This window comes from Balaenoptera musculus, chromosome 8, assembly GCF_009873245.2.
Source record: "Balaenoptera musculus isolate JJ_BM4_2016_0621 chromosome 8, mBalMus1.pri.v3, whole genome shotgun sequence".
Lineage (NCBI taxonomy): Eukaryota > Metazoa > Chordata > Mammalia > Artiodactyla > Balaenopteridae > Balaenoptera > Balaenoptera musculus.
This window is the reverse complement of record NC_045792.1, coordinates 91,522,331-91,666,509: the sequence shown is the minus strand read 5'-3', so window position 1 is coordinate 91,666,509 and position 144,179 is coordinate 91,522,331. Positions and strand designations below refer to the sequence as shown.

General features: G+C 37.5%; 1 protein-coding gene across 1 annotated transcript; it reads left to right on the top strand.

The window, feature by feature from the left end:
- The first annotated feature begins 27,271 nt into the window (after nucleotides 1–27,271).
- Nucleotides 27,272–115,267, top strand: LOC118899565 (40S ribosomal protein S11-like). The gene is given in 4 exon segments (XM_036861335.1): nucleotides 27,272–27,278; nucleotides 28,968–29,444; nucleotides 31,713–31,807; nucleotides 115,031–115,267. Coding segments are annotated over 3 exon segments (801 nt in total). The 5' UTR covers nucleotides 27,272–27,278; nucleotides 28,968–28,975.
- Nucleotides 115,268–144,179: the final 28,912 nt, after the last annotated feature.

Below are 144,179 nucleotides of genomic sequence, written 5' to 3'. Positions count from 1 at the left end.
TTCCACTTTTAGCAGAATGCTGTTAGCAATGCAGACATCTGATCATGCCACTCCTCTGCTAAAACACTTTCAAGGACTCTCACCACCTACTGAATTGTGTCCTCCCTCCTCTTGCTAGAATATAGAGTCTCCTCTAATTTAGTCAGACACTCCTTTGCCGCCTCACCTCCACTTCACACCCCAAGCACTTTTATACCTCCAGGCAACCCGGCTCCATGCACTGATTCCCAGGACATGCTTTCCCAAATCCTCCTCCATGCCCGGGCTCAAGTCTGCCTTTCTGTCAAGACTGCCTTCTGCGCTTCCAATTCTGTTTACCCAGCCTTCAGACTCTTTTCAAATACCACTTCCTCCATTATGTCCTTCCATACTTGAATATGAACAAGACTACCTACAACCTACAAATTCTCATAGTATCTTTTACTTCCAATATCTAACTACAAGTATATAAACGGTGGTTCAAAAAGTCTTCCATCTTGGTCCTGGTCACATTCACGGTTGCATCGGGCATCTGTGTCTGGATCAATGTGTTATGCACAGTAGCTTCTCAATAATACACTTCCCATTTCATTGGATATGCTCTATTTCTTCTCTCTTTTTGTGACCCTAAACCCCCTTTCTGTCTTTTTTGTCTATTTCATATGCTGACTATCAAATCCACTCCAGGTCCAATGAGAAAGGTGATGTTTAAACGAATGTCAAACTCTACTACAAACTTCAGGGAAGTAAAGTTTGTTTTTAGCTGCGAGGATTAGAGAATGCTTTTAAAGCACCTTGGAAGGAAAAAAAAAAAATCTCCCTGCTATAGTGAGTAGTGATTTCCATTCATGTAGGAAGTCTCAGAATATTAACTAACACTGACAAGAGAGTCTGGTTGGCACACTCAGAAACTTAGCTGGTGGAAACTGGTGGTGTGATTTTCAATGGCAAAGTCTCCTTGGATTCTGAGACTAAACCTAAGGCTAATGCGTTTTCATTGTAGAAATCTGGCCAAAAAGACAGTGGTAGCTGCTTTGAGCAAGAAGAAAAATTGTATCACTAGTTCATACCTGGCCTCAAGTTTTGCTTGCTTTCACAAAAATTAAAGCAATTCATTAAGTTTTATGTAAGTGGGTTTTCTTTTTCTAAGTTTACCCCCTTTTGGTGCTCGATGAACACGTTTTTTCTTTCTAAAGCCAGTTTTTTAAAATGCGTGGTGATAAATGCAGGATGCTAAAGTCTACCTCCATCTTGAGAACTTTTTGTAACTCGCCTCAGGAGACCACTTTCTGAAACTGTGGAGCAAGTGTCAATTTGCAAACCGCGTAGCTTCCCATGTCCTTCCTAGGGAGTCAGTGCTGAAACAGGGTTGAAGGCTCTTATGCATCCTCTACAAAGACAGTTAAACAGTAGGCATTGAGATGACGGAAATGTGACTGAAGTAAACCATGAAAACGTGCTTTCAGTTCCTTCCATCTCTCTAGCTCAAGAGATTTAGACAGTTGAAAACATAACAGTAATCTTTCTCAAAATATGATAATTCCTGTCAGTCTCTTTTTTGTAGAAACTTAAGAGCATAAACAAGTGAAAACACAATACTCTGGGGACAACCAGAATCCAGACCATAGGCTCACTCAGGCGGGGGCGAGGGAGGGGTATGGAGTGCGCAGCGAGCCTGCGGCGGCAGAGGCCAGCGTGACGTTGCACCAGCCTGAGACTTTCACGTAGCCCGCGAGCCTGGGAAGGAAACTCGGCAAAGGACAAAGAAGGTTGGCTCTGGGAGAAGGTGAAGAAACTGAGACTCTGAGAAGTGTACAGCTGCTCATCCAAGTTCAGCAAGTAGATGGCATTGCCAAAATTCCACTCCAGGGGTCTTTGGCCACACACCTAAAACTTCCTCCTTGAGAAGACAGCTAGAGTACAGCTCATGGGCTTTGGAGTCAGAAAGCCTGTCTTGGAGTTCCAGGTGTGACACAGAAAAAAACTCAATACATGCGATCTGCCTCTCAAGGAGCTCAAGGTTCAACAGGCACGGTGTCAGAAGTGAAGTACGGTTGTAGAGTATTGAGAGTGGAGGAGACACACGGAAGGAGTGTGCTTTTCTTCTAGACGGTCTCAAGAGCCGTGTGGACGAAAGGCTCTTGGTGCTCCAGCCAGGCATCAGGGCCATACCTCTGAGGTGGGAGAGCCAACTTCAGGACACTGGTCCACAAGAGACCTCCCAGCTCCACGTAATACCAAACGGCAAAAATCTCTCAGAGATCTCCATCTCAACATCAAGACCCAGCATCACTCAATGACCAGCAAGCTACAGTGCTGAACACCCTATGCCAAACAACTAGCAAGACAGGAACACAGCCCCATCCATTAGCAGAGAGGCTGCCTAAAATCATAATAAGGCCACAGACACCCCAAAATACACCACCAGACGTGGACATGCCCACCAGAAAGACAAGATCCAGCCTCATCCACCAGAACTCAGGCACTAGTTCCCTCCACCAGGAAGCCTACACAACCCATTGAACCAACCTTAGCCACTGGGGACAGATACCAAAAACAACGGGAACTACGAACCTGCAGCCTGTGAAAAGGAGACCCCAAACACAGTAAGATAAGCAAAATGAGACGACAGAAAAACACACAGCAGATGAAGGAGCAGGGTCAAAACACACCAGACTTAACAAATGAAGAGGAAATAGGTAGTCTACCTGAAAAAGAATTCAGAATAATGATAGTAAGGATGATCCAAAATCTGGGAAATAGAATAGACAAAATGCAAGAAACATTTAACAAGGACGTAGAAGAACTAAAGAGGAACCAAGCAACGATGAAAAACACAATAAATGAAATTAAAAATACTCTAGATGGGATCAATAGCAGAATAACTGAGGCAGAAGAAAGGATAAGTGACCTGGAAGATAAAATGGTGGAAATAACTACTGCAGAGCAGGATAAAGAAAAAAGAATGAAAAGAACTGAGGACAGTCTCAGAGACCTCTGGGACAACATTAAACACACCAACATTCGAATTATAGGGGTCCCAGAAGAAGAAGAGAAAAAGAAAGGGACTGAGAAAATATTTCAAGAGATTATAGTTGAAAACTTCCCTAATATGGGAAAGGAAATAGTTAATCAAGTCCTGGAAGCACAGAGAGTCCCATACAGGATAAACCCAAGGAGAAACACACCAAGACACATATTAATCAAACTGTCAAAAATTAAATATAAGGAAAACATATTAAAAGCAGCAAGGGAAAAACAACAAATAACACACAAGGGAATCCCCATAAGGTTAACATCTGATCTTTCAGCAGAAACTCTGCAAGCCAGAAGGGAGTGGCAGGATATACTTAAAGTGATGAAGGAGAAAAACCTACAACCAAGATTACTCTACCCAGCAAGGATCTCATTCAGATGTGATGGAGAAATTAAAACCTTTACAGACAAGCAAAAGCTGAGAGAGTTCAGCACCACCAAACCAGCTTTACAACAAATGCTAAAGGAACTTCTCTAGGCAAGAAACACAAGAGAAGGAAAACACCTACAATAACAAACCCAAAACATTTAAGAAAATGGGAATAGGAACATACGTATCGATAATTACCTTGAATGTAAATGGATTAAATGCTCCCACCAAAAGACACAGGCTGGCTGAATGGATACAAAAACAAGACCCATATATATGCTGTCTACAAGAGACCCACTTCAGACCTAGAGACACATACAGACTGAAAGTGAGGGGATGGAAAAAGATATTCCATGCAAATGGAAACCAAAAGAAAGCTGGAGTAGCAATTCTCATATCAGACAAAATAGACTTTAAAATAAAGACTATTACAAGAGACAAAGAAGGACACTATATAATGATCAAGGGATCGATCCAAGAGGAAGGTATAACAATTGTAAATATTTATGCACCCAACATAGGAGCACCTCAATACATAAGGCAAATACTAACAGCCATAAAAGGGGAAATCGACAGCAACACAATCATAGTAGGGGACTTTAACACCCCACTTTCACCAATGGACAGATCATCCAAAATGAAAATAAATAAGGAAACACAAGCTTTAAATGATACATTAAACAAGATGGACTTAATTGATATTTATAGGACATTCCACCCAGAATCCAGACCATAGAAGAATTATTAAGAAACTCAGTTTTATTTTTTTCTGAGTACACACGGTTGTATGAATTGCCTGTATACAAAATATTTCGGATTCCAGATTAAACAGTGCTCGACAACTAAATAGAGAGGTTTCATTTATAATTAGGACTTTTTTTATATAGTAAATATCTCGAAAACACTAGGCAATTGTTCATCCTGTGAGTATAGTTCCCCTCCCCATTTTTTAAAACAATATTATTATAGAGTACGTTGTACTTAAAGTAGAAAAACAGACCACAACCAATTCAATCAAATACATTTAACATTTATAGCTTAATCTAAGTTCATATATTAACTTATGTATTTAATTACATTAATTTATTAATTTATTTACTCTAAGCAATGGATGCTCTTGACAAAAGAAAAAAAGTACTCTATCCGGCACAGAGGCTCAGTCTAACTCCAACCTTAAACCTAATCCTTCCTCTACACACATCTTATCACACATAAACTATAAATCACAAGTCACCATGATAAGCTGGAATGAAGAACAAGTACAAAATGACACAAAAGAATGAATAAGAAAGAGTTTCTATTTTATCCACTAAAACAATGGACTCCAAAGTGGAGTGAGCCAGCCTCACAGATGCTCAAGACAAGCCACTGGCATACTGGAGGAATATTGAGACCACCTATTTATGTTTATTTTTATCTTGTTTTATTTATTTTGTGTGTGTGGTTTCTAATGTATGCATTATATGTAATACAGAGATATATAACTTATAAGTAAATAATAGACATATTCTGAGAGTGCTTGTTCTTTTTATTTTTGACTTACAGTGTACACAGTATAAAAACTGTAGGCTACTTATCTTAGCATTGTCAAGCTACCGGATGACTTTAAGATGGCAAGGATATAGCCTGGTTTATATTTTAGTAAGATTACTTGGTGACAATGTGGAGGGTAAATGAAAGGGAGTGAAAACTGACAAACGTGTAAGTGAAAGATGATGCATTTCTGCAAAGTAAGTGAAGTGGAAATGAAGAGTAGAAGACTGATTTGCAGTATATTAGGGAGGACGAATAAATAGAACGTAACATAATGTGAGGCGTGAGGGAAAAGGATACCTAGAAAGATTCTACCTCCCAGATTGTAGGTTTGGTGATAGAATAAATGATACATCATTAACTGAGATCTTTAATACAAGAAAGGACTGGGGCTGATTTGAAATAAGGGGAAGCATGAGCTCAGTTTATCATTTGAGTTGGGTATGTGTGTAGGACATCTTTCTAGGTAGAGATGTTCAGGTAGCAGTTGAATATTTAAATCTTTTTCTGAAGAGGAACCAGACAGTGACCAGATTTATAAGTGTTTTTAAACATAGATGGTAGTAGAGTTTTTTTTAATCTTTTAAGTGAGAAGGCCAGTTTTAGATTTCTTGCAAGTATTTAAAACCTTGTTCATGGATGGAATAAATAGTTGTTTCCATGGTATTGTTTCTTAGTGCTAGAAAATTCTTCCTGAAACAAATTATTTGCTGCACAGGCCTACATTTGCAGTCCCAAAGGTAAGAATCTTGGAGTACACACATTTAACAAAATGAACAAGACTGGCTTAACCATTAGGACGGCTGCAGAGATCAAAACAGGGTCAAATGTAATTGCAAGACTGCAACAAAGGGCTAAGGATAGGACAGAATTATGAAGGGTCTGAATTGAACTGGGGTCATGATAAAGATTTAGGGTGAGGAGAAACATGAGTTGTATCTAAACAATGAGAGAAAAGGGACAAGCCTTGAACTTAATCAAGTGTCCTGTTCCTCTCTTTACTGCCCACATTTTGCAGATGGCCTGCTATGGCATGCATTTTGATTAATGTTGATGTAATAAAATTTGAAAGAATTGTAAATAGGAAAAAATAATACTATACAAAATGAAAAGCCAATTCGTTCTGGTCTTGAATTGTGGGGTCAGGTCTCCTGGATCTTGTCCTTCTTATAAATAAAGGTTACAATAAGGGAGCACTATAGCAAATGCCAACAGCTTTAAAAAATTTTCAATTAGTGTTCCAGGGCTAATGACTATTAACATATTTGCATAGTACCTTTTGGACCTTTGTGCATGTGTGTGTGTGTGTGTGTTTGTAGTGGTGAATTTATACGTGAATATTATGAGTTTGAATATACACATATCCTATTTTTCTTAAAAAAACTGGATTATACATACTTATACTAACGTGTGGGCTTCATTCAACATTCACCAATTTATTTCAGTACATTTCTCATTTTTAAAGGCTATATAGATATATAAAGGCTATAGGGGTATTGTAGTTTACAAAAGTTGTGGCAGTTTATGTAACTCTCCAATTCTTTCACTATGATAAACAAAGTTTCAGTGATGCAAGGGAAAGTTTTAAAATTCTAATTCCACAAGAAATGAAGCATATTATGTGGAAAACACTTATTTACAATCATCAACATAAACACTTAAAGTATGAAAGGACTACACATACTAGGATCATCTGAGGGAATACAGATTTATGACTGCCACCTCCCATTCACGCTGGGACAGACAGAATTACCTGAACAATTTAAATTTTATACATGTGTGCATATATATAGATGAATGCATGTATACGTTAAATGTATATGTATATGTGAGAGTGTGTCTGTGTGTCTGTGTACCAGTAACTAGATTTGCATAAGTCAAAGGCATAGATGCATGTGTGATGGGATTACTAAGACTTATCTCCCCAGAACGATGAGTTGGGTGTAAGACACAGTAAAGTTGTGTGAACAACAACTAAACTCAATAAACGTAAGTTTGGAAAACATTTTTCAGATACTTTTTTTGTTGCCATTGACAACTCAACAAACTATCTTAAACTATAAATATAAACTTTAGAGATGGCATTCAGTGACAGCTAAATTCTGATGTTCAGGTAATGTTATCAGTCTTTGACTTTCTCTCATTTTTCTTCTCAGGGAGACTTTCCTTTTGTGGTATGTAAGGCCTGGCACATAATAGGTGCTTTGCAAATATTCTTTGAAAGAGTAATGGTGAGCTACAACCTACTAAAAAATAAGGAAGATGATTCTTTTTGCCAACAGTTCTAGCAAAAGTCCCATAATTAAGCCCCATTGACCCAGTGTGGGTCACTTGTTTCTTGTTGCACCAACTTTGTGGTCAAGGGTATAAAATGCACAGATGGTCCAGTTATGAGTCCCTGAGCTATGACATAAAAGGATACAACTTGATGGAACAAATTTGTATGGTAAAGCACAGATTTTTGTGCCTGATAGGTATTTGAAAGATCTGAAAACATATACAATACCTTCTCCGTCTTAAATGAATTCACCACCTGGTAAAGAAATTACCAATTCAAATATGGACTGTTAAATTTGATATTATCTACTCCCTTACTTCTGGGATTTCAAGAACCTTCAAGTTAGTACACATATAATTTGCAAATGAAACTCTATAACTCTCTTTCAAAATACTGTGTTCAATTATTATTATTAAACATAAAATATTTAGTACTCAATAATACAAAAGTGCTTTTTATACAAAGTTTATATGTTTTCTAGATTAATCATAACTACATTTCTATAAATAAACTTCTCCAAAGGAAATTATCCTAAAAGTTTAATATTGTTTTTTGTGTCCAGAAGAAAATACACATTTTAAAAAGTCTCCTCTTAGGAGGATATAAAAATTACTGCAATGAGATATTTGAGTCAAAGCTGTGATCATGCACAGAGAGCCACGTTATAGTTTATTCTTCATGGTGAAGCCATATGTTCTGACTTTACTAAGAGTTACAAGTTATAACTCTCATTCTTGAGGCCAAATGCATGCAGTTATTTGGAAAGCCAAGTGGAACTTGGTTGCTTATCCTATCAACTTTTCCATCAGCTAAGGTCTTGGCTTAGGATGTTTTAGCGATAATGCATGAAAAATGTATCAAGAATGTAGCATGGTTCGTCACCAACTGGAAAGAATCGACAGAAATGATGTTTCTTCTCTCATTAGAGCTTTTGTACTGAAAAGATTAAAGCTTATAAGTTGACCCATATGAAACTGTCCTTTTTTATGTCAACCGTCAAATATTAACATATGATTCTATCTAATACGTAGGCAAATACCAAGTACATGAATAGTGAGGACACAATAAAAATAGTTTTAACTTTTTTCCCCTTTGTTGTTTATATGCCCATGCAGCTTAGCCAATCTTGTCTGGTAGTGTTAGGTAAACTTTAGCTCAAGCACAGTTGAAGTATCACAAATATTTAATTTGTGTGGCCCAAATTAATGAGGTTGAGGTTCTGCTCTACTGCCTTGTTAAATTCACACACATTAACTTCTTGTGGGAGGGGAGCCTCGTGCAAGGACTTCTCCATCTCCACCCAGTTACTACAAATTCAAATAACATTGACTTTAGCAGCTCATCAGGGGAAATTGACATAATTAAGCACCCTTCAAAGAAAAATAGACTCTGATGCCTCTAATGTTATTAAATCTTTACTGTGCACATCACTGAAGTAAATTCTCTGATGGAAAGTGATTCTACCAAAGTAGATCAAATGAGAACATCACATCACCTTGTAGCAAGTGTATCCAGCTCTATAACTTATTAAACAATATATATCTATATGAATAAAATATAAATGCAGTAGCTGCATAGTGTGGAGGCTGAAGAGTCCATGAAAGTATGTCTGGAATATGTTTCCCAATACTTCCAATTCTCAGCCCAGACATAAAGCTTGCAATGCTTATTTCTACAGGCAGGGATTCCCTTATATTGAATGTTCACCCCCCCACACACACTGCAATTAGAATTAAGGAAAAAATAATAATAATTGTTATAGTATGTAGTACAGTTTCTTGTACAAAAAATTAAATCAAAGGAATCAAAAATGGTTACGGAATTAGAAAAACAACCCAAATTATGTCAGGTCCAAAACTGGTCTTTTCTGATATGAAACTTGCAGTAGCAAAGGAGTAAAAAATACCTGGCTGATATCTGTTAATATCTTATGTTCTCACTGTCCAGAAAGACTGAGGGAACCAGAATGGCAAAGCTATCTTTTGTTGAAATACCGTTACATCTTAACTTTTGAGTGTCTCCAGATTCCAGATGGGAGAACAGAGGTGCTAGACATTTTTCGAAATAACTTGATTTAAAAAATAATAATTTGAAAAACCTAAGACATTTGGTAAAGACTAAGAAGAGAGTGTGTAGTCAGCTAATTTGAACTCCTCCAAACCCTATATTCCAATTACTCAGCTGGGTAAATACTACCCCAACCGTTCTCAAAGAGAACCTACCTAGTTATGAAGTTAACTAGTCATTGGCATGGTAATTCAAAAAGAATTTCTTCAGATCACCAGAAAATACAAATATATGTGGAAAGGAAAATTGAAATATGAATATTGACCAGACATCTATCAGATACTATCATAGTGTTTTGCGTGACATATTTTTTAATCATCAGGAGGAATTTGAAGTAAGTAATATTATCATCACTTTTTAAATGAGGAAGTTGAGGATTATACAGGGAGAAAATTTCAGGCCTCAAATTCAAATCTGGATTTCAATCAAGGATCCATGTTCTATTCCTTACATGATGTTGCATCTCTAAAAATAAATTGAGACAATACAAGATTAAGTGCCAAAATAAATAATATATTTTAGATTTCAGATAGGAAGATATAAAAGTAAAATAATAATAAGCTGCAGTTTGCAGGATCTTTTTCCAAGAGATCTCTTACTAGGACATCATATCTTCTTGTCTGTCCTATCAGCTCCATCACTGGAAGCAAGTAGAGTTAAAGGTAAAAATAAGAGTCAGTAAAGTTAAGAGACTCTGTTTTTTGTTTGCTTGTTGTTTTTTGGTTTGGTTTTGTTTTTTAGTCTTAGAATTCTAATCTCAAAAAAGACTGGGCATTTCCTACTGATTACACCAAGATTGGCTCCAGTGTATTTTTCTCAATGTAATCATGATCTGACTGCTTCTATAAATTTCATTTTCCTTAAATGTTGTAGGAATTTTTCCAATGTTACTATAAATTTTTTGTAAGCATAGTAATTCAGGGTTCATTAATGTTTAATTCTAAATCACCCTAAAAGTCAGGTGCTTTTTTTGCCCAAAATAGTTAATGCTTTGATCAATATCTTTTTGCAAAATTATGTGTCCACATTTCTTAGATTGCCATAACATTTCTTCCCAGAAGGGAGCTAGTTAAACAAAAGGCTATGAGATTTTAAAAAAATCAGCCTTTCATTCTGAAAATTTTCAAATATGTATAAGATTAAAGAGAATAGTCTATAAACCTTCATCAACCTCTCATTTATACACCAAAGTTGTCAATAATTTGTCCCCTTAGATTTGATATATTTCTCTCCTCACTCTTTTTTGTTATTTTTTATCAATTTTGCAGAGCATTTTATTCACAATATTATTTTTCACTACTAAATTTTTCAGTATGCATTTCTTTAAAAAAATAATATGAACACTTTACATAATGCCTAAATCATTATTGCCCCTAAAAATTAACACCTAAATTCTAAAAATTAACAATAGTTGCTTTCTGTCATCAAGTACTCAGCCCATATTCAAACTAAAAAAAAGAAAAATAGTCCTGTTATCCAGCTGGTCAGTTGGAATCAGAATCCACCAAGCTTAACTCACTGCATTTGATTGTCCTCTATTGTGTTTCTTAAATCTCTTTTAATTTATGTGTCCACATTTCAATCTTATTTTCCTGTGTCATTAACTGGTTTCAGGAAACAAGTCAGTTTCTCACTAGAACTTACACATTCAGGATTCATTTGATTACTTTTTCATGGTATAATTCAGCTTATCTCTGTATCTTTTGTTCTTCTTGTAAAGTCTAAAGTCTCAGCAAGACTACTTTCTAGGTGCTGTTTTGTCTTTCATATTACATCTCATCAGGATCACACAGCATCCTGCTTTTATGGTAAGATGATTGATTTCCCAGTGTCAGCCTGGCTCCTCTATTGTAAAGTTGCATGTTTCCTTATATGATCAGCAAGTCATTCATGGAGTAATATTTTATTTTCTGGAATAAGTTCTCTGTTTACTTTCCCTCTGGAGGCTTTAGCAGTCATTGATGGACATTGCTTACATCAATTATTTCATTAAGGATTGCAAAATGAAAATAAAAGCTATTTTATTCATGTTACTTAATTGCTTTCCTGAAAGATTTTCATCAAATTACTCATATATCAATATATAATTATATCTTTATCAACATGCCTTTGCCACAGTGAGTATTGTTTTAGGAAAAATATGTTTACTTAGACAAAAATATATATTTTTTGTTGTATGAAATTTTACACATGGTTCCAGTATGTTTTTTCTATCTCTATTTTCTATTATCACATCATATCAAATTCAATAAATTTAAACTGGGGTTATAGACAAAACTTATGAGAGAATTTTATTTTTACATTATATATCTGAAATCCCAACTTTTCTTCCCTCAAAACTCTGTAGAAAAGTATTTTTAAGTAATGTGTTTCTTGGAAAAGCAAGTGTTAAGATAAAATAATGTATTTTATGATTAGATAAGGTAGAATTGTTATTTGTTTGCTTTTGTTCTATTCAAGGGTCAGCAAACTTTTTTCTTAAAGGGCCAAATATTAAATAATTTTTCATATTCTATCTTTTAGAAACAAATCACAGTCCTGCCCATAATGAAGAGGAGGTGATTATAAAAGGGTGTGAATAACAGGGATTTGGAATCATGGGGACCGCCACCTAGGTTCTGATGTGTCTGACCTTTAGACTTAATTGTAAGTACATGAATTTATTAGACTTTTGTGAGACTATCTCTTTAGTCTTTTTTTTTCTCCTGAGACATTTTGCCCAAATGAAAGAATTTTCTGGGGCCCACCTTCATCTCTTTAGAAAATTTAACCAAGTGCTTTACGGATAGGCTATTGATTTGGTCTTTACCCTGAGGCTGTGACTTATTGTTACTCCATTTTTCCAGCTGTAACTTTTATTTATTGGTGATGAGAAATTGTTGCATCTTTCTACCCCTCAAGTGCAAGAATTTCTGTATTACCTCTCTTACCAATAATACTTATTTGCAAATCTGCCAGTTCTTTTCTGAGTCGTCTCCATCTTAGCACCGTGTCAAGTTCACTCAATAACAATTAAGGCAAACTGGTAAAATTCAGTTTTGCTATTCCTTTGCCTAAAGCCATAAGATATGATATTTGTCTTCCAAATTATCTCAAACAATAGTAATATCAATATTTTGCCACTGAGTAACACTCTTAGTTGGAAAGAGAAAGGAAATGCAGGCCACCAGAAGTAATTTTTCCAATCTCCATGAGCAGTTCTCTCACTGGTCTATTCCTAACCCTGAAGCCAATGTCACATGTTTTGGGTGTTATTTTTTTTGACAGTCCCCCATATCTAGGTACAAACTTCTACTTAGTCACTTTTGCATAAATGACCTCTAAATCTCAGGAGCTTAAAAGAAGAAAAATATGTAATCCTCATATTATAATATGTCAATGGAGGGTCAGTGCTGAATTGGCTCCTACTCAACTCTTGACTTTTCCTCTTCTGAAAGAATATCATCCTCCACATTGTTGCTGCTTCTTTGGCAAGAACTTAATACAAAGCTGTAGCTGAGCGGTCATCAACTTGCAGCTGGCATGTAACATGTGTGAGAAGTAAATCTTTTGTTATAAACCACTGGGATTTTGTGGCCATTTGTTACTATAGCAAAGCTTACAAATATGTGGTCTCTTAATAGATGGACATAGTAAGAAAAAAGGCTATGGGAATGGTAGTCTGGGATGAATGGCAGAAAAGCTATTCAGAAGTTAGTTTCCATGCAGTAAAAAACAAACATATATGGGTTTATGTGTGTTTGCATGTATATATGCATATATGTATATGTGTGTGTATAGATAGAAAGATGGATGGATGGGAAAAAGGATGGAAGAAAGGAAGGAAGGAAGGGAGAGAGAGAAGGAGGAAAAGATAGAGGGAGGAAGGAAGGGAAAGAAAAGGAAAGAAAAGAAAAGAGAAAGCCAAAAAAAGAAGAATATTTTTAGGGAAGCCCTCTTCCCCCAAGGCTTAAGGAGCCGAATGGTGGGGGGATGTTGGTGAATCAAATTCTTTTTTTTTTTTTCAGTTTCTTTTGACCATTCTGGGCTATTCTAGCTCAGAAAAAAATATATACGTACTTTAAAAATATTCTTCTCAATCCATCTTCACTGATGATGTTATTAGATATTTCCCTCACACCTTGCTTTGGATCTTGTTTTTTATTTATAGCCTGGTTGTTCACTTTTGCTCTTTTTTTATATCTTTGTGGGTATTTTAAAGGAAATTTATCAGAGGGCATATTGAGAATTATTAGTGTTCTTCAGTATTAAGCTAAATTTATGTTCCAATATTTTGGAGGCTGGTGTTTTTCCCCTTTTTAAAAAATGGTGTAAATAGGGCATTGCATATTTTTCCTAATGTGGTTTGCTTACTTAGAAATAGAATTAACCTCTTGAAAATAAGGAGGTAGTAGTTCAGTGAGACTGTTGGTGGCTGTAATCATCTCTCTTAATTGTTGGCATGATTTGGGACTGTAAAGGGAAAGACTCATCTGGGGAGGCCAGATGGGAGCTCTGGTTTTGTGGGTATTGTGCCATTCCCTCTCTCGAACACGTGTTCCATCCATGGTAGGGAGGTGCTCTATATTCCTTGAGCCTCCTCTTCCACCAGGAGACAGTATCATACTGTACTTCAGGGAAGATTTATAGCCTGTTGAATTCACCTGTTTTTTTTTTTTTTCTTCTCCAAGAGCTAATGGGAGCAATAAAGAGCACAAGCTCATGAAAAGACAACTCTTTGTCAGCTGTGTCACTACAGTCCAATACATTCACGTACAAGAAAACTGTGGTGTCTGCTACAGCGGGTGCAGTTATACCAACTCTCACCCTTCACACCCCTCCCCTCATCTTGCCAGAGAAATAGGAGGAAAAATAGTCACTTGGTCATATTGAAATTTCACTACAGCAGGAACCACATTAGCTGAGAAGCTAAATCTCTCACACGATCCAACACTGTCATTAATTGATTTACAGTTTTATTTCAGTATCAAGCTCTTTTTCTGCAGGTTGGGGGAAAAAGTTGGACTAGCTTTTTTCTAACTCACTCTTTCTCTTTAATTTGTTTATATTTACTACTCAGAACAAATGGTGATTTCAATAAATAAAGAGGAAAAACATAAATTATTATTATTATTTTCTCCAGCAGGTGCCTAGAAAAATCACTTATTCATTGGGGGAGAGGTGCATTTATTGCCTTCTTCTTCTGGTAAACAGAACTTTTTCTAATAATAAAAACTCTAACTATTGCTATAATAGTTGTTTGGGTAACTATTTTCCCCCTCATTGGTAGTGCAGGAAATATGCTAATAAGGATTTGGCATTTATAGAGGAAGAACTGCACAATTTCCCCAACTTTGAAAAAATGTCTTCTCTGCAGAAATCATTAGGTTTCTGTGCATAAGATTTTATAGTGACATAGTGAAAATTAAATTTTAGAAATCTATCATAAAATAAATATATTTTGGATTTTTTTTCCCTTAAAATGTCACTTAGAGTAAGGGCAGGAGGTCAACTATTATTTAAAGTAAAGGCTGAAATTGAGAAACTCATAGAAATATTACATACTAATGATAAAGAAGAGAAAGGAGAAAGAGAAGGGGAAGAAACTGTACAGAAAGGAAACTGACCAAGAATTTCTGATATTTAAATAAGTATTCATAAAGCTCATAATACAGAATAGGGCACAGAGTAAATGATCTTTAAGCGTGTGCTAAATAAATATGTAACAACTCTCCTCCTCTTTACCTCTGAACTGAGCAGTTAACAAAATTAAATCAAACAGCAAAATCTAATTGATATTGGGAGCAATGTGCTTCCCTTCAATGTCCTACAGTGGTATCGTTAGCACACTGGAAGGAGTTTCTAATTTTTTTCCCTTTTCACTTCATCTTGACAGGTCCTATTGATGATGATGAATCATTTGTGCATTTGTTTCCTTTTTGGACACTCATTGCATGCTGACACTGGTACATTTTTTGCTGCCTTTTTTACTTGGTAGCAATGAGTGATGCCCTTGGTGTTAGTACAATTGTTTCAGTTTTGAAATACCAAATAAGATAATGAGACCCCAAGAGTCACTGATGGAGAGGAGAGTAGATCAGATGGGGTGATGGCTTTGTCTCCAGAGATTCCTGGTAGTTAAAAACCTGCTTAAATGTCCATTCCATAATAAGTCTGCTTTCCCTGGGTTTAAATTATGAACCAAGAGCTAGTTTGGCATTTTGTAAGGTTTATTAAGAGGCAGGGGATACATTTACAGTGGGAGAAACTAACTTGATCTCTGTAAATGGAAACTGACCAACAATGGGGGTCTGGTAAAATGACAAAAACTTAGTGAAAGAAACATGCAGTTTTGCCAGAATAGAATAAAGTCAAGATACTGATATGTAATTAGATCTCTTACCTGCCACTAAAAATTAGAAGCCTTTTCAAAACTCTAGACCATGGCATAAATGGATAAATACCCTGGATGGCTGTCAATCTGTCAAATTAGAGTCTTCATTCAATGCCTCCTATGCTCAGTTAATTCTGAAGAATCCTTGTTCCAATACATTAAAGGTGAAAAAAGTGCATTGCTAATGTCTGAAAATTCACCCAGTCTCTTATTGCACACAGTTGTTTTTGGATCCCTGGATAGTGTTTCTAATATGCATTGACTTTCAGCCCTTACATACATATAAGATACGGTAGATATTTTTTAACTGGGATATAGACTGACGGAGTAAAGGATTAGCTCAGAAGGTGGGTATTAGAAGGACACTTGCAGCAAATGTGACATAGGATCTTGGCAAGAGATAATGTGATTTAGTGTTTATATCCAACTTTTGTCACTTTTAATTATGTGGCTTCAGCTGCTGCTTAACTTCCCTGAGCATCAGTGATCTCAACTCACCTTGTGGCACATCTCTGGGTGTCATAAGATGTCATAGCCCCCCTCTCAGGATTACCATCAGGATCAAATAAGATGATAATAAATGTGGAAGCAATTGAATTGGCAACTGGAAGTAGTGTATGTACAAATATTAGTCTTTATGAGGCATTAATTTAGTGAACATTTATTGAATTTGTTCAAAGTGTCATGTTTTGTAATAAGAGCTGGAAATACAAAGCTAAGACTCCGTGTCTGCCCTCAAGGATAAACACAAAATTATTCGTAAAATACTCCAAAATTCAAAGCTAGTCCTAGAAACTTCACTTCAAGGTATCATAAATAGTGAGAAGAGTGACACAATATGTTTAATCACTCCTTTAAGCTATTTCTATTTTGGATAGAGTAAGTGCTCCAAAGGAGTGACTACTTCTTCCTAAGGTATTGGTTTCCCTCATCCTTTTCGTTGCTATGTGCACACCTCGTCGGTATAGACAGTGTTCCCCGTCATTGCTGTGAAGTGAGATGAGGCCAAAAAGACATTGCTCCCTGTCTTCTTCTGAAGCACCAACCATGACTAACCCCTAGAGCTGTCAGATACATCTCTCCTCTGCTCAGACCTCCGGTGACTGCCCATTGTATTTAGAACAAAAGCCAGTGGATTTACTGTGACCCCATCTCAGGTCTCAGCTCCAACCTCCCCGCCCTGTGCACCACGCCCCAGACACACTGCCCCTCGCCCCCATCTTACACAAGGCTGCTCTGGCTGCTCTCCCCGTCAGGAATGCCATCCCCTAAGCATCTCCAAGCCTCTCTTCTTCACTTTCCCCAGGTATCTTCAAAAGGCACATCCCCAGAGAGGTCCTCCCTGTCCCCTATCTAAAATAGCGCAATACTTTCTCCCCCTTTGAACTATTTTCTCTTCTTATATCAATTACTGATATTTTATTCCATTATCATTTTTGAATGTTCCCTGCTCTGTGCAGTGCCCTCCACCTATAACTTACTACTGCCACTCATGCTGCATCTGGGGACTAAGGCTCATAGAAGTCCATTATCTTTCACCTCTGCATAAGTAGTACTGGGAAATTATCTCTGAAAAAATCATCTCACCTCCTTATATTGGTTATAATTTTGTCATTGACAGAAAAATGGAAAGTGGATTTGAATGGGCTTTGTAGTTTTCTAGATGGTTTAAGGACTGTTGTGCTCATGGAACCGAAACAACCTTTATTTCAATGTCATTTCCCCCCTTGTAATCTATAGAAAGTATTTCTTTCTGTAGCCAAGAGCTTTTAGTCTGTTTTTAAAACAGGGAAGAAAAAGAACAAATATTTATTACATTCCAACTAACAGTTAGGTACCTAACTTACATACATATTTAAAATTTGCAATAGTCCAAGGTTATTCGTAAGGTTATCTCAGTTTTATAGATAAGGAAATGGAGATTTGAAGATATCCAGTTATTTGTACAAATGTACAAATGACCCAAAGGTCAAGGTTTAGAATACACCTCTGTGTGACTCCAAAACCACTACTTTTAAAATTAATCCATTCATTTTCTCCCTTCTCCATGCTTCAAAATCATCACATAGTTCTGGCAACCCTCAAATAAATTATTAAGATTGCTAGGCCTGTTGCTGGCACTCTAGCATCCCCTATTTAAACACTGGACTTGAGCATTTCTGGACATTAGTGGGACCGAGGCCATCATGCTTCAAATAACCCTGCATCAAAGAAACCTGGCTAGGAGAGGGAGATCATGCTTTATTTCCCACGATAGGATTATGTTTAGATTTAATGTTGATGCATCAGTTAAGTGCTCACTTTGAAAATTAATACAACACTGTGTGGTTGGCTGGCTCAATACCCCTCAGTCAACATTAATTTAAAAACACCAACGAAACAATGCACTGTGTCTTTTTACTCCTTGCTGTCCCTGGGTCTCCAGGCCTTTTATAACAATTAATCAATCAGACTTATCCCTTCTACACAGTAGCAAGTATTTAGTTCTTTTAATAAGTTGGTAAACTGAGGTGACTTGGCAAGTGAAAAGATTCACCCACACACCTCTACCCCCCAGAGGAAAATCAGTCCCTCTCAGTGATTGCTAACTTTGCTCATATAGGGAGCAGAAGTCAGCTCGAGCAGGAGAGCCCTTTTCTCTTCTTCCCTTTAAGATCATGATCATAGCAGCAATAAACGCGAAGAAAGACCATAGGTCAGTAAGCATGTGCTTTAATTAACAGCTCTCTGCTATCCCAATAGAAAACATGCTTCAGCTACGACAGTCACAATGACAGAAGGCTGAACACAGAGCTTCCTGGAACGCCAACCAGAATTTGGTTTCTATTTAAGACAAGTGGAGGTCAGCACAAGTAATTAGTAAGATTACTATGTCTGCTTTCTCCACGAAGTGTAGGTTAGAGAATAAAGGCTGAGAAAATGTGCAAGGGATTGCGGTCCTTTGCACTGTGTGTTGTGCATGGGTGATTCAGGACCCATCGTGTTAGTCACCGTACTTCCTGGGTTAGGACCCTATTGATTTTAAGCTGCATCACCAGTTAATAAGAACTTGGAGCGGAGAAAAGAAAAAGGGGTAGATGAACACTGACTCATTAAATGAAGATATGGACCATCAGATGCCCAGTTTAGGAAATGTTTTTAAAAAAAATCTGTGGATCTTAAAATCTAGGAAATGTTATATCAATGCCTGACTAACGCTTCTTACAAAGGTCCTTAGTAGAAACTCTTGGAGAAAGAGCAATTTTATCTTTTATTATTCCTGAATTACAATATGTCTATGAAGAGTCATTTTACTTTTTAAAATACCCATATTAGCCTGCAACCATTTACTGAGTATTTACTAAATGCCTGATACTGCACAAACACCATTTAATTTAATTCCTATACCAACTTTATTTGGTAAATTCTTTTATCTCCATTTTGCAGGTAGCGAAACTGGGGCTTAGGCAGAGCAAGGAATGTGCTGAATATCATATAGTCGGTAAGTGACAGATCAAATATGTAAATCTAGATATGGGAATTCTAAAGTCCTCACCTGAACTCTGCATCAGTTAAAATTTCTTGCTTGCAAGCAACAGAAACTGGCTATGACTAATATAAGCAGAAAATTAATTTCTGGTTGATATGGAAATTACTATAAAGGAAAGCTTGAGAACCAGAGGAGCCTTGGGCAGCCAAGTTGCAGAAATTGTTGGGCAGTGTGTTTGGTTTCTATCATTGCTATGAATCTACTCCAAACATTTTCAGTTTTTTGGTTGCTGCTGACAAGTTTCAGAGAAAGAGCCGACAATTCTCCAAGCTTGGGCCACCTTCCCACATCTTAGTTATTGATGGACAGTGTGCCATACATGATGGGCCTTCCAAACTGAATCCAATGGTGGGATACAAGTGGTACCCAAAGCAAACAGTACGTTGTTACTACAAGAAAAGAGAATGGGTGGTTTTACTGTCTAGTAAACATCAAATGGCCATTAAAATTTTTTTGTTGGAAAAAAGAAGCAGACTCACAGTTATAGAGAACAAGCTAGTGGTTACCAGAGGAGAGAGGGAAGGGGGAGGGGAAATAAAGGGGGAGGGGAGTAAGATGTACAAACTATTAGGTATAAAATAAGATACAAAGATATATTGTACAACACGGGGAATATAACCAATATTTTATAATAACTATAAATGGAGTGTAATCTTTAAAAACTGTGAATCACTGTATTATACACCTATAACTTACATAATATTGTACAGCAACTATGCTTAATTAAAAATAAAAACTTTGTGGAAGGGATCTTTTTTAAAGATAACAAAATTATATTTTGTCAGGGTAAGAGGATACAGATTTAAATTAGAACAAAAAAGATGTGGTATATTTTGTTCATAAGTCTTTGTACCGTGTCGACTTAGAAACACATCACAAGGCCTTCCTTCCTGCCACAGTTTGGACTTTCTTCCCGCTCCTTTAATGCTCTCGGTCTGCCTTCTTTTTTGTGTTTGGATCTCAGAGCAGGGATGACTATCATAATAAAATATCCAAGTTGTTCTTTAGTTATTGTTTTAATTCGTTGTTTTACTAGTTAATTATTGATGATCTACTAGTTGCTAAGCAGTGTACTTTATTGCTGAATACATTTAATTCCTATGCTTCTAAAGTTTGTATTCTAGAGACATTGACTAAGAAAACCCTAAGTAAATATATCATTTTAAATTTAATTATTAAATTGAATATACCAGGTCACAGCTAAATCAATATCATAAGGGCATATCATTCTATCATCATGTAGTTTGAATATTAGAATTATTTTTTTCTTCCCTTGAATCAAAATTTTCCATTTCTTTAATAGCCCACTGACCTTAATTTTAACCTCTGGAGCAGATTATGTAAATGTATCACACATCTAGATAAAGAACTTAAGATAGTAAAGACAATTAACTAGCTGTAGATTCCTCCAGAGTCATAGTTTATAAATATACATATATTTAAGCACGTGAAATGTAACATTAAATTGGTTCCTAAACTAAACCATTGGCATTTAATTCAAGTCCAATGCATAAAATGTATTTCCTTCTTTCATGAAGTGTTTTGTCAAACTTTTGACTAGATGACCTGTTGAGGGCCCCTGAAATGCTAAAATCATTCTACAAATTGGAAAATGAGGATATTGAATCAGTTGACCTTTAATATCCCTTCAAGTTTCAGAATTCTATCTTTCGTTATCATTATTTATGTAATAGAGGGACTTAGCAAACTAAATTCCACTGGGATCAAATATACAGTACCAGAAAAATCCTTAATTTTATAAGCCAAGCCAATAGAATGGAAGAGCCCTGTAAATAAATAAATTAATCCATTTGTTCATTTAGCAATTATTTAAGTCCTGACTGTTTGCATAGTTTCTCAGGATACAGAGCCTGAATGGACTTACACATAATAGCAAGAGAGGATAATTTTGAGGGAATAAAAACTATTCATTAGTCAATATCCGAATACCAGGTATCAGGAAAGATTTGTATTTCACTTAGATGTGAATACCAAGTCTGGAGATGCTTGCTGTCTATTTGTTCAAGTGATTCAGATGCATGTTGCTAATTGTTTTACGGCTCTTAGCTGTTGGAGGTTGCCCAATAAGTCTTTATAAATGCCTTAGGGATGACATTCCCCTTCTTTTCTTTAAAAGGACACTATAAAATGGAAAGATTAGACTATATATTTTTTTATGTTCTTGACTTAAGACTGATAACTAGTGAGGTAAGGACATAAATGAAGTACTGTAATTTATTACATCAAAGAAAAATTAGAATTTCTAGTAAAGATGGCAACTTGTCTTTAAAAAAAGAATAATGAGAGTAGAGAAACTTTTCTTCTGTGAGAATAAGACCTTTAATACAATCTAAAGTAAGACAGATTTTCTTTCCCCTAGAGTTTAGAATGAAACCCTGTCCCCATGTACAGTATTATTTTCTCCCTGAAAAAATTATTACAAATCCCATTTCTAACATCTTAGTTAGTCTTAATAATTACATCTGAGCTAAGGTGTTAATACACAAGTTGACCACAAAACAAAAAGCTTTATTTATCATCAGGTCTATGTACCCAATGCTCATGTTTATATCAGGACCAGGGATAGAACGCTGGGGTCCTGGATTCTAGCTATTCTCTTCTTGTTAAATCATCTTGGCTCTGATGTGAGTGTAAGATGTTGGGCAGATGTTATCAAATATGCTTCAATGAGAGGGGATCATAAAGCTCTTAAGTCATTTATCCTTCTAAATGTCAAGTAACTAAATTGATATTCCCATCTGCTGAAAACCTTACTGGGGAGAAAGGAAAATGAGGAATGGAAATTCTAACTTTCTTTCAGAATGACTTCAGTGTGTTATCATGCCAGGGACATCTATTTTTGAAGTTTCGAGTTTAGAAAAGAGGGATGGATAACTTTAGTGGCTCTTTTTAAATTTTATTTCTTTGAAATGCCAAATAATTATGTGCGTTCTCTACACCCATGATTGAAAGCAACGGGGTTGTTCTTTAAAGGAAAAAGTGATAAAATGTTAGGTTAAAAATGGCAGCCGATCTGCCATTGCTGTGAGTTCTTTACATACGTGACTTTCTTTCTTTTCATTATCACAGCTGAAGACTCTTTTTCCTTGCCTCTGCCCCTCACTACCAGCACGGCCTCAATTTTCATCCTTGGATGTGAGCTCTACACTCTATTAACTGTTCTCCAAGCTTATGCAACAAATAGTTTAGAAATGTAGACGTGTCCAGCATTTTATGTTTACACATTTACATATTGCATCTTTTGCGAATAACATGCAATTTGTAAGTACGTAAATGTTTGCATATTTATATATTGCATGTAATTGCAAATTATATATTGCATGTTTACAACATTAAAAGAATAGAAACCATATCTCTGAGACCATTATTCCTGGCCTCTAAGAAAGTGTTTATAGTTAATATACACTAAGTAATTGTCATGAGCCAAACACTACTCTGAATGATTAAGCTGGGTATTAACTCTTTTAGTCCCCTAAGATGATGAGGTAGCTAGTATTATAAATCGCATTTCACAGAAGAGGAAAATGAGACATGGAGTGGTTAAGAAAGCTGATATATTAGAACTCGTCAGCAGCAGGGCAGAAATGGGAACTCAAGCCTCCTGGCTCTTAGTTTTTGTATTGGTTTCCAGTTGCTACTGTAACAAATTATAACAACTTAGTAGGTTGAACAATACAAATATATTATCTTACATTTCTGGAAGTCAGAAATCCAAAATGAATCTCACTCTGAGTCTCACTGGGCTAAGATTAAGGCGTTATGGTTTATCAAGGCTGAAACTTCTTCTCAAGGCTCTAATAGGTAATCCATTCTCTTTCCAGTTTCTAGAAGCCATTTGCTTTCCCTGGTTCCTGGTCCTCTCCCTCCTTCCCAGCCAGCAACAGCCATGTCAAGCTGAGTTCTTCTTACATTGCCATCTCTCTGGTTTTCTCTTCTTATTCTCTCTTCCACTTTTAAGGATCCTCATGATTATCTTAGGTTTACACATATAATTTAGAATAGTCTGCTATCTTAAAGACAGCTCATTAGAACATTAATTCCATCTTCAACCTTAGTTCCCCTTTTTTCATATAACATAATATATTCACAGGTTCCAGAGATTAGGATGGGGACATCTTTGGGGGTGCCATTATTTTGCCTACAACAGTGCTATGGACTGAAGATTTGTGTCCCCTCAAAATTCATACACTGAAACCAACACCCACGTGTGAAAGTATTTGGAGGTGGTACCTTTGGGAGGTGATAACGTCCTGAGGGCTCTGGATTGGTGCCCATATAAAAGAGACCCCAGAGCATTCCCTTGCTCCTTCTGCCATGTGAAGACACAATGAAAAGAGGGCTGTCTATAAACCAGGAAGAGGGTCCTCGTCAGACCCTGAATCAGCTGGCACCTTGACCTGGGACTTAGCCTCCAGAACTGTGACAAATGTTTGCTCTTTATAAACCACCCATTCTATGGCATTCTGTTATAGCAGCCAGAATGGACAAAGACACATAGCTTTTACCATTATACCACACTGCCTTAATAATATTAGCTACCTTTTATAGACCAGGTTAGTGTTTATTACATATGTTACACTTGGTATTCACTGAAAGCAGACAGCCTTCTCTCTTATTAACAGATGAAAACAAGGGGTCAGGGAGTTGAATCCTTTGTGTATAGTAAATACGAGATGTGATTTAGAGTCTGAATCTGGATCTATCCACTCCAAAGCTCTTGTTCTCTGCTATACTGTGTAATTTTGACTAACGTGTCTGTCCTTGTATTAGGATTTTTAAGTAATAAGTTTATTGGACGATCGATCAACCCCACCCTTCCCTCTTAAAAAGTATAATTGTTCCCACTCTTTCTAAAGTGCAAGTGCCTATTCCTTGCTTTGGTAAGCATAGTTGGCTGAAATTGCTATGAAATACTCTAGTGCAATGCCAAGCATATAAAAGACATTAGATAAGATTGGATTTCCCCCCTGATAACACAGGAAACTATACCATGGTGTCAGAACTGCTGTCAAGGTCCATAAGGATCATAGACACCAATGTGGAAATAGCTTGTGGAAATAGCTCTGAAGAGTCAAATATATTATGCCATGCTTGTCCTCATGTATCTTTTGCATGTTTTGTCTCTCCCCATCTGTAAAATGGGTATGATAGCATCTATCTTGGAGGGTTGTGAGAATTATAGATGATGCCTTTAAAGAAAACTGCCAGATTAAGAGTTGACTCTTAATAAATGGTAACATTAGCACAATTTTAAAAAGTATGTATCTGGTGTCTTAGTGTCTTGTGATTAGGTATGTCTCCTAATAGTGTAATAATTTTTTAAAAATCCAAATGTTTGGAAAGACTGAGTTAATCAAGTTTTGGTTAAATTCTTTATGAATAATTACCATTCAGAAGACCCTGAGGAGGGATTCAGGCAAACCATGGCAGAACTTTCTTCTCCAAGGGTTTGTGAGAATGATTGAGACCAGTATTTCAGGACACCTGTGGACAGGTCCATGCAGATTTTTTGCTTGAAGTTCAAACCCTCAGAAGTTCAAACACCCTGTAAGATGTCCATTTCCTACTTAAGTCTAACAACTCCTTGGATCTCTCTCTTCAAACAAGGAAACACCATATAGTACTGACAAAATCTTTTACCAAATCAACTCTTCACCATCGTCTCTAAGCTCAGGAAGTAGTCTTTCAGGAATGAATACCTTTGGGAAATGAAGTCTATCTGTAGGGGTGGTATACTGGCTCATACCAAAACCTTTGGCATCATCCTTGGCCAACTCCCACCATCAACCGTATCTCATTCTTCCCTCCACTCTATAGGCAAATCCTGAAAATTCTACCTTCAAAACATATCAGAATCCAACCTCTTCTACAACCATGCCACTCCCTTGATCTCCATCCTTCCACAGAGTCCATTTGACTTAGAAGACTAGCCAAAGTTCCTACTGTAATATGTAAGTTTCCACAGGATATGGCCCCAGGCTACAGCTCTGGAACCTCAGCCAATACTGTTTCTACTCCCCCCCTCTGCTCCAGCCATACTTATCTTCTTGCTGCTCCTCAAATACACAGGCCACAACTGCCTCAGGGCCTTTGCATTTGCTTCTCCATCTACCTACAATGATCTTCTCCATATATATGCATGGCCAGGTCTTTCACCTTCTTCTGGTTGTTGCTCAAATATAACATTTCTAGGGAGCTCTCACCTTATTTAAATTTATCTTTTCCAGAATGGTAACTCTTTCATGCTTTTTACCCCCATACTACACTATGTATTATCAACTCTTAGGCATCAACGTTATGAGAAGCAACATCGTATATGTGCTAGAAGAAAGGAAAAAAAATTAAACTATGACATGTCCTTGACTGTAAAATTCATCCTGATTTCAGAGATATTTAAAATATGTAGAATTAGATTTTGTTAACCCTAAAATGCACATTGTTTTGCTCTTTTAATATCTCTATTTATTTGGCTTGTGGTGTGTCTCCTTCCACTATGAGGTAAGCTCCAGTGGGATACAGATTTCTTTATGGTTTTATACTATTTCCCCCAGTGTCTCAATCAGTGCTTGGAACACAGTTAATACTTAATAAATACTGGTTGAAAAAATGAATGCTGGAGATTCCCAGGGTCATTAGTCATAAACTTGCCTTCTAAGAGTTCCCTGTATCATTTAACTGATAAAATAATTAATGTAATATTAAATAATTTTTAATTTTCTCAAAGTAACTCAACATATGTTGTCTCTTTTGCTTACCCCTATGGATAACACGGGGTAGAGAAGGAAAGTGCCTTATCCGAGACATGGCTATGGTCAAACAAGGATTCAGAGTCAATCTTTTCTTTCCTATAGTATAAAATGTTGCAAATTCCTGTGGACAAGAAGTGAAGTGAGCAAACTGTGTTGAACTGATAGCTGCATTGAATTAACTGGGCCAGTCTGACAAGGTGGATGGATACTGATGGATTCAGGGGCATGGTTGACTGTGGTCAGTTGTTATAAAAGTGTTGACCCTTGTGCTTAGCGTGTCACATAAAACTGGCCAGAGAATGGATGAGATATGGTGGCCATAAAAGTCATCACATGGGCCAAGGGAAAAATAAAGCCAAGGGACGTCCATGTGAAATGTGTTGGAAGCAGCTGGGAAATTAAGACTTAAAAAAATAAATAGATGAATAGATAACATATGTCCACATATAAATTTATTTAAAACAAATACACATGAATCTATGTTATGTTATATAAAGTATATATAATATAACAAAATAATAATTTTTATACTTAAACATTTCAAAAAAGGATTTTGTAAAAAAAGGATTCATATAACATTTTTTAAACAGTATGGTTCCTACAATCTTTTCCATTCCCCCATTTCTCCATCAGTAACAATAACAGTTAACAATCAATTGTTATTGTATTTTTTTAAATATTGATTTATTTTATTTATTTATTTTCCTTATTTTTTTGGCTGTGTCGGGTCTTAGTTGCAGCACACAGGATCTTCCTTGAGGTACACGGGGTCTTTCATTACGGCGCGCAGTCTCTTTGTTGCGGTGCTCAGGCTTCTCTCTAGTTGTGGCATGCAGGTTTTCTCTTCTCTAGTTGTGGAGTGCAGGCTCCAGGGCACGTGAGCTCAATAGTTGTGGTGTGTGGGCTTAGTTGCCCCACGGCATATGGGATCTTAGTTCCCCGACCAGGGATTGAACCCATGCTCCCTGCATTGGAAGGCGGATTCTTTACCACTGGACTACCAGGGAAGTCCCCAATTGTTATGTTTTTACACACATATTCTAAACCCACTCAAATACATACAAACAGAGTGTTATAGTTGTTTTGTTTAACAAAAATGTTATCCTAGTATACATAAATTTTCATAAACTGTTTTATTCACTCAAATCAATCTTCTCCCATGAGAATATATACAAATTACACTTTTTTAAAAAGCTATATCTTATTAAATAGTATGAATGTATTGTAATTAATTTAATCAGGCTACTTTATTTCATTAGTGTGCGTTTTTCTCACTGTGTATAATGTACAACTATCACATAAGTATTTGTTAACTGTACACTCTGTGTTTCCCCCTTCTTATTGTTTTCCCATGAAAGTCTCCTTCACACACAGTTCTTAGTTGTGCCTTGTATCTTCTTGTCCTGAGATGGAGGATTAAATGTTCAAAAAGGAAAGTAGTCACCATGGTAATGTATGTTTGATGTGAGAGCAAGTTTGCTTGTTTGTTTTAAACTATCACTTATATATTTACTGGTTTGTTTTTACATTGATAAAGCCCATTTCAAAAAATTGAACAATAAAATGTTAAACTTGGGAAACTCTGAAATTTTGTACTGTCTGACTTCCCACTTCATGCAAACCCTTCTTTGTAGACTTTTATACCTTCTCATAAGCTTCTTTCTCTGCCTGAAAATGAACTTTGGTTCCTTCAACTAAAATCTCTCTACCATTTAAAGCTCAACTTATGACACCACCTCCAAGAAGCTTTCTCTGATTGCCCCAAGGCATTAAGATGTCCCTCTGGTGCTCGAAGAGCAACCTGTGTTTGCAAGGATCAGTATATTTTTCACTTGCTATTGTAATTGTGGATGTGATTTTCTATTTCCTCTGCTAGATTATAACCTCTCTCATTGGAAGGAAATCTGTCTTCTTTCACTTCTGTGTTTCCAATGCATAACATGATATATAAAGAAGTACTAACAACTCTTTTTCAGTAGAATAACTGATTAAATGAACACATATGCTACCTTGTTTTTTGACTTCTCCTTGGCTATATGTGTGATGATATTTTAATAGACAATAGACATATGTGGTGCATCAGTTTGAGGAGTGGAATGTTTGTTGAAAGGATGGGACTTAACTTTAGATAATCTTACCAATAACAAAGTGTCTGTGTTGTGAAAGAAGAAAGAGAGAGGTGGTTATTTTTGCAGAGATGGCTTGTTTGCTTCAGCGTATTGGCGGAGCTCTCTTAACCTAGATTTCATTCTGTTTGCTCTCTTCATGTGAAACCATGCACCTCATACCTACATATATTTCTCTAATTAAAGAGTTGTCTTAAGGAAACAAATCAGCAGCTGTCAAGGGGGTGCCAGAATGAGTCATTGATTTGCAATCAAGATAGCCGATTCCCCATGCTGATGGATTCACCAATTTTTCAGGGCCTCTGAGAGTTCACCTGCTTGTCACAAAGCATAGCACTTTGGTTCAGCTTTGAAATGAGGAATGTCCCTTCACTGTGATTCAAGCTGATTGCCCCTTTGTCACCAGGTTTTAGCTTCTAGGATAAGGTTGTACCTTTCACTCAAACAAGTACTGTTAGAGCTCAAGGTTAAAAGATTCACCTTGATGTTTTCTCCAGATAAGCTGTGATGGTAAAGACATTCTCATGTAAGCAGCGGAGGTTCCATTTATGTGGAAAAGTGAACCCATTCTCCCAAATTCAAGGTAGTTCAACATAATCCAGTATGATAATTATTTCTTGGTTATGAAATAGCCAAGAACCTGAGAAAGCATCTAATCCTACTTCAGAGGAAACTGAAGCCCAAAGGGCTAAGAGTTTCTGTGGTCTCCCAGCCAGAACTGGCTGACACAATGCTCAAATCCAAGTATGATATCCTTGTCACTTTACTAGAAACACACCCTTTCTTCTTCTTCTCCCTTATAGGCTGGTACTGGAGGTTTATATGACTGACTGGTGAGCAGTAAGGATATTGAATGGTTAGGGAAGTTTGTAAAAAAAAAAGGTACCCTGGTTTTTTTTCAGGCAGCTGGGAAGATGGCAGACATTCAGACTGAGCGTGCCTACCAAAAGCAACTGACCAACTTTCAAAATAAGAAGAGGGTCCTGCTTGGAGAAACTGGCAAGGAGAAGCTCCCATTATACTACAAGAACATTGGTCTGGGCTTCAAGACGCCAAAGGAGACCATGGAGGGCGCCTACATTGACAAGAAATGCCCTTTTACTGGTAATGTCTCCATCCGAGGGTGGATCCAGTCTGGCGTGGTGACCAAGATGAAGATGCGGAGGACCGTTGTCATCCACCAAGACTACCTCCACTACATCTGAAAGTACAACCGCTTCTAGAAGCACCACAAAAACATGTCCGTGCACCTTTCCCCCTGCTTCAGGGATGTCCGAATCAGCGACAGTGTCACAGTGGGCGAGTGGCGGCCCCTGAGCAAGATGGTGCACTTCAACATGCTCAAGGTCAACAAGGATGATGGCACCAAGAAGCATTCCAGAAGTTCTAAGACTGGACCACTGCCCACTGCCCCAAACAAAATAATTTATTTTCCCAGTCAAAAAACAAACAAACAAACAAAAAAACGGCACCCTGGGTCTTTCTTTCCCTCTTTCCTGTTTTTAGAAGTGATATAGTGTAGCATTTAAGTGTCAAAACCCTGAAGCCAGACCACACAGTTTAGAACGCAGGATTCATCTCTTACTAGCGAAAGAAGGGAGTGTGTTAGTCTCTCTGTGCCTCAGTGTGCTTAGCACTAAAATGGGCCAGCCATACGTTTGTTGAGAAGTTTCAAAGAGTTAATTAAAGCCAAGTACTTAGAACAATGACTGGCACAGAGTAAGCTCTCAGTAAATATTACCTGTGTTTATTCATAGGTGTATATGGGAATAGGATGAAAACTACTGTCTTCCCATCTCTATCTTTGTGTTTAGAATTAAAGTGAGCTCCTTGTTTTGCTGTATGTTTCTCAAGGTTTCAACTTCATCTCCTTTGCTTGGGTATAATCTTAGGCCCTCTGCTTTTATCTGAATCGTGAGGGAATAAACATAGCATGGTATCTATCTAAGAGCATGGGTTTAGGTGTCAGTCAGACTGCATTTTTGGAATGACGGGAGTCAGTCCATTTGTTTGCCAGAACTGCTATCTAAGGTCTTATAGAATATTTTACGTATCAACAACATAATGTCATAGAGGATCAAGAGACCCACTTTATGGCAAAGGTGGTGTGAAAGTGTATATATGTCTATAGAATCCACTTGTCCTCTCATATACCACACCACCCAGAAGCTGTTGGCCTAATACAGCAATATACTGAGTTGTTAAAGGCACAGCTAAGGCACCAACTTGGAGACAATATCCTGTGAAGATGGGGTGTCATCCTCTAAGACAGCAGTCCCCAACCTTTTTGGCACCAGGGACCGATTTTGTGGAAGACAATTTTTCCACAGACGGGGAGGGAGAGGGGAACAGTTCAGGCAGTAATGTGAGCAAAGGGGAGTGAAGGGGAGCGAAGGGGAGCAGCAGATGAAGCTTCCATGGCTTGCCCGCCGCTTACTTCCTGCTGCGCAACCGGTACTGGTCTGCGGCCCAGGGGTTGGGGACCCCTGCTCTAGGACATCGCATGTACCTTATATCAACATCCATCATATGATGCTGTCTCCAATGGATAGAAAATATTGGTCTGAGAAATAATAGATATGGGCAAGAAGGACTGCACTTTTCATTATTTCCAGTGTTCTACTTGGGGAATTTGTGGTCACTCAAATCCCCTTAATTCTGTGCTCTTCTAGATTAGAAGTTATGGTCTCCAGAGAGGGCAATGCTTCCCCCAGGCAATCAGCAAGAGATCCATTTAACTTTGAGCTAAGACCGCATTGTGGGCTCCTCCTGCCAAGGGATCAACAGGGAGGAATAAAATTCACAATCTTGGTAGGGATAATTGACCTGGATCATGAGGAGGAGGTAGGACTGTTGTCACACAATTGGAGCAGGAAGAAATATGTTAGGCATCCAAATTATCCACTTGGATATCTCTTAGTTCTCTCTTGTCCAATTTTGATGATACATGGATAAGTTTAGTGGTCAGTGCTTTCAAATGACATGGGAAGCAGAAGTACAGACTTCTCAGGGATGAGGGTCTTGTTCATTCCACATAGTGAACCACCAAGACCCACAGTGATGCTAGCTGACAGTGAAGGGAATCTAGAATGGATAGTATTGGATGAAGATAATGATAATCAGTTGTAGCTTCAAGACCCAGTTATAGCAGCAGGGGCTGCAGTTCATCCTACTAATCTCCCACTTGTGAGTTTCTTCCAGCAGAAGAGGCCCACCCAGAGCCTTGAAGTGATATGATGTAAGTGAATTCAAATGTCATCAGGGATCAGCTTTGATGGAGTCTGTGTTGTGCTGCATGGATCTCTCTTTTAGGACTGATATAGTTACCCAACTACTGATCAGGTTGTGGGCTGACAACTTTCAGTTATCAGGTTAGGAAGGTTGACTAACCCCGTTTTGCAGGGTATCCCATCTCCAATCACTGATGGTCTCAGTGATATAAAGCTGGACCCCTCACCCTAACTTGTGACAACCCTGAAGGACTACCCTAGGTTCAGAGCTCCCTGTAGGGTTGTCTGAGGCCTTAATTGATACTGCATTGCAGCCTGACTTTTCCCTGCATTCAATCCTGCTTTCTTTTTCTTTTCCCTCCAGATATTAATACTAAGAATAGTCCCTATTAAACTTTCTGCATGCTAATCTTTATCTCAGGGTTCCTGGGGACTTCTACTGATGATGCTACCCGAATATTCACCCAAATAAGTAGGAAACAAGATAGGCATGAGACATTCATTTCAGCAGTGATTGTAAGAAAAAAATGCCATTAACAAAGCTGGTCTGCTCTTTGAATAACCTATGGTACCCTCAAAAGGCAGTACCACAAAACAATCAAAAAGAATAAAGAAGATCTCTATGAAGTATATGGAGACAGTCCATATTTTAAAGTGAAAAAGGAAAGAAAGAAAGGTTCAGAACAGTGTACATAATATGCAAACTTTTGTTTAAAAGAAGAGGAAATAAATATAAAAAATAATTATCTGCCAATTTTGATGTACTAGATAATAAAGTAATAAATGAAAATGGCTACATACTGAGGATGAGTGTGAATAAAATGAAAAGAAAAGATATAATGACTAGAATTGTCTGAATTTTATAATTATATTGACCTTTGATACATGTAAACATTTCACATAATCAAAAATAAATTTGGAAATACAATAAACCTTAAAATTGAATTCAGATATCAACGTATAAACATAACTGCACTTTAAATTGACAATATAAACACATTAAAGGCAGTAATTATTTCAAGGAACTGTGGAACACAATACTCTATCCCTAATAAGATATATTTAAAGGGAAATAAAAGAGAAAAAAATTAGATATCGCTTAGTGGGATTATTGTTAATAGTAAGTTTGGGAGATTAGTTGAAGATGGCAGAGTAGAAGGATGTGTGCTCACTCTCTTGCAAGAGCATCGGAATCACAATTAACTGCTGAACAATCATTGACAGGAAGACCCTGGATTTCACCAAAAAAGATACCCCACATCCAAAGACAAAGAAGAACCTGCAATGAGATGGTAGGTGGGGTGCAATCACAATAAAATCAAATCCCATAACCGCTGGGTGGGTGAGTTACAAACTGGAGAACACTTATACCACAGAAGTCCACCCACTGGAGTGAAGGTTCTGAGCCCCACGTCAGGCTTCCCAACCTGGGGGTCTGGCAAAGGGAGGAGGAATTCTCAGAGAATAAGACTTTGAAGGCTAGCGGGATTTGATTGCACAACTCTGACAGGTCTGGGGGAAACAGGGCACACACAAGATTGTGTGTACATCAGGACACAGAGGGAAGGAGAGTGACACCATAGGAGACTGAACCAGACCTACCTGCTAGTGTTGGAGTGTCTCTTGCAGAGGCGGGGAGTGGCTGTGACTCACCACGAGGACAAGAGCACTGGCAGCAGAAGTTCTGGGAAGTACTCCTTGGTGTGAGCCCTCATAGAGTCTGACATTAGCCTCACTAAAGGGCCTGTAGGCTCCAGGGCTGGGCAAATCAGGCCAAACAACCAACAGGGAGGGAATTCAGCCCCACCCATCAGCACACAAACAGATTAAAGTTTTATTGAACTCTACCCAACAAAGCAACACCCAGCTATACCCACCACCAGTCCCTCCCATCAGGAAGCTTGCACAAGCCACTTAGATAGCCTCATCCACCAGAGGGCAGACAGCAGAAGCCAGAACTACAATCCTGCAGCCTGTGGAATGAAAACCACATTCACAGAAAGACAGACAAAATGAAAAGGCAGAGGACTATGTACCAGATGAAGGAACAAGATAAAACCCTAGAAAAACACCTAAATGAAGTGGAGATAGGCAACCTTCCAGAAAAAGTATTCAGAATAATAATAGTGAAGATGATCCAGGACCACAGAAAAAGAATGGAGGCAAAGATCGAGAAGATGCAAGAAATGTTTAACAAAGACATAGAAGAATTAAAGAACAAACACCTAGAAGAATTAAAAAACAAACAAACAGACATGAACAATACAATAACTGAAATGAAAAATACACTAGAAGGATTCAATAGCAGAATAACTGAGGCACAAGAACGGTTAAGTGACCTGGAAGACAGAATGGTGGAATTCACTGCCACGTAACAGAATAGAGAAAAAGAATGAAAAGAAATGAAGACAGCTGAAGAGACCTCTGGGACAACATTAAATGCACCAACATTCACATTATAGGGGTCCCAGAAGGAGAAGAGAGAGAGAAAGGACCTGAGAAAATATTTGAAGAGATTATAGTTGAAAACTTCCCAAACATGGAAAAAGAAATAGCCACCCAAGTCCAGGAAGCACAGAGAGTCCCAGGCAGGATAAACCCAAGGAGAAAAACACCAAGGCACATAGTAATCAAATTGACAAAAATTAAAGACAAAGAAAAATTACTGAAAACAAGGGAAAAATAACAAATAACATACAAAGGAATTCCCATAAGGTTAACAGCTGATTTCTCTGCAGAAACTCTACAAGCCAGAAGGGAGTGGCAGGATATACTTAAAGTGATGAAAGGGAAGAACCTACAACCAAGATTACTCTCAATGTCAAGGATCTCATTCAGATTCAATGGAGAAATCAAAAGCTTTATAGACAAGCAAAAGCTAAGAGAATTCACCACCACCAAACCACCTTTACAACAAATACTAAAGGAACTTCTCTAACTGGGAAACACAAGAAAAGAAAGGAACCTACAAAAACAAACCTAAAACAATTAAGAAAACGGTAATAGGGCTTCCCTGGTGGCGCAGTGGTTGAGAATCTGCCTGCTAATGCAGGGCACATGGGTTCGAGCCCTGGTCTGGGAAGATCCCACATGCCGCGGAGCAACTGGGCCCGTGAGCCACAACTACTGAGCCTGCGCGTCTGGAGCCTGTGCCCCGCAACGGGAGGGGCCGCGATAGTGAAAGGCCCGCGCACCGCGATGAAGAGTGACCCCCCGCACCACGACGAAGAGTGGCCCCCGCTTGCCGCAACTAGAGAAAGCCCTCGCACGAAACGAAGACCCAACACAGCCAAAATAAATAAATAAATAAATAAAGTAGCTATAAACCCATTGCTAAAAAAAAAAAAAAAAAACAAAACATTTAAAAGAAAACGGTAATAGAAACATACATATCGATAATTACCTTAAATGTGAATGGATTAAATGCTCCAATCGAAAGACACAGGCTCAGTGAATGGTTACAAAAACAAAACTCATATATATGCTGTCTACAAAAGACCCACTTCAGACATAGGGACACATACAGACTGAAAGTGAAGGGATGGAAAAAGATATTCCATGCAAATGGAAATCAAAAGAAAGCTGGAGTAGGAATACTAATATCAGATAAAATAGACTTTAAAATAAAGAATGTTACAGGAGACAAGGAAGGACACTACATAATGATCAAGGGATCAATACAAAAAGAAGATATAACAATTATAAATATATATGCAAGTAACATAGGGGCACCTCAATACATGAGGCAACAGCTAACAGCTATAAAAGAGGAAATTGACAGTAACACAATAATAGTGGGGGACTTTAACACTTCACTTACACCAATGGACAGATCATCCAGACAGAAAATTAGTAAGGAAACAGAAACTTTAAATGACACAATAGACCAGAGAGATTTAATTGGTATTTATAGGACATTCCATCCAAAAATACCAGATTACACTTTCTTCTCAAGCACACATGGAACATTCTCCAGGATAGATCATATTTTCGGTCACAAATCAAGCTGCGGTGAATTTAAGAAAATTGAAATCATATGAAACATCTTTTCTGACCACAACGCTATGACATTAGAAATAAATTACAGGGAAGAAAACACAAACACATGAAGGCTAAACAACATGCTACTATATAATCAAGAGGTCTCTGAAGAAATCTAAGAGGAAAGCAAAAAATACCTAGAGACAAATGACAATGAAAACACGATGATCCAAAACATATGGGATGCAGCAAAAGCAGTTCTAAGAGGGAAGTGTAGAGCAATACAATCCTACCTCAAGAAACAAGAAAAATCTCCAAAAAATAATCTAACCTTACACCTAAAGGAACTAGAGAAAGAAGAACAAACAAAACCCAAAGTTAGTAGAAGGAAAGAAATCATAAAGATCAGAGCAGAAATAAATGAAACAGAAACAAAGAAAACAGTAGCAAAGATTAATAAAACTAAAGTCTGGTTCTTTGAGAAGATAAACAAAATTCATAAACCTTTAGCCAGACTCATCAATAGAAAGAGGAAGAGGACTCATATCAATAAAATTAGAAATGAAAAAGGAGAAGTTACAATGGACACCACAGAAATACAAAGCATCCTAAGAGACTACTACAAGCAACTCTATGCCAATAAAATGGACAACCTGGAAGAAACAGATAAATTCTTAGAAAGGTATAACCTTCCAAGACTGAACCAAGAAGAAATAGAAAATATGAACAGACCAATCACAAGTAATGAAATTGAAACTGTGCTTAAAAATCTTTCAACAAACAAAAGTCCAGGACCAGATGGCTTCACAGGTGAATTCTATCAAACATTTAGAGAAGAGCTAACACCCATCCTTCTCAAACTCTTCCAAAAATTTGCAGTGGAAGGAACACCCCCATACTCATTCTATGAGGCCACCATCTCCCTGATACAAAAACCAGACAAAGATAGAACAAAAAAAGAAAATTACAGACCAATATCAATGATGAATACAGATGCAAAAATCCTCAACCAAAAAATAGAAAACAGAATCCAATAACACATTAAAAGGATCATACACCATGATCAAGTGGGATTTACCAGGGAGGCAAGGACTCTTCAATATATGCAAATCAATCAATGTGATACACCATATTAACAAAACGAAGAATAAAAACCATATGATCATCTCAGTAGATGCAGAAAAAGCTTTTGAGAAAATTCAACACCCATTTATAAGAAAAACTATCCAGAAAGTGGGCATTGAGGGAACCTACCTCAACATAATAAAGGCCATATAAGGCAAACCCACAGCAAACATCATTTTCAATGGTGAAAAACTGAAAGCATTTCCTCTAAGATCAGGAACAAGACAAGGATGTCCGCTCTCACCACTATTATTCAACATAGTTTTGGAAGTCCTAGCCATGGCAATCAGAGAAGAAGAAAAAAATAAAAGGAATACAAATTGGAAAAGAAGAAGCAAAACTGTCACTGTTTGCAGATGACATGATACTATATATAATCCTAAAGATACCAGCAGAAAACTACTAGAGCTAATCAATGAATTTGGTAAAGTTGCAGGATACAAAATTAATGCACAGAAATCTCTTGCATTCCTATACACTAACAATGAAAGATCAGAAGGAGAAAATAAGGAAACAATCCCACTCACTATTGCAAAAAAAGTAATAAAATACCTAGGAATAAACCTACTTAAGCAGGTAAAAGACCTGTACTCAGAGAACTATAAGACACTGATGAAAGAAATTAAAGACAATACAATCAGATGGAGAGATTTACCATGTTCTTGGATTGGAAGTATCAGTATTGTGAAAATGACTAAACTACTGAAAGCAATCTACAGATTCAATGCAATCCCTACCGAATTATCAATGGCATTTTTTACAGAATTAGAACAAAAAATCTTAAAATTGGTCTGGAGACACAAAACACTCCGAATAGCCAAAGCAATCTTGAGGGTAAAAAACGGAGCTGGAGGAATCAGACTCCCTGACTTCAGACTATATTACAAAGTTACAGTAATCAAGACAATATTGTACTGGCACAAAAACAGAAATATAGATCAAAGGAACAGGATAGAAAGCCTAGAGATAAACCCAAACAGCTATGGTCAACTAATCTATGAAGAAGGAGGCAAGGATATACAATGGAGAAAAGACAGCCTCTTCAATAAGCGGTGCTGGGAATACTGGACAAATACATGTAAAAGAATGACAGTAGAACATTCTCTAACACTGTACACAAAAAATAAACTCAAAATAGATTAAAGACCTAAATGTAAGGCCAGACACTATAAAACTCTCAGAGGAAAACATAGACAGAAAACTCTTTGACATAAACCACAGCAAGATCCTTTTTGACTCACCTCCTTGAGTAATGGAAATAAAAACAAAAATAAACAAATGGGACCTAATGAAACTTAAAAGCTTTTGCACAGCAAAGGATACTATAAATGAGACGAAAAGACAACCCTGAGAATGGGAGAAAATATTTGCAAACAAATCAATGGACAAAGGATTAATCTCTAAAATATATAAACAGCTCATGCTGCTCAGTATTAAAAAAACAAAAACCCAATCAAAAAATGGACAGAAGACCTAAATAGACATCTCTCTAAAGAAGATATACAGATGGTCAAGAGGCATATAAAAAGCTGCTCAACATCACTAATTATTAGAGAAATGCAAATCAAAACTACAGTGAGGTATCACCTCACACCAGTTAGAATGGGCATCATCAGAAAATCTACAAACAACAAATGCTGGAGAGGGTGTGGAGAAAACGGAACCCTCTTGCACTGTTGGTGGGAATGTAAATTGATACAGTCTCTATGGAGAACAGTATAGAGGTTCCTTAAAAAACTAAAAATAGAATTACCCTATGACCCAGCAATCCCACTACTGAGTATATACCCAGAGAAAACCATAATTCAAAAACACACATGCACCCCAATATTCATTGCAGCACTATTTACAATAGCCAGGTCATGGAAGCAATCTAAATGCCCATTGACAGATGAATGGATAAAGAAGATGTGGTACATATATACAATGGAATATTACTCAGCCATAAAAAGGAACGAAATTGGGTCATTTGTAGAGACATGGATGGACCTAGAGACTGTCATACAGAGTGAAGTAAGTCAGAAAGAGAAAAACAAATATTGTATATTAATGCATATATGTGGAATGTAGAAAAATGTTACAGATGAACCAGTTTGCAGGGCAGAAATAGAGACACAGATGTAGAGAACAAACGTATGGACACCAAGGGGGGAAAGCTAGGGGGTGGTGGTTGTGGGATGAACTGGGAGATTAGGATTGACATATATACACTAATATGTATAAAATCGATAACTAATAAGAATCTGCTGTATAAAAAATAAATTAATTAAATTAAAAAGAAAAAATAGTCAACCAATTGTAGATATGAAAAAAAAAATAAGTTGATATTACAACTTGAGACTGTAGTGTTCATATTGTAGAACAGAATAATTACATGGTTAATATTTTTAAGAATGATGGGAAAGAGCATGCAAACAGAACAGATATTTTGCAAAACTCTGCAATGATTTTTAATTGGGGATATCTGTGAGTTCAGAATTCAAATTCTGAACATGTATATATATATAGATACATAGATAGATTTTAAATAAAATTTATTAAGAGAATAAGTCATTATATAATTTACACGGTAATCACCTATTAGAACAAGCAGTAGGGCATAGGGAGAACGAGCTTCTGGAGGAAGCAATGGTTCCTGTTTTTAAAGGTTCTTCCCATGTACAAGCCACAACATTCATTATTTTAGTTCAGTAAAGAGACTAGATCACGATCCAATGAACAGGGTCCCTTTTGTATGCCATGTTACCAGGGATAGGAAAAATCATCTCTTTACTTGATTTCCATGGATATAGACTTCAGAATATATGCTCTGCTGAAAATTAGGGGAGATGGGTGTGTTTGGCAATGCCCAATAAAAACAATTATAAAGAGATTGTTAGATAAAATATATCATTTAATATCTTTTGGCCCATCCTATAATCATTTTTCATTGCTTTCTAAAGACTTCCACTTACCACTTCTGAGAGCCTCCTTCATTATGCTTCATCCAAAAACCATCTTTCCGACTTTATTTATTTATTTATTTATTTATTTATTTATTTATTTATTTATTTTTTAACATCTTTATTGGAGTGTAATTGCTTTACAATGTTGTGTTAGTTTCTGCTGTATAACAAAGTGAATCAGCTATATGTATATGTATATCCCCATATCCCCTCCCTCTTGCATCTCCCTCCCACCCTCCATATCCCACCCCTCTAGGTGGTCACAAAGCAGTGAGCTGATCTCCCTGTGATATGCAGCAGCTTCCCACTAATCTATTTTACATTTGGCAGTGTATATATATAAATGCTACTCTCTCACCTCATCTCAGCTAACCATTCCCCCTCCCCATGTCCTCAAGTCCTTTCTCTATGTCTGCATCTTTATTCCTGTCCTGCCCCTAGGTTCTTCAGAACCTTTTTTTTTTTTTTTTTAGATTCCATATATATGTGTTAGCATACAGTATTTGATTTTCTTTCTGGCTTACTTTATTCTGTATGACAGACTCTAGGTCCATCCACGTCACTACAAATAACACAATTTCGTTTCTTTTTAGGGCTGAGTAATATTCCATTTGTATATATGTGTCACATATTCTTTTTCCATTCATCTGTCAATGGACACTTAGGTTGCTTCCATGTTCTGGCTATTGTAAATAGTGCTGCAATGAATATTGTGGTACATGACTCTTTTTGAATTATGGTTTTCTCAGGCTATATGACCAGTAGTGGGATTGCTGGGTTGTATGGTAGTTCTATTTTTAGTTCTTTAAGGAACTTCCATACTGTTCTCCATAGTGGCTGTATCAATTTACATTCCCACCAACAGTGCAAGAAAGTTCCCTTTTCCCCACACCCTCTCCAGCATTTATTGTTTGTAGATTTTTTGATGATGGCCATTCTGACTGGTGTGAGGTGATACCTCATTGTGGTTTTGATTTGCATTTCTCTAATGATTAGTGATGCTGAGCATCCTTTCATGTGTTTGTTGGCAATCTGTATATCTTCTTTGGAGAAATGTCTATTTAGGTCTTCTGCCCATTTTTGGATTCGGTTGTTTTTTGGATGTTGAGCTGCATGAGATGCTTGTATACTTTGGAGATTAATCCTTTGTCTGTTGCTTCATTTGCAAATATTTTTCTCCCATTCTGAAGGTTGTCTTTTTGTCTTGTTTGTGGTTTCCTGCTGTGCAAAAGCTTTTAAGTTTCATTAGGTCCTATTTTTTTATTTTTGTTTTTATTTCCATTTCTCTAGGAGGAGGGTCCAAATGTTCTTGCTGTGATTTATGTCCTAGACTGTTCTGCCTGTGTTTTCCTGTAAGAGTTTTATAGTGTCTGGCCTTACATTTAGGTCTTTAATCCATTTTGAGTTTATTTTTGTGTATGGTGTTAGGGAGTGTTCTAATTTCATTCTTTTACCTGGAGCTGTCCAGTTTTACCAGCACCATTTACTAAAGAAGCTATATTTTCTCCATTGTATATTCTTGCCTCCTTTATCAAAGATAAGCTGACCATATGTGCATGGGTTTATCTCTGGGTTTTCTATCCTCTTCCATTGATCTATATGTCTGGTTTTGTGCCAGTACCATACTGTCTTGATTATTGTAGCTTTGTAGTGTAGTCTGAGGTCAGGAAGTCTGGTTCCTCCAGCTCCATTTTTCTTTCTCAAGATTGCTTTGGCTATTCGGTGTCTTTTGTGTTACCATACAAATTGTGAAATTTCTTGTTCTAGTTCTGTGAAAACTGCCATTTGTAGTTTGACAAGGATTGCATTGAATCTGTAGATTGCTTTGGGTAGTATAGTCATTTTCACATTGTTGATTCTTCCAATTCAAGAACACGGTATACCTCTCCATCTGTTTGTATCATCTTTAATTTCTTTCATCAGTGTCTTATAGTTTTCTGCATACACGTCTTTTGTCTCCTTAGGTTAGTTTATTCCTAGGTATTTTATTCTTTTTTGCAGTGGTAAATGGGAGTGTTTCCTTAATTTCTCTTTCAGATTTTTCATCTTTAGTGTATAGGAATGCAAGAGATTTCTGTGTATTAATTTTGTATCTGACTACTTTACCAGATTCATTGATTAGCTGTGGTAGTTTGTTGGTAGCATCTTTAGGATACTCTATGTATAGTATCATGTCATCTGCAAACAGTGACAGTTTTACTTCTTTTCCAATTTGGATTCCTTTGGTTTCTTTTTCGTCTCTGATTGCTGTGGCTAAAACATCCAAAACAATGTTGAATAATAGTGGTGAGAGTGGGCAACTTTGTCTTGTTCTTGATCTTAGAGGAAATGGTTTCAGTTTTTCACCATTGAGAATGATGTTTGCTGTGGGTTTGTCATATATGGCCTTTATTATGTTGAGGCAGCTTCCCTCTATGCCTACTTTCTGGAGAATTTTTATCATAAATGGGTGTTGAATTTTGTCGAAAGCTTTTTCTGCATCTATTGAGATTATCATATGGTTTTTATCCTTCAGTTTTTTAATATGGTGTATCACGTTGATTGATTTGCATATATTGAAGAATCCTTGCATTCCTGGGATAAACCCCACTTGATCATGGTGTATGATGCTTTTAATGTGCTGTTGGATTCTGTTTGCTAGTATTTTGTTGAGGATATTTGCATCTATGTTCATCAGTGATATTGGCCTGTAGTTTTCTTTCTTTGTGACATCTTTGTCTGGTTTTGGTATCAGAGTGATGGTGGCCTCGTAGATTGAGTTTGGGAGTGTTCCTCCCTCTGTTATATTTTGGAAGAGTTTGAGCAGGGTGGGTGTTAGCTCTTTTCTAAACGTTTGATAGAATTCACCTGTGAAACAGTCTTGTCTTGGGCTTCTGTTTGTTGGAAGATTTTTAATCAGTTTCAATTTCAGTGCTTGTGATTGGTCTGTTTATATTTTCTATTCTTCCTGGTTCAGTCTCAGAAGGTTGTGCTTTTCTAAGAATTTGTCCGTTTCTTCCAGGTTGTCCATTTTATTTGCATATAGTAGTTTGTAGTAATCTCCCATGAACCTTTGTATTTGTGCAGTGTCAGTTGTTACTTCTCCTTTTCTATTTCTAATTCTGTTGATTTCAGTCTTCTCCCTTTTTTTCTTGATGAGTCTGTCTAATGGTTTATCAATTTAGTTTATCTTCTCAAAGAACCAGGCTTTAGTTTTATTGATGTTTGCTATTGCTTCCTTCATATCTTTTTAATTTATTTCTGATATTATCTTTATAATTTCTTTTCCTGTTCTAACTTTGGGGTTTTTTTCTTCTTCTTTCTCTAATAGCTTTGCATGTAAAGTTTGGTTGTTTAGTTGAGATTTTTCTTGTTTCTTGAGGTAGGATTGTATTGCTATAAACTTTCCTCTTAGAACTGCTTTTGCTGCATCCCATAGGTTTTCGGCCATCGTGTTTTCATTGTTATTTGTTTATAGGTAGTTTTTGATTTCCTCTTTGATTTCTTCAGTGATCTCTTGGTTAGTTAGTAGCACATTGTTTAGCCTCCATGTGTCTGTATTTTTTAGTTTTTTTCCTGTAATTGATATCTAGTCTCATAGCGTTATGCTCAGAAAAGATGCTTGATAAGATTTCAATTTTCTTAAATTTACCAAGGCTTGGTTTGTGACCCAAGATTTGATCTATCCTGGAGAATATTCCATGAGCACTTGAGAAGAAAGTGTATTCTGTTGTTTTGGGTGGGATGTCCTATAAATATCAATTAAGTCCATCTTATTTAATGTGTCATTTAAAACTTGTGTTTCCTTATTTATTTTCATTTTGGATGATCTGTCCATTGGTGAAGCTGGGGTGTTAAAATCCCCTACTATTACTGTGTTACTGTTGATTTCCCCTTTTATTCCTGTTAGTATTTGCCTTATGTATTGAGGTGCTCCTATGTTGGGTGCATAAATATTTACAATTTTTATATCTTTTTCTTGGATTGTTCCCTTGATCATTATGTAGTGTCCTTCTTTGTCTCTTGTAGTAGTCTTTATTTTAAAGTCTATTTTGTCTGATATGAGAACTGCTACTTCAGCTTTCTTTTGATTTCCATTTGCATGGAATATCTTTTTCCATCCCCTCACTTTCAGTCTGTATGTGTCCCTAGGTCTGAAGTGTGTCTCTTGTAGATAGCGTAATACAGGTCTTGTTTTGTGTCCATTCAGCCACTCTCTATCCTTTGGTTGGAGCATTTAATCCATTTACATTTAAGGTAATTATTATTATTATTTTTTTAAAGGTATTATTATTATTTCTGAATTCATCAAATATTTACTGGATCAATTCCATCAGGGATTGCTTTTTTTTTTTTTTTTTTTTAATGGCTGTGTTGGGTCTTCGTTTCTGTGCGAGGGCCCTCTCCGGTCGCGGCAAGTGGGGACCACTCTTCATCGCGGTGCACGGGCCTCTCATCATCGCGGCCTCTTGTTGCGGAGCACAGGCTCCAGACGCACAGGCTCAGCAATTGTGGCTCACAGGCCCAGTTGCTCTGCAGCATGTGGGATCTTCCCAGACCAGGGCTCGAACCTGTGTCCCCAGCATTGGCAGGCAGATTCTCAACCACTGCACCACCAGGGAAGTCCATAAGGTAATTATTGATATGTATGTTCCTATTACAGTTTTCTTAATTGTTTTGGGTTTGTAATTGTAGGTCTTTTCCTTCTCTTGTTTTTCTTGCCTAGAGAAGTTCCTTTAGCATTTGTTGTAAAGCTGGTTTGGTGGTGCTGAATTCTCTTAGCTTTTGCTTGTCTGTAAAGGTTTTAATTTCTCCATTGAATCTGAATGAGATCCTTGCTGGGTAGAGTAGTCTTGGTTGTAGGTTTTTCCCTTTCATCACTTTAAATATGTCTTGCCACTCCCTTCTGGCTTGCAGAGTTTTTGCTAAAATTCAGCTGTTAACTTAGTCGGGATTCCCTTGTATGTTATTTGTTGTTTTTCCCTTGCTGCTTTTACTATTTTTTCTTTGTATTTAATTTTTGATAGTTTGATTAATGTGTCTTGGTGTGTTTCTCCTTGGATTTATCCTGTATGGGACTCTCTGCGTTTCCTGGACTTGATTATTCCTTTCCCATATTATGGAAGTTTTCAACTATAATCGCTTCAAATATTTTTTCAGTCCCTTTCTTTTTCTATTCTTCTTCTGGGTCCCCTATAATTCTAATGTTGGTGTGTTTAATGTTCTCCCAGAGGTCTCTGAGACTGTCCTCAATTCTCTTCATTCTTTTTTCTTTATTCTGCTCTGCAGTGGTTATTTCCACTAGTTTATCTTCCAGGTCATTTATCCGTTCTTCTGTCTCAATTATTCTCCTATTGATTCCTTCTAGAGAATTTTTAATTTCATTTATTGTGTTTTTCATCATTGTTTGTTTGCTCTTTATTTCTTCTAGGTCCTTGTTAAACATTTCTTGTATTTTCTCCTTTCTATTTCTAAGATCTGGGATCATCTTTACTATCATTACTCTGAATTCTTTTTCAGGTAGACTGCCTATTTCCTCTTCATTTGTTTTGTCTGGTGGGTTTTTACCTTGCTCCTTCATCTGCTGTGCATTTCTCTGTCTTCTCATTTTGCTTAACTTACTGTGTTTGGAGTCTCCTTTTCGCAGGCTGCAGGTTCATAGTTCCCATTGTGTTTGGTGTTTGCCCCCAGTGGGTGAAGTTGGTTCAGTGGGTTGTGTAGGCTTCCTGATGGAGGGGACTGGTGCTTGTGTCCTGGTGGGTGTGGCTGGATCTTGTCTTTCTGGTGGGCAGGGCTGTGTCCAGTAGTGTGTTTTTGGGTGTCTGTGAACTTAGTATGATTTTAGGTAGCCTCTCTGCTAATGGGTGTGGTTATTTTCCTGTCTTGCTAGTTGTTTGGCATGGGGCATCCAGCACTGGTGCTTGCTGGCCATTTGGTGGAGCTGGGTCTTAGCATTGACCTGGAGATCTCTGGAAGAGCCAGGAGGTCTCTGGTGGTCCAGTGTCCTGAACTGAGGTTTCCCACCTCGGAGGCTCAGGCCTCACTCCAGTCTCGAGCATGAAGACCCTGTCAGCCACATAGCTCAGAAGCAAAGGGAGAAAAAAAGAAAGAAAAAAGAATTTTTTAAATTATAAAAACAAATTTTAAAATTAAAAAATTAATAATAAATAAAATAGAGAGCAACCAAACCAATAAACAAATCCACCAATGATAACAAGAGCTAAAAACTAGAGTAAAATAAAGATAAAAATCAGAAACAAATCAGTCATAGACAGCAAACCCCAAGTCTACAGTTGCTACCAAAGTCTATCACCTCAATTTTGGGATGATTCGTTGTCTATTCAGGTATTCCACAGACGCAGGGCACATGAAATTGATTGTGGTGATTTAATCCACTGCTCCTGAGGCTGCTGGGAGAGATTTCCCTTTCTCTTTGTTCACACAGCACCTGGGGTTCAGCTTTGGATTCGGCTCCACCTCTGCTTGTAGGCCACCCTCAGGCATCTGTTGCCTGTCCAGACAGGAGGGGGTTATAGTAGCAGCTGATTAAGGGGCTCTTGCTCATTCAGGCTGGGGAGAGGTAGGGGTAAGGTAGTTATAATTGGAATGTGGGGCAAGCCTGTGGCGGCAGAGGCCAGCGTGATGTTGCAACTGCCTGAGGAACGCAGTGCGTTCTCCCAGGGAAGTTGTCCCTGGATCACGGGACCCTGGCAGTGACGGGATGCTCAGGCTCCCAGAGAAGGCAGTGTGGGTGGTGACCTGCGCTTGCCCACAAGCTTCTTGGTGGCTGCAGCAGCAGCCTTAGCATTTCATGCCCGTCTCTGGTGTCCACACTGATAGTCGCAGCTTGCACCCATCTCTGGAGCTCGTTTAGGTGGTGCTCTGCCTTCTGTGGGCAGATGGGGATGGAATCTCCTCTCCTCAGGCACCCCAAAACAATTGTCTCTTGGCTCTTAGGCAAGTCCAGACTTTTTCCTGGACTCCCTCCCGGCTAGCTGTGGCGCACTAGCCCCCTTCGGGCTGTCTTCATGCAGCCATCCCCAGTCCTCTCACTGGGATCTGACCTCTAAAACCCGAGCCTCAGCTCCCAGCCCCTACTAGCCCCAGAGGGTGAGCAGACAAGGCTCTCAGGCTGGTGGGTGCTGGTTGGCACCGATCCTCTGTGCAGAATCTCTCTGCTTTGCCCTCTGCACCCCTGTTGCTGTGCTCTCCTCCGTGGCTCCGAAGCTTCCACCCCAACCACCCCCCATCTCTGACAGTGAAGGGGCTTCCTAGTATGTGAAAACTTTTCCTCCTTCACAGCTCCCTCCCAGAGGTGAAATTCCTATCCCTATTCTTTTGTTTCTGTTTTGTTTCTGTTTTTCTTTTTTCTTTTGCCCTACCCAGGTACGTGGGGAGTTTCCTGCCTTTTGGGAAGTCTGAGGTCTTTTGCCAGCATTCAGTAGGTGTTCTGTAGGAGTTGTTCCACATGTAGATGTATTTTTTATGTATTTGTGGGGAGGAAGTTGATCTCCACATCTTACTCATCTGCCATCTTGAAAGTCCCCACATATATATATATATATATATATATATATATATGTATATATATTTGAATTTGTATATGTACATATATGTATCATATATATTTTAAATCTGTATATTTAAATAATATACTGTTTAAAATGATATATTATAAATATAAAAATTAATATAAGTATCTAAATAATAAATATATTATCTAGGCAATATATCTATAAATTTCTAATTTTTCCAATACAAAATTAACACTGATTTAATAATATTAAATATTTTTAAGTTAATATATTAAATTTTTCACGTGGTGTCAAAGCATCACCCACATTGTGGTTATTCATTATTAATTAGAAAACGTACCCTTACAATGAAGAAATATAACTGTTACCTTGAGCTGGGCAGATTCTAAGGTGACCCTGATGATTCTTGTTTCTTAATGTCCATCCCCTCCCTTTGAGTGTGGGCAGGATCTGTGACTTGCTTCCTAACCAATAGAATATGGCAAAAGTAACAGTGTACATGATTACATTGGATTATATTGCACAATACAGTAAGTCCTCTACATACAAACCTTCAAGTTGTGAACTTTCAAAGATGTGAATGTGTGTTCACATGTCCAGTCACGTAAGTTAGCTACATGTCTGGTGTACATTTCATGTGCATGCATCCTCTACAAGGGGTTGTGCTTTTGTGCACTTTACTGTACAGTACTGTATTGAGTACAGTAGTACAGTATCTTTATTCCAAGCTAAATTTGCAAGAGGGTGACTTCATTGAACTCCTTGCTGTGCAACATGAGGAGCTTACTAATGAAGACCTGATGGAATTGGAGGCCCAGAGAAAGGATGAAGAGGGACAAGAGAAATAAGTGACTGAAAAACTGAAGAGATTCACAACACAGGAAATGGCAAGGGCATTTTCTTTATTTGAGGAGGCACTGTTAGTTTTTGAGGCACAGGCCCCAAATGTAGAACAGTACATGAAGGTTGCAGCAGCTGTTCAGTATGCAGTCCAGTACTACTGTGTCATCTATGATGAGAAAAAAAGAGCTACTACCCAGATATCACTGGATCCTTTTTTCAAGAGGGTAAATAGAATTGAATCCAGCAAGGAACCAGAACCTGTGCCATCAACGTCAGGCATGAGTGAAATTGCAGCTTGCCCTCCACTTCCTATTGCTGATGATCTTTCAGCTCTACCATCTCCCACCTCCTCTCCCTCCTCCAGTCAGTAACTATTCTTGTCTGTTCACTCAATGCCAGCGCCTGTATGCCAGCTGTTGTACTGTACTACTGTACTTTTCAAGGTACTCTGCTGTAAGATTAAAAATGTTTTCTTTATGTTTTTTTATGTATTATTTGTGTGTAAAGTATTATAAACCTATTACAGTACAGTACTATACAGCTGATTGTGCTAGTGGCGTACTTAGGCTAACTTTGTTGGACTTAACGAACAAATTGGACTTATGAACATGCTCTCAGAAGGGAACTCGTTCATATGTAGGGGACTTACTGTACTGTAATATCTGTTTCACTGAAAACCTCTTCCCCTTGCTGGGTTTGAAACAGCAAGTTGCCATTTGTGAGCTGTTCTATGGGACAAAGCCACATGGCAAATGACTAAGGGCTGCTTCTAGCCAACAGCCCCCAAGACACTGAGGTCCTCTGTTTGGCAGCCTGTAGGAAGCTAAATGCTGCCAAGAACCACATGAGCTTGGAAGTGACTCCTTCCCCAGTTGAGCCTCAGATGAGACCACACCCCTGACCTATGTCCTGACTGCCCCATGTGAGACTCTGAAAGAGAGGTTCAAGCTAAGCCATGACCGTACTCCTGACCCAGAGAAAATGTGAGTTAATAAATATATTGTGGTTTAATTCACTGTGTTTGTGGTAACATTGTTAAGCAGCATTCCATAACTAATCAATATACCCCTTGACCAAGAGATAAAAATTAACATCACTAATATTGGCACATTGTAACAATAGTTGTCCCTTGTTTTGAGTCCATGTGAGGTTTCTGATATCACCTACAAAGTAAGTAATCTTGCCAAATATATTTAACTCAAAACTCATCAAATCCTTAGATCTAACTTCCAAATTGTAGGAAATACAGAAGATCGAAAGACAAGGTAAATTAAGCCATAATACAGAATGTCGTACATTCTTTATGAAAACTGACCTGAACTCTTGTAAAAGGGACATAGGGAAGTGGCAGAAAGATAGTCTATTTAAAGGCAAAAGAGTCAAAATATAGTATGCAAGCTTTGTTTTATTCCTGAATCAGTACAATAAAAATAAACCATGGAAATACTTGTTGAAAATTGTAGAAATATGGACATCAACTAGAGATCAGATGATATTAGAAAATGCTTGACAATTTCCTTAGTTTTGATAACATTATTGTAATTATGTAATGAAATGTCCTTATGTAAAGGGAAGAAAAAAAAAAACCCCACCTCCTGTGTGTCTCCTTTACTCCCAACACTTGATTCTGATAACAAAATGTGTGGGTTTTCCCCACACCAAACAATTCTGCCATGCCAGCTGGGCATCCTACAATCTAACTCAATTCTGACACTGTCTACCTGAAAATAGAGTCAGCTCCCACAGGTTAAGGGCTCAGTTCCACAAAACTGCTTCTTCCTCCACCACCACTCCCACCTCACCCCCATTTCGGATGCCGACTGCAAGTTCTGGTTGTTCCTTGTGCTTCCGACTGACTGGCTATTAATCATAAGCTCCCACAACCCCTCTTCGGGTTTGATTAATTTGCTAGAGCAGCTCACAGAACTCAGGAAAAGAGCATACTTTAAACAGTTTATTATAAAAGGATATAACTCAGGAACAGACAGATGGAAGAGATGAATAGGGCAGGTATGTGGGAAGGGAGTGGAGCTCCCATGCCCTCTCTGTGTACACCACTCTCAGCACCTCTACATGTTTGCCAACCCCAGAAGCTCTCAGAACCCCTTCATTTAGGGTTTTCATGGCAGCTCCATTACATAGACATTATTGATTAAATCATTGGCTATTGGTGATTAATTCAACCTCCAGTCCCTCTCCCCTCCTGGGAGGTTGGAAAGACAGCTGGAAAGTTCCAACCTTCTGATCTCATGGATGGCTCCCCTGGCAACCAGCCCCCATCCTGAGAGGCTTTCCAAAAGTCACCTCATTAACAAACTCAGGTTTACAGTTGAAAGGGTTTGTTGTGAATAACAAGACGCTCTTTTCACCTTTATCACTCTGAAACAAAAGACCAAATATTATGATGAAAGATTCTCACCTTGGGATATTATAAGGGTTAAAAGGAGCTATGTGCCAGGAATGCAGACTAAGACCAAATATACATTTCTTATTATAAATCATAATATCCCATCTTATCATAATTATAATATCCCATCTTGTCTTAGAAACTGAAAGTTAGTAGGCATGAAGTGTCAGGATGATTGAATTTTTTTCACAAGGTCATCAAAATGTGTTTATGTGTATGTGTGGGATAAGAGAGAAAGAGAGAGAGAGAGAATGTTAGCAATCATTGAATGTAGATCGAGAGTATATGAGTACATTTTGTGCTATACTGTCAACTTTTCTGTGTGTCAGAAATGTTTAAAACAAAAATGTTTAAAACAAAACAATTTGGGGAAACCACATGAATTGTTGGTGTTTAAGCATGATGTCAGAAGTCTAGTTTGGCAGAACACTCTACTGTTAACTATAAGCATTCAATGAAACTGTAAAAATCTGTAAAAAATAAAAATAAATAAATAAAAAAGAAGTCCAGTTTGGCTAGAAGTTTGAACTAGTTCCTTCTTATATGTAACTTATTCCCTTGGATCCATTCACAGACTTGAAATTTATTTTATCTAACTCTTCCAGGTCAGTGTTGGTTGTTCTTAATGCTTTGCAATCATTTTGATGTACTGGTTGTAGTAATGATCAGTGCCCATCTGGTCTTGAAGGGTGAAATGCTTGTCTGCTTTCTTAAAGTGCCAAAATTGCATCCAAATCTAGCAATTTCATTTATTTTACTTTGGGCATTTGTGTACAAAGAAACAAAATTGGTAGGGAAGCTAAGATCACTTGTTAAGGCATTTGTTTTTTCTGGGTAGCCTGATCTTATAACACTCCTGGAGAGGTTACCTGCAAATTCCTCCTGAGAAATGGATTTGTGGAAATTCACAAAAGGTTATGTGATAAACTTGGGATGGTGTTAAGTCTATATGGGAAATGGGAGGCAGAAATAGAAATGGAATTCCTTTAATCACTCTGAAAGAGCATTAAAGTAGTATTAACTTGGCTGGATTCTAGGCCTAGAATAGTAACTCTAGTTCTGTCTATGCTGACTTTCAGTCCCCCAGTTGTGATACCCTCTGACTCATACAAATGTAGGTGCCTCTTCTTTAAAGAGGTGTGTGTCTGTGCAAACAGGCAGGCCTGGGACACATTGATTTAAGCGCTTGGCATCTCTGAGTAGAATTGCAGATGGGGACAGAAGTGTTTTAACTCAATTATGCCTCAAGACCTAAGGAAGTGGCTTGTATTGATTTTCTGAACTGACACTTTAGGCTCCAGTAAATGGAAAAAAAATGTACCTTTTTTCACCACTGCTGGATTCTTTAATAATTACTGTTCATTGAATGAATGCCTATTATGTTCAGGTACTTCAACTTCACATTCATTGTAAAAATAAGAGGCAATATTTTAGTAATAATAGAGGAAATATATTGCTAATAATATAGATAATATTATTCTCATTTTACAAATAGTAGAAATGGAAGGAGTAATCAGTGAATGAACTCCCTCAATACTTCAGGATAGCGAATATACAAGAGCAAGCTCCAGTCCAAGATTGCCTGACTACCTCAAGAGAAAGCCTTCAGACAATGGGAACTTTCAATTCTAATTCAACTGTGTTGTTTCATATGACACAGAGTAAGTAGTATAGACAGATGACATTATTGCTCAGAAGTATAATAGTGATGACAAGATGAAGCAAATAAATATTGCAAATAATACTTGCAATATTATTGCAATAATAATTCCTTAAGACAATTTAAGGGATTGCAGTAATCTTTTTGGAATATGGTATCTTGTCTTGCAAGATTCTCACAGAATTCAAGTAAAAGTAATTCAACTTATAAAATCATAGCATTTTAGAACTAACAGGACTTTGGGGAGACTCTAGCTCAGTGGTTCAAAACCTAGTAGAGTATGATGATTTTTTTTTTTTTAATTTATTTATGGCTGTGTTGGGTCTTCGTTTGTGTGCGAGGGCTTTCTCTAGTTGCGGCGAGCGGGGGCCACTCTTCATCGCGATGCGCGGGCCTCTCACTATCGCGGCCTCTCTTGTTGCGGAGCACAGGCTCCAGACGCGCAGGCTCAGTAGTTGTGGCTCACGGGCCCAGCTGCTCCGCGGCATGTGGGATCTTCCCAGACCAGGGCTCGAACCCGTGTCCCCTGCATTGGCAGGCAGATTCTCAACCACTGCGCCACCAGGGAAGCCCCATATGATGATTTTTTTTTAAGTCAATTCACCAACTTAATACGAGCTGTCCTTTTAGGTGCTGTCCTATGAAAGTGCACATAAGGGGAATGGGTCTAATAATCTAAGAGGTCATGAAAGAGTTTCCAGAGGAGGTGTAATTGAGCTGACATTCATAAGAATAGTAAGAGGTACCCAGCCAAAGGAAGGATGGTGGTGAGGAAAAGAATTCTGGGCAGATGAACAGAAGGGCCCCATGATGAGAGATTCCAAAACACAGAATGGCTATCGTAAAGAGTTGTCCATGTGAAGCAGCACAGGTAGGTTGGAGCCTGAACACAGGGCCTGTGGACCAGGTAAAGGACTTAACGCTTAATCCTAAATTCAGTGAGAAGCCTTTGAAATGTTTTAAGTGTGAACGGGACAAGGTCTAATTTACATTTCAAAATTACCACTCTAGTTAAGGTGCCGAGAATGGATTAAAGGAGCTCAATAACAAATGGATGGCAGGTACACCTATGGTAACTGCAAAGAGGTAAAACATACCAATCATACTGAGGAAAAGAACTGAAATAATTAATAATTTTGAGATATAATTTACAGAAACTAAAACACACCCATTTTGAATGCTGTGACAATGTAGTCACTACTATAATCAATATATAGAACTCTTCCATCACTCCAAAAACTATCTTATGATCTTTGTTGTCAGTCCTCCACAATCTGGCCTGAGGCAGCCAATCATCTGCTTTCTGCCACTAAAGACTAGTTTTGTCTATTCTAGAATTTCATATGTGGAATTACACTGTGTGTAGTCATTTGTATTTTCCTCTGCTCAGAAAAACTTTTCTGAGTAACATTCATGTTGTTGCATGTATCCACAGGTTTTTGTTTGTTTGTCTCTAAATATTATTGAGAGCTATCAATATACCACGCTTTGTTTATTCATTCACCTGTTAGGGGATATTAGTTTTGTTTCCAGTTTAGATCTATTATGAATAAAGCCCCTATGAACATTTTGATACATGTCACTTTGTGGATATATGTTTTCCTTCCTCTTAAATAAATAGCTGGAAGTGGAATTACTAGGTCATGGGTTAGTGTATGTTTAACTTTTAAGAAATAGCCACACTGTTTTCATATTCTTGAACCTTTTTAATTCCAAATAGCTATGTGTGCGGGTATCAACTTTTCAGCATTCTCTCAAACACTTGGTATTGTTGGTCTTTTAAATTTTAGACATTTTTGTGGGTGTGGAACGTAATTATGGTTTTAATATGCATTGCTGTCATGACTAACTATGTTTAGTATTTTTATATTTGCTTACTGGCCTTTTGAATATCTTCTTTTGTGCCAATTCTCTTTCTCTCTCTCTCTGTTTATTTTATTGTTGAAAGAACACTTAGAATGTGATCTACCCTCTTAACAAATTTTTAAGTGACCAATTAGTATTGTTGACTATACGTACAATGTTCTACAGCAGCTGTCCAGAGTTTATTAAGCAAGTTTGACTGAAACGTTATGCCCAGTGATTACTAACTCCATGTTTCTCTCTCTCTCACAGCCCTTGGCAACCACCATTCTACTCTTTAATTTTAAGAATTAGACTATTTTAGATACTTCATATAAATGGAATCATACAGCATTTGTCTTTCTGTGACTGGTTTATTTCACTTAGCATGTCCTCAAGGTCCATCTACATTATGGCATATTGCAGAATTTCCTTATTTTTAAGACTAAATAGCATTCCACTGTATGCATAAACTGCGGTTTCTGTATCCATTTATCTGTAGATGGACATGTAGGTTTTTTCCACATCTTGGCTATTGTGAATATTGCTGTCATGAACATAGGAGTGCTTATATCTCTTGGAGGTACTGATTTCAATTCTTTTGGGTAAAAACCCAGAAGTGGGATAAATTGATCAGATGGTAGTTCTTTTTTTGATTTTTTGAAGAGCTTCCATACTGTTTTCCATAGCACTTCTACTCCCAACAATGGTGCAAAAGTGTGCAAGATTTCCAATTTCTCCATACCCTCACCAACATTTGTGGTCCAATTTTTTTTTTTAATAATAGTCATTTCTTCATATGTGAGGTGATATCTATTTGCATAGTTTTGATTTGCATTTTCCTAATAACTGGTGATGTTAAACATTTCTTTTCATATAGCTGTTGACCATTTTTACGTCTTCTTTGGAGAAATGTCTATTCGAGTCCTTAGCCTATTTTTTAAATTGAGTTATTCTTTTTGTTTTTGTTTTTTAACTATTGGATTTTAGGTGTTCAATATATACATTGAAGATTAATCCCTTAACAGATACATGATTCGCAAATATTTCCTTGCATTCCATAGGTTGCTTTTTTACTCTATTCATTGTTTTCTTTGCTATACAGAAGAATTTTAGTTTTATGTGGTCCCATCTCTGCATTTTTGCTTTTGTCGCCTGTGCTTTTGGTATCGTATTCATGAAATCATTGCCAATTCAGATTCACCAGTTACTGAGAACTCACTTTATGCTTCAGTTACAAAAATGCTAATATGCACAGCTAGATTTTATTGTTTTCTATCTCCTGTTCTACTGGTTTTGTTAAATAACTCTGCTTCCTTGCTCTTTTTCTCATGGACTAAATCCCTGGCATTCTAATAACTTGCTGATCTTAGTTCTTTGTCATTAAATATATTTTATTTCCTAAGTGGTGTTTCTCCTTCTGGGACTCTGACCTTTGAGACCCCATTGAGCTCATTATTATTGCCAGTAGCAGACGACCAACCCTCATCGGAATGCTCTGACAGACACTTCCTTTTTTGCTTGACATCAGACATTTCACTTTCTGACATCTACAATTTTGTGAGAATTTCAGTGGCTGCCTCATGCCTGCATTTCATCCCCACAGATAGCATCAATGTGAAGCATGCAAGAATGTTTCTCTCTGTATCATTAATGTATTAATCTGTCTGTTAAATACATTTTGGGGTGATCTTTGGTGAGCACAATTTATTTCACATAATTACTGATGCTACTAAATGTGCAAAATTAGATTATTTTTCCAAAATGTCTGTCTATATACAATCTCTGTATTGAACATGATCCCTCAATTTATGACCAACTATTATATGTATATATATATATTTCTTCAGCAAATACTTATTGAATACACTCTCCTTGTGATATATCATGAAAAGTGCAAATCTGGAATAATCAACAGGATTATTGCTTGATGCACAGTAGGTCCTCTAAAAACATTTATTGAATGAATAAGTAAATGAATGAATGAATGCTATAATGACAGAGATATTGAATAGTTGCATATCTTATCAAGAGTTTGCTTGAACTTCTCATGGGAGAAATCCAGAAACCCATCAGCTCAAGGGCATTGGTTACTGGCACTGATAAGAGAATGGGCAAGACTTACCACTGGTTCTAGATTAAGAAGCAAAGGGGATTATATTTGAGTCCCTTTTTTTTTTTTTTTTTGGCTCCCCAGCTAGGGATGGAACTTAGGCCCCCTGCATAGGGAGTGTGGAGTCTTAACTACTGGACAAACAGGGAAGTCCCCTGAGTCCCTGTTGAAAATGAATGTCAACGTCTAAGACTGAAGAGGTGAAAAGAGAATAAGAAAATGATTTACTTGAAGAATCACCAAAATGGAACAGAAAAAATAGAAAAAGCCTGAAACTATCTCATGTTGCTAAGGTGTGCAGAGAGGATGTTAGTGGCAGAGCTGGTGGAAGAACAGTAACAAGAATGTGAAATGAGTTTAGACAAAAGCAGCCAAATTCCATAGACCTGTTGTTGCTCAGCATCCTTCTATGGCATATCACCCACTTTCTTTCCTTTGTATTATTACAGAGAGAATGAGCCATTACTAAGGTGGCTGAAGCTATAGAGTTAAAAATGTAACTAGAATCAAATAAAAGCTCACAAAGCATGGTTGATTAGTGTACAATACGGTGGTAGCATAACTCATATTTGAAGCACTTGAGGTCCATTCCCATCAATGATTCTTTCCACGAAAGAGTCTGAGCACAGCAATCACCTACCTCTAGGCAATAGGGCCAATTGCCTGTGAGTTGATGAAAATGAAATATGGTACCTGCTCACTCTAGAATTTAATCAGTATTCAGGGAGGATATGTATTCACTATTTATGATACTTCCTCTGGTCAAACTCACTTCTAAACCCACAACATCTAGCTTTTGATCCCAACACTCTGCTGAAACAGCTTTCATAAAGTGTTTCAATGACTTTCTATTTGCAAAACTCAAAAGCATCAACTCAGTTCTCCTTTCCTTTGACCTCTCGGCAGTGTTTGAAACCACTGACCATTTCATTTTTCCTAAAACATTTGCTTTCTCTGGCTTCCATGGCTGCAATGATAGTCATCATTCTTTTTGGTTGCTTAGCGTCTGATCCCCTTCCTCTATTTGGAGAAGCTTGTTTTTTGAGGTAGTGTCCTTACACCATTTGGGAAACTGAAATGCCAGACCCTCATTTCATCAACCTCTTTGGCAGCTAGGAAACAGGAGCATGTCTAATTCCCACACTCATATGTATCAGCCCTAGACTTTGAATCAGAATCAGTGATGCAAACTAGCCAAATGTACACAGATTTGGTCCAGATGACAAAGGATATCAGAGGTTGCCTCTCTATGTAAGTTCTAGATGTGGTAATTGCAGAATTTCTGATGGTGGAATCCAGTGCCCTGTGCTGAGATCTTGGTCATGCAAGCCGTAGTGCCTATGCTCAGCAGGATTTTCATCATGTCATCACTACAAGTTTGGTATAATTGTAAGCATTCTTCATGGCTATCCTTACCAAGTTACATGCATGCATCACACAAGTTATCTTAAACAACTCTAGGTCAAGAATGCCAATGTATTATAACATTAAAATAATTGCATCTAAAAATCTATACAAAAGAATAAAATTTCTCCTTCTTTCTCTCCTCTTCTTCTCTTCTTTCTCTCTCATTACACATTTCTACTGCATTTTTATTAAGATTTAGATGATAAATGTGAAATGATGTTATGACTTAGTTAATATCTCATTTAAAAAAGGGTTAAGAGTCAAGTTTGGGTTAAATCAATTGAATCCTAGAGTTAGAAAAAAATCTCAAAGTAAATTCCTTCTTACATTTGATGTTTGAGTCTCCTATAATACCTCCAAGTCATAGTGGTCTGCCCTCTGCACAAACACATCAATTATTATAACTACAATTAAAATTAAAATTTTAGATCATAAAGTAAGCCCCAAAAACTCTTCTGACACCACATTTTTAGGAAGAAGAAAACTAAAGCCAAGAGAAGATGAATGACCAGCCCATGGCCGCACATTCATTAGTGGTTGATCCCTGTCTCTGGGTTCAGTGGTTTCTTCTCTGTATTTCTGTGCTCACTCTTGAAGCATCCATAGCTGACCCTGACTATTAGAACATTCTTCCTTATAATGAGCCCAAATTTATCTCTCTGAAATCTTCTTGGTCCATTGATTCCCAAAAATGTAGAGACATAAAGAATGAGGTTAATCTCCCTTTGGGAAGATCACTATCATTAACTTTGCTCAGAGTTTCTGATAAGTCTTCTGCAGGATGAAAATTTTCCAAATTCCTACAGCTTGGCTCTCATTTTGTCACCCTTCCTGTTGTTGTCAGTCTTCTGGGCATACTCTAGTTGAGTTTTTTGAGTAGTAGCTAGACGTGTACAAGACATTCCTGTTGTACTCTCACCAGCTTAGAATTTGTCACATTCATTTTCATGAATAGTGAAACATCTGAGTCTGAGTTGACTCATAAAGTCTTGGAAGGAAACTTGCTATGTTGGAAGTAGTTTGGTAAACACAGTATTTGGAGAACTGTCTCTGAAAGAAGATAGTGAGTCTGTACTGTAAAATACCAGCTGCCTGAGGCACATCAGAAATCCTTTCCCAACAACTCCAGACTCTAGGGAAGTCATTTAAACCCTTTGGGCCTGTGTTTGAACATGTGTAAAATAAGCCATATGACTTAAGTGATCACTAAGGAGTTAGCAAACTTGCTGTAGTGGAAAGAGCAAGAAGACTTTGATTCTGAGGACCTGATCCATCCAAGTCTTAGCTCTATTATTCAGTTGCTGTGTGAATTTGGGCCGGTGACTCGTATAGTGGACCTCCGTTTCTTCCTCTTTAAAATGGATATTTGGGATTAACATGTACACACTGCTATATTTAAAATAGGTAACGAACAAGGACATAATGTATAGCACAGGGAACTCTGCTCAGTATTCTGTAATAACCTAAATGCGAAAAGAATTTGAAAAAGAATTTAAAAATTAAAAATAAATAAATAAATGAATAAATAAATAAATAAATTAATTAATTAAATGGATATGTGAATAAGGGAAGGTGATGAGGAGAAAGTAACTGGAATTTTATGGTGCTTAAGACTGTATCAAATAGAAAATGTCTCTTTTCAATAATGTTATTTCACAATCCATATCCCTTACTCAACTATGGCAGTTTGAAAGTCAGAGCCTCCACCTCATATAGAATAACTGAGGTCCTGGTTTTATGAAAAGGCATTCTTCTTTTCACAAGTGTTCTGCTTTTCCCTGGTTTAATTAGTCCTTGATCAGAATGGATGAAATTATATATTATGCAGCATTTCAGCAAGATTGGAAAGAGATTCCCTTGAGCTGCTGTCATAAAAAGCCAGTGACCAAGACTTCTCAACATGATCTCTCCCAGTAATGAGTTGTTTCTAACTTTATCCACATCACAGGCACTCATCCCATTTCCTGGTTTTGAAGAGCAGGTTGGGATTCCAAAGACCAACCACTATGTGCGATTATTGATTTTTCTAAAAGCTTCATCTGGGGATTGTCAACCCAGTAAGTAGCAAGCAGACAATGCTGGATGTCTTTCTTCAGTTGAACATCAAGATGACCTAGCTTGTGGCAGACTCAGTCAGCTCAAAGAGGGTGTTTTTTGTGTTTTTTAACAACCCAAAGCAACCTCCTCCCAACCATCTCAAATTAGCTGCAGCACAGGAGAATGGTCGATGAATTATTAATGTTTACCAAAAATCTCAGGCTCCCTACTCATTTTTTTCAGCTGTGATTTGTCATGCTCCTTCTAGGAGGTCAGAGGCCGAACAGGTTTAACAATTTTGTGTAATGATGTCCTCCAGGGATGGCTTTTTTTTTTTCTTTTTTTTTTCCCTGAGGAAATTGACCAGACAGCTAAAGCTTGGCCAAATATTGTCCCATTGGCTTGTAGTTGCAAGATCTTTAACAAGGCAGTAATTTGATGGCCAGTGCAATGACATCAGTTTCATTTTTCGGAGCCAAAAAAAACAAAAAACAAAAAAAGAAAAGAAACATCCAATGGAGATTAAGGTATGGTGTGCATTCCAAAGCACTGATTCTTCGGTAATCACAATCAATTAAAAATGAGACCTGTCATTAATTCAGTGGAGGTGATGTGCCTGGCACCATGCTAGGTGTTAGGTATGGCTCATGTTACTTGTCTGATCTTCACAACCCTGACCTCACAACCAAGCACTTTTTATTTCTCTTTTAAAGATGATAGAATTATATCAGGGAGGTTATCCAATATTTCAATAGGGTCTGGTGATTTACAAAATGCTTTAAAACAAATGATCAGCTATGATTCTATTGCATAGTCTATAATATAGGCTTAAATAGCCTCAGTTTACAAATGAGCAAACAAAGTAAAAGAAGTTTGGATAGCAAGACTCTGTATTTAGGCATCTCTGATGCAATAGTTTTAATGACCACTTGATGAGAAACTGTTATTTATAACAAATTCTTCTAAGTTACTTATTCTATTGACCAAGTAATCATGAAATGCAGATATTATTACCTCCATTTCACAGTTAAGAAAACTGAGTCTTAAGGAGGTTAGTTTGCTCAAGGTTATCTCACTAATTAGTGGTGGACTCAGGATTCCATTCAGGTTAGCTGGACTCGATGCCTACAATCTTTCTCTAAAAATACTTTGAACCACAGTGTAGGTAATGGTGCACTCCTTGGCTTCACCTGTGACTTAATCCTTTTGAAGTTAATGACAGTTTCATTTTAGTGCTCTGCCTCTTTCTGATTCTCCTGAAGTACAGAAGGGGGATAACAATAATGTCTACTGCATAGGGCTATTGTAAGGATGAAATGAATTACTATGCCTAAATCACTTAACAGAGCCTGGCAGGTAAGATGACAGAATGAATGCTAGCTATCGTTTTAGTCGTTGCTATTGTGGTTGTTGTGTTTACTTCTCTCTAAGGCAACACAGGCTATGATCAGAGTCTCATTATCTAAAACCCTTTCTTGACTCTGGCAAGAACTGTTTTTGGTAGACATGTGTCCTCTGTGGTATCAACACTCGTGACATTCCCATGGACAAATGCTAGGAACGTGAGCCACATATTTCGACTTTCCTTCCTGGTATTCCCCAGGTGCTCAAAGCATAGGACTTCGCAAGGTGGCCTCGTTATCTGCTGCTCCTCTTTCCCACAGCTCCTTCTGGAGTGTCCAGTTGTCACAGTGACACTGACACGCATTGACAGGCTTGTGGTCTCCCCCTGGGAGTCTCTGTAGCCAGACGAGCCCCGCCATTAATAATCATGGTGTGAGTGCTGTCCGCTGGCTCTTGTCCTCTGGTTACAAGTCAGACAGGCCCTTGCCTCACAGCCAGCTGTTCCCTGGAGTCTGCAAACTGACACAACAGAACAGAATACCTCTCTCTTGAAAGGCCTAATCAAGCCAAAGTCCCTAACTATCAAATTAGGATTCTTTAGGCCTTCAGCTGTAGAACTTATTTTTCCCTGCTCAGTCCAGGGCCTTAACCTGCCTGTCACATTCATCTGCATATGATATGTGCACTTAAGTGTCAGGAAGATTCTTCAGGGAGAGCTGAGTCAAACTGAGGGGAAAGAGGATGGATGAGTCTTTGGGGTTGTAATACTCGAGATGGATTCTCATTTTTCCCAGGGAGGGAGCAGGTTTTGCTCTTAAAACCATGGAGAATCCTGTCTACATGGGTAATTGTCCATGCCATTTAGAACTTGATGCATGACGACATAAGAAAACATGAAGTGTCAAATTATGTAGGTCTAAATAGAAAATCTAATATCTTCACTCAAGATAGTTGGAAAACCTTCTGTGACATTTTAATCTATGCCATGCACTTATTCTTTCTACCCACACATCACATGGAAAAGGTGTAAGGTTTAGCAGAGACCAACCCGAGTTTGAATCCCATTTCTACCACTCATAACACTGTAACCTTGGGTCAGATATTTTAGTCCTTTAAGCTTCTGTAAAATGTGGATAACTCTTATCATCTCCAATGATTGTTTTGAGAATGAAAAGTGATGGTGAGTTCAAAGAAGTTAGACTATGTTCTCTTCACGTGATTGGCTCAAATATTCCCCCCCGATCCCTTCCCTGATCCCACCTCATTTCACCCCTTCTTTTCTATCATATTCTTTCTGATTTCACTGTGTATGTATTTTATAAAGCCTATCACCACCTGAAATAATCTTGTTTTACTTATGTGATTGCTTAAGCTTGCTTGTGCTTTTCTCCTCTTGGGCATCTCTTTTTGTCCCGGTGTTCAGAGCAGCACCTGGTACTGAGAAGCAATAAATAAAAACTGTGAATGGCTAAGTGACTGTATAAGTTTCTCATGGTTGTTGTAACAAACTACCACAAACCTGATAGCTTATAACAACGTAGATTTATTCTGTTAGAGTCCTGCAGACCAGACGACCAACATCAGTATCACTGAACCAAAATCAAGGTATAGGCAGGGTCACGCTTAATCTGAGCTTTTAGGTGAAACTTTATTCTTTGTCTTTTTGAGCTTCTTGTGGCTGCCGGCCTTCCTTTGCTTGTAGCCACATCATTCCAATCTCGGCCTCCATGGTCACATTGCCTTCTCCTCTTCTGTCTGTTTCAAATCTCCCTCTACTTCCATTTTATAAGGATACACGTGATTGCATTCAGGGTCCACCTGGAGACTCCAGCATACTCCCCCCAAGTCAAGATCCTTAACATAATCTTTTCTGCAAAGTCCTTTTTAGCCAAATAAGGCAACTGTTCCAGAGATTAGGATATAAATATCTTTTAGGGGAGGGGTATATTCAGTTTACCACAATGACTCTGTGTTTTTCATTAATTTTTAGCAACCTACCCTTTTAGCCTTTCAACCCTTATCTTCTGACTTTCCTGCTATTTATCTGTATTTGTCATCTTTCCTTTTCCCTAGCCTCCTTTGTCTTCCCTTTGTCCTTCCTTTCCTCTTTTTTTTGCTTTCTTCCTTTCTTCTTCATTGCTTTTCTTTCTTCCTACAGGAACCACTGAAATTTAAATAATCAACTAAAGGCCCTATTGGCTGTCAGTACTTTCCCACATGCTGTGTAAAATAAAACAATATGCAATATATCCAAGACAAAGCACTCACTAAATTTTGGGTTATTATGTGAAACTTCTTTTATTTATTTTGATTTTAGGGCTTTAACAGGGCTCCTCTCAATAATGCTCAGTGAATCCATAAGTAATTAGCAAGGACAATCTGTGTTTTGGTGAAGAGGGCCAAAATAATTATAACACTAATCTAAGATGCCAATTGCTAGGTAATTATTCCGCTACCACCTGATAATTAACCTGTATTACCTGTATGATAAACCAGCTAACATTTCAATTAGAACCTGATGTAGGTTACCTAATGTCCTTGAAAGCTAAAGCAAAATACAGAATCTCACCTAATCCAAAGCATCTTTACTAATATTTAATTGATTAATCACATTGGATTTGACTCATAGGACTCCAGGTCATTTAGGTGGCAGGTGTCTCAGCTGGATTAAATTAACTTAGCACTATTTTAACCTTGGGTAAACACAACACAGAAGCAGAATGTAATCAGATCAGCATTATAAAAAATATGGTAAACTCTGAACTATCTTTTACATTCAGAATGCTGAAGCATTTTCCTCTTATAGAATGGTGGCAAGGAACTCCTACATAGAAATCTGATGCGTCCCAATATGAAAGTTGACCACAAGTTTGCGGGTCTTCCAGCCAGAATTTCTGGGAAGCTGGCATCACTTGATGGCATATAATTAATCCTGGAAAAGTCTCTGAAAGGCAGTTTAATGTCACTCAACAAGACTAAACTGAATTGGATTTGTCTGCCTATACATAGGGCTTAAAATGAAAGTGCTAATCAAGCATCTTTTAAGTAAGCACCTCCTTCTCCTATTTGTTTTTGTCTGTGGGGAGATAGAATTGTAAAAGGAAAAACTGAAGAACTCTTGTTTCTTGATGAAATGTCAGGGGCTCTGAAGCTGCTCTCTTGTTAATCCAGTGGACTTATTTCCATTATAAGGGACTTAACTTGGGAGCAGTAGGCAGTGAGGATGGGCAGCATGAAAAATCAACTTTAGCCCAAGGCAGTTTCATTGAACAGAGAAGTGGAGGCTTCGGGTTTGCTGCTACAGAACTCTGAGAAGGATGGGGCAGCCATCTTTGAGCTAGTTCCTGACTATTGCCTTTGATCAAAGGGACAAGAAGAAATGTATTATTAAGGTCACAGGTGGTTCTAAGGAAAATGTGAACTTATGGTCACCATCCAGGCAATGCAGGCCAATTTTCCTCTTGAATAATATAAGTTAAAGCTATTTTATTTTTATCTCTGACCACACATTTTAAATACTATCTAGTGTGGCAAGCAGAAAATAATAGTGTCTAGTATGGTAAGCAGGAAAACAAATGACATTAATGACACAATTTATAAAGCAATCGTTAAACATATCTGGATTCTAGACACAGCATCCTAGACCAAGAAAGGTGATTTTGTTCATTTTGCACAACCTCTCTGAGCCCCAGTTTCCCAAGTGTGGATTGTAGAGCTGAACTAAGAAGTTCAGGTTCCCAGCTCTGCCTCATACCAACTGTGTGACCTCAGATAAATTGTCCAACCTTGTAGTTCCCTCATTTACAAAATGTAGATAACAAGAGTACCTATCTTACGAGTTACTGTGAAGAGTAAATCAGTTAACATGTAAAAAGTTAATACATGTGATCCAGTTAGAAAAGAATTTCAATAAAAGTGCTTAATAAATGTTAGCTGTTGTTGTTATTCTTATTGTTATTATTATTAGTTCCTCATCTGTCAAAGAGGGAAAAATTCATATGTCTTTTAATTGTGACATATCTGAAATATTGATCAGAATATCTATCATAGAGTAAGGGCTTGATTCATGATATATACTACAGTTACTGACAAATGGGTACTTGTCCCTCTCCTTGTATGCATTTTCTCCTGACTCAGCCATCAAAGAAGTCAATTCTCAGAGAAAGTATAAATCATTCTATGGCCAGAAGTATATGTACTGCTTTTGTAGTTCACTCCCCCTTTCCTGAAAGAGTTTTTTCCAAATAAGCTTTTCAGAAAGTCAATTGAAGCAGTGATTTGGAGTCACCTCAAAATGCCTAAAGCCCTAAGATTATATATTATGAAATATATGTCTACATTTAAAGTTGAGGTTGAAGAGAGGGAATATTTGAACTCAGACTTCCAGCTCCTCCTCCAAGTAGCTATAACTCAAAGTCTACAGTGCAACTCCCGTTTGCCCCTCAAAAGAGTTGCTGATGAACTGGAAAAGCAGATTGGAGGGCAAAGCAAGAAAAGGTGATCTATCCCTCTCTGTTTGCAATAATCCAAAAACCATCATGACTTCTCCAGCCCTCAGGATTAGTTCCAAAGGAGACACCAAATAGCTGTAGAGATGAGGAAGAGATTCCAACTAAGTTCACCTGGAAGAGTCAGAAAGGACGTGATGTTTGAATTGGTCTTAAATAAATCCAAGTTCAGAAAAGTGGGAGGCAATAATGTTTAGTAGTGAGAACAACCTATTCATCAAAGCATGAAGAGTACAATGATGCCTTTATTCCATCTTGTTCTTAGAGAACTTACTGTTATTGTATTTTTAAATGAAGTGGGAAGGAAGGGCAGACAGATGTTCCAGAAAGGACACAGACAGATGTTCCAGGAAGGAAGTCCCACTAGATCAGACAGATATCATTGGATTATATGGATATCATTGGATTATGCAGATACCATTGGATAATATGGATGCCTTGGGAAACAATTTTAAACAACCCCACTCTCTAGGCACTTACAGTCTAACACTGAATATAGACAAAGAAGTAAGAACTATTATGAGTGATGGTTGCTAAGAAAAAGAAAATATAATTAACTAAACCTAGCCTATAACTCAAGCAAAGCCTTTCTGAAATAATCCATTTAAATAGAGGCTTGAATAGAGAGAAATTTAAAGAATACCTTGGTCTCCTATTGATCAGCTTGGATAACATTTCTATATACTCAGTCATAACTTAGCCATTATGTATGTACATATGAGTGTTGTGTAGGTGTATATACACCTACATTTTTTAAATTGAGAAGTGAATTCCACTTGGTAAATCTAATTTTGGTGGGGAAAGCTCTAAAAGTGCTGCATCCATGGAGAGCTAAAACCTAAAAATGGACCTTAACTGATGTGCTGATTGTAAATTGCTGGAATAAGAAGTCTCTAAAGTTTCTTCCAACACTAAAAATTTACAGTTCCTTATTTAGTACATGAAAAGCAAAAACCATGTATGTGCAATTTACATATCATTTTATAGGAAATATCTCTATTCTTTTTACTCAGTTATTTCTTGAAATCCTCTCTCCATTACACGTACAAATTCCTGCTCAGTTTCAGGGAATGACCAACAATTATACATTTAAACTAATGGAGACAATATAGCAGGATAATTCAGCAGATGAATTACTCTAGAATCAGACTGCATGGGTTTGAATCCAGGCTTAGACAGACACATTATTACAAGGTCTCTAAGCCTCAGTTTCCTCATCTGTATAAAGGACCAAACATATAGTGAACAGTAAAAGAATCTGTGCAGAGCCTAGCATACAGTTAGCAATTATTATGCAATCCCCATACCAACTCTGAGCTACATATACCTCTTTCCTCTACAGATGAAGAAACTGAAAGTCATAAGTTACTCAAGTTCAGAATTTTTTCCAAGGTCACAGAGTACAGGAAGAGGGACGCACAAATCAGGTCTTTTGAGTCCAGTGTACTGCTCCTTTCTTAGAAGAGCAGGTCTGCCTATCATGGAGCTCTGATGGCATCTGGTAAGATGGGGCATGCAGGAGCAACCCTCGCGTGGTTCTTGCTGCATGCTTCTCACTCTGTAGTGCTTCAGTGAAATGGATGGAAAGAAGAAGAATCTGTTTTTGTATCTTGAAACATTAAAAACCAAAAGTTTTTATCCACAACATCATCATACAATAGTATCCCTTGATCTACACTAAGGTGTGTCCAAATAATTTGTCACTGATAATAGAGCAGTAAAGTTTGTGAATATCATGCTTTTTTTTTTCAAAGGAAGCAGATTCAAGGTCATCCATATAACCGTTCTCTCCCTCATTTGCATTCAGATATACTTTCTTGAGTGGTTGGAAAAGGAGCGATGTTGAGGTAATTTGGGAAATTGCAAATGAGTGCCACATATACAGATGTCAGCTGTCAGGTGTCTCTGATACAGAAAAAAAATTAAACACAGCTGCTTTCAAAGGTGGAAAGAGTGGAGCCAACCTCTTAGCAGCTCAGCTTACCACCCAAAAAGTATTTTTCAGTACTCTTGTTTGCTCTTTGGGATTAGTGCCCTGCTTTTCATCTTTGCCGGGTTAATGTGAACCCTCAGAAAAGCCAAGGCCCAGGCTGTTTACTCTGATCAACCTGCTGCTACAGTCTCCCAGAAGGATGTCCTTATCAAAGCTCAGCAAGATGGGCGCTCCCGGAGGACTCATAAGCCTGGCACCCCTCGGCTCCCTGCAAGCCTGACCTGCGATGGCAGAAGCCTCTGGAAAAAGAGCGGAGGTGGAAAGGGAGGAAAACAGAGTGTTATACAATATGCACCAACTCAGCTCCTTGAAATCCTTCTCACAGGCTTCTAGAATGAGATTGAAGTGACAAGAAGGCTGCTCTGACGTGTATCCAGGAGGTGCCTTGAAGGTGACTCACAGCTTGTTATGCAGGGGCTTAATTGAGCCCAATGGCCTTGTAAATGAAAGCCACGTGCTCCAAGCCAAGGGGAAAGGGAGTGGCTGTTGAGCTTACTCTCTTCATTTCTCCAACAGCGGCCGACAAATTGACATTTTACAGGGGCACCTCCTGCCAACCAGTTTCCTGGGTTTTGCAGCTCCTATAATTAATTCCCGATCCTAGAGCCTCTGGCATTTACTTTCCAAGGTTCTCTGCAAGGGGCAGATTATGTTAAATAAGGCAGTAAGGCCAGGGGCATCGACTGTAGCTGCTTTAAGAGACGGCGCACAGAATAACCCAGGTCCACAAGGCATTCTAGCTTCCTGAACCCGAGCCTTCCTTCAGAGGGAGCTCTTGGAAATTAGAGGCCTACAGGAAAATCTGGGCTAATCCTTTTATCTCCAATAATAACTACCCAGCATTTATTAAATAATTGCTGGAATTGTGTCAGGTGCTTTAAATAAGTGATCTTTACTCTCCATCACAAAAATGGAACTCAGTCATCCTCATCCTCATTGTAGAGATGAAGAAACTCAGACATAGAGTAGATACCCAAGGATATTTACCCAAGGATAGTGAACAGTGGACTGGGGACTCGAACCCATATCTGTTTGAGTTCCAAAGCTGTGCAATTTTTTTCTGTAACAAACTGACAACATTTATGAAGTATTTGCTCTGGCCTGAGGATTCTGAGAAAAAGTGTTAACGAGGACTCAGAGATCCAATGATTATGTCAATATTAATAACTGTAAGCATGATGGTGAAGATGAGGTGAGCATAAGATAACGACAATGACAGTAGCATCATATTTTGAATTGGCAACTCCTGTTTGTTTGTTGTACTCTTCCTGAATTTCTCTTTCCTTTACCTGTATTCCAGCAGAGATTACCTCCTGTGCTTTTTCCTCAATCGAGAGAGGCTGCAGTGCTAAAAGCAGAAATCTTGCACTTTTGATTTTAAAACCCAAGAACCAGAGAAGGGAGAGGATTTTAGATGTAGATAAAATGTCTTAGATAGAAATGGGGAGGAAGAAATTACACCCACTGACATAAAGAAGGGAGAGAAGAGAGAAAGCAGTCACTGCTTGGGGGATGGTGTGATGGTGAGGGGGTAGATGTGGGGTGCAGCAGTGAGACCTCAGAGAGGAAAGGACCACTTCGGAAGGTTGGGTGGTGGGAAAATAGGCAGCCTTGAAAAGAGTTCCATATACTTAAGATATATGGACATATACTTAAGAGTAACATGGACACTGCAGAGAGTAGATGGACGAGTCATATAAATGGAAGAGTACATGTCTTAGTAACAAATGAATCATCAATGACCTGGGACCAGATGGGAGACCTGCCCCAACTATTTGATAGCAACTAAGGTTTGAAGCCATGGCACAACCCTGGAGTCAGCCTTGGCTCGACAGGTGAGGTCTAGAAAATAAAATTCTATTGTATTGTACTTTGGGGTAAAAAAGAAAAGGAAAATGGAATTTTATATGTCTTATACATCTGTGTAGACTGACTCATACTTGCTTAAAAACAGTAGTATTCATAAAATAACCTTCTGATCTCTTAAAAATGCAGAACTACCTCTGCACCCTGTATTAATTACTTTAAAAACATTCCCTCATTTAATTCCCATGTCTATGGAATAGATGCTTTTATTAACTCCATTTTATGAAGGAGAAATCTAAGGCTTGGTAATTTACCTGAGGTTATACTGATGCCATGTGCCCTTATAGTGACAATATTTACCACTTGCCCTGGCCTAGTGATTTTCTTTCTTGGCTAATTCTTTAAAGACAGGAAAGTACCATCTTTACCATCATAGTTGTCCCGGTTGTTCTGCTAAATATCTGAGAAGTTGTTTATCATGTGAACCTGAGGGATAGTCAGTAAGATAGAGGTAACTGTCCTAAAAAACTTCAAAGTGGCCTGCTAGAGGGGGCAGAGGCATGATTAAACTCTACAGAAGTACGACTATAGATTTAATGAAGATAAAAGAAAGATTTGAATTCACTTCTTACATAATTTTCAGCCTAATCATTGAACAAAAGGAATGAAGATTCCAGAAATAAGATATGACTAGGGTGAATCTAATCATCTTCAGTCAGTAAGCAATTTCTCCTCCGTCTCTCTCTTTCTCTCTCTCTCTCTCTCTTTCTCTCTCTCTCCCATCTTTATGACAGGAGTACACTTCCCTGTTCCATCAATCCATTGATCTTGGACTTAGCCATGGGAATTTCTTTGACCAATGGAATATGAGCAGGCATGCCACAAGCTTGTGGAGTTGCATGTATTATTTTGGGGTTTCAGTGGTCCTTTATGAGAAGAAATCCACCTCCTCTCCCCCATGGGGTAGCCACTACTCCTTGAACCTGGGTCCAGAAAGAACACAAGCAGAACAAACCAATCTTTAGCCCTAAACCAAGCCTGCATTAAACCTTCACCCTAAAAATAGTGCCACCAACAAGAGCCATAGGAATATGAGCAAGAAATGAGTGCTTATTCTTCTATATTATTGTGATTTTGTGGTTCTTTGTCACATAGCAAAAACTAGTTGATAACAATAATCAATGTAGAAGACTGTTCAGTTAACCATCTCTTCACTTTTAGTTTATCTCTCAGGAATCAAAGTTTGGTGAAATGAATCAAGATTAATGTCCTTCAGTATGCTGGTATAGCTACTTATTTCTGGGGTGTGATGTGCCTCATGAACTAGAAGATAGAAAAGTTTGACTTAGGAGCCTGAGACTGTATGGGAGTCTGTATCTTCCTAAGTAAAGTCCCATAGAAAAAAAAGCAAAAATACCTTCATTGAACAATAATTGCAAGCATTAATTTCATTTAGTGTGTGGACATTCAGAATAGAAAAAATTTGAAGAGAACCATTAGTGCAAACATTTTGGGGGAAAAGTTTACAACTTTAATTTCTTCATCAAAAAAATGCAAAAATTATGTCTACCTTATGGGAGGGTTCGTAAGTCACTCATTTCACAAACATTTATTAGGCATCAGTGTTTATTGATTCACTAGTTAGTGGGATATGTGTTGAAGGTACAATGGTGGAAATAAAAAGGAGAGAAAGAGAAATTGCTCATCTCATGGAGCATATTGCCTGGGGAGCCAGACGATAACTGTAGAACTAAATATTCACAATAATTAAATAAATGTATAATTAAAAGCTTCAAAAATGGTATAAAATATTCAAAGACATAGTGCACAGAATGTGTTTAGTCTAGTACTAAATTATTAATGTTTTTTTACATATTAATGCTCAACAAATGGTGGTGATAGTTAGGACAGTGTGATCATCAGGTTAAGAGTTTCACATAGGCCCAAGTTTTCCTGGGGCTTGGGATTATTTTCATCCCTCTCTCTTTCTCTCTCTCTCTCTCTTTCTCTCTCTCTCGGTTTATTGCAGGTAAGCATAAGAACCCTGACCAGGCTTTTAATTGCTGGCTAGTTAATAATAAACTACATAATCTTAACTACCTGGGTTTGTCTTTCCTAATGCTTCCCCAAGAGCTCCTGTACCAAACAAGATGATGGTCTCTATGGAAAAAGGCATCTGTGTAAAAACATCAAGGCTGCTTTTTCATTCTGAGCTTAGGAACCAGTAAGGTAAGGGATCACTGAGAGTAGTGCGATGTCAACCATGTCTCTGAAATTTTCTTGCCAATTGTGTTTAATGAAACCTACTGGGCTCACAGCAGATGCTGCCAGCAGTCTCATGGAACACAGATTATACTGAACTCTCTGGGATCTGATAACTTGTATAATAGGAGGGCATTGAAAAAGAGCCGTGGGATGCCTAGATTTCAAGGTACTGTTTCTAGTCCCACTTTTTATACACATGTCATTATCTTTAGTGAAGTCACTTCAAATCCCTGGGTTTTATTTTTCTCATCTATAAAATAACAAGGTTTAAGGCTAGAGGAACAGTTAAGTCCCCCCTTACTTGCTCTCTGACCTCGGGCAAGTTATTAGACTCTCACAAGTCCCACTTCCCTCGTTTGTAAAATTAGGATAATAATACAACTTCCTACCTAGGGTTGTTCTCCCTATTCAATGTGCTAAGGCATGTAAAATGCTTAGCATGATTCCTGAAGCATAGTCACTGCTCAATAAAATAGTTCATTTTTACCATTAGCCTCGAATTCACCCTTATAAAATAGCATGTATGTGAATACAATCAATTTGCAAACTCTCTGCACCTCACCTCTTTCACATAAACACACACTTCACGCCTTGGGTTTTGAGTGAACATCTTTTTTTGAGATAGTGAGGATTCACCTTTAAAGATACTATATCCCTGGACAGAGATAGTAGAGCAACCGAAAGCATGGATAAAGGAGCAACATTAACATGAATGTTAACTTTTAAGTTTCTCAACTCAGCATCTTTCACCAGCTTTAAGTTCTCTCTGAGAAAACACGTTTGCACCCACTTGCTCACAGGTGCATGTGCTCACACACACAGAGTACTGAGGTCAGAGAGAAGATTTCGAATCCTTAAGTCCACTCAGTTGTCCAGAGGGATGACCGTGCCTTAGCTTTAAACATGTGTAGAGTAGTTCATAGTCACTGTCAATTTTTGCAGGCACTCAGGTGGTTAGATGAAGTTTCCATTTATTATGCCTTATTCTTGACTTTTGTGTATGTGTATATATATATATATATATATATATATATATATATAAATGTTAAATGAATACTCTGCTGGAAAAGAAATAAAGTGCTCCTGTATCTCACACGGAAAGTGATGGTCACATTTTTCTCTGCCCTAATGATGGTTTAATCACTTTCCCAGTGCAAAATGTCATTGGACACACAGACCAAACTTTAAAAGGTATCTTTGCCTCTTTGCCAAATGCCATTGTGTAGGGACAGGAGCCAGCCTTTTTTTCTTCCTTTCCCCCCTTCTTCCCCATTCTCTCTCTCCCTTCCTTCCTCCCTCCCTCCCTCCCTCTTTTCCTTCCTCTCTCCCTTCCTTTATTCCTTCCTTCCTTCTGAAAGGATTTAGACTGGCTCTCCTCAGGATTTCTAAGCCCGCCATAATATTGTCTCTACCTGCTTTCTAAATTTATTCCCCATTTCTCCTCCCCATGGAGTCATCCTTCTTGCCACACTGACCTACTTCTGGTGCCTTTGTTTGTTGCTAATGTCCCCTCTTCATGTATTACTCCTCTCCTGACCCCATCACCACCGCCTGGATAGATCCTCTGCATTTTTAAAGTGGGTTAAAACTGCACAAATTATCACTCAGCAGTTACAAATCTGGATATATAGGAATAGGGTAAATGAGATATTTCATCTCTTCCAGAATACGTACTTAAATGAAAGGACTACGTCTTTTTACTGAAAATTCTACACTTATGAATATAAAGTACTTAATAAGTATTGGAGGATTTAAATTAACTGCCCAAAGAATTTAACAGTTATATTCAGATGATGGGAGCCTCAGATATGTGCCTAAATTTTAGGGCTCCCCATTCAGGCACTTTCCTTAAGGAGTAAGGGAGCAGTCAATTGAGCCAAGGAGGAATACCCAGTGAAGTCCCCTTCCAAACTGCCCTAGACCCACCACCTCAGTGGCCTCTTTCCTTAGTCTGTCCTCCTCAGGGTGGGCTTCACTGCCAATGTGTGTACTCCTGGCACAAGTGGTGGCCACAAGGCTGCTGTTTGCCAGAGGCGTGGATGGAGCTTGGATGTGCAGGCAGTGGGGTCCACAAGCAAGTGATGCTGCTTGTGCTGTAAGATGGAACCAGACATAAGAAGAAAAGGAGCACAAACCTCTAGGTGTCAATCATCCTAAGTTAAATCATCACTTTCCATGTTGTGTCAAACGTGTGTTTGCCAAGGTAGGTACAACATAGGTTATTTAAATGTGTTAGTTTGATTCAGACATATGTGCTCTCCTTTTGAATTCTTGCCCCAGGTCTGCACATGGTACATCTGGGCAGGGATCAAATGCCCTCTTCTCCCACGGTCCCTTCTGGATCCCCTCAGCCACTCTAAACTCCCATTTGACTCACCCGCTCCATGTGTTGCTTTTATTTGTGAACTGGGGATACTTATGAACAGACATCTTTGTTACCAGACTGTACTGTTTTTGAAAGCAGGTTCCATATGATTCACCTTTGAGTCTTCACTGTGCCTATTACAGTATATCTTAAAACTTGTAGATAATTCATAAATTTTTATTGAACGAATAGCAAAATCAATGTCTCCAAAAAGTGTAGACTTTACCCTCTTTAGAATGTATCAGGCACATGATAACTGCTCTTATCAAGGCCCTTTGGTTACAACAAGCACATTCAAGTTCACACAACAATGAATTCAAGGAGACAGCCACACCTCATGGGCATGAAATTGGACTGGGACTCAGGAACTAAAACTCAGGGTTTAAGAATGTGACTGTCGTGTTTCTTCTAGGGAGATATGACTGCTCATTGCTGCTTCTCTAAGGAGACCACTTTCTTCTGTTCATCATTTCTTCCACTTAGTATAACTCAGTCCCTGGTCCTTTGGTTTTACTGGAACACCACCTGTATGGGTCAGCATTCAACCAGAGAAACAGAACCAGTAGGAGATATGTATTAGGAGAGATATTGCGAGGAATTAGCTTATATGGCTATGGGGCAAGTCAGCGATCTGCAGAGCAGGCCACCAGAAAGGGCAGGTGGAAACTCTTGGGGACAGGCTGAGGCTGCAACCCACTGGCAGAATTTCTTCTTCCTCAGAGACTCCTCAGTTTTGCTCTTGAGGCCTTTCACCTGATCAAATCAGTCCCACCCAGATTATCTAGGATAATTTCCCCTCTTTAAAGTCAACTGATTTTGGACTTTAATCACATCTATTAAATACCTTTACAGCAATAACTGGATTAGCGTTTGAGTAAATGGAACGGTAGCCCTGACAAGTTGACATGTCAGAAAAAGCCATCACTCTGCCTTTGGCCCTTATCCGGCCCGACCCTTTGTTGAGCTTTCTACATTTAGAGAGCCCCGTTCTTTTAGTTAAAATAATCAAAAGAAAGGATTGTATTAGTTTCTGGCAATCAATGATGTCATCCCTGGTGAGATAAAGGAGGCCAAGATAACAGAGTATGGGGGTCTGCTCCTTCTAGAGGCTGTCATGGAAAGATTCTCTAGAAGAAGTTATGGTATGTGCTAGCAAGGAAGCCCCTCTTATAGAATGTCTACCTTTCCTTGGCTCTTTCCTTAATACCATGGAAGTCGGGATGCACTCTGAGAAATAAGGCTTACTCATAGTTTCTTACTTTTACGGTGAACATTCTTATCTGAAAGCAAGTTTTATAGAGATGAAATAACTTTGCACCAAGAAAATATTCATCATAATTTTGCTCATTTACAAATATATTAAATATAGAGGCAAACCAATAAAATGTAGGATAGTAGGATGGTCATAAAATTTCTACTTTGTTACAGATGTAGCAACAATAATAATAATGATAATAAAATACCTGAGTGGATCTTCAACTATTTTTCCCCATGTGTCACTAACATAGCTTAATTCTGTCAGTTTTTTTTTTTTTTTTAATTTCGAATGTTATTCAGTTGCAGGGTAAATACCAACTTGGCTTCATAATTCTGCAAGTACGTAACTTTTATGGGGATTATAAAATTTTACTCACTTACCAATGGCAGTTCTGTCCTTCAGTATATCCAATTAAGTTTTCATCCTTAGAGCAAAGTCTTACAGATCACAGTGGAAACAAACAGGTGCCCTGGGTTGTGGCTGAAATGAACGCTAATCATGGCTGGCTTCATTCTGCCCCATGAAATGTGTGTTTTACAGTGACATTCAGAATAGTACAAATGAGCTATAAATTGCACTTTCATTCTCTAGGCTCCATTTGACAAATTCTATAAATGAGTCATGCATCTGTTTCGTTTGCTTTTGGTGCCACAGATTGCTGTGTCCTGTGGTTTTATATACCCAAGCTCTCTTGCTGATAAGCATTTTTGTCCTAAGTGGAAGAAAGACAGAGTTACAGAGGAATGCATTTCTAAAAGCATTCAAAGGGGATCTGTAAGAGAGAATGTTTATGGTGTGGGTTCAGTGTCATTCATTTATGGACTAATTTGTAAGAAACCTCTATTTTATAAAAGATACTGTGTTTAGCGCTCTGAGGGATATAGTCCCATATATAAAATATAGCTCAAGTTCCAGAAGCTCACTATTTAGTCTTAGGATAAGACAAGTACAGAGGGCATCACAATATTATTTAAAGCAAGAACAGAGAAAAAGTATGCAATGTTTTATGGATGTCCAATGGAAGACCAAATTGCATCCAGGGAAGAGGAAACACAACTTCATTGAAGAGTTTTGCATGATGTTGAAGACGGACTTACCTAAGCACTACAGAACTAGGATATAGCATAAGCAAAGGTAAGATGTGGCAAAACAGAAGGTGTGTTCGGGCACAGGAAGTTATCCATGCGGATGCAGAGGACAGTGCTGCCAAAACAATATGACTGGACCCAGATTATGAAAGACCGTGGATGCTAGGATAACATGCATGTTTATTGTGCAGGAATGCAGCAGAGAAACTTGTGGACAAGTGTGACAAAGACTTTCAGGCTGAAACACATCCAGGCAGGGACTTCCCTTTTCACATACCACTTAGCATCCTCAGAGTATGGTTCATGGACCTCTGCTGGTCCTTACCAGGTTGCTACGGGTTTACACTGAGAAGAATGCAGAAAATGAAATTAAACATTCAGGAATTTTTCAAAACAATTTGCCATTGGCATTGAAGTACATGATTTTGTATTTTCCAATCCATAATGGATTGGAAAAGAATTGTTTCTTTACCACAGATAATCTGAGAGCACCCCGGTGCCTCCCCCCCAGGGTGCTTAGACTATAGACATCAGTTTTGCAACTGAAGTCGGAACTTCTGTGTGTGTCAGTATTTCTCTTGTTCCCAATTCCCCTCATCTCACTGGACATATTCCTTAATTGCCTTTTGATCTCAACACTTTGATGTTGCATCTTAATCTTGACCTGTTCAAAGGGAATAATATCAGATCATAGAAATTAACCCCATGTAATCTAGAGCACAGGTCGGCAAACTTGGCCCATGGGTAAATCCGGCTCTCTGCCTATTTTGTAAATGAAATTTTATTCCAACACAGCCGTGCTCATTTGTCTCCATTTCATCCATGGCTGATTTTCTGCTACCATGGCAGAGTTGAGTAGGTGCCACAAAGACTGCATGCTTTTCAAATCCTAAAATATTTACTAACTGGTCTTTTACAGTAAAAGTTTATATGGAAAGTGAATGAGTCTTTAAATTACTTACCAGGCACCCACAATTCTTATTTTCCTGAAAGGCTCACCAGGAAAAAATTTGGGGCTACGCTAGGATTCAGGAAGTCATTGAGAAGGAAAAAGGCTCCTAAATCACATATGTTCACGTATACTTTGGGCAGGTGTGAAAGGAAGCTTAGAGCATATACTGCATTAAATAATCTCTTACATAGTTTTTTTTTAGTTTAGCACAGATAAGGATGCAAGCTAATGAAATCTGATAGAAGAGATGTTAGTGATTTGAAAAGATATCAGGTTTATATCCTAGAGATGGTAACACCTACATAAATACATGGGAGAAGTTAAAGTTATTTCAGTTAACAATTTCTTTTAAAATGTATTTTATTTTCTGCTTGGGCTTCTGAAAGCATCAGGACAGTCAAAAGATTTTGGCCTGAAAGTTGTAGGTTCATGAATTGGCATATCTGGAATTATAGAAAAAGATGTGAAGTAAAACTATGTTATGTAAAACTATGTTTCCTCTTCTCTCCGTATTTCTTGCTACATTTTTGTGTCGTGGTTATCACTGTGGAGCACATCTCTGCAACATAACCTGCTACACTCTACACATCTCCACATTCAGCTATATTCTCAGAAGCAAAATAACCAGGAACAAAAAATAAAAGGAAAAAGGAGAACTAATGGTGACTTAACTCCTTTGTAGAACAAGGAAGGGCATATTATTAAGCTGTAAAATAAACTTATGTGGTAGGTCATATTACCCCCATTTTACAAGTGAAGAAACTGAAATTCAGAGAGTAATTTGCCAATGTCACACAGCTAATAAACGAAGGAAACTGTATTTCCATCTAAGTATGCTCTTCCTACTCTCCTAGCTAGAGTTTGATAAAAATAAATACCACGTTGGAATATAAATTTAGGTGGAAGAAAAGGAAAATAAGCAAGATTGGGATCCATAGAGGTTAAAAAATCCTCAGCTCAATATAGATAAGATCAGGTGGGAAAAGAATGCAAGTAAGCTGATTATACAGATGTGAAAAAAAGCAGGAGTGAAAAGAGTGATGTTGCGGAGAGACAAGGGTTAGAGGTGTATTGAATTCCAAATTTTCAAGTCTCTGCCTACGTATATATTTATGAATGCATATTATCAACAATGAAACAAAACATCTGCAGCCCACACCTAGAAGAATGCAAGGGGTTGTAAATAGTCCCCTGGCTCACTAGGATCTGCTGGAATTCAGAAACAAATTCATGTATCAATGTTTTGTTGCGCATAAATCCAGCCTCAGGTGAATCATGTTTGCAAATCACTAGTAACTTGGAAATGTATACTTATTGCACCAGAACCACCTGGGCTATTCAAAGTCATTGCAAGGATATATTTTATTCAATTATCTTTTAAGAAGAGGAATCTTTTTTTCCCTATAAAGCTGTCTTTTAGGAAAAGGATTTTCTCTCTCTCTCTCTCTCTCATTCTCTTATTCTCTTTCTCTCTCTCTCTCCTCCCTCCCCTCTCTCCTTTTTACACAAGTCTTAATCAAACCTAGATATCTATTTATGTATGAGTAAAAGTCCATAAATTTCTATAATGATCCTACTGTTCACCATTTTTACAGAAGCTTTTGACTCAGAAGAAAGTAATTTAAAAGATGAATTTTGTTGGCTTATTTGTTTCTATCTTCTATTAACAACTGCTCCTTATATATGATTCAAAGGCCAATTTCAAGATTAAAAAACAAAAAAACAAAAACCAGACTGCCAAGCTTAGAGGTGAGTCATCTAGAAACTAATTTGCCCTTGACTACCTTCCTATGCACTCTAGAATTCAGACACTAGCAAAGGGTGCCACAGGAACATGTAGCTGTAAGAAATCATAGAGCCGTGGAGGCCTGCAAATTACTTTCCTGGCAGTCTATCCACTCTTATATTCCTCAGACCTGTGACATAAACATATTTAAAGCCAGTCTTTTTTTCTGAATGAAACCCTCTAATGCTCATGTCTCTCTGTTCTAGAGAAAGACTCCCATCTACCCAATTTTCCAGACTACACACTTGGGTTTCATCCTTGCCTCCCCCTCTTCATCATCATCGACACCTAGTTTTTTTGTCTATATGTTCTAACCAATTCTTCTTGATCCTACCTTTCTTAACCCATCTATTTCTATTTCCAGTGCCATGGCTTTTCGTGGGTGACCATTTTCCCAGGGATTGCTGGCAACTCCCTCAAATGGGTCTCCCTGTTTACACTTTTGTCTCTCTCCAACCCATTCTTTATGCAGCAACTAGAGCACTTTTCTCCCCTAAAATTAGACCATGCCATTCCTTTATTTAAAAGTCATTATTGACTATTTTTCTTAGAATCAAATGCAGACTCAATAACTTGGTCTACAACACTCAATCATCTGACCTTTATCTCTGCTGCTTTCTCTCTCATTATTTGTATTCCTCTTACTCTATTAACTGAGCAATGTAATATACTTCGCCAGAAACACAATCTCTGGTTCACTTCCAAGCCTTTGCTGCTATTCCTTCTGCCTGGAACAATATTCCACTCTTCTTCAAAAGACCAACACATATGTATCCTCCAGGATCCAGTTTAGAATTTCATCTGGAAAGTTTTTCTTGACAGATTCCCTAACCTTCCCCTCGCCACCCTGCCACAGAGACCCTGCCATGCACACACGCGCATGCACACACACACACCCCTCATACCTTTGCTTTGCTTAGGTGCATCTCTGTATTTCCTCTTCAAAGCACTTGGCATTTGTGTTAGTTTCCTATTGCTACTGTAACAAATCCCTACACAAGTATAGGCTTAAAACAACAGAAATTTATTATCCTACAGTTCTGGAGGTCAAAATACCCACATGGGTCTCAATGGGCAATCCAGTCCTTATTGTGAAGTCAGCTGATTAACAATCTTAATTCTATCCACTAACCAACTTCCCTTTTGCTGTGTAAGATAATGTATTCACAGATTCTAGGGATTAGGTAGTAGACTTCTGTTGGTGGAGGGAAGATTATTTTTCCTATCACAATAATCGTCTTTACCTGTCTGTGAACACTGTCTCCCCTCCCTCTCTTCACCCCAGCAACACACAGACCATATGCGTTTTCTTTTTTTTTTTTTTAATTTTATTTATTTATTTACTTATTTATTTTTGGCTGTGTTGGGTCTTTGTTTCTGTGCGAGGGCTTTCTCTAGTTGCGGCAAGCGGGGGCCACTCTTCATCGCGGTGCGCGGGCCTCTCACTATCGTGGCCTCTCTTGTTGCGGAGCACAGGCTCCAGACGCGCAGGCTCAGTAGTTGTTGCTCACGGGCCTAGTTGCTCCGCGGCATGTGGGATCTTCCCAGACCAGGGCTCGAACCCGTGTCCCCTGCATTAGCAGGCAGATTCTCAACCACTGCACCACCAGGGAAGCCCCATATGCGTTTTCTGAGGAAAAGGATGGTATTTGTCTTCTTATCAATGCTCTGGTGTCTAGCAAAATGTGTAGTGTGTAGTAGGTCAATACATATCTTGAGATAATTAATGACTAAATCAGAGGGCCTAGGGACTTTATACCAATTGTCTTGGTGAAAGCTTACTTAGTTGTAAAGAAGAAGAAGGCATATATGAATCCCTTTAACTTTCTCCAGCAATGCTGTGCCCCTGATCATTGAAGTATTAAAGTATTAAGTTCTAGGGGAAGCAGGGCAAAGATCTCAGTGGTAAGATAACTATAACTTCTCCACTGCATCTTCTCCAAAGTGACAAACAGGAATAGTTTTATGTTGCTTTGCTAAAATATATGATGTTGATGATTATAATGCAGCATTATTCTATGGAGTTGAGAGAAGTGCAATCTGACCAGGCACTCTTTTCAGTGTTAGATCTGTCCCTGAGATATGACATCTTATTCAAGATTTCTTTCTAATATCTATTAGTGAAAGCTTAAGATTCTTATAAAATGTCAGGAAATCAAACAAAACAGTGACAGGGATCTATCTTTCACATACAGCTGATTTTATCTACTGTCATATTGCATTGATTCTCAACTCTGGCATGATTAATATTTTGGACTAGATAATTTTCTGTTAGAAGGGATCTGTCCTGTGTATGGAAGGATATTTTTTCTTTCCAGTTTTATTGAGAATTGGAGGGTGTTTAGCAGCATCCCTGGCCTTTACTTACTAGATGCCAATAACACCTTTCTCAGTTGTGACAACCAATATTATCTCCAGATATTGCTAAATGGTACCAGTGGGTGAGAGGCAAAATTACTACCAGTTGAGAAGTACTGATATAATGGGTTAGATAAAATTTAAGACAATCACACTGTTTTTCCCTTAAGGATTCTTGGATATTATATTAGGAAGAAGAAACTCTGATAATGTGTGTGAGTGTGTGCTTGTGTAAGGGGTCACATGGTGATAGTGGGAATGACATAATTCCTGAGTTTCATGCGCAAGGACATTTTGACCATAACAAGCATCCAAACTGGAGGATTCTGCCTCTTGTCCCTCTTTTTACTCTTTCTCAAGGATAAGAATTCTTTTATTTCTCACTATCTTTATTCAGCTCTGATACCCAATATCTTCCTGTGCTTACTATATCATGGAAACTATTATGAAGGATTTACAGATGGAGCTCTCCTCTTCTTTTCCTTCTTTCCTACCCTTCAATGTGTCACTGAGGGCATCTTGATAGCCTCTTAAATGAACACATTTATATATGTCATGTAAAATAACAGCTGCTTTCAAAAGCTGACCCAGAAGAGGCAGTCCTGTACAAAACGTTTCCTCCTTCCCCACATACCAAGCTCCCTATGCTTCTAGGAGAAGCAGGTGATTGATTCTGAACCATGTTATTTGTTTATGCTGATCATCTAATGAGCAACATAACTGCCCAGTAACTGGTTTTATTGGTTTTTCCAGAATGCTGCATAGAGTGTAACCATCAAAAAGTGTCTCTCTGTTTCCAATGTAAATTCCTTTCAATTTTTTGGTTGTCTGATAAGCTGGTGAGAGAGAAATGTTTTAAGCACATAATCCTAGAGCCCATTATTAGGAGTGTTTTCATTTTCTTATCTTCTGGCATCCATTTCCACATAGTTTGTGCCTTTAATCAATAATGTATGATTCCATATAGAAAAAAAACAGGACTATTTTTGTTTGTTTATTTGGATCCACTTCTTTTTTTTCAAGATAAGCTTGCTGGCTCTGTCTATGATGTACATGATTTCTGGGGACTGTAAAGGAACTTTCACCTAATCTTACCCCGCATGCTTTTCTAATGTTCAACTTAGAGATATATTTCTTTGGTAAAGATTTGGGAAATTAATCGAATTTGGATGAGCTATGCTATCTTTACTTAATAATATTTTTGTAGAGCAATCTGTAACAGTTAGGAGTAAGAAAAGAACATAGATCAACTATTAGTAGGAATAGAGGAGAGAGGAACTTAGAAGAGAGTTCTGGAGAGTTCTTAAGATCATCATCGCCTACTTAGCAGTTTGTCTCCATTGAGTTCCAAGGACTATATTACATTTCATTTGGCTAAATTAAGTGTGTGTGTTTAGGCTCTGATAAAACGGTCTCTCCTAAGGCAGGTCTTATTAAGGAAAACAGACTGCTCAGGATTATTTCAAATGGTTACTTTTCCTCTCCCCTTTATGAAACACAGGGAGATTTTTCTTCAGTATTCACTGTGAGAACCTGGTCAACTCCTGGACATAAAACTCATGAAGTGTAGGCATCCTCCTATGACCGGGCTCCTCTGGAGTTTTTAAATCCCAAGCTTTTCAACACTGATCCCCCAGCAGTTTGTCAGTTCTAACTGAGGTTGTCCTACCCTGGCACTGGTCCCCCAGCGGTTTCTGCTCTTGGGTTTCTGCTTTGGTAAGTTGTAATTATCTGTATTTTTCTCTTTGTCTCCAGTTTTGGAGGCAGCAGTTTGCCTTGTGACCTCAATTCTCTGAAGGATCTAAGAAGAGTTGTTGATTTTTATTAGCAAATTTAATCCAACAATGTATAAAAAGCCCATGACCAAGCACATTTTGTCCCAAGTAAGCAAAGACATTTTAACATTTGGAAATCAATTAATGTAATTTATCACATCAATAGGCTAAGAAGAAAAATTACATGATCATATCACTAGACACTGGAAAGGCATTTGACAAAATCTAACACCCATTCATCATAAAGACTCTCAGTAACAAGGAATAAAAAGGAACTTCCTCAACTTGATAAGGAATATCTACAAAAAACCTACAACTAACATCATACTTAATGGTGAGGAACTTGAAGCTTTCTCTCTAACATCAGGAACAAGGCAAGGTTGCAGGATACAAGGTTAATGTACAAAAGTCAGCTGCTTTCCTATAATACTAGCAATGAACAAGCAGAATTTGAAATTTAAAACATAATACCATTTACATTAGCACCCAAAATGTGAAATACTTAGGTACAAATTTAACAAATATGTACAAGCTCTATGTGAGAAAAACTATAAAACTCTAATGAGAAAAATCGAAGAACTAAATAGAAGGAGAGATATTCCATGCACATGGGTAGGAAGACCCAATATTGTGAAGATGTCAGTTCTTCTCAACTTGATCTATAGAGTCTACACAATCCCAATCAAAATTGCAGCAAATTATTTTGAAGATATTATTGAAATGATTTTAAAGTTTCTATGGAGAACAAAAGATCCAGAATAGCCAACATAATGTTGAAGGAGAACAAAGTCAGGTGACTGACACTAACTGACTAAGATCTATTATAAAGATAAAATAATCAAGTCAGTGTAGTACTGGTGAAAAAAGAGGCAAATACATTAATGTGACAGAATGGAGAACCCAAAATAAACCCACATAAATATAGTCAACTGATCGTTGCAAAGGAGAACTGGCAATAAAATGGAACAAGATAGTCTTTTCAACAAATGGTACTGGAAAAACTGGACATTCACATGCAAAAAAATGAAACTTGACACAGACATTACATCCTTCACAAAAATTAACTTAAATTGGATCATATAACTAAATGTAAAATGCAAAACTATAAAATTTCTAGAAGATAATGTAAGAGAAAACAGAAGATCTTGGGTATCATGTTAACTCTTTAGATATAACACCAAAGAAATGAATGATCCACAAAAGATGTAATTGATAAGCTGAATTTCATTAAAATGAAGAACTTCTGATATGTAAAAAAACAAGAGAATTAAAAGAATTAAAAGATAAGCCACAGACTGAGAGAAAATATTTGCAAAAGATACATGTAATAATGAACTGTTATTCAAAATGTATAAAGAACTTTTAAAACTCAGTATGAAGAAAACCAACAATGTGATTAAAATTGGGAGAAAGACCTGAACAGATATTTCACCAAAGAAGATATACAGATATAAAATAAGCATACTAAAAGTTACAATCATATATATGCCATTAGGGAACTGAAAATCAAAACAACGAGATACCACTACCTACCTAACAGAACTGCCAAACTCCAAAACACTGACGATAGCAAACGCCGACAAGGATATTGAGCAACAGGAGCTCTCATTTATTGCTGGTGGGAATGCACAATAGTAAAGCTAGTTTGGAAGAATATGGATACAAAAATACTTAATAAAATTTTACTTAATAAAAACTGTAATCTATTAAAACACATGTGATCAAGTCATATTTAACCCATGATTTTTTTCACTTATCAGAAAATTAATCAATGTAATTTCCCTAGTTTATTTATTTATTTAATTTATTTTGTTGCACGGGGTCTTAGTTGTGGCATGCGGGTTCCTTAGTTATGACATGCGAACTCTTAGCTGCAGCATGCATGTGGGATCTAGTTTCCCAACCAGATCGAACCCGGGCCCCCTGCCTTGGGAGCGTGGAGTCTTAACCACTGCACCACCAGGGAAGTCCCTCCCTAGTTTATCAACCAAAGAAGAAAAAAAAAATCATGTTTTCTTTTTTCAATAAAGAAAAAGCATTTGAAAAAAACTCTTTGCACTTTAGGAACTTCCTTAAGTTGATTACATGCTATTTACCAAATTCCTGCAGCAAATATTCCTAATGGAAAATTCAGGCACTGTCTTTGTAACTGGAGATGAGTCAAGTTTGCTCAGGGGCAATATCTACAGAAGCACAGGTCATTACCATACACAACTCCAAGGACACCATTCATGTAGACTGAGATGTGTGTGGTGCTACAGAGGACTAAGCAAGACAGAAACTGTACAAGTCTTTGAAGTGACACTATCATGACTACTCTTTTATATACTACCGGTAGACCTGCCAATGATATGGGCTGGAAGGCAAGCCATAAGGTTTCCATTATTCTCAGAAGACAGAAATACCTTAGAAAAATCAAGGAATAAAACAGTTTAGAAAGTCTCTAGTATAAGATCAACTTACAGAAATAAACTGGAAAACATAATAAAAATACTATACAAAAACCAACACACAATGCCTAGGAATTAACAAAGAATTCATGACAGTAACAGAGAAAAAATTAAAGTTCCATTAGAAGATAGAAAATCAAACCAACACACAATATCTAGGAATTGAAGAGTTCATTAAAGTATGGAGAAAAAAATTAAAGTTTTACTAAAAGAGAAAAAGAAAATCAAAATAAGTGAAGAGACATTGTATGCTTTGTGTAAAATTAACCAATATTATAAATATGTCAATTGTCCCAAGATTAATTTCTAAAATGTGTATAATTTCAATCAAAATGCAATTTTTATTAACTTGAAAAACTTGTTTTTCAATTTACATGAAAAGATAAGAGTACACAAATGGCTAAGCCAATTTTGAAAAAAAATTTTTTTAAAAGAGAAAAAAGAAAAGTATATACTACAAAGCCATGTATAAAAAACAATAGACTGAGTATGTTTCTGGTGCAAAAACTAACAGAAAGATACATGAGGTAGGATAGAGAACCCAGAAACAGAGCCATGTACATGGGGAAACTTACTATAAGATAAATATGGCTCTATAAACCAATGAGCAAAAGGCAGACGTTTTAATAGATAGTGTTGTGAAATGTGCTTCAAAATATGGGGGAAAAAATCAAGTGGGCTCTTTTGTAATACCACATATAAATGTATATTCCAGATGGATTATAAAACAGAGTGTGAAATGTAAAATTACTAAAGTTAATTTAAGACAGTGAGAAGCACATGTTTATAATCTATAAGTTGGAAAAGGCTTTTTACAATAATAATCATACCAAAGAATAGACCACATGGCAAACATTTTATTTATTTGATTATACTAAAATTAGGGATTTTTGTTATGGTAAGGAAGTGTGAAAAAATTTAAAAGATAACAGATTGGGAGAAAAGATTAAATAAAACTTACAATCATTTATATCTGGAATATCTTAAGAACTCACACAAATCAAGAGAAAAATGCAGAAAACCCAACAGACAAAATAGTAATAAAAACAGTAGTAGTAGTAGTAATAGTAGTAGTAAATGCACAAACAGATCATCAGTTTATGATTCAATAAACATTTACTGAGAACATATACCCTGCCAAAAGTAGCCCCCAGGGATACATCATTAAACATAGTCAAAAATCCCTGTCTTTATGGAAGGCATATGATTTCAGATTCAATACAAACAAAATAGAAATTAAAACAAATATCACTTTGCATGCATCAGATTGGGAGAAATTAGAAAGCTGTGTAATGCCAAGTTTGGGAATGAGTGGGGAGTTACAGGAATCCTGAACATTGCTTCTTTGAGCCCAGACTGTTGCAGTAATTCTAGATATCTTTAAAGCAATATTTAGTCAAATTTTCTCTGAGGATTTCTATGGCTGGATAATCTCCTAGAGAATGGCTCACATGGGTGTATGTATAAGAATGTTCAGTACAATATTGTTTGGAAAAGGATGAAGTTGTAGACAGTCTATGTGTTTATCACTGGGGTAGGAAAATTTATATACAACAGACACACACGCTGTAAATTATGCATCAATTAAGGTCAAATAAAAAGGTAGATGTACATACAGCATCATGGATCAATCTTAAAAATACAGCAGTGAAGGAAAAAAATATGTACAGAATGTGGTCTATTGTACAACACTGTTTATTTACGTAAAATAAGAATACATACACAATGTGAGACTGCATGTTACTTATAAAATTAGTGGATATGTATAAAAATATTACAACAGTTACAGGGAGAAAAATGAAGGTGGGAAGTGTTTTAAAAGGAAATAAAAGAATGAATTAAGAGAACACCAACCATTTGCTGTAACTAAGTGGTTAGGAGAAATACCTCCCTCAGAGGGTTGTTAGGATCAAACAAGTGGCTGTGAATGCTTTGTCAGTTGTCAAGTGCACAGTTGACACTGGCATTTATGCACATATGAAGATGCAGCAGCGTTGGTTCATCCTTTCTACAATAGGATGACTGAGCTATTTCTAGGAGAATTCCATAAAACAGAGAGAATTTGTCTTGGTCCCTGTGGCTGGACTGTCACAGGCTAGAATGACAGGATCTTGCATGAGGACTTGATTTACATCCTCTTGGTGGTCTCTAGGTTGGCTGTGTTCCATGGCTCCAGCCTGCATCATTAATTCCAAGCTTCTGATTTATACCATGTAGCACCTGGAAAAGAACAGAGCAGGGAGGATTCTGTGCAAACAATATCCACTACCTGAAATACAACTCACAGTCAGAGCAGTAGCAGCAGGGCTGTATTGGGCTAGGGAGATTGGAGATAGAGTACATTGTGGGTTCCATGCCCCTTCAGGCACTGTCACTAGCTACTATAGAGTTAATTAAAATGTCACTTATTAACGGTGGCAATAACAAAGGTCTTTAACTTCAAGTCTAAAAGTTAATTGAAAGAAACTGAACTCACGCGAGATACTCAAAAACATTAATTATGCTCTGTGCCAACAAAAGCACCATAATATATTATGTATTGATACCAATTAATGTACGTATATAGACTACACAAGAATTTTAATTTACGTATTTGGCAGAAAGAGTATCAGAGAGATGTTGGTTGAATTCTGACTTTGGATGGGCCAAGTGATAACCTAACTGTGCCTCAGTTTTCTCACAAGTATGTGCAATAAAGTCTACCATTACATGATTTTATTTGTTTATTTGTTCTGGTGAGGATAGGAGAGTATAATCTAAAATACCTAACACAGTACCTGCCATTTGTGAAGTGCTCAATAATGAGTATCTGCTATTATTACATTAAAGAGGTTTGATATGTTGAATCTTTTATCCAGAGAGTCTGTAAAATTATCCCTGCATGTTTTAAAGCCTCTGACTGTGATAGCGAGATGCTGTGATTTATCTGATGTTGAATCATTTAACAGAAGGTATGTATTAGAGTCATAAATTTTGAAGTTGTAAATGCTCCAAGGAGAAAAAAAACTGTAGTTATCTCCACTTTGTACAGCAGGCAATTGAGATGCAAAGGGGTCTTCAGAATTTCAAATCAGTAAATTACAGAGGGAAGTCTCAAACTCTGATACATTTGCCCCCTAGTGTTGTGACCTTTCTCTAGTATTTATTGTTATCATTTGGGGTGTCATGTAGTTTTTTTTTTTTTCTATATGTTCAATGGAAGGCACTGCAGGTGTATCAGAGTTAAGACAAAATCTCTTCCCGTAAGCAGTTAGCATGCTAACAACCTAGATGGTTAAAAAAAAATGAGCATAGAGCATACAAATAATTCTAAAATAATGAAGTCTTTGGTAAATGCCATAGGAGAGAGGTACAAATAAAGAGTTACATACAGATTCAAGTGTTTGTTGAAGACGTAGCAGAAGAGGGAATATATCTAATAGCTTTAGAATAGAGGCTACTTATGGTGTTCATCAAAAACGAAAGGAAGAGAGCATTTCATGTAGAGAAGTTGCTAGCAAGAACAAAAAGTTTGAGAAAAATGAAATATTAGTGTGATAAATAGTCCAGTTGAACTTAAGAAGCATGTTCTAGACACTAATGAAGGCTTTATTAAGGAAAGAGGGAAGGAAGGAGGGAGCTGGGAAGGAAGGAGGAAAGGATGATGGAAATAAGGTAGGGAAGCAATGAACAAATGAAAGGCAACGCCATGAGAAGTCTTGCATATTAGGCTGAGGGGTTTGCAATTAATCCAACAGATGAATGGATTTAGCTAATGCTTTCTTTCAAGAGTTGGCTTCTTTCTAGCAAATTCAGTTCAGAATTGGTGGTCATTAGTGTATAGAGCTTTGGACTTGGTGTGATTCTTGCTGTTCCTTCCTGGGGGCAATAATCTGAAAGAAAAAAAACAAAAGCACTATGTGCAGAGGGCCAGATAAATTATAAGTCCAGTCAGAACCCAATCAAAATAAACAATGTTTCTGAAACACATGTTGTGACCAAAAAGAATGGATGAATTACTACTCTAGCATTTCCTTTGTTATTTATGTTCAGAAATCAATCAACAACTGAAGGAATGGAGTAATTTATAAGTCAGGTGCTGTCAAATACTTGTGGGTCTCAACCAGTATAACCTGTCTGTGAATTCCTATGAAAATGGATGACAATAGAAAATAATCTTATTACAAGCCTGACATTCATAATCTGGTGCACATTATCCTAACAGGATATAAAAACAAGAATTAAAAAAAAATAGCTGCTGAAAACAGAAGTGCCCACTGACTGTATAAAACCTTTTCTCTTTCCTCACTACACCTTGTTTAATAAAAATAGATGTAGGTGATGGAACATTTATTATGGAAACAAGTTAACCAAAAAGACCTGTCAATTTGATGGAGGAGGTTATTTGTTCAACAAAATATCCAAGCACATGAGGCAATATGGAAATCCAATCCCTGCTGTCCCACCTGCCTTCCTGACCAGAAATAAATGTCTGAATAGCACTGATTAAAAGTATAGACATAGTTTTATGAACATATTTTGCTTCATCATATTCAGAAGGACTAAGGAGCAATTGGTGATCTCATGAGACCAGAATTTAAACAAGAATCTTGTTAGAAATAGCCAGGCAATTTATCTCCCTCTCTCTCTCCCTCTCCATCCCTGTCAGTTGGGTTGTTCCTCAAACCTATTTTAGCCAATGGACCCTCACTCATGCAGTCTGCCTCTCAGGGCCAGAGCTATATTAACCAAACAGATAGAACTCTGATGAATAGTTTAGGATGCCAAGGAATCAGTTTAATAATGAAGAAATATAATTGACCAGCAGGGCAGATGTTTCATATTAGTGTACCATCTTCCTGCAGGCTACATGGTAAGAAAAGTTCTCATTGGAAGGTATTTTGGTTAAGAATAATCAGATACAGATGAGTTAATTAGGCAAGATCAATGGCTCATTGTACCAAGATGAGTACCCAAGAAATTATTTTCATTTCGTAGATGAACCTGAAATGGTCATACTCAGAGGACCCTCTGTCCTAAATATTGTCAAAATAATGTCAGATTGGACTTTTTTTTTTCAGGATAAGCTGTTTCAAGCTCATGTGTTTCAAGCCTTGTCCAAATCTCAATAGCTTGAAACAACACAGGTTTATTTCTCACTCAACCACGTGTCCATGTGGAGTTGGTCTTCCTTATTCTCATCAGGGACCCAAGCTGATGAGAGCCTCCACTGTCATGAGCTTTACCATCACCGTGCCAGGAAAAAGGAAATAAAGTGAATTGTGCACTTAGCTTGGAACTGCTTGGCCCTGGGAAGGGAAATGCAAAGCTCTCTCTCATATGCCATTGGCTAAAGAAAGACAGATGGCCATGCCTGACTGCAAAGCACAGAACATTCCAAACATATTCCACACCTTAAAGAATGAGAGTTGGAGTATGGTAAATAACCCTAATGTGCCCCAAAATACATTAACAATTTCTCACTCTTTCAGTTCAGCTTTTGTATATACATTTTCCATCTGCATATTGTTTTACCAGTTGTCTGTAATGTGGTTTTATTTATATTTGCTAATGATACACATTCAAATTCTCTGATGTTTTGTCACTTTAACTAAATTGTGTTTGGTCTCTAAACCAGAAATATGTTCATTGCTTAGTGGAAGCGACTTCTGTAGAGAACTGAACTCAATTGTTGTTTGTTGACTTCTTCAAATTCCCATTATTTAAGGTTCATCAGTCTGCATCCTATGTGCAGACATCAGAAATTATCCCCTAAACCTTCTGGATTAATAACCAGGTGGCCCAAGTGGCATTGTTCTGGAAATCGAAATTTACTAAGATTATGTGATACCTATTTATTTGTCAGTTGTGTCAAGTTTGGCTAATTTCCCAGAAGAAAAAAAATGTTACGTAGCCATAGATTATACCTCCAATTTAATGAGAGGCATTATGATGTGATAGGTAAGGGCAGGGACACTTTTGGATAGGAATATGTGCTCTTTCACCTCTCAGCTGGGCTACTTCCTGTGTCCATTCCTCTCAGCTTTGTTTTCCTCATCTACAAATGAGACTGTAATACCCATTTTGAAGTTTTGTCATTAAGTATCAAGCACCCAGGCTTAGTATTGTACTAGACACAGTGCCTGGCACATAGGAAACACTAAACAAATGTTTGTGGCGAGGACGTTATTCTAACCAAGAGGCCTGCATTTACCTACGTTGCCACTAGATGGTGAGTTGAGGTAAAACAAAATGTTTGCTCTGATTTTATTTTATTTTCCAATGTTTGAAACTGGGAAGAAATTAGCCACAATATACAGGTGTTTCTGGTTGTTTGTTGGATTTTACACTAGATGAGCAAATTAGGCAAATGAATAGTATCAATAAGAAGGTTTCTGCAGTAAGTTCTCTCCTAACAATCAGTGTGAGCCCTGATAGTTGGAGCATAAGATCCATGTTATTTAATGTAATTGATCACAATTTACAAGCTTTGATTCACAGCTGGCCAGCTGGTGTTAACTGACAACCTCCGTTCTCTCTGGCTTTTTTTCCCCTAAATTTAGGTTTGTTTATTTTGTGTGTGTGTGTGTGTGTGTGTGTGTTTATTTGTCAGTGAATTGTTAGTCAACTAAAATGAAACAAAACAAATCAGCAACTATTAAAACTGCTTTTCCTCTTTATCATCACACAGTCATTCCTACCACAAATATCTGCTTCTTTCAATAGAGGAAAGTAGGTTTGCATGTCTTAAGTATCTCAGGAGTTGGGGATTTACATGTACTTTCTTGGTATGCTAAATAAAGCTCTTTATTTCATAGTCTTGGGTAATAAATTTAAAAAGGAGATAAGCTCTGAATTGCTTAGTTTTTTTTTTTTTTAATTTAGGTTCTATGTTCCTTCCTTCCTTCCTCCCTCCCACCCTTTCTTTCTCTTTTATCACTCGATCAAATATTTCTTGAGTGTCTTTTATGCATCAGAAAGCATTCTAAGCAGTAGAAATGCAGCAATAATATTCTGCCCTCAAAGGAGTGGGAAGACAGAAACTAAACACAGAAAATAAGAGCTGTGAAGAAAAACCAAGCAAGTGGCAACCAGGATGTCTTTATTTTACATCTGTTGGCCCAAGAGATTGGCGTCCAAAAAAAGACATATGAGTTAAGCCATAGAGCAAGCCTTGGACATATCCAAGAAAGAGTATTCTAGGCATAGACAAAAATACATATCATTATTCTGAGCAGAACTTGTTTGATAGGCAGAAGTCCAGTCTTTTGATTATAGTGAGTGAAGGAACAGCAGGTAAGTGTGACATCAGAGGAGTAATCAAGAACCAGGAGCCAGGCTGTATAGGGTTTTGTTGACCATGGCAAAAGTCTGGATTTTATTATGAATGTGAAATAAAGTTGCCAGTGGGTTTTGAGCAGGTGAGTGCTGTGATCAGGCTTACTCTCTAAAAGAACCTCCTTAGCTGCTGTATAGAAAAGAGACCTTAGGGAGAGCAAGAAGGAAAGCAGTGAGACCAATCAGGACATGACCGCCTTATCTAGGCAAGGAAAGTTGATGGCACGGACTGGAGTGATGTCCATGGAGGGAGTCAGGAGGTACTGGATCATGGGACCTATTCCGCTAGTTACATAAACATAAGCTATAGGACCTGAGACAGGGGAGCGATTTTGTCACATGCTTTCCCTTGGCAGACTGAGCTGTATAAGAACTCCACTGAGCAAAGGGTCAATTCAACCCTTTGATCTTTCTTCTGCATTTCTCTCTGCCTATTGAGAATCTATGTTAAGAGTGGTTTGGATTTTTGCAGAAGGTCTGAAAGTTAAATCCATGTTTTCTGAATAACCACAGGAGATGGCTTTCTCCAGCACAAAAGGTAGCTTCATCTCCCAATGAGAAAGGATAGTAACCTCCAACACATTTCACTCACAGTAAACAACTAAAGATGAGCATCAATTATTAAGATGTCCATTACTACAGATCCAGGGGCTGGGGATAAATAGCCTTGTCTAGAGGCTTTAAAATTACCAACAAGTTGTAGCTGCTGCTCTCGTTAATGTGAATCCTCCCATTGCTGATTTTCCAGAGATAAAACCCCACACTCTTGAGGGAGGTTGAAATTAAATCTTGTAATAAATTATGCGCTATCTGAGACTGTATTCTGCTGTGATCCCACCTGGGCTGCCGATAAATAAACAGAGTTATAAAACACAGACTCTGTCAGAGACTCAGAGTTCTATTGCCTATGTTTACTACCTGTTCGCTCCTCTCCATTTTATTTTTCTCTTGAGTTCTTTAAAAGAGAACAATCCCTATTGAGTTATTTTGATCCCCATCCATTTCTTTTTAGAAGTTAACAATTCATGCAAAATAGGCTCTAATTTTTTTTCCAGAGTATTTAGCAGGACAACTAATCTTGATTTTAAAAAGCTGTCTAGAGTGTTTTTCCCTTTCCTACTAGCCTGGACAGATTTCGTTAGTAACCATAACATACAAATGCCAACTTTTCCTGTCTTCTAGACTAGTGTGCATCTGGAAAGCATTTCCCAGGCCTTAGAATTGTCTCTGAAGCACTAGGATTGCATGGTCACTAGATTTATACCCGAGGGGATTAAATCCCAGGTATTTCCCCAGGACTCCCTTTATTCCTCTTTGCCATCTACTGGTTTTCCTCTCATTCCTGCTCATTCTCACCTATTCAAGACAAGGATAGCTGCCTCAGCCTTCCTCTCTATTCTGACTCTTGTCGTCAGGCTGGGTGACTTTCCATCCATATAGTGAACACTTCCAGCACCCGAACCTCTTAAGTCTTTAAACTTTCAATGCCCCGTGTTGGAAAAAAAATGCTACATGTGAAATGTCATTGAGTATGAAAAGAATCTATATGCTAGAATTCCTAAAATGGAGAAATCCATTAAGTGGACGTTGTTTACATTTTACAAAAGAAGAACGGAAGATTCTGATATGTTGGCTAGATCTTAAACCTAATCTGCATTTCCAGTGAGCATGAGAATGATGATTTGGATTAGTTCAAGGTTGCTTTGACTTCAGTTTACTAAGGAAGTAAGAAACAGTGGAAAGGACATACATGAGTTATGGATAGAAGCGGACGTGGTTCTCCATTGCCTCCCTGGCTCCTCACAAAGCGGCACTTGAACCTCAGGTCTATTTATGTTTGAATTACTCTCTGTTTGTTTTCCAGATAAACAAGAAATTTCTGATCTTTAAGTTGGTCAATTTGTGTGTTTGGGAAGTTTCACAATTTAATTGTTACTGAATGCTTTATTACATATCAGATTGGCAAATAGAAATAGCAACATAATTGCCTGCCATGTCTGACACCTCTTTTCTTAACAACTTCTGTGGATGTAGGTGGAAATGGCCCTGACTTAAAAAATGAGAAAGAGAATAAAGGGACAGAATTTCAATGCCTGCTATGAGTTGTATCCTATGAAAATCCCATAAAATGTCAATTTTACAGGAGAAAAATTTAAGGCAGTTTGAAAAGTTACACGCATCTCCCCATAAAAGAATGATGGCCACTGTAATTGAATATGGACAAGACAGATGGGCACAGCAACCAACTTCTTGATGAAATATTTAAAGGGGTGATTACTTAACAGGAATAATTGCTGATCTGAATTTGCAAACTCCACTGAGGAAGAGCAGTATGTGCTCAGAGCTAAAGCTAAAGGGCCTTTTGAAGCTTTTCTCTCGTACAGATTAGGAGGGAAAATGTAATACTTCATTTAGGAGAACAAAATTGTAACTGTTCACTTCCTTTTTTCTAAGAGTATTTTTCTCTCCTTTTTTTGCTATCTTATATTCAAAAGAAATGTTTTTTTGTTTTGTTTTGTTTTTTCATTTTTACTTATTTATTTATTTATTTATTTTTGGCTGTGTTGGGTCTTCGTTTCTGTGCGAGGGCTTTCTCCAGTTGCGGCAAGTGGGGGCCACTCTTCATCGCGGTGCACAGGCCTCCTGCTATTCCGGCCTCTCTTGTTGGGGAGCACAAGCTCTAGATGCGCAGGCTCAGTAGTTGTGGCTCACAGGCCTAGTTGCTCTGCAGCATGTGGGATCCTCCCAGACCAGGGCTCGAACCCTTGTCCCCTGCATTGGCAGGCAGACTCTCAACCACTGCGCCACCAGGGAAGCCCAAAAGAAATGTTTAAATAAAGGCAAACATAAAGTGGAAGTCTTTCTTGTGTCCAGTTATTCAGAATATGCTTCCCACTTTTTATAAATGCTAAATCACATTGAATGATTCTGACAAAGCTAATAAGTGGATTTCACTTCATTCCCTTACAATATCACTCCTTTCCTTTGTAGTTTTCTTTCTTTAAAAAAGCTCTTTGCGCTTTTGAACCTTTCTTTCCAGCATACAGAACAATTTTGTTGCTTCAGACCCTGAGTCATCCCTACTCTTACCCTCCTATCAAAGTTTGCCCATCCCAGATCCCATTCTCTCCAGGACCTAGAAGTCTCACTGTTCAAAGGCATGTCAGCTTCCCACCGCTGCACTTATAACTGAACCTGGAATTTTTAGTCATCATCACCTGTAGACCTCTAGAATAAGCTGCTTTAAGTTCGGTGGTTCAGAATGAGTAGGATGGTGCAGATAGTTTGTTAGCAGGTTGCCTTAGAGTTGGAGTGCATACCTTGATATTTGTACCAAGATTTATTATGTCGCCATACCTGTCTTCCATTTATTTGGCTCTCTTGACTGCAGTGTGTTATAGTAGGAGGAGTAGGATCCTTACAGCAACATAGCAATGATATAAAAATCAGTGTGGCTGCTGGATTATAGGGTCAGAATAGAAGAGGCAATTAAGTGCAATGTATTAGAGTATAACTCACTCAGAATCGGGCAAATGTTGGATCTATGCTCGCTTCTTAAGAATCAGGGGGCTGGAGTTTTAGGCTTTTCAAGTTAAGCAACATTAGTGTTTTCTATTTTACATTTTGTTTATAATTACCATGTGTGTGTGTGTGTGTATGTGTGTGTTAAGAACACTTAAAATCTACTCAGCAAGTTTCTCGGTAGGAATGGAAATTGGTAGAGCCATTATGGAAAACAGTATGAAGGTTCTTCAAAAAATTAAAAATAGAACTAACATACGATCCAGCAATCCCTCTTCTGGGTAGATATCCAAAAGAAATGAAACCTGTATCTTGAAGAGATATCTGCAGTCATGTTTACTCCAGCATTATTTATAATAGCCAAGTTATGGAAACTTGTGTCCACTGACAAATGAATTGAGAAAGGAAATATGATACACACACATATATAAATTTTACATTTTCTTTAATAATAAATAAACCTATCTAGTAGTAGCTGTATGTAAGACATGACTCTTCCATTTGTATGTGATAGAAACTTAGTTCAAACTAGTGTGCACAGAAAGAATACTTTTAAGAAATTTCTAAAGTCATGGCTGAGTCAAGAGCATTGAGATTGATTTTGATTTCCTCTGTAATTGTTAGGCACATTCTTCCAAAATGTTAGCCAAGACAGCTACCAAGAGCTCAAGTTTATATGTTAGCTTTCAGAAAAGGTCTTATTTTGACAGTAATTTAGCCCAGCTTGGGTCCCCTGCCAGAGAGTGCAATTCACATAGATTACAATGTGATTCACACAACTCATGTATCAGTTTGTTCCCTTACCTCTTTCAGGTCCATGGTTAAGTACCAAGATTTCATCAAACCTTCTTACACACTCTATAAACTTATAACACTGCCCTTGCCCACACTCTCCACACACCTTCCTTGCTCTATACTATTCTCTACAGAACTTACCACTATGTGACACACTACATATTTTATAGGTCTTAGTTTGCCCATGTTCTGCTGCCCTGAAATGTAAACTCCCTGAGGAGATTTCACAGCCCCCCACACTTTGTTTATTGCTGTATCCTAAGCACCAAGAATAGTGCCTGATACTTTGTCACCAAGAATATGTGCCAAATGAATGAACTGATGAATAGATTCTGAAGGGACAGTTTGGTGCTATTACCAAAAGAAGAAGGAATGATTTCTGTATATTAATTTTGTATCCTGAAACTTTACCAAATTCATTGATGAGTTTCTATCCAATAACAACAGAATAACAGAAAAAGAAATTAAGAAAACAATCCCATCTAAAATCACATAAAAAAAGAATAAAATACCTAGGAATAAATCTAAGGTGGTAAAAGACCTGCACTTGGAAAAACAGAAGACACTGATGAAAGAAATTGAAGATGACACAAACAAATGGAAAGACATACTGTGTTCATGGATTGGAAGAATTAGTATTGTTAAAATGACAATATTTTCCAAGGCAAGCTACAGATTCAATGCAATCCCTATCAAAATACCAATGGCATTTTTCACAGAACTAGAACAAATCATTCTAAAATTTGTTTGGAAACACAAAAGACCTCGAATAGCCAAAACAATCTTGAGAAAGAAGAACAAAGCTGGAGGTATCACATGCCCTGATTCCAAACTATACTACAAAGCTACAGTAATGAAAGCAGTATGGTACTGGCACAAAAACAGACACATAAGTCAATGGAACAGAATAGAGAGCCCAGAAATGAATCCACGCTCATATGGGCAATAATCTACAACAAAGGAGGCAAGAATATACAATGGGGAAAAGACAGCCTCTTCAATAAATGATGTTGGGAAAACTGGACAGCTATATGCAAAAGAATCAAACTGGACTACTACTGCCACAAAAAAAACCTCAAATACACTAATTAGAAGAGATATTTGCACCCCTATATTCTGTGCAGCATTATTTACAATAGCCAAGATATGGAAGCAACTTAAGTGCGCATAAGTGGATAAATGGATAAAGAAGGTGTGGCATATATATACATATATATATATATTTATATACACCAAATGGAATATATTCAACCATCAAAAAAATGAGATCTTGCCAGTTGTGACAACATGGATGGACCTAGAGGCTATTATTCTAAGTGAAATAAGTCAGACAGCAAAAAACAAATACCATATGTTTTCACTTATATGTGGAATCTTAAAAGCAAAAAACAAATGAACCAACATAACAAACATAGTCATAGATACAGAGAACAAACAGGTAGTTGCCATAGGAGTGGGAGCTGGATGAAAGAAAAAGGTGAGGTAGATTAAGAGGTAAGAACTTCCAGTTACAAAATAAATGAGTCATGGGTACGAAATGTACAGTATGGTGAATATAGTCAGTAATTATGTAATATCTTTGTAAGGTGACATATCATAACTAGACATCATGGTAATCATTTTGAAATGTAAGAAATATTGAATCACTATGTTGTACACCAGGAGCTAACATAATTTTGTAGGTCAATTATATTTCAAAAACAAACAAAGTCATAGAAAAATATATAAGATTTGTGTTTATCAGAGGTGGAAGTTGCAGGGAGGGAAAACTTCATGAAGGTAGTCCAAAAGTACAAACTTCAAGTTAAGAGATAAATAAGTACTAGGGATCTAATGCAAAACATGATAAATAGAATTAACACTGCTGTATGTTATACATGAAAGGTCTTATGAGAATAAACCTTAAGAGTTCTCATCACAAGGAAAAAATTTTTCCTATTTCTTTTACTTTGTATCTATACGAGATGATGGATGTTCACTAAACTTATTGTGGTCCTCATTTCATGATGCATGTAAGTCAAATTATTATGCTGTACACCTTAAACTTACACAGTGCTGTATGTCAATAAAACTGGAAGAAAAAAAGAAAGAGAAATGAGAGACAGCCAAGCTAAAACAATAGTCGTGTGCTCCAGATCTTTATTCATTTTGTCTTAGAATTTAAGTGAGTAGAATCCATACATATCTAAGTACTTTTCAAGCAAACTATGAATGCTGAACATCACATGTCCTTTAAAGCTCATGTGTAAAGTATCACAAAAAGTTAATGTCTGACCAGGAAAAAAAAAAAAAAAAATATATATATATATATATGCTCAGGGAAAAGTTGGCAGAGGCAAGCTGATCCATCTCAGCCCTTCTGTTAATGCCTATCTCCACCTACTACACTATGAGCGCTTACCACTGTATGTTAGGAGGGGGCCAACATCTGAAAATCACTTATTAATTCTTTATAGGAAAGTATGTGTATGCACATGTGCCTTTGAAGTACACTTTATGTCATTACCTGTGTGCCAGGTGGCTCTCTGACTTCTCCCATTATTTCAGACCATATTGCCACATCGGTCTGTGTTTTCTTCTTAGAGGAGGAACATGAATGCAGGGTAGCCTGGGGGCCAAGAGGGATCCTTCCCTGGGGATGCAGACATCAGATCACCAGCCTGATTGCCTTCTTCACCTGGCAAGCTTCAAACTCCTGACTGTTTCCATCCTCCCATGCTTCCTGCCAGTTCAAAGCTGATTCTGCTCCTGTACCAACCCAGCCCACTTGGCACTAATCTAAAGAATAGTTGCTCAGAGACAGCCTCAGTTGGTTCTCACCATGGTATTTTACAGGCTATATATTTTATTCCAGCACCTAAGGACTCTTAACTTGAAGAGAGATAAACATTGACAACTTCTTTTTCAGTAAAAATCGGAATTAACTTGTAATTGTCTTTAAGCTATTTCCAAAGATCCAAAGTATATTTATCAGTGAATAAATTACCTGACCAAATTCACACGTGCATATGAGTTATCCCGTTACCTTGTACTCATCTTGGGAGGTGAGGCTGTTCTTTGCTCTCCACCTTAACCACATTCTCTCTTTTCACCAATGTCTTTAAAAAAAGAACTATGTAAAAATAATAAGAGGGAACAACTATTGAGGACTTGCTATACATCTGGTATTTTTGAAATGCTTTAAATAAATGAACTCCTTTAATCCTCATGAAGACCTTCTGAAGCAAATACTATTATATTATTAGCTGTATTTCATAGATAAAATATTGGGTTGGCCTAAAAGTTTGTTCTGCTTTAAGTAAAAATAAAAGAAACATTTTTCACTTTCATCAAGAACTTTATTGAACAACATATTCATTACTTTTTGGCCAGCCCAATGTGTGGAACAACAATAAAGGTTTTAAATGGCATGCCAAAGTTTACACAAAGAGGTAGAGCTTACTTGCTTAATAAATATTTCCTTAAACTCTGTCTAGGAGAGCCAAATCTAATCTTCAAAACCATGTTCCTATTTATAGTCACTCATTTAATCATCTAGTATTTATTTAGATGCTACTGGATATTATATGCTCTGTTGGGTATTTGGAATCCAACATGAATAAAACACCCTGATCCCAGCCAAGAGTGACATTTACTTATGGACATTACCATCTAACCTGAAGTATTTTAGATGTTCAAAATGTCCATCTGGTTTCCCTCTTATATTTATTTTATTTCTGAAAATCAATCACCATTTTATGATCTTTCTAAGTGCCTATAGAAGATAACCCTTCCATGCACTAACTAAAAAGTCTCCATTCCCCCAGACTTCTTTCTTTTATTTTCAAGATGATAATATATGTGTGGTTAGAAATTCATCAAGTATAAAAATATATATAATATAGTCTATATGATATAGTGTATGTTTCTCTCTTAGACTTTTCTCCCAGTCTGCCCCTTCTCCCTCTCATCAAAGATGCCTGCTATTCCTTAGTCCTGCTATAAGTAGGTATGTGTGTGTGTGTGTGTGTGTGTGTGTGTGTGTGTGTATACACATACGGTATTTTATATATGTATATATATATATAATTATGCTTTAATTGTTCTGAAGACTTGTACATCTTTTTTTTCTGTAAGCACATTTAATTGTAGCTTTGTTCTATGAAATAAGTCAACCCGAATAAGCTAGATGAAATGGAGATGTTAATTTATTTCAGAGATGTTTCAGTCATTCTGAAAAATAAGAGAAGGGCAAGAGAGTGAGTGTATGATAGTCAGTGGTACAATGGAGCATGGTGGCAAAGCTATATATGAAGGACACTGAGGACTTATTGGAGAGACAGTTAACATTGAGGATGAGCAATGGAGTACAGACTCCAATAAGTATGAAGACGTACTGAATCTATGTTAGTAGAAAGAGGGTATATGAAGATGCAACTGATGCTCAGAGTGGAAGGCTTGAAATCTAAATGATGGAGGTGGGTCAGTCGTTGGCAATAACAAGGCAATGAGTGTCTCAGGTAAGGGGAGTGCAAGAATGTTAGAGAGGAGATCAAGGCATGAGAGGCTAGGACTTTGAAAGAAGCATCCATTTGAGTATTGAGAACTCCAGGAATAATGACAGCAATATAAGTGGAGAGAGTGATATTGAAATGTATGTGTTGAGGTCTTAACTGCAATTCTGTGTTTTGGGGAGAAAGAGAGGACGTCATAACAAAATAGACAAGAGCAAAATAAACAAAGACAAAATATGTCTCCTTATGGTCTTCTCCATCTTGTCTCAGCTGACTATTTCAGGGGAGACACAGAAAGGTGGGCCTCGGCTATGATGGGAAGAGACTTCCTCAGAAAGGATTCCTATCCTTAGATCATTCTTCATATGATCTAAACAACTATTGGGCATCTTTATTAACTCTTTGTTCTCTGCAATTATTCATTTCTTCTGGCTAACTAAAAATTATAAGTATACTTAACTTTCATTCATATGAAAATTTTATTCCTGGACATCAATTCCTGAAGTATACTCTACTCAGAGTTTTATTAGATATCCTATTAAAAACCAAGATTGAGGAAGAAGTGGTCTGCAATGGACTGAAATGCTTGTTTCCTCCTCAAATTCATATGTTGAAATCCTAATCCCCAATGCGATGGTATCAGAAATGGGGCCTTTGGGAGGTAATTAGGTCATGAAGGTAGAGCTCTCACAAATGGGATTAGTGCCCTTGGAAAAGGGACCTCCCAGAGAGCTGTCCAGAAAAAAAACTGTCCTTTTTCTTTCATGTGAGAATGCATTGAGATATCTCTTGCATGTGGAACCAAAAAATAATACAAATGAATCTATATACAAAACAGAAACAGACTGACAGACATAGAAAAGAAACTATGGTTACCAAAGGGAAAAGGGAGGGGGGGGAAGGATAAATTAGGGGTATGGGATCAACAGATACAAACTACTATACATAACCTAGATACGCCTCAAGGACTTACTGAATAGCACAGGGGATTATTCCCAATATCTTGTAATAATAGAATATAATAGAGGGGGTATTTTTAAAATGTAGGCTTCCCCTAAGTCCTTCATTTAGCTACAATGTGCTCTGTATGAAAGAACAAGCTACACAGAAGACTCTTACCGAGCAGTGTGTGCCCAAGGCAAAGCTCTCAGTGATATAAATAAAATAGAAGCATATATTGGAAGAACTAAAATGGCATCTAGATAAAATCCTTGAAGAAATAAATAAGACACAACTGTCAAAAAAAGAGATGCCCAGGGCATATAGGTTCTATCCAATTGACAGAAACAACAAATAAATAAGCAAACAGACTAACTAAGCAGCTAACCTCAAATAGTTATTTACCTGAACAATTTCACATAGTCTGTGCAAGGGACAACAATCTCCATGTCACCACACACACACGCAAACACACACTCAGTGCAGTCAACTTTGTGGCAGACAGAGCCCATGGGAGAAACGAGCAATGGGATTTTATAATTTGATGTCCCTTCAGCCCCTAAGTGCCGTTGAATGTGAATAATAAGGAACTGTGTGCATATCTTGGTATTAAGCGCTTTTGAAAAATGGAGGCGTCCAGCTGATCAGATGAAATGGAGCCACTCCTGTCTTCTATTAGCAGAGATACTATCCCGATACTAATTTCTAACATGACCCACAGGGGTGGATGCTTCTTACCAAGAGTGACACTGAACTAAATCACACATTAATTTGTTTGATTAGAAAACCAAAAGTTACTTTTCCCTGGGGAACACGGTTTTTTGCTGTGAAGCACAAAAGTTAAGTGGAGTGAAGAAGACACTGGAAAGATGTTAAAACAGGCAACCTTCTCAATAATAAAATTAAAAATCATAAAGAGAAATTACCTGCAAATTCAACAAAACTAATGTGTAGCCACATAGCTATCTCAGGATCCCAAGTTAACTTTTTCATCGTATGGAAGTTCATACCCAGGATTTGGTTGGGATGAGGGGTGGTGACCATGGGGGAGAGTGGGAGAAAGACAGTGAGAAAGTACAGTCATAAGGAAGAGCTTATGAGAATCACTACTCAGAGATGAAATGGAAAACCAGCATTTATTTTTCTCAATCATGCTTTATTTAAGCCATGTAGGCATGCTTGTGTATGTGTCTAATATACACATATACATGATGTATGTATATATTATACACACATAAATTTATATATTGTATGTGTGATTATTTGTACATTCACATGCATACACACGTATGATATATTCACATATGCACACATGTATATATTTCTTCTGGTTATGTGAATGTTTTTGTAATGCTTCATTTTTTTTGTTTTTTGTTTTTGCTTTTGTTTTTGTAGCTGATGTAAATAGAATCTGATCATACTCCTGATAAAGCCTATCTTTTCCCAAAGTTAAACTTGTGACTCTGAGGCCTTGATTGATTAGTTTACATTGATAGATACAGTCTCTCATATCGAAAGGCAGTGCTACTGACACACAAGAACTAGGGCATAGATTTAGAGTTGCTATTCTAGAAGCTTTTGCAGGATTTCACAAGTTGATACATGTAGCTTAATGGTTAAGGTTAGGGCCAATTACAAAGAAGAATTAACAAGACATAATAACAGTGGTTAACATTTTTCAGACCTTACCATTTGCCATGTACTATGCTAAGCAATTTATTTTGACTATTTTATTCTCCCAAACATTCAATGAAGGGAGTACTACTATTATCTCTGTCTTATAGATGAGGAAACTGAGACTTAGAGAGCTTAAACAGCTCCCCCTGATGACACACCTGGGTAGAGAGCAACAGAGATGTATGCAAACATGTTACCTTTTTCCAGAGCCAACTTACAACTTCACTAGACTTGGGATGACCTTGGGCCAAGCAGTCACTGAGATTAACCTCCATTAAAAACCACAGGTACCTTCTATAGCTATTCAGATCAGGATAAATAGTCCATAAACTTACAATCCAGATGAGAGGAAAAAGAAGGAGAACTGTATATGTTCATGCAGCATTCACGGCAATGCAATGACATTGTCCAGGGAGAAAAATGGAAAAGCCTCATCAGCATTCACAAATTTCCTAAATGTAATATAAAAATACATTCCTTGTCATACTTAATGACTATCTGCTTCCACTTGGAGCAATCGGAACTTCATTTGCAGATTTGAGTTTTTGTTTGTTTAAAGCTTCTCTCTTCCTCTCTCTCTCTCTCTTTTTCATCAAACCCAACAAAATCCACAAACAACCCTAGTTCCAAAGCCCGAGTGTGGAGCCAAAACATGTTGAACAGCAGCAGCAGAGAGAGTAAGTGGCAATAATTCCACCACCATTGAAAGAGCAGATGCACACACACACTGGAAAGCAGGCATGTTCCCATAAGACATAGATTTTGGAAAACATGGCCACTCCTCTAGGAATTAAAGCACTTTTTCAAAGCATATATATGAATATCAATGTCTTCTAAGGCACTGTTTATGAATATGTTATAAAATGTGGGCAAATCTTGACTGCAGTGACTTTTTCTAACACTGCGTCAGAAAACCTGGTTTTGTAACCTCTGCATCATAAGACTGTGTCTTAACTCTTTTCCTAACTCCAGTGAGCATTACCCAGGCCTCATCTGCAATGGGCATTATTTGCTTCATAGCTGTGTTCTTTTCCAAAGATCACAGAGTGGTAGAAATCACTGAAATGTTACTCTTTTTTCTGCATGTTTTCTGTATATATGTGCATAGTATATGCATGCATGTATATGTATGTATATATGTGTCTGTCTAGTTTTATATTTATCTATGTATCCATATATCTATGAATATCATTGCTTTATAATGGGGATGCATTGACTCGTCGTTGTCCCTTTACACATTTATATTTCTTGCCTGACATCCCTATAGTCGCATTTGAATTTGTAACTGTAACTTTATATACTTCTCAAGTCATTTCAGTTGTACATATTTTGTATCCTTAACTAGATGAGTTCAGAAAAGGAGTTCTCTCTTTTATTTTCTTCAGAGCACAGGTACATCAACTCTTAAATTTGAGAGCAAAATTTTGTGTGCTTGTGTATTTTTAGAGAATATATCAGACCCTCAAAGGAGTCTATTACCCGAAGAAATTTTAAAGGTCCCATAAAGATCTCTGAATTCACATTCATGATTTTATGACCTCCATTATTTTACAGCTAGAGAAAGAAAGTGTTTTGGCAAAGGTCTATACTATATTATACACTGTACAAATTAATGCCAGACTAGGATTAGCATGAGGTCATGTGACCAGCAGGCAAAGTGCCACTTTCAAGAATTCGATCTGGGGCTTCCCTGGTGGCGCAGTGGTTGAGAGTCTGCCTGCCAATGCAGGGGACACGGGTTCGAGCCCTGGTCTGGGAAGATCCCACATGCCACGGAGCAACTGGGCTCGTGAGCCGCAACTGCTGAGCCTGCACATCTGGAGCCTGTGCTCCGCAACAGGAGAGGCCGCGATGGTGAGAGGCCCGCGCACCGCGATGAAGAGTGGCCCCCGCTCTCCACAACTGGAGAAAGCCCTCGCACAGAAACGAAGACCCAACACAGCCAAAAATAAATAAATTAATTAATTAAAAAAAAAAAAGAATTCGATCTATGTTTAGATTTTTAATCAGTATTTGCTTCAATTTTGTGTACCCTGCATAGTTTTTGGCAAACGTAGGTAAAGCAATGATTGAATAACACAGTCCCAATTTCAAAAAGAGAAAAATTTGAATCAGTCTTCTGAACCCTCTCAGAATACCTGCATTGCCTGATTCTGCTCTGGATGTGTTGATCTGGGGGTCACAGAATAAATTTTCAATGACGATGACAACAAACATCACCAAAGAGATGATTCCAGTTTTTAAGAAGAATGATGCTCGAGTGTACTTACTCTAGTGTCTTGCTTTTCTGCCTCCAAGTTACTGTGGTCAGCCACATCCTAACTTTCCCGTAAATAAAAATACATTTCAGGAAAACGAGAGTGGTAGAGAAAAGAATAAAGACCACTGTCCATTTGAGAGACCATCTGGTGCAAACTCAGTTGTCATCAAGCAAAAGAATTTTTGCTTCAGTTGTAGTTTTTGCCCCCTGTAGATCTTTTCCCAAGTTGCACTTCATTCACCTTCGATTACATGTGCATTGGATTGTTCCATGTGCCTTGGCAGTATATTCAGGAAGTGGTTCTTTTTCAGAACGTTAAAATCCCAAGATGAAATAAACGCCACTTCAGGAAGCTGCAATCTTCAAGGCACTGGAGAGTTTCCTGAGGGCAGAACGTCCTTTTCTGAGCTCATCCTCCTGCTTAAGAAAATAGTTTTGGCTTCACGAGTCCCACCCATCTATTGTGTTTCCTTGAAAAGCACAAAGGATAAAAACAAGTAGATGATCTCTTGAGAAAACTATGTTTGTAATCTATTTCCTGCTGAAAATTACTTCAAAAGTAAATTTGAGTCGATTTTGGAAGGCAAAGAAAAATGCCTCTGCTCCTTCTCGGTCAATATTACTTGGGACTTACTACCTCTTACTTATGCTTTTCTTACTTTTCTTTTTTTACCCACACTCTGTCCCCTTGGGGATCAAAGTCCAATCAGTCAAAAGCTTTAAGGAAGAGAGACTTGACCATTCCCAAAGAAAAACAATATGTAAAGAATAAGAATATTTAATGGATGGAAATAACCAGATGAAGCACAATCTGAAAGAACATAGGGATGGTGACATTTTGTATATTAGCAAAGAAAATAAAAGTCTCAAATGGATTTTGTTTTAAAAAGTAATTGAGGTAACTCTAAAGCACTCAAGAGTTTTATTGAGTATGTACTATGAGCACTGCTCTATGATTATATCCAGAAGAAAATGCAAGGGAATAACTAGACAGAGTCTAACCCTTAAGTCACCATTTATAGTTGAGGAAATAAAATGTAGGCTTGTGGAAAGCAAATTAACAACAAAATGAAAGTGATTCGTATAGACAAGAAGTTAAAGGAGATTCCAGAAACATCCTTGATTAAAGAGTGTATCATATTTTTAGTTTTTGTAATTTTTTTTTATTTATGTAAACTTTAAAATTACAAGACTTTTTCATATATGTTATCTCCTATTATCCCTAGATTAAGGTCTTAAAGTAGATGTGTCATTGCACAGATGGTAAACTGGAGCTCAGATATTTTCAGTAACTTTCCCAATGGTATATGTTTAGAGAATGTTAGAATCATGACTTGAACTCCTGTGTTGTGAGTCATGGTCCTAAGCTGATACAGGATGATAAAAGTAAATGAAATGCTGGAACTTAAAAGAGTTCCTTTATTCATCAAGTGTATACAGAATGATCAAAATATTTCAGCCACTTTGCTAGGCATTGGGCATATCTGTGTGAACAAAACATAGCCTCTGCTTCCTCAGAGAAGGATAGTAAAGAAAAATAAGCAATACCTACTAAATATGAGACATGAAATGATTGAGGGAATAATGATGATCAAATAGCATTTGCTAAAGCTCTTCAAAGTCTTGGATTGTTAGACTGGAGCCCCCTCAAAGCAGAGTGGTTTAGGACATCGAGGATATGAGAACCCAGGAAGAAACAAGTATTTGCCCTCAAAAGGGTCACCATCTGAGAAGAGAGAAGCTTACCATTTGAGAGAAAAGGAGATAGTTCCACAGTCTGGTTAGCAGCTCAATCTTCAAAAGGAAAAATCTGTTTTTAAATCCCAGTGCTATAGTGTTCTAGCTGTGAGAATTTGAACAAGTTTCTGTATACTCACAATGAATTACTGAAAAGAGAAATTAAGAAAATAATCCCATTTACAATCACATCAAAAAGAATAATATACCTGGAAATACATTTAAACAAGGAGGTGAAAGATCTGTACACTGAAAAAAAATAAATTGAAGAAAACACAAGTAAATGGGAAGATATTTCATATCCATAGATTAGAAAAAATAATATTGTTAAAATGTCTATACTACCCAAAATAATCTACAGATTCAATGCAATTGCCATTAAAATTCCAATGGCATTTATTACAGAAATAGGAAAAACAGCCCTAAAATTGATATGAAACCACAAAAGACTTCAAATAGCCAATGCAATCTTGAGAAAAAAGAACAAAACTGATGGCATCACACTTTCTGATTTCAGACCATATCAAAAGGCTCAGAAATGAACCCATGCATATGGTCAATTGATTTTCTACAAAGTCTCCCAGAATAAGTAATGCAGAAACGATAATTTCTTCAATAAAAGGAGTTGAGAAAACTGGACATCCACATGCAAACGAATGAAATCCCTATCTTACACAATACAAAAAATATCAACTCAAAAGATGTTTTGAACTTGAGCATAAGACCTGAAACTACAAAACTCCTATAAGAAAGCATAGGGACTATGCTCCTTAACATTGGTCTTGGCAATTATTTTCTGGATTTGACACCAAAAACAGAGGCAACAACAGCAAAAATAAACAAGTGGGACTACATCAAGCTAAAAAGCTTCTGCAAAGCAAAGGAAGCCATCAACAAAATGAAAAGACAAAGTATGGAATGGGAGAAAATATTCGCAAACCACATGTCAGGTAAGGGGCTAATATCCAAAATACACAAGGAACTCATACAACTCAATACCCACCCCACAAAAAAAATCTGATTAAAAAATGGGAAGAGGACCTGAATAGAAATTTTTCTAAAGAAGATATACAAATGACCTACAGGTACATGAAAAGGTGCTCAACATCATTAATCATTAGGGAAATGCAAATCAAAACCACAATGAGAGACAAATGGCCTTCAAGATGGTTGAAGAGTAAGACATGGAGATCACCTTCCTCCCCACAAATACATCAAAAATACATCTACATGTGGAACAACTCCTACAGAACACCAACTGAACACTGGCAGAAGACCTCAGACTTCCCAAAAGGCAAGAAATACGCCACGTACCTGGGTAGGGCAAAAGAAAAAAGAAAAAACAGAGACAAAAAATAGGGATGGGACCTGCACCTCTGGGAGGGAGCTGTGAAGGAGGAAAAGTTTCCACACACTAGGAAGCCCTTTCATTGGCAGGGACAGGGGATGGACAGCGGGTGGGCAGAGGGGGGAGCTTCGGAGCCATGGAGGAGAGTGTAGCAACAGGGGTGCAGAGGGCAAAGCAGAGAGATCCCCGCACAGAGGATGGGTGCTGACCAGCACTCACCAGCCTGAGAGGCTGCACTTTCACAAAATACACTTTTTCTTCTCAAGTGTTCATGGACATTCTCCAGGATAGATCATATCTTGGGTCACAAATCAAGCCTTGGTAAATTTAAGAAAATTGAAATCGTGTCAAATATCTTTTCTGAACACAACGCTGTGAGACTAGACATCAATTACAGGGAAAAAATCTGTAAAAAATACAAACACATGGAGACTAAACAATATGCTACTAAATAACCAAGAGATGACTAAAGAAATCAAAGAGGAAATCAAAAAATACCTAGAAAAAATGACAATGAAAACATAACGACCCAAAACCTACGGGGTGCAGCAAAAACATTTCTAAGAGGGAAGTTTATAGCAATATAATCCTACCTCAAGAAACAAGAAAGATCTCAAATAAACAACCTAAACTTACACCTAAGGCAATTAGAGAAAGAAGAACAAAAAACCCCAAAGTTAACAGAAGGAAAGAAGTCATAAAGATCAGATCAGAAATAAATGAAAAAGAAATGAAGGAAACAATAACAAAGATCAATAAAACTAAAAGCTGGTTCTTTGAGAAGATAAACAAAATTGATAAACCATTAGCCAGACTCATCAAGAAAAAAAAGGGAGAAGACTCAAATCAATGGAATTAGAAATGAAAAAGGAGAAGTAACAACTGACACTGCAGAAATACAAAGAAGGATCATGAGAGATTACTACAAGCAACTATATGCCAATAAAATGGACAACCTTGAAGGAATGGACAAATTCTTAGAAAAGCACAACCTACTGAGACTGAACCAGGAAGAAATAGAAAATATAAACAGACCGATCACAAGCATTGAAGTTGAGACTGTGATTAAAAATCTTCCAACAAACAAAAGCCCAGGACCAGATGGCTTCACAGGCGAATTCTATCAAACATTTAGAGAAGAGCGAACACCGATCTTTCTCAAACTCTTCCAAAATATAGCAGAGGGAGGAATACTCCAAAACTAATTCTACAAGGCCACCATCACCCTTATACCAAAACCATACAAATATGTCACAAAAAAAGAAATCTACAGACCAATATCACTGATGAACATAGATGCAAAAATCCTCAGCAAAATACTAACAAACAGAATCCAACAGCACAATAAAAGGATCATACGCCATGATCAAGTGGGGTTTATCCCAGGAATGCAAGAATGCTTCAATATATGCAAAACAATCAATGTGATACACTATATTAACAAATTGAAGGAGAAAAACCATACGATCATCTCAATAGATGCAGACAAAGCTTTCAACAAAATTCAGTACTCATTTATGATACAAACCCTCCAGAAAGTAGGCAGAGAGGGAACTTACCTCAACATAATAAAGGTCGTATATGACAAACCCACAGCCAACATCATTCTCAATGGTGAAAAACTGAAACCATTTCCACTAAGATCAGGAACAAGAAAAGGTTGCCCACTCTCACCACTATTATCCAACATAGTTTTGGAAGTTTTAGTCGCAGCAATCAGAGAAGAAAAAGAAATCAAAGGAACCCAAAGTGGAAAAGAAGAAGTAAAACTGTCACTGTTTGCAGATGACATGATACTATACGTAGACAATCCTAAAGATGCTACCAGAAAACTACTAGAGCTAATCAATGAATTTGTTAAAATAGCAGGATACAAAATTAATGCACAGAAATCTCTTGCATTCCTATGCACCAATGATGAAAAATCTGAAAGAGAAATTAAGGAAACACTCCCATTTACCATTGCAACAAAAAGAATAAAATACCTAGGAATAAACCTACCTAAGGAGACAAAAGGCCTGCATGCAGAAAACTATAAGACACTGATGAAAGAAATTAAAGATGATACCAACAGATGGAGAGATATACCATGTTCTTGGATTGGAAGAATCAACATTGTGAAAATGACTCTACTACCCAAAGCAATCCACAGATTCAGTGCAATCCCTATCAAACTACCAATGTCATTTTTCACAGAACTAGAACTAAAAATTTCACAATTTGTATGGAAACACAAAAGACCCCAAATAGCCAAAGAAATCTTGAGAAAGAAAAACGGAGCTGGAGGAATCAGGCTCCCTGACTTCAGACTATACTACAAAGCTACAGTAATCAAGACAGTATGGTACTGGCACAAAAACAGAAATATAGATCAATGGAATAGGATAAAAAGCCCCGAGATAAACCCTCGCATATATGGTCACCTAACCTTTGATAAAGGAGGAAAGAATATACAATGGAGATAAGACAGCCTCTTCAATAAGTGGTGTTGGGAAAACTGGACAGCTACATGTAAAAGAATGAAATTAGAACACTCCCTAACACCACACACAAAAATAAACTCCAAATGGATTAAAGACCTAAATGTAAGGCCAAGCACTATAAAACTCTTAAAGGAAAACATAGACAGAACACTATATGACATAAATCACAGCAAGATCCTTGTTGACCCACCTCCTAGAGAAATGGAAATAAAAACAAAAATAAACAAATGGGACCTAATGAAACTTCAAAGCTTTTGCACAGCAAAGGAAACCACAGACAAGATAAAAAGACAACCCTCAGAATGGGAGAAAATATTTGCAAACGAAGCAACTGACAAAAATTAATTTCCAAAATTTACAAGTAGCTCATGAAGCTCAATATCAAAAAAAACCCAAATAACTCAATCCAAAAATGGGCAGAAGACCTAAATAGACATTTCTCCAAAGAAGATATACAGATTGCCAACAAACACATGAAAGGATGCTCAACATCACTAATCATTGGAGCAATGGAAATTAAAACCACAATGGGGTATCACCTCACACTGGTCAGGATTGCCATCATCAAAAAATCTACAAGCAATAAATGCTGGAGAGAGTGTGGAGAGAAGGGAACCCTCTTGCCCTGCTGGTGGGAATGTAAATTGATACAGCCACTATGGAGAACAGTATGGAGATTGCTTAAAAAACTAAAAATAGAACTACCATACGACCCAGCAATCCCACTACTGGACATGTACCCTGAGAAAACCATAATTCAAAAAGGGTCATGTACCACAATGTTCATTGCAGCTCTATTTACAATAGCCAGGGCATGGAAGCAACCTAAATGTCCATTGACAGATGAATGGATAAAGAAGATGTGGCACATATATACAATGGAATATTACTCAGCCATAAAAAGAAAAGAAATTGAGTTATTTGTAGTGAAGTGGATGGACCTAGAGTCTGTCACACAGAGTGAAGTAAGTCAGAAAGAGAAAAACAAATACCATATGCTAACACATATATATGGAATCTAAAAAAAAAGAAAAAAGGTTCTGAAGAACCTAGGCACAGGACAGGAATCAAGACGCAGATGTAGCGAATGGACTTGAGGACACCGGGAGGGGGAAGGGTAAGCTGGGACAAAGTGAGAGAGTGGCACGGACATATATACACTACCGAATGTAAAATATATAGCTAGTGGGAAGCAGCTGCATAGCAGAGGGAGATCAGCTTGGTGCTTTGTGACCACCTAGAGGGGTGGGATAGGGAGGATGGGAGGGAGACACAAGAGGGAATAGATATGGGGATTTTTGTATATGTATAGTTGATTCACTATGTTATGCAGCAGAAACTAACACAACATTGTAAAGGAATTATACTCCAATAAAGATGTTAAAAAAAAAAACCCACAATGAGATAGTATGTCAACCTGTTCGGATTTCTACTATAAAAAACACACACAATAGCAAATGCTGGCAAGGATGTGCAGAAAAGAGGACGTTTGTTCAGTGTTGGTGGGAATATAAAATGGTTCAGACATTATGGAAAACAGTATGGAGATTTCTTAATGAACTTAAAAATAGAGCTATTATATGATCTAGCACCCCACTTCTAGATAAATATCCAAAGGAAATGAAATAACTCAGTGAAAGAGATATCTGTATTTCCATGTTCCACAGCAGTAGTCACAATAGCCAAGGTATGGAACCAACCTAAGTGTCCATTAATGCATGAATGGATAAGGAAAATGTTATATATATACACACCCATATGTAATATATATAATCCATACACACACATACGTAATGTATACAATCCATACACACACATATATATGGATTAATATAATATAATAAATTAATATAATATAAACACAATGGAATATTATTCAGTCTTAAAAAGAGACTGAAATCCTGCCGTTTGCAGTAACATGGATGAATCTGGAGGTCATTATGCTAAGTGAAAGCCAGACAAAGATAAATACCACATGTACTTCATGGTGTCACTTATACATGGAATCTAAAAAAAAGAAAGTTGAACTCATAGAAACAGGGTAGAAAAGTATTTGCTGGGGCTGGAAGGGTGGGTGACGGAAATAGGGAGAGGTTGATAAAAAGGGTGCAAACTTTCAGTTATAAGAGGAATAAAGTCTGAAGATCTAATGTGTAACTTGGCGACTGTAGCTGATAATACTGTATCATGTAATTGAAATTTGCTAAGAGATTAGAACTTTAGTGTTCTCACAAAAAATATAAATAAAAACTATAAAAATATAAAATTTAGATCAGAGTTTATTAGGAAAAAAATAATGCATTGGTGAGGGTGCTAGAAGCATGGGAAATTCTGTGACGGCTCTGTTCTCCAAGTTAGACATACAGCAGAAGATGCTTTGTGTAACAGAACTGGGTTCTTTGATACCAGTGGAGATGACAGAACCCTAACATAACAGAAATCAGAGATCCTCTGACTCGTTTTATGATCTGAGCCACTTTTCAGATCTAGAGCCCAGTTTGAAGATGAGGCTGTCTCATCAGGAAGAAAGAATTTGCAACACCAAATGTATTCAGTAATGACTCGCTCCTTGTTCAGTAACTAAGATCATACATTGAAGAAAAGAGAATGACCAGACAATGTAAGGACTGTTGGTCACAGGGGCTGAGTTTTCACTGGTACTCAGATGCTATTAATTGATGCTATTAGAGTGGAATAATATGAGGATCAGGTGATAAATGGAATCTTTATCTATATCCAGCTCACAATGATCCACTAGGTCTATGGAGTTACCCCGTGGTTATTTCCCAGTCTCGGAAGGGCTAACTGAAATGGACGTACTTGATAATTTACACAACACTTACATTATTCCTTGGCCTATGGCCTAAGAGCTATTATAGTAAGAAAAGTCAAGTGAAGTCCTCTGAAATTGCCTCCTCTCCAATCCTCAACCAGGATAGCAAATCAAAAGCATAATCACACTCCCCCACCCCCAAATAGCAGAGATTAATGGTATTCTTAAAGACCTAAAGGATGAATGGTGTGGTCCACATTTAACTTCCTACATCTTCCCTTTAGAAATCAGACCAACCTAGAGTATGAAAATAGATTCCCCCAAACTCAACCAAATAGCGCTTCTTATGGCAGCTGCTCTGTCAACATGAAATGTTTATTTACCAGGAGAGATTAACATGATCTCAAATGCACATAGTCATTGATTGGCAGCAAAGTTCTTTTCCATCTCTACCTAGAAGAGGGGGCATAAAGCAGTTTATCATCATAGAAGATAGAAAACAATATACATTTACATTTTCCCAGTGTCATGCTTAACACCCTCACCCTCTGTACTGTTATTGTATTGTCAAAGGGACTCTATCCAATTATTCCATGTAACCTTACCTTGGCCCGGTATACCACCGACACAATGTTAATCAAATCATACGAGCAAGAAGTTTCACGTAGATTGTGGGCCTTGGTAAGAATATTGGATCCAAAAGTGGGAGATAAAGCCTATGAAGATTTGGAAATTATATCAGGAAATCTCATCCAAAATAAAGAACAAATTGCTGTTTCTCTTACCCTCACCAATAAGAAGAAAGTATAATGTCTGGTAATATCTTCAGCTTCTAGAAGCAGATATTCCATACCTAGAAATACAACTATGTTCCATATAGAGTGACAAGAAGGCTTTAGTGCAAACATACTTGTTGCTTGGGCCATAAAGCTGAGCAAACCCTTTAGTACAAAACTATCTGTGGTAGGAAAAACATTGTAAATTTATAGCAAGATTCCCAATGAGAATTATGATATAAGCTGAAAAAAATCCATTTCCAACAAGGAATTACTCACCTTAAAAAAACCCAGCTCCGTATGGATATCCAATTTTCTCAGCACCACATGTGGAAGAGACTATCATTTCCACATTGTGTATTCTTGGTAATCTTGTTGAAGATCAGTTGATTGTTTATGTGTGGTTTTATTTCTGGACTTTCTATTCTGTTCCATTGGTCTATATATCTGTGTTTACGCCAGAATCATGTTCTTATAATTACTGTTGCTTTGGAATATAGTTTGAAATCAGGAAGTGTGGTGCATCCAGCTTTACTCTTCTTTCTCAAGATTTCTTAGGCTATCTAGGGTCCTTTGTGGTTCCATATGGATTTTCAGATTGTTTTTCTATTTCTATTAAAAAAATGCCACTAGGATTTTGATAGGCGCTGACTGATTTTGTAGATTACTTTGGCTAGTATGGCCATCTTAACAATATTAAGACTTCCCATTCATGAAAATGGATGTCTTTCAAATTATTTGTGTTTAAAAAAATTTCTTTAATAAAAGTTTTGTAGTTTTTAGTTGTATCAGCTGAGAGAGACCAGCAACAATACATGATAAGATGAAAGTGGTAGAGCCAGGATCAAGCAAGAGCTGGGTTGAAAACACAGGCAGGGTGCACAAAGAGTTGGCCCAGAACCCTATAACATCTCCACTGTCGCACTGTGGCTGCTCCCTCAGCTCAAACCCATTGGTAACATGGGATTCCCTTTGTGAGAGAAGGAAGAAAAATTATGAGCTTGGTTTATATAAGCCTGGTATATTGTATGAGCCAAAAATGGATGGTGGCTGTGTTACAGTCCCATATAGAGTGGTCCTTAAAGACAGCAGAGATGGGAAATCCTCCCAATGGGCAGAACTTCCTGCAGTGTAACTTCTTATCTTCTTTATATGGAAAGAAAAGTGGCCAAAATAAGAATACATATGGATTTTCCATGGCTATGCATTATTGGCAAAGGCAAAGAATGCATTATTGGATAAATCCTTAGTCTAGAAGTATCAGGGGCCATAAATTTGAGTCCCTTCTTTATTAATGCAGTATGTATGTTTTCATTACAATCAATGCATCTTGCATAAATGCATAGACATTCTGTTTAAATTACTTTTGTTTGCGGGAAACCACAGAAGGAAAAAATTAAAGTATCTTCATAGATGGAGGATAGGGACTATCAAATATTATGTCGTCACCCTACTCTTAACAAGTAGGTAAAATTTAGAAGAAAAGATATAATTCATTGAATAAAAACCCTGTTGGGGACCCAAAGATATAGTCACAATAATCACTTTTTAAGTCATACCCTGGAGCATGGCACTTGCATGGTTTGGACTTTAAAAGGTGGTCATGGGTCTAATGAATGTGTTGGTTTATTGGTAATAAATAATAAAAGTAGCTAAAACATATACAGCGTCTGCTATGTACATGGCACTATTCTGTTTGCTTTACATAGGTGAACTAATTTAAGCTTTTGCTACAGTTGTTGAGCTATTACTAAATCAACTTTATAGAGTGAGAAACTGAGGCATGGAGAGGTTAAGCAGTTTATTCAGCTAGAAAGATAGACATCTAGGACGCATTAGCAGTAGTCAAAACTCTTCAGTGTTCTTGCACCAACGACAGAGACAGATCACTGTATCCTTCAGGATTTGGGTGGGAAGAGGGAGCCATGTCCCTTGATAACCCAGCTAACATCAGTTTGTATAAGGTTCCACATTTCATGCATATACTTCCAGTCACAATTTGAAATCTGAAATATTGGAACATTTTTTGTGTTCTGTCTCAAGCCAAACCTTCTGAAAGGAACTTTATAGCTGCTTGTCCTAACTCCATTCATGCCCTTCTCCAACTTATTATCTGCACTTTTGCCATATTATTCCCCTTAAACTCTACTTCTCTTCCCGCTCAAAAACCTTCCACAGCTCTGGGATGCCTACGTGATAAAGTTTACAAACCTCAGCCAGACATCCAAGATGGTTATGTCTTTACCAGATGTCAAAGGTCAAATCTATTTACCATGTCCCGTCCCCTACCCCCATCTCACATTTTTTTGGCCTCCACAGTTTTACTTAAGCAAAATCAATATGCAAGGACACTTTGGTTTTTTGTTTTCTCTACAAGTTTACACAAATTATACTCACCTTTCAAGATACAAGGTAAAATAATACTTCTATAAAGTGCTCCCTCATCATTAAATCATAATGTGACCTCTACCTTCTACCTTCTTTAAAAAGTCTGGATAATTTACTTGGCAATTTAAATTTTGTCTTAATTGGAGATATATATATATATATATATACGCACACACACACACACACACACACACACACACACACACACATATATACACATATACTGCATTCAGCATTTATGTGTTAAGTTTCTTTTGAATTATACTCCTACATTTGGCATTTTGCATTTTGTTTGTATCCAGTATCTCCACAGTATTGTTCACAGTGTTATATTTTTATATTTAAATAATGCATGGACTTAGTTTTTCTTTTTACATTTCTCCATTACAAAATCCTAACAGCATATTTGGTGACTTGATTTAAAATGGAATACATGAATAATGTTTATTAGCTCAATTCAACATGCCACCCTTCTCAAGGTGAGGCACTGACTCTCGTTTGGTAAACTCAGACCTCTCTTAGTATTTACCTGAGAGAAACTGAGTCAGTTCCTTGGATTTCTTGCAAAAATGGAAAATCATTTTTTTTTTTTAATTTTTATTTATTTATTTATTTAATTTATTTATGACTGTGTTGGGTCTTCGTTTCTGTACGACGGCTTTCTCCAGTTGCGGCAAGCGGGGGCCACTCTTCATTGCGGTGCGCGGGCCTCTCATCATCGCAGCCTCTCTTGTTGCGGAGCACAGGCTCCAGTCGCGCAGGCTCAGCAGTTGTGGCTCACGGGCCTAGTCGCTCCGCGGCATGTGGGATCTTCCCAGACCAGGGCTCGAACCCGTGTCCCCTGCATTGGCAGGCAGATTCTCAACCACTGTGCCACCAGGGAAGCCCGGAAAATCATTTTTACAGAGAAGAAACAATCATTTTCTAAGCAATACGGTTATTGAACTACTTTGGCTGAGTAAATAGCTGTTTTTTCCATGGCATATTCGCAGGAAATTCTAATTCTTGTCATGGATTGTGACATATTTTCCCTTTGGTGAAACAACAGAAAAGGTGTTTTTGGAATTTTAAGCAGTTTTCAACATAGACATTTCCAACGTGCTGATTTTCCCAGAAGTCCTACTGGGTAATCTCATCTACCTTCTTCATGGTTTGAGGGTGATGAGTTATATAAAATTATTTAATTGCTTTTCTCTTTTTTCATTCTACTCTGCCCTTTCATAATGTTGTCAACTTCAGAACTACCCTGTTTCAAATTAAGCTAAAATATTGAAGTCTCTCCTGAGCTAGTCTCCCATTTATGGCTGCTGTAACAGGACACTTTGTCAATACTTTGAAACCAAAAGCTTTACCCTCCCTTCAAATCAACATTTCCCCTTTCCTTCCTATCACCTTTCCATCCATCTAAGCCTTCCTCCATGCATTTCCTCCTTGACTCTTTCACTGCCATCACTCTGGTATAGCAAACATAGTCTGTTACTTGGACTAGTGTAATAGCCTTCTAAGCACCACCCCTTCTTCAGTTTTCTTTTCACTCTGTGAAATCCCTGAACTCCTGCCAGATTATCATTTATTATAGAACATCCTTCCTCACTTTATCACCAGGAGAATGTAAACTCCACGAGCTTTGTCTGTTGCATCACTTTGTCACCGTTTTCTAGAAGAGTGGTTGTCCCATGGCAAGCATGTATTAGATATCTGTTCAAGGAGTTAACAAATCCCATGCTCAAGTACCTTCAACGGCTCCTTATTACTTAAAAAAGCTTGTTATTCAAATCTTTTGTAAAGTTTATAATTACATACCGACAATAGATACAAACTGTGATTATAGTGACAATGAGGATTGGATAACACTTTAAATCAGTGGTCCCCAACATTTTTGGCACCAGGGACCGGTTTCGTGGAAGACAGTTTTTCCACAGACGGGGTGGCGGGGGGCAGGGATGGTGATGGTTCAGGCGGTAATGTGAGCGATGGGGAGCGACAGATGAAGCTCCGCTCACTCGCCTGCTGCCCACCTCCTTCTGTGTGGTCCGGTTCCTAACAGGCCGTGGACCAGTACCGGGGCTTGGGAACCCCTGCTTTAAATACGTTATTACCAAAAATAAAATAAAAGGACCAGTTTGTAACTGAGACATTCAGAAAACATTTATAATTGTGTCTTTTCCTTAGGTCCCATAGTTTAATTCTACACTATTAGAGTGCTTTGAATTTTGTTAGTAACAAAATTAAATAAACTATGTACTAGGTAATGCGTTAAGCTCTTTGCAAGTTTACAATCCCATGATTTAAGTTTTATTACACATATTTTACAGATAAGAAAGCAGACTTAGATGAAGTAACTTGCCTATGGTCACCCAGCTAGTAAAGGTAGAGCCAGGATTTTTAATTGATCATTGTTTACAATAAAGTATCTTATTTTCTTTGCATAGAAGCGAATCAATATGCTTAGTTTTAAAGAATTAACATTTCATCGAATTCTCTTGATAAGAACAGTCTACTTGCAAAGAGACAGTTTTCTCTCTTTGGGGATAAAGTTTGCCATCTACCTTGGAAGATCTGTGGGAGCCTGAGAGGCCCAGAACAATGTCTTATCTGCAGGTGTGAATTGAAGCCTGATGTAAGGGGCTATGACTGTAAACCCCAGAACAAACAAAATGCAGTCTGCTGTCCCTCGGAGTCATAGAAATGGTGAAGTATTTGATGGCGTTCAAAATATCCAGGAATACTTCCATTTTCACATAATTGCTGCTCTTACCCAGGGACACTTTCTTAAACCAATTTGAAGCTGCCAAGTTAACAAGGAACTCCCACCTACCCTGGCATTTCATCTCCTTAATACCTTTCACCTTTTCCTGCTTCTTTAACAGATGGATCAAGAAAACTGCTGGAGCTTGAGGGTCCCCGAGAAGCTGCTTCCTCCTTGACCCACACTCTGCTTGATCTCTTGGAAACTGCCAACCCTGGAAAGAAGCATTTTTGTCTTCCCTTGTGGCCTGGACAAAACACAAAGGGAACTTGAGGCAAGAAATATTTTAATATCTTTTTCTACTCTCAGTCTCCGTGATAGCCATCTAATCCACAAACTGAGGGCTAATGCACATGGAAGGGGAAAGAAATCTCAGCGTGTGTGCTCCTCTGACATTTTGATAAGAGCACAGAGATGGGAAGGCGGCACATCCCCTAAACTACCTTTCTGAAGACATACCTTTGCAGTGCTTCTCAGAAAGCTCAGCAGCCCTCCTTTTAGTCTGCTGGGGAAATTGACAAGGGGTTTTAAGAGTCATCAAACCCACAGAAACATATTTGTCAGGTGTCTCTACAAGTGTCTCTATAATTTAATATATTCTTACATTTTACTTTAAAATAATTCTGTCCACTTCCATTTAAAGAAAATGCCATTTTTGCTTTAAATTCTTATTACAGGATGTTTATCTTGGTTTATTTGCTTGTTTATAGAATTAGAATTTATTGATAGAATAAAACTTGAAAAGGACCTTAAAGGTTTTTAATATTATTACTTTGTAATTAATATTACATTAATATTAACATTATTTATATTTTTAGCAGAAATTTTCTTTGAATGAAAGCTTATTCAAACCTCAACATGGAGAAATCAATCATCAGGATTGCTTTAGATGAAGCATGGCCATAGGGTCTGGCTCCCTCCCCATCTCCCCAGTTCTTGGAGGCCCAAGAAGGTGCTCTAAAAAGCTCACTTGGAATACTGAGGAATTTATCCAAACTGCTCTGGAGGAAGACATAGGGGAATGAATTAGCTCATCAGGCCATGTCACAAGTTGGTGGCAGAGCTGACTCTCAACGGTTGATTCTTGATTCTCACTCCTGTCTTTGAGGTTGGGTCAATCTTTCCGGTCTAGGGGAAATAAAAAAAATTACTTAAAGTGGAAACCTTTGAAAAGAAAACAAAAATAATTTTCCCGACGGCTGGGCTATAAACAATTATCTTGAGACAGATAAAGGTTTCTCACTCATAAATAGGAATATACTAAACCATCGTGGAGATATCATGCCAATGACAGGAATTTGTCTTGTTCAGTAAATTTGTTTCTGACTTATAAGTTTTCCCTGATACAGGGAACGTACCTTACACCTGTCCCCAGTCCCCTGAAATGCACTGAGATGCTCCAGGTGGGGACTGCTTAACCTGCAGCTGTCCCAACCAGTATTTCCTATGCTTGTCGTTCTTGGGAAATAACCAAAGAACCCCAGGCACATGCATACATAGGGGAAATTTGGCATGTGTACGGGAAGACAGGCAAAGCAGTCCTTCGAGAGATAAACAAGACCTTGTTATAATCCAGGATATGCTCTTCAGTACTGAGCTAGGCATCATAACTAGATGTGAGGAAACATTCTTTTGCACCATAGAAGAGAAACACGACGATATTTCAGTTTGTTTAGGAAAAAGTTTTGTCTCCCCGCAGCAGAGTCTCTTACTTAATCCCTGTTTCTTCTGCTCAAAATCACTACCCTTTTTTTTCTTCTTTTTATAAATATTTAAGGTCCTTTCTTTCCTACTTGCTACCTAGTCTCTTTCTCCTTGTTTCCTTGTGGGCCTCTCATTTTTTTCTTTTTTCACTTTTTCCTTCCCTCCTTTCCACTTATTTTTGTTCTATTCTCCCCTCTAGCTTTCTTCTCCTCTTCTTTCATTTTCTCTTTTTCTTTCTTTTTTCCTTTCTGTCATTTTGTTTTCCTTTCTCTCTTTCCCTCCCTCCCTTCTTCCTTGTTTCCATTCCTCCCTTTTGCTCTTTTTCTTTCTTTCTGTTTTTATTTCTTCACTTACACTCTCTTTCATTATTTTTCTTCTTTCTTCCACTGTATTTCTTCCTCCTTTCTTTCTTTCTGCCTTCCACTCAGAGTCATTCATTGAGGGGTTAAGAAATTGGGTTATTTATCCACAAACTTGAATTACTCAATAAGAGAACCTCTTGGGGATTCAACTCTCTGGACTCTCTGAACTGCCCAGTTTAGAGGACAAACTTTCCTATGTTCAAAGAATGCCCTCAGACAGAGAGACATGGGGAAACCACCAGCATGGATGTGAACTGTCCGTACTGACTGTTGATAGGAATGGGTACTGTCAACACTGGAGATGTCTCTTTCCTTCCATCACTCTTTTTTCTTTCTTTTCTTCCCTTCTTCATTAAACAACTATGCATATCCACAATGTGCCAAGTACTATCCTAAGCATTGTGACAGCTAAGTAGGCATGACCCCAATTTTCTTGCAGGTTACACTCTAATTTATTCTGACTGAGGAAATAATTATTAAATAGTCACAAAACATCAGTGCTTCTTAAACCTTTCCACTTACATTGCCCTTCAGAATAGAAGAGAGGGAGGAAGTGTCCTTGGTTATCTGAAGAACTACGCTTGGAAATTCTTTTGATGTTTCCTTTTTATGTTTTATTTTTAAATCCACACAAACTTAATGTACTATATATTTAAATAGACCAAATTAATTTATATCAACCTTTCTAATGGTTTAAATACTAGATAACATTTGGTTTTGAAATGTTGATACAGGTAAAAGCCCAGGCAACATAACTGGTAGCTATTCTATTATTATGCATAATGGTTAAAAGCTTAAGCTTTAAAGAAAATAGGGAAGTCAGGATCAAGTACAAGATCTTCTTACCAGTGGGATGGCCTTGGGCAGCTTTATTAAACTTTCTGTGACCTGGTATATCCTCACCAGCATTACCTAACTCACAGGGATGTTAGAATTTAATCGGAGACTGTAGCTTTTAGCACAGATTCAGCACAGTCAACACCCTAGACATGACATTGACTATTGTTATTATCATGATATTGTCTTTAATTATTATTGTATTAACCACTGTTGCTGTGGTTTTTATTACTGTAATTAATTTGAGGTATAGCCAGTCAAGGGAGCATCAACTTACAAATACTGGAGTCCGAACAAGAGCATGTTAGCAGGTCAATGAGGGAATGAGGGCTCAGCTCTCCTAGAGCTCACGTTCATACACAAGTAGGTATCCTAACAGTGTTTCCAACCCAGTATCTAATGGTCCTGGACACACTCTGCCTTAGGGCCCAACAGTGCTGGGACACAACAAAGCTGGTGCTGAGCAGACAGTGGATGGATTGCCTCCGGCACAGCAGGCACTGATAGAGAGCACTGGTAGGCTGAGAGGAGGGGGGAGCAGAGCAAAGATGTATTAACGATGAACATCCTGCCAGAAGGGGAGAGATCAGGGAGAGATTAGCCAAACCGCTGATTGTGCATAGGGAGGCCAGCTGTGAGAGGTTAATGGAACATTAGGAGACGATGGAAATCCAAAGACAGCCTGCTGTTACCTGGGATGATGGCGTTGAGTCATCAGATTCCAAACCGCCACACAACAGACAGCCACAGCTGGAGGTGGAGGGATGACCTCAGCCCTGCAGGGTTTGCTGAGAGGGCAGCTAACACAGGCACGTGGGGATGACGCTCCAAGAGGCAGTGTGCTAATTCATCGGGAACCGTGATGCTTTGCCTCTTTCCCTTTCCTGAGTGACAGGAATCCCACAGGATAGAAAACGATCCAGAGGACTTACAATAAAGAAAGTGTTTTCGGTTGTTCGGCTCACTCTGGTCACATGCTCCATGCCAAGACCTAAAGTCTTCAATGTTGATCCAGAAGGAAAATGAAGAAGTTTCTCTTGTCCCTGAAATCGGGGCAAAGTATCATATGCTTTTCAATAATTTAAAGAAGCAGTTATCAAACTTTTGCTCGCCCCATTGGGACTGACTTGTCAGATACCTCTACCCCAAGTATGACCACCTTCATCAGACACAGTAAGTGACCTTTGCTGCTTACTGGCTACCAGCATCCGTTTATTCCTCCCTATGAGACCATAAACACCTTTTAAAGAAATATCTAGTTCATACTGGATTTAGTTCATGAAAACCATATCCACTTGCCTGGCCCTCAGCTGAGTAAAGAATAGTATGTGATCAAAGGTAGGTTATTTCAGATGATTGCTCTCTGGAAACTAAAACTGACGTAGAGAGGCAAATATACTCAGAATGTTTGAGATTTCATTATGTCCTAGTAAAGGCCGCACTATACCTACTAACAGACCACTGTTGGTTCTTTGCTTCATAATCTTTTTAGCTGCCTCTGTTCCTACAGGTTTTAAAGTTTGATTCTATAGTCTCTCAAGAAATTGTGAGCTGTCAATATTCTTCCAAGGATATTTTGGCCTTCAGCCAAGAGACCCTAGGATAAGGAATACTTCTCAAGATATGATACAATTTCACATTCCTTTCTCACCTCTAAGAAAGTATTTCTAATTTCAAGTCACTGAGAAACAATTCCTGAACATCTTTGAATCCATTATTACTCATTTTTACAAATAAGACTTTCCTAGGCTTCATTACTTTATTATCAGGACAAAAATACATTTTCTAAAAACGGCTCACAATTGATTACAATAAATCTGTGGAAGACTGTTTTCAAAGAGAGCTTCAAGAGTTTTTCCCATCCTTGTATGCACACATCTCTGCAATTTGGCTTTGGCACACTCCCCATCAAGAGAAGAAATGTATTTCTTCAACCTTTGGATCTGTGCTTGAATTTGGCAGGTGTGATTGTAGCAAATGCTACATAAGCAGCGGTTTAACAGGTGTCTGCACACTCAGCCTTAACCTCTTTTGTTGGTAGAGGGAACACTATGACCAGATGGAAATGATCCTGGCTTAGCCATCTTGAAATGAAGAGAACAGAGACGCCACAGCTGACAGTTTGACAAAGACCAGGCACATGTGTGTGGCCATTGTAGATCATGTGGTCACAACTGAGCCAGCATAAAAGTACAAGTTCATAAAGTACTCCAGGTGAAACCAGCAAAAAAACCCACCTGGCTGAACACAACCCAAATTGCTAGCCCAGAGAATCATAAGCAAATATAATAGTTGTTGTTTTACCTTTTGCTTCTGGGGTGGTTTTTCAGGTAGCAATAAGTAATTGATATAGAAATTAGTAGCAGAACTTGTGTGTAGGTAACAAAAACTGAAAATATGTTTCATTGGCTTTGAGACTGGTTGGCAAAAACTGTTAGCGAAGGCTGGAAGTATTTCAAACTGCTATTGGAGGCTGCAAAACTGGTGATCCATGTTTTGTGCCTGGGAACCGATGGGTAAAACTGTTGCCTAGAGTCATCTTGGGTCTGGCTGTGGTAGATTGTTTGCAAAGATGGCCCCCATCCATTTCACTCATCTCTTACACCCATGGTCCACTTTACATCAAAAACTGGAGTCTAACTCCCTTCCCCTTGAATTTTTTAGCTCTGTATGTCAAGCTCTAGGAAGAAAGAAGTAAGCTAAAGAAAATACTGTTTAATTTGCGAGCAGAATTTGGAGAAAATGTGAGGAGGCAGGACTTATTGAATTGAAAACTGTACTGTTCACAAATCTATTCTTCCCAGCTAGAAGAAGCTTCCAAGAGTAAGACAGCATCTGAAGATGAAAGACTAAATCAATGCTGTGGCTGTGAAAACGTTTCATGATAAACACACTTGATTCAGGTAAGTATTATCATTCCCAATTTGGAGATGATGAAACTCAAATTCTGAAAGACAAAATCAGTGGTTTTCAAACTTTGTCCCACAGAACTTTGCCCTCTTGGGCCCAGTGGGAAACAGCAGTGAGTTAGGCCTGATAAAGAAGGAAAACCAAGTGGGCTGAGGTTTGGATCTTTCATCCTGCTCCCAGGAGAAAATTCTACCTTTACCTATCATATGTATTTGGTTTCCATGTAAGATTTTGATTGAACAGTGCTTTCCAAAGGCAACAAGAATCATGGAAAACCTCTGATAAAGAATAGAACAAGGATTTGAACCCAGGACCCTTAGATTACAAAAGTTATACTCTTTGCTTTGTGTCACATTGCCTAATGCACTAGGGGTGAGTAGAGGGTCTTGAAGTTACAGAGTTTTCTGACCCAGCTGTATGAAGTTTATCCCCTGCATTGATATTTCTCAAGCCAAAAGCTGAGACATATTTTCTGACATTTGCTATAACAGCAACATAGATTATTCAAAATCTGGACTGTTCTGGAAGATTTTAGTTGTATAGTTGTCATATCTGATCCTTAGGAAATACTAGCAAAAGATCATATGATCTGAGTGGGACTGTTCAGAAGAGATTTCAGAACTTCTTGAATCAATCGATTAATTGATTGATTGATTGATTGATTTGTTAAAATTAAGGACCTATGCTGATAACTAGAGAAAGGGAGTAAAACACACAGCGAAGCCTGATCTTTGGCTTCCAGGAGCTCACAGTGTAGCAGGGGAAGCAGAGCAAGTTCATTCTCATGCAAGTGATGTCTAAAAGGAAAAGGTTTGAACAGAAAACTTAGTCTTCTGAAAAGGCAGAGCCCATGCTTCCCTGAACCAAGGTATAGCTCCACTAACTGGGATTCCTAATTGCAGCAACTATAGGATAAATAATGCTGTATAAATTCCACTTTTTATTTTATCATGAAAAAAAGATGTCTCTTCCCTCAGAAAAGAAAATGATTTTCATTGCTATTGTATTTCCAAGGGTGAGAGAGACCATGGACATTTCTCCTGCCCCAGGTATCCTGACTCATAACTCAGTCATTGCTTTAACTTGGTAAAATATCTAAAAGCTAAACTAATTTAAAGACGCTAAAGCCATGTCACATGAGACTGAATATGTGAAGCACCAGAGAAGATCTCAGAGCAGAGACGTTCAAGGCACATCTTTGCTTCCTTTTTGTCCTCCCAGCCTTCCAAGTTACTTCCAGCCTTGAAAGTAAGGGCAAGGAAGATGGAAATCTCTATTAGCAATCATTAGATGTTCGATTTCTGTGCTTACTACAATATCAGCCATGAAACCGAAGACCAGTTTGGTAAGTTGGTAGAGACTGAAGTGTGGGCCTTGTGCCAGAGCATACTTTTATTTTTTCCCTTTATTATCTACTTCGTTCTGGGGGTAATCCTCAGCTTACAACATCTAAGGATTCATTTTTGGTTTTGTTTTTGTTTTTTGTTTTGTTTTTTTGGTTGTTTTTTGTGTGTTTTTGTTTTTTTTAACATCTTTATTGGAGTATAATTGCTTTACAACATTGTGTTGGTTTCTGCTGTATAACAAAGTGAATCAGCTATACGTATACATATATCCCCATATCCCCTCCCTCTGTGTCTCCCTCCCACCCTCCCTACCCCTCCCATCTAGGTGGACACAAAGCACTGAGCTGATCTCACTGTGTGATGCAGCTGCTTCCCTCTAGCTATCTATTTAACATTTGGTAGTGTATATATGCCCATGCCACTTTCTCACTTTGTCCCAGCTTACCCTTACCCCTCCCCATGTCCTCAAGTCCATTCTCTATGTCTGCATTAGATCTAAGGATTCTTAGATCACCTGCAGCCTGAGTTTCCCAGGCTCCCACCTCAGGTGGCTTTGGCTCATGGGAGCCACTGGGTGGAGATGGGTGGTGGGAGGAGGGGCGAAGCTTGGGAGTTTCTCCGCCTCCCTCTCTGTCTGGGTGGTACCTCCAGAAGCATCTGCATCTGTCTGGTGGTTCCAGCTCCCACAGGATAAACCATTCATGGATCCAACTTCCAACAAGGGACTTCAGCCGCTGGGCTCTGTTTCTGAGCCCCCTCCCTTGTCTCTCTAGCAGAGGGTGGTAGACATTTCTGGCTGTTGTCAATTTCTGGGTTACCTCATTGTTCCCCCTTTGGCTTTTCAGCTCCTCTTCACCTGTATCAACAACTCCCTGCATTAAAATCCTCTTGTTTAAAAAAAATGTAAGGGCAAATATTGAGTTTTTCAAAATGAGTATCTTTATTGTTAGTATAGTTTGGTAGTTTTCCAGAAAGATGGCTGCAGTAAGCCACTGTCTATTGCTGTGTTTGTGAACGCATCCAGGGCACATGGGTTTGGCTGGGAGCAAGTAGACTTGACTTTAAGATCAAGAGTGTGGGACACCAGACAAGTTCATGGAATGTTACCCACAAAAGTGCTCAACCGCATTCACAATTGCTGATGATGACACTAGACAGGTAAACATTGGTGGGTAGTTATATGCACGGTTCTATGAACTTTGTATATACTCATTTGAATGTTTCAAACATTCTACAAACTAGGACTATTATGATCCCCATTTTATGATTGGAAAGCCAAATTTTAGGGAGATTAAATAATTTGATTAAGATCACACATTGAGAAAGGACTTTAAACCCAGGATGCCTGGCAATATTTTTTATTGATGTGGTCTTTGTGCAAGTCATCTTTATTTTATTTTTACCATCCTCAAGGGAAAACAAAGAAAAAAACATTTTTTTTATTCTGTCTCTTTTATGCTGATAATATCTGTGACAAAAATTCTCATTTATCTTAAAATCTTCATTTCAAAAAGAGGAAGCACTTTTAGTGTATGACTTTACAATATGGCTTAGGAAACACATAAAAGAAAGCACAAAATGTGAATTTGCGCTACAATCTACTCGTCTGTTAAATAGATATATAAAATGTGGCTTAAAATATGAGGCTGAAGTCAAATACTTTATGTTGCAAACAAACTTGTCGCATCAGTGAAAATGCCCAGCTTTTCTCCCTTTTTCACTCCTGATGCCCCACCGCCGTCTACTGTCCATAGCCTGGGGTCTTTCATCTTGCTGTCTTAGGGAGTGTTTTTTTCAAGACCTGTAGTTCTAAGAAAACAAAATCTGTCCAGTGACTAAAGAAAGAGCTATTTTGACCTTTAGAAAGTATTTTTATGTACTTTCTCTCCATTCTCTTACCCCGCATCTTCCACCCCCTACTCAACATTCAGCCCTTTCCTTTTACCCCAGTTGGGTGGACAAAATACATTTTACAATAGCTAAAACTATATCTAGGGTTTACTTCTGTTTTAAGCACTTTCTATGGATTAACTAATTTAATTCTCACAAAAAGTTAGGAGGTACATAATACTATTATCATGATCCTTTTACAGATGGTAAAACTGACATAAAGAGAAGTTACATTTACAGGAATGAATACATGACAGAAAGGAATTTGAAGGCAGGTAGTCAGGCTCAAGTTTCCATATTCTGACCCTCATTCTGCAATACTGCTTCAAGGACCAGCAAATCTCTAATAACAGATATAAGGAAAAATTACCTATTGAGTCAATTTTAAAGATTGTAAAAGGTGAACATTGTTCTAATGACATGAAAATGATATTGGGGCCTTGGATTCTCAGGCGTTTTGTTTACATACAGAAAATGTGGTTTGGGAAGATATCTTGTGCTTATTTTTGGTGCAAAGAAAAAGTTTTTTTGAATCTAAATGTTATTGCATCCATAGCATTTCCTCCCTTGTGTAATGTGATTCTCAGTGACTGGTTCTGGTAAGTTAGTTACCAGCCATATGCTAAGTACAGTACCCCCGATGCTCAGGTTCATCTGTAGATCTTCAAATATTCTGTCCAATTACACAGAAAGGGCACCCATGAAGGTCAAACCAGTGTTTGATACATAAAGCAGGTTCACAACATACATACTTCCCATATTTTTGATACTTTATTACAGTCGTCTTCCATTTTTCTTTTAGAATTAAAAATCAGTATTTAAGCAAAACTTACACATGCGACATGCATTTTCATTTGTAATACATTACTCTATTTCAGGCAAAATTTAAAATTAGTACTAGCCACTACATCATCAGGAAATGTATTCTATCCAGTTAGCCTTGGGCAGCAAGCCTGTGTCACATTCTGGAGTCGTATTAAATGCTCAGTAATATTTGTTCATTAATTGACTAATTATGTTATGATGAGATAGCATCTGATTGCGCAAAACAGTAAATTTACATCCATTGCCTATGTCATAAAATGTAAGACAAAACATATTTCTGCCTGTCAATCAGCAACAGGGCTTGAGTAATTGAGGGTGTGCAGGAACACTGATTATATACATGACAGTAATTATGATGTGGGCTCTACTTATATAGGTAACGTGTGGCATTGGATTCATGGGAGTTACTGAGTTGCCTCTCCATCAAAGCCCAGGTGCCTGGGGAGGATGAAAAAAAAAAGCCAGAAATGAAGAACATAAGTGAGAAAGTAGAAACATTTTAAGAAAACATGTTACCCACCATCTCCCCCGACTATGGAACGTTTGGTTTTTTGTGAATTCTTTTTTCCTCCCTTCCTTCTTTCCTTCTGTTTTGAAAAACTGAAAATGAAGCAAAATCAGGGAAGAAAGAATAACGTAAAAAGCTCTTCTTTTACTTTTTAAATTTGCTAACTGTTTTTGCTTTGTTTGTTTAATTGGACTTATTATTCTAGGACTGTTCTTGTTGTCACTCCCTTTCTTTAGACTTTAGAGACATAAAGTGGTTATATTATATATAAAAAAGGCCAGTAAATATACCCCTTTTCATTACCAGGAATTAATGTATCACTTTAGCTTTTCTGTTCCTTTGTAAGATGGAGAACAGTGATTTGACAAGATGGATAAAATAACAGGTTAATTTAGAATGGAGGTGGGGAAAGTAAAATATATTTGAAGCATAAAAGAAAGACGAGGGACAGCCCAGTCCCATTCCTTCCAGAAGGACACTTGGCTTTTTCAAAATATGAAAAATATATATATATCATAAAAATAAAATATCATTTAAAATAATTATTAAAAGTAATTACTCAGAATTTATAAATTAAACAAATAACAAATTAGAAATTATTGTCCGTTTTGGATACAGTTTTGTGTTTACTCTTTCATTCAGTTACAAGCAAACAATAAATTTGCTTCTTAATAGTTTAATGTCTTTTAGTTTCTAGTTTTGTTTTGTTTTGTTGTTGTTTTTGTTTTTTTGTTTGTTTGGGGGTTTTTTTGGTTTTTGTCCTGAACTTTTTGTATTCAGATGTTTGGATCATTTCAGGGAACATTAAAATAAAAGAGGACTTCCCTAAAACCACAATAAACATTTAAAATCTATTTTATAATTTTCCTATTTATTCATTAGGTCTACTCATAAACTAGACTGTCTACATACTGCTTGTAATTTTTGATAGTTTTTTCTTGCAGAAAAGAATATGGGGGCAGAGTTTTGTGATTTGATATTTCTAAGCTATAATATATAACATGGGTCTGCTAATATTACAAAAGATGCATGGGAAAAATGAGGAGGTAACAATTATATTTTGCTGTGTCCTGCAATCAATAGGAGACTGAACTCAGGAGACAGACTGTCTGCGTTCCCATCCAGGCTGTAATATTTACTAGTGAAAAAAACATGAGTAAGTTGCATTAATTCTCTGTGCCTGCCTTTTCTCACGTCTAAAATGAGGTTTATAATAATAATAATACTTACCCAATTAGACTAGGTTGGGAAGTTTAAATTAGTTAATATATGTAAATTGATGACAACAGTCCCTGGCACAAGAAAACACTCAAGAAAAGTTATCTGTTATTATTATTTTGCATCTGGGTTATAATTAATAGTGATTAGATTTTTTAAACCGTGGTATGAATTATGGCAAAGACTAGAAGCAACTCTTAATCAGTGGCTTATTCAGATAGCAATTTGGTCTTTTTGAACAATGAAGCTAAAATGATTCTTCTATAATGTCCTTCTTGTTCAATAGCAGTGAATGAAGTGGGTGTTTTACAAGGTGAACAGAGGCAGCAACAGGAATTTATACCTGATTGGGACCTGGTGATTATTTTATTGTCCAGATGAGGAAAGTAAAGCATTCAACGTTAGTAGAGGCTGCTCTGAAACCAGTATCTTCTGATTTTTTTCCACATTGTTTTGCAATAATTAAGGGACCCCTATGCTTCTTTGAATAGTGAGCATTCTCCTAGCTTGCGGGAAAAAAAAGTTTAAACTGAATAAGCAAGATCAAGGTGATTAGGTATGGATTAGTAAGCAGTATTTTCTAATTAAACAAAGGGGAGAAATTCATACTCTTTCGAAACATATTTTCATACTTTTAGGTCTAGCCAGACCACCCTCTGATCAGTGCACCCACCATCTTTAAAACAAGTTGCTTTCACTAGAATTTCTCTATTGAATTAATAGCTTCTTTTTGCTATGGTGGAGGTGGAGGCAGTGGAGGGCCCCAATGGCCTTAAGCATTGAACAACTAAACTATGGAGTTACCCATTAAATAATTCTCATGGAATTCGATAAGCATATATCTAATACTCATACCACATTTTATATATGAATTTATAGATGGAGAAATTTATGCATTCTAAGATTAAATAACCTATCCGAGACTAAGCAGCTAACATAAGATACATGTCCACGATTAAGTCCAATGTTTCTGATTCCAAAGCCAGATCTCTTTGAAATATACTGCATATAGCACAATTTCCACTGGTTGGAATTGTGAATGGATTGTCTTCTGACTTTAAAGTTGCAAATAGCAGTTTTCCTAACTCCAAGTTCTATTCATGATAATAGCAATGTCCCTGGGTACCAAAAAGAGAATGGAAGCATGTGATTGGAGAGACTGATTTACCTGACCATTTGATTATCACAGACCACCTGTGCTCACCATAAACTTTCATTTCACAATCCTTACTACATTATTTCTAACAGATCATGGATGCAGCAATGTTTTTCAGCAATATTAAGGCAAATAAGAGTATGTTTATTTTATACTGATATCTCTGGGGATTCAGAGTCATCTTGGCTCTGTATACTAAAATTTCCTGAAGTCCTAACTACACCACTGTCACTTTGTTACAAAGATGGTCTTGAGAAGTTCTGAACTGTTTCAAACTGCTTGGGATATCAGTTTTAGGGTTTGGTCTTTTTTTGGTGACCTTTTTTATTTTATTTTGTTATTTTATTTCATTTTATTTTATTTTTTATTGAGATATAATTGACATATAACCTTATATTAGTTTCAGGTATACAAGATAGTAATTTGATATTTCTGTATGTTGCAAAATGATCACTGTGATAAGGCTAGTCAACATCCATCACCACACGTAGTTGCAAATTTTTTTTCTTGTGATGAGAACCTTTAAGATCTATTTCCTTAACACCTTTCAAATATACAATACAATATTAACGATAGTCACCATGCTGTACATTATATCCCCAGGACTTATTTATTTATAACTGGAAGTTTGTACCTTTTAACCACCTTCACCCAATTTTGCTCACCCCCTACCCCACCACCTCTGGTAACTACCAATCTGTTCTCTGTATCTATGAGTTTGCTTGTTTGTTTATTTGTTTTTTAAGATTCCACATGTAAGTGAGATTATAGAGATTTGTTTTTCTCTGTCTGACTTATTTCACTTAGCATAATGTCCTCAGGGTCCATCCATGTTGTTGCAAAAGGCAAGATTTCCTTCTTTTTAACAGTTGAATAATATTCCATTATATATCACATTCTCTTAGCCATTCATCCATTGATGGACACCTAGTTTGCTTCCATGTCTTGGCTGTTGTAAATAATGCTGCAATGAACTTGGAGTTGCACATATCTTTTTGAATTAATGTTCTTCATATTTTAAAAAGCTAAAAGTCTTTCACTAAGTGTTTATGAAAAATTTAAGTGCCTGTGTATACACACACACACACACACACACACACACACACATATATTACAAATATATGTAGACTCTATCTTGGTGATGTCTAGTATACACAGTAGATGCTACTCAAATATGATTTTTCACACTTTTCTAAATGTTGAAAATGGAGGTTTTAGGAATCCAAAAGCATAATGATCATAACTAGACCACAACAATATTTGGAATATCAGTTTCTCTCTTTAGCAATTCACATAACTTCTCTCAGTTAAGTCTAGTGTCATACTGGCTATCACACACTCAGAGCCTGGGGCTTACCCTGTCTACCTGAGGCTAGTTTATAATGTTATTGCATCACTTGGGCACAGGATAGCAACATGATCATTCGGAGAGGCCAGTATTTTCAGCAGACTCTCTAAAGCAGGGAAGGAAGACACAGTATTACTCTGTGCCATGGCTTTGGTGTCATAATACCTGAAGCGAGAGGCAGTCTACCCTGAAGCTACTCGTGGTTATATTACTAGAAGAAGTAGATTAGTCATTTGCAGCTGAAACTAAGAAGACTTAGGTATGTTCCTTTTTCTGTGAGAGAAGATTTGCATTTCTAATTTGTGTGATATTGGACTCATTTTTCCATAAAAACCATTAGGATTGCAGGGGTTGCTGGATCAGATACCCATGTGCTGATGACATATATTATTGTTGAGGTCTCCCTATAGCTTTAAGTAACAGAAAACCCCAATCCAAATCAGCAGCAGCAACAAGTGGGATTTATTGGCTCACAAAACTGAAACAGTTTGGAGATAGAGCTGGTCCCTACTGAGGCTTGTAACTGCCATTCAGTGACAGCCTCACCATGTCTTGTCAGGGTCTGTTTCATTTCCAGGCTCCAGAATGTTTTGCACACCCACCCACACAGCTCCAAGGAAGGAGAGAGGAGAGTCCCAGCAGACTGGTGCTCAGATGTTTAGATTCCATCCCTTTCATTGGTCCAAACTGGATCCTGCATCCATTCCTGAACAAACTACTGTAGCCGGAGGGGATGGAACATGAGGATTAGCTTAGACCAATAAGGCTCCACCCTTGAAGCTAGGAATGGGGTCAGTCTCCATCAAAAGCAAGGTTGTAACACAACGGTAGAGAAGTAATTTACCAAAAGGACATTCCACGCTTGCTGGCAGAAAAAATGGAAGCTGAGGAGGCAGCCAGTAAATGCCTACAAAGATGCAATCCCGTCTATCCTGCATGAAGTTGAAGTGTTTACCCAGAAATGAAGCGTAAACAGTATCCTTTTGGAGTAACTACCCTGAAAACCTTGAGACTGCAAACTCTGGGCACCAGTATGTCAAATAATTCAAAATCCAGATCAAAGGAGAATAAAGAGTGTTGACGTTTTCTGCCCAATAGAACCCTTAGTAATATCAAAGGGCTTTGAAGATGGGAACTACTGTATTATTTTTATCATGAACCCAAGATGGATCTCTGTTTCTCTGGAAAGTGTTCTTTTGAGCAGAGAAGGTCAGTGAAACTGATTATTTCACTTTGTCATCTTCTGACCACCCCCCACCCCGCCCCACGCTTTCCTCAGAGTCTGAGACTTGCCGGGGGACCACGGCAATGGAAACGTCTTCTGCAGGTTACTCTAAATATGGAAAAACCCTAGATTCTGAGTACAGTGACTATGCTGGGGGCAAACTGAACATTAGAACAAATATTAAGACATTGGAGTAGTGTCGTGTAATAGAAAAACCCAGGATTTGAGGTTAGATTTGAATTCTAATGCCAGTTTCATCCATAATTAAGGCACGGCTTTCCTCAGGCTCAATTTCCTCATCTATAAATGGGAATCATATTCCATGCATCGTGGAGGTGGAGGATTAAATGTGATATGTATAGATGAATAGATAGATAGATAGATAGGAGCAATAGCCACTATACAAGAAATGAGCAGTATTCATTTCTTAATCTTCCTTTATTCTTTATTTTCTAGTTTTTAGAAAATGTTTTGAGGCCATACTTGTGTGCCACCTCTGACTTAACTACTAACAATAAAAGTAATACCTAATATATATTAAACACAGTCAGTACAATAGTTAAGAAAATAAACTATGAAGACAGATGCCTGGGTTTGAGCACAAACTCTTCCATTGACTCACTGGTGACAGTGAGCAAATTACTTAACTTCTCTCTGTGCCTCAGTTTTCTCATCTATAAAATGGTGACAGAAAAAGATCTGACATTTATAGAAATGCTAGGAATTCTTCTAAACCTTGCTATCTATGAACTCGGTTATCTTCACTCTAACCCCACGTAGTGGTACAATTACTATCGCTATTTTACAAATGAGGAAATTGAAACACAGAAAGGTTTAAAAACTTACCCAAGTGATGGAGCTGAGATAAAAATCCAGACAATGAGTCTCTGAAGTCACTTTGTAAACCACTAACTCTATTATTATATAACTTCACCTCAAAACTCTTCTCAAGTATTATCTCATTTAATTCACTCAAAACTGAGACATCCTAAGACATTGCTTCTACAGTACTTCTAATTTTCAGAGACTGAGGAGCAATGAGCTGAAACAAATAGCTCAAGTTCACAAAGCTGGTATGTTACTGCCTAGTTTTAAAATCTATATTCAGAAAATCTAAACCACATAGCCTCCATTTTAATGATAAGCCAGAGACTGAGAATTTTGCACAAATACACATAGCCCCCTGGTCTAATGGGAGCATTTGAAGTTCAACAGAATTCTCTTCTCTCCCATACAACTGCCATAATATGCCTTGTTACCTAATATGTATTTGGGGCTTTTGTCACTGGATTCTCCCTTCACGCCCCTACATCTTCACTGTCGCTGGTCTGTGGTGTCAGAAGGGCTATTTGTGCAGCCTGATGGGAGTGATGGGCAGAGGGTGGGTTTTCGCTGGTAACTCCCAAAGTTTTTCTGTGCCAAGACTTGCCTGGCAGCAAGAAGTTTTAAGTGGTTGCAAGAAAAAAAAAAAATATATATATATATATATATATATATATTTTTTTTTTTTTTTTTTAACCATGAACTGTAACTTTTGCATTCACCCACTCACATTTTTTATAACACTTTGGTTCACTGCCTTTAAAATTAATGCATACACATCATGGTTGGTGGGAATATACAGAAAATTGCATGGAAGATATTAAAAAGTACTTATGGATCTTATCACCTAAAGACAGCTGTGGCTAACATTCAGTGTTTGTTATAGTTTGTCCAGCCTCTTTGATGTATGTGTTCATGCATGATGTATATAAAATGATGTATTCTGTGATCTGAATCAGTTCAGACACAAACAGGAATTGCTTGATTTTTACTGAGTGGTTACTCCAGTTAAGTCATGTTAACTCTTTTATCCCTGGAAGATAGTACATCCCTTAATAGCACTTTGGACAATCTTTCATATTTGAAATAGTTAATGAAAAGTTTATTTAGTTTAAAAAACTCTAATCTCACATTCAAAAGCTTTCCTCCCCCCTCCTCCCCCATGAAAGCCAGGAAGGAGAGGGGAGAGTAAAAGACAAAAGTCTCTGAATTACCTAGATACTGTAGTTCTCCCAAAAATAGCTGCTGAAGGATATTAATCACTTGCTAAATAAAATACACGCACCATTTTCAATTTGCCATTTGCCTCTTCGAGTTGGTATAATTATTTTATAATATTTGAAATAATTATAAACTGTTACATGGAACCAAATCTAGCAAAATTTTCCTATGAATTCTACCTTCCCCATCCTAAAAGGAGAAAACATGGCTCTGAAGTCACATCCTTAACCACTACCTCTATCATTATGTATCTGTACTTCTAAGTCCTTTCCATATATTGTCTCATCTCATCCACCTAAATTAAAACAATGTAAGGCATTGCTTCTATTAGTACTTCTAAAGAACTCCTAGGTTTTTGGTTTAAGACATTTTATTCTACATTTAGCTCTTTAATATATTCGGGATTCGTAGTGTGTATGAGAGAGGTGGTTCTCAATTTTTTTTTTCTCTAGTACTTAATCAATTCTCCCAATAATTATTATTGAAGAAAAACTTTCTTTCCCCATAGGAAAATGTCAACTTTACCTTTAAAGGTTTTATGAACTGTGTATGCTCTATCTTTCTTCTGTTTGTTTATTCCTGAAAATATATCACAAGTTTAAATTATTGTAGAATACCATATATAGTTATTAAATATAAATAGTTCTAAATAGTTAATTTAAAACTGTTTGTTCCTTCAGATTAGTCTTTTTTTCCAAAAATATCTTAGTATATATTACCTTTTATTCTTTTCTATGATCTTTAAAACAACTTTGTCAAATATTTTAAAAATTACATGGGATTTTGATATCAGTTGGAATCATTCTACAAATTCATTAACAGGTAATTGAGCATCTATAAATTCATTAAGAGATAATTGATATATTGAGGCTCCTATACAGAAAGTTGTAAGTTTTTCCCCTCATTTATTTAAATTAAAAGTTATATCCTTCAATAAAATGTGTTTTAATAACGTGTATACTGTTCATTGTTAATTGTGTTCATGGTGGGAATCTTTGTCTAATTCCTGACTTAAAGGGAATAACACATCTGTTCTCCTTTACTTGTGCTATTGGCTCCTGAGTGATAGTGTATTTCTCACTCTTTTTACTGTAATTTTAATTTATAAGCAATAGCTATTTAATTATGAAATAGAATTTCATATATGAGAAATGTAGTAATTTTAATTTTAAGATATTTGTGTTAAACATGAAACTTTTGATATTAATTTCTGTGTTTATCGCACTGTAGATCACTTACACTTATTGAGATTTTTGTGGAGGTACTTATCATATGGTCCATTTGTCAAAGCTGAGTTGGTTGTAGGATAAATTGTCAGTACATAATAAGAGTAGTAATGATAATAATAATTAAAATATTTTGCACTTCTATGTATAAAGCAGTGTACCAAACATTTTTTTCTGCGTTATATTGCTTAACGTCACAATAACCCAGAAAGCTATTTGTTTTTCATTTCTGCATTGTACACATGAGGCCACCAAGTCTTCTGGAGACAGACTAACCCAACAAAGGTGATTCTACTAAAATTTACACCTAGAAGCTGAGAGGTGGGATTTAAATGTATTTCTGTCTACTTCCAAAGCCCAAATCTCTTAGCTAATATGTTATTGATTCAAGTTTATGTCATCTTAACAATATTTCTTGATCTGGTAGAAGTTCCCCAGGATCTTACAATGATTTACTGTGTAACACTTTTTCTTTATTTACATTGCTACTATATTACAAGGCAATTTGTGATTCATGACTTTACATCCTAATTTATTTCCATGTAATGCTCTTATTTCTTTCTGAAATTTCACATTATATATTAATATTGCTTCTATCATATCTATTTGTTTTTCTTTTAAAAATTTGTCTAAAATTTTACTTGTCAAACTTTCTGTCTCATTTTGTCTTAGATTTTATCTTATAAATAGCATTTGCATGATTTGTGTTTTTTAACTGAAAGAGTATTTGTATTTAAAAGTGGTTTAATTCATCTATGATTCCATTATAGCCGGTAAAGTTACACTTACATATTTTATATTTATGAAATTATTTCTTTTATTTTCCAAATTTGATTTCATGGGTTGATTATTTCCTTCTCTTATAGTTTCATATCCTGCTTAAAAATTTTACTAGTAATTATATTTATGCTTAAAAAACATGTTTTAAAAATAGCCTATATTTTTAGGTTAAGAGTAACACAATAATTGTAGCACTCCTTAATTAATATGAAGAATTTATATGCTATTTTTACGTCTTCCTACCATGTCCTAAAGTTTACTCATATATTTTGGAATTAAAGCCCCAGAAGATGAAGTTTTGTTTTGTTTTGTTTTCCTTTGCAACGCATTCTTGTTAAAGGATTTTGGGTTTTGTATGTGTCTAAAATTTATATGTTTACTTGGCCTAGCAAGCATCAGAGTCCTTTCGTGCCTCACCACCCAACTCACAAGTTCTTGTTTCATTTTCTCTGATTGTCTCAAGTAGTTCCTTGAATCAATGTTTGCAGAAGTGCATATGAGCAGTAAGTTTCTGGGCTCTCATACAACTGAGAATGTCTTTTTAAATGAACTTCCATCCAATGCAGAAACTGTTTTAAACTCTATGTCTCTTGAAACCATGTGCACCCCATTCCCTTTGTGCATTGGAGTTTCCTGTTCTGTTCAGGAGAAATATGTGACCAGCTTGGTTTTGCTCTTTTGTTAATAAAAGTGTCTCTCTTCTTTAATGCTTGGAGAATGTTTTATTCAACTGGAGGTCTGGATTATTGGCTCTCTGACAGGAGACTACTCACTGGGTAGGCTGATCCAATTCACTAAGGTGAGCATAGATGCTTTTGACAGAACTCATTAATTTCATATCAATTACTTATGAAATTTTACTAAATCTTACCGTAAGGCAAATTGTAAAGAAGCATGTTAGAAAAATAAATGTCAGGGCCAGAAAACCAAGGAAAGTAACAAAAATAAGGCACTTACTTCCAGCAAACAGCCCTAGCCAGATATAAAATAAAGATAAAAAGAGATGAAATTTAATAAGCAGGTTCAACTCTTAGGAAGTCAAGTGGGTGAACTTTCTGAAAGTACAAAGTAATAAAATAAGAAAGCAGAATCCTAGAGGCATTTGCCACTACTTACGAAAAAGATGTAGCCAAAGCAAATGCTGCTCAGTGAGTGTCTGGAACATTCAAAAGTTGAAGAATGACAGTGTCTGCGAAGCATAAGCAGAGACGTTGGTGGTCAGGGTGCCCCTAGTTTCCAAAGTATCAACAGCAGCTTGGGAATTCCCTAGGAAACATAGGCTTTAGCAATTATAGCAAGAGGCAAAAGCTGCTGGCACAGTTATAAAATGCCTACTCACAAGAGAATGAGCAGACAGTTTTACCAGGCAAAGGTTCCCCCAGTTCACCATGAAGCTGCCAGAGATATGGGACCAAAGGAAAAAATGAAAGCCAAGAGACTTTTAATACTCTGGATGAAAATATATTATACCTCAATAAGTGGCTGCCACTTTTGCAAATTTTAAGGATTAATAAAATACAATTATCTTGAAGGTCACTCTGCTTGAAGAGATACTATACATGGTGGCATTTTTTCCCAGACACATGGTAAAATAGATGGAAATAGCCTACTGATGGAAGATGTCTCCCAACTGACAATAAACTAACAGGTGGTGGTCTCCAGGGAGACCTAAGTTGATTGGCATTCTGGCAAAGCTTATACAAGGAAGGGTTTCTCTGCCTGCCACCAGTGAGCGTCACTGAGTCACTGCAATAGACTTTGGCAACATCAAATGCTAAATTTCAGGAATAAAGATTCTTGGATGAACTATTATCGCTGATGGGGATTGGCTTTCTTTTTTATTTTATTTCATTTATTTAATTTTATTTTATTTTTTTATTTTCTGGGAGTTGGAATGGTGCCTTGGACCCTTGAGAGAATTGGCATGGAATTCATTACACTTCTGAAATCCTGAAGGATTGCATTGTTATGGGCTGAATTGTGTTCCTTCAAAATTGGCACGTTGAAGTCCTAACCCCCCAGTACCTCAGAGTGTATGCATTTGGAGATAAGGTCATAAAGAGGTGATTAAGTTAAAGTGAGGTCATTAAGGTGGGCCCTAATCCAATATGGCTGGTGTCCTTATAAGAAGAGAATATCTGAACACAGAGACAGAGAGACACCCAACATATGCATGAATAAAGGAATGACGATATGAGGGCACAGTGGGAAGGAAGGCAGCTTCAGAAGAAACCAAACCTGCCAACACCCTGATCTTGAACTTCCAGCCTTCAGAATTGTGAGTAAATAAATTTCTGTTGTTTAAACCATCCAGTTTGTGATATTTAGTTACGACAACTCAGAAAACGAATACATATACCTATTCCAATAGAAGACATTGGAAAGAGCAATGATGGCAAAACTTCATCTCCACCCAGGCATGAGGATGACATCTAGCTGAGAGAAAGCAGGGGGAAAAAAAGGCAAGAATTTTAATTTCTTTAGACAATTTAAGAATGTTGAATTCTTTTTGTGCTCTAACACACAAGAACGAGATAATTTCCTTTGGACTTGAATTTACAACAGCAAAGGGATTTAATATTGAATTTATTTATTCGCAGTAATTTGATTTGACGAAGGAATTTAATTTCTACTTTGGGGCATCTCTATGTTATAGACATTTTATGGTGAGTATCTTCTTTTATCAATTAATCTTACTGTAGAACTTCTGAAGGCCTTTAAGTGGAATGTGGCTGGACTTAATTTGAGATAGGAATTAAAAAGGCATGAATTTTTATTTTTGAGTTTAGTGTGGGATTGTGAGTGATTTAATTCATATGCACGGAATGTTCCATTCCATAGCTTTCTGGAGGCAAAATGTACTCTGCGCACCAGAGAAATACCCAAAGGGACAGTGATCAAATACCCACACACACACAGGGACATACATACACACACATAAATATTGGAGATATAACAAGATGGACTTCTCACATGGTTGGAAGTACTACTTTGGTAAGCTACTTTTTTGGGAGGGGTGTTGGTGACTCCCTGAGTTGTATACTGAGAATAAACACTGTTAAATTTTCTTCTGAGGAGACTAGATACAGCTAACTACAGAGTGTTTGATTAGATGGTGAGTTTGCAACTTTGGAACCTGAGCTGAATTTCTCAGTGAAATAAAAGAGAGCCTGCAAACTGTAAGTAATTGTCCTCTTTTGCCACCCTCTGCCTTACTCCACATAGCATTTATCCTTCCCTCCAAATAAGTATTAAAAATATTAGTGAGATAAGAGTTTAAATGGGTATGAGACTACTAGCCTGCCTGGGGTATAAATATGGACTGGGCCTTCCCTGACTCTGAGACTTTCAAATGAAAGAGCCCTTGTGGAGGTCGTTAGATACTAAAAGACAATTTTTCTTTAAACAAATCGTGTCATGAAGCCTAAACACAACTCATGCAGACTCTATAATTCGACAGAGTAGGGGCCAGAGTAGGTAGCTATTATTTACTGAGTTTGAATCATGAGTGTAAGAATTTTTCTTTTTAAATTAATTTCCAGACAAGGAATCCAATATAACACAGTCTAAGGCTTTAAGGGAGGATATATGGAGATGGGAAAAAGGGGTAGGTATTTTAAAGTCAAGAAACCCCAACCTTCTCTGACATAGCAGAATAGCTGAGAACACTTTGTTTGGTGGCTTCCAGTCTTATCAAAAAGGTAAGCCCTGGGCTGCAGGGAGGCAGATTGTCTAGCAGAGGACCCTGTTTTGCTCATCTGGGATTTATGATGTGCCGTTCCCACTAGGCCATATCTGAAGATCTCCATTCAGGATAATTACAGCAAATTCAAATCTGCATTATAAGTCAGGCTGTACTAGACAGCGAGCTCAGGGTTTAAATAACTACTCTGTTGAGGCCCTGTTTTGTTAGTCTTCATATCAACACTATGAGATGAGTTAATTTAATGCCCCAAATTATAGATGAGAAACTTGTGCCTAAGGAAGTTAATAACATATCTAAATTCATATAATTAATAAGGAGCATAGCTTGTAACTGAAACTTGTTTCATCCTAAAGTGTGTCACTTACCAAGACACTAGTGAATCTTCCAGTAAAGGAATTTAGAAAAAACATGTTTACATTGAGGATTAGCTGATCTGAAACGCTAGTCTCAGAAATGTTGAAAAAAAAATTAAAATAATGAATCAGAAACTTAATATTCTTTAAGAAAGAAAACCCAAAGAGGTAACGGAAATATCTATAACACTCAAGTACAAGTATAGTCTTATACATCAGTTGGGAAAGAACTGCATTAATTATTCATGGTTTATCTTGCAAAAGTCTTATTCAGTTAAAGTTTGAGGGCACAACCTCAAACCGCTCACTCCAGCAGTATTTATTTAGCATATCCATTGAGTTTCTTTCACGCTTTTCCTATGAAAACCTCAA